Source organism: Anastrepha obliqua, chromosome 5 (genome assembly GCF_027943255.1).
Source record: "Anastrepha obliqua isolate idAnaObli1 chromosome 5, idAnaObli1_1.0, whole genome shotgun sequence".
Classification (NCBI taxonomy): Eukaryota; Metazoa; Arthropoda; class Insecta; order Diptera; family Tephritidae; genus Anastrepha; species Anastrepha obliqua.
The window spans coordinates 106,883,348-107,027,052 of NC_072896.1; the positions used below are offsets into that span (position 1 = coordinate 106,883,348).

Consider the following 143,705-nt stretch of genomic DNA (forward strand, 5'->3'; position numbering starts at 1 on the left):
GTAAATTATGAACACATTTGACATGTCATTTGTGTTACCATTCTCAAAAAAATAGGTGGTTCAAAAAGCAAACGCTATATGGCCTACCCTGTAGAAAGCGAAGTTTGGATACGGAAAAGTTTAAAATAGAGAAACATAACGCAAAAAAACTTCGAAACAAGGGCAAAATTAAAGTCTCACCGCGTACAAAAAGTAATGTATGTAATATTGAGCTCAATTGTATTTGTATTACATTTTTAATTTGCAATTTTTACATGTGTAATTCTATATCCTCATATGTAGAATATGATGACTTCATACTAAATACTGTTGAGATGCGCATACCATATTGCATAAAAATGTTTGCTTCATGCTCTTTGTGAAAAATCGCTATGATTTACATCTAAAAATGTACACTTAAAAATTCTGGATAACAAATTTCTAACATGCTTGTGAATTCATTTTATATAATTCAGCTGGGTCGCTGCCATCACCTGAATAAATCCACCTTGCTTCAATAAAGTTATCGAGCAAATTCGCCGCTAGCGGGTATGGTTATACATATTGACTGACTTCAGGCTCCTTTGCATTACAACAAGCTTATGAGACCGTAGTGCCGTGTGTTAAATTGTGAAAGCTCATACTTTATTTTAATATCAAACTTTGCTTTTCTTGTCTGTTCGTTATTATGGTAGCTTGTACTAACTGTACTCCTAGCCAGAATGATAGAGAAGAAGATTGCGCCTTCCGAATTCGCCGTGTCGTAAGAATGCATCAATAAGCAAATAAAAGGAAGGGGATTACTTGTTTGTGAAGAAGAAGAGTAGGAGAAAGCAAAATGGAAACAACCAAACACAAGAAATTATACGCACACACACAGACTTTCTACCTATGGCGTCTTCCGCATAAAACCCCAAAAAACTCTTCCATACGCAGTTTTTGGCGTTTTTATTCTTTATTTTAATTTGTGCTTAGTTTTAATTAGTTTGTTTAAATCAGGGTTGGGCCTGTAAACTGTTTACATTGTTTACAGCAATTGTTTACATGTAAACAATGTAATTGTAAACAATTCATTTTTTTTTTTGCTTTTTTTTATAAGTCAGAAACAATCTACTACTAATTAAGCATTTTTACTATTTTTCAAACAGTTTTCCAAGCTTGTAATAAAAATAATAAAAAAATACGCTTAATATTTAGTATTTTAATATTTTTATTAATTTTCACTGTCCGATTCTTCATTGATTTGGTCAATTTTCATTTGATAATAAATAAAAAGTAGCTTTTTGGACCTTGCAATACAGACTCTCGATCTCAAATCTGAATGAATAAAATTCCAATTCGAAAATAAGCGTTCAATTTGCGCTGAAGATGTGGGTATATTGATTAATTTCAAAGCTGTTTCTGCCAGATGTGGATATTTTATCGATGCCATTCTCCAATATAAACAGGCATCTTCGCTCAAGTTTTTTGACTGTAATACGCCGAAGTAGGATCTTCTGTTCAGAAATAGGTCAAGCTGCTGCAAAGCTTCTCCACTCATAGTCTTAAAAAGGAAATCCGTTACTTTTGCAGTTTAATCAGGATCTAACTTGTTTCGGTCATGATATGGATACAAATAATAAGCTGCTAGAGAGTAGACATTAAGCGCTTGCTCAATACGTCGTTCGTATATAGTTCTAGACATATGCTGGTAAACGTTTACAATTGTTTACATTATTTACAATTGTTTACAATGTAAGTGTAAACAATCCAAAAAATGTTGTAAACGCCCAACCCTGGTTTAAATCTCAAAAATCCCAATATCTCCCAGCCACTTATTGAATTTTCACAAACATGTAATTTCTCTTGCTTTTATTTATTTTATATTGGTGAGAGAATTGACGTCAGAGCTGTCAAAATCGCGAAAAATAAAGTAACTGTTTTGAGAAGGCGCCCCCTATGGTACTCAATTCCCTTGGATTTAATGCCCTTCAATTTGCCTTTATTACAGTACTGCACTGCGTAATTGATTTGCATATGCATATGTACAACAGTTTGCTCCGTTTTTTACTACCATATCGCACTTGTTACGCTAAAGCGTAACAACTCAAAATCTGAACATTTTCAGTAGAGATGAAAAACTGTTTCCGTAAATATTAATAACACTGTGCGACAGTGATTTTATACTTTTATGGAGACTTAGTGCAACTTGTAGGTATAGGGTATATTCAACAATGCATTATAATGCGCAACATACCATTTCAGAGTGAGCAGTGCGTTCAAAAATTCAAATATGGCAGTACTGCAAGTGCAACGCGTTCTTAAACGTCATTTTTGTATCAAAAGTCGTGCATTATTTGCCGCAAAAATTTTCACAATGCCAATAAATACGCTAGTACAATGTCTGATGAAAAGTGGGTATTTAATTATTTATTTTAGCTTTTAATACAAAAATTGATAAAAAATACGATATTTAAACTTTATTTTATTATACTTTTCTTGGTTTTAGTGATTACTTTAGTACATCGGAGATAAAATTATTGCTCAGAGTCCGACTGAGCATGGAGAACGAGTTCACGTCGGGAAGGAGGAAAAAGAGCGTGTTCTGGGCTAAGGTCGTAGATGAAGTAAAAAAAGTTAATAAAGATTTAAAAATAGATAGAAACATCGCCCAGCGAAAATTTTCTAATTTACTCATCACATATAAGCGAATAAAAAAAAGATATTAAACTTTTGATATTAAACTTTTCACAAGATATGTCCTTCTTTTAAGCTTTACACGGTTTTTTTTTCTTAAATTTAATAAAAGACTATCGGTTTTTTCCTCATATACATCGTCCATGACCAAACTTAGTAACAATTCCATTTTACTGCACAGCGCGTTCATAAATGCAACAAATCTATTTGCAATTTTTCAACAAATTTATCAGTTGCATGAATTGTCACATTGACAGTGCTGCCAGCGCTGCAAGTACTGCGCATTACAGAGAACGTTAAATATATTTAACGTTCTCTGCGCATTATTTGTAAACGCAGTATGACAGTATTGCACTGCATAATTTACTTGCACATATTTGACTCTGCTTCTTCGCAACAGCGAAATATTTACTATATCGAATGCAGAAATCTGCCGCAGTATTGCCACCGCTGCTTTTAAAGTAGCCTCAATTGAAAGAAGTACTTCCACACTACCTTTTTATTATCATCAAACGCACAATCGAGCAATGGGGTTACGCGGCTTTAATAATTCTGCTTTTACAAATAAACCCCATGCCTCCCTTTTCCTATCACACTTAAAAGACATTAAATAAAACAGATATATTTTCAATTATTAATAATTTGTTCCATGTTCTATATTTTCAGTCTTTCTGTTGTACAAACAGTTTTCTCTAGAAACTAAATAACACTCCACTAATTTCTTACAAGCTAGCCACTAAGCTACAGAGATCTATACTTAATTACATCTTAATCTACTTCCTCAACAGTGGGGCCAGTGCGTCCACTATTGAATCCACCTGCTTGTTGGCCACAAGACGCTCCTTGTCCGCCATTGTGCAATTTCGTCATAATTGGTGTGCAAAGCTTGGTCAATGTGTTCATTTTGTCTTCGTACTCTTCCTTGTCGGCCAACGTGTTCGCATCGAGCCACTTGATTGTGTCTTCACAAGCCTTCAGTGCTTCACTCTTCTCCTGGGCGTTGAGTTTATCACCAGCACCGTCTAATGCCTGCTTCACACCAAACACGTAACTCTCCAAGTTGTTTCTTGCCGCGATCTTATTGCGTTGCCGTTCATCTTCTTCGGCATAGCGCTCAGCCTCGTTGACCATACGATCGATTTCGGCTTGTGATAGACGTCCCTTGTCGTTCTTGATGGTGATGTTCTTGGCATTTCCTGAACTCATTTCTTTCGCCGAAACATTTAGAATACCATTAGCGTCCATATCAAATGTTACTTCAATCTGTGGCACTCCGCGTGGTGCTGGTGGTATTCCTGATAGATCGAAAGTGCCCAAACGATTGTTGTCCTTCGTCATGACACGTTCACCTTCATACACCTGGATTGTGACGCCCGTTTGGTTGTCGGAATATGTGGAGAATGTTTGCGTTTGTTTGCATGGAATCCGACAATTGCGTTCAATGATTTTAGCCATAACACCGCCAGCCGTTTCGATACCCAAGGAAAGTGGCGCTACATCGACCAACAGTACATCCTGAATCTCACTGCTCTTGTCTCCACTCAGAATAGCTGCTTGGATGGCTGCACCATATGCCACCGCCTCGTCCGGATTGATTGACAGATTCAGGCTCTTGCCACAGAAGAATGACTGCAATAGACTCTGCACCTTTGGAATACGTGTGGAACCACCAACTAGTACGATATCATGTATCTGGTTCTTGTCCATCTTCGCGTCATTCAACGCCTTCTCCACTGGCTCCAAGGTTTGACGGAACAAATCGGCGCACAACTCCTCGAAGCGGGCTCGCGACACTTTTGTGTAGAAGTCGATTCCTTCGAAGAGTGCATCGATTTCGATGGTGGCCTCTGTACTCGATGACAAGGTACGCTTCGCTCGCTCAGCTGCTGTACGTAGACGACGCAATGCTCTTGGATTCGAACGCAGATCTTTCTTATATTTCCGCTTGAACTCATCCGCCAAGTGGTTCACCAGTCGGTTGTCGAAATCTTCACCGCCAAGGTGAGTGTCACCAGCGGTGGCACGTACTTCAAATAGTGAACCTTCGTCTATTGTCAATATGGACACATCGAAGGTACCACCACCCAAGTCGAAAATCAGCACATTACGTTCCCCTTTGAGATTCTTGTCCAAGCCATAGGCCAAGGCGGCTGCTGTGGGTTCGTTAATGATTCTCAGCACATTCAAACCTGCAATTCGACCGGCATCCTTAGTAGCTTGCCTCTGTGCGTCATTGAAGTATGCAGGTACTGTGATGACTGCGTCCGTCACTGTTGAGCCCAGATATGCCTCAGCGGTCTCCTTCATTTTTGTCAGAACCATTGAACTAATTTCTTCTGGTGCAAATCGTTTGCTCTCTCCTTTGTATTCGACACAGACTTTCGGCTTTCCGGCCACGCTCACCACTTTAAATGGCCAATGTTTGACGTTTTCTCTGATTTTCGGGTCGTCATAATTACGTCCAATCAATCGTTTCGCGTCGAATACTGTGTTCGTTGGATTCATAGCAACCTGGTTCTTTGCTGCGTCACCAATAAGACGTTCCGAGTCTGTGAAGCCCACATAGCTGGGTGTTGTACGGTTGCCCTGGTCATTGGCTATGATCTCCACTTTGCCGTGCTGGAAGACTCCAACACAAGAGTATGTTGTTCCCAAATCAATACCAATTGCTACCATTTTGTCTTGTGTTTTGTGTTTTGCTTATTCTTATTCACTTGAAACTTTTCAATTTTAATTTTAACTCTAATAATACTTTGCAAATAATTGTATCACTGTGTTAAATACACTTTCGCTTTTGTTCGCTACAATCTCGTTATGAGTTGTTTGTAGTTTATAGTTTGCTTGTTTATTCAATAATGAAGCAAAGAGCGTTCACGACCGGTATTTATACCAAACCAGCTCTTCATCGAATATTCCCGATTCTCTTTCTCGAAATTTCTACGCCAATCCACCAGCCAGTCGTCACTTATGTGATGACTGTGTGGTTTAGGTAGGTAAATGTTGACTCTCGTTGGCCTAAATGTTGTATTGCTTATTGTGAGTTTCACCCTCTTATTGCGACTATTTACCAGAATATACATGCAATTTATGTGTTAAGAGAGAACTGTGTTCGTGTTATACAAATGAAGAGAGTATTTGACCAATGGCAGTGGGAGAATCAAAACAAAAATATATGCAATATATACATAAATATATATCTTGATACCTATAAACAGCTGTGAATTGGGATTTTGATATGCACGAAACAAAACACACATATCTACGTAAATATGTGCCGATGTATGTACATATGTATACATGTTTAGGGTGAAGTGGCTTGGCGTTGTGAAGAATCGAAAACATTCGAAGGCTGCCAATATTTACTTACACATGAGGATTACTCCACTGGTCAGAAGTCTAGAATTTTCTAAGGATGTGCAGGTACAAAAGTATAAGTTAGCCAAATACAAACTCACTGAGTTTAGTTTTGCGGCTTCCTTTATTGAGTGCTACTTTAGGACTGACTTACAATTTTCAATCTTTAACAAAAGTAAATTTGTTTACAATTAAATTCATGAATTTGTCACGTGGATGGGTCGCGTGGCTGCAGTGAGGTGTAGTAGAGCGATGTCAGCAATTTCCAGCAGGTATCTTTCTCACGGTTCGATGTCTGTTTGCGCGTGAGCGTTGTTGTTGTTTACGATTCCAGCGGGAGCGGTGTTTGGTTACTTTTATTGCGCGTGTGAACAACAAAGCGGGCACTAAATTTGTGTGATGTTAACTCTTCCACCCTCAATTTCGAGCGTCCACGTTCGATGAAGTTGGTTGAAATTGACTTGGTAAATCTTTTATTCCTATGGTAAGCGATGATGAGTTTTTATCTCTAGATTGTAGGATTGGTGGCTGATCCTGATTTTGTCGTTCACACGTAGCTGTTTTAACATTTCCAATGAAAGCACTTCTTCAATTACTTCCGAGCTGGCCATAGGTTGGAGAATCGCTGGCATTGGATGCTGATTAGCTATTTCATCTGTTGCAATTAGTTTGTTGTTTACTTGGATAGTGACATTGTGATGCCGTATTAGGAGGTCGTCGTTCACACGAATGCTTCCCTCATACTGATTAAGGAACAATATTCCGGGTGATATTTCTTCGACTGTAGGAATGTGTTGATTATTCACTACACCGCAGTTAGCGGCGCGGCTGTTCAACAATTTGAAATTCCAAATTTTTTATTTCGCTACATTTCAAAATGGATTTAAACAATATTTTGTTAATTTTTTCTCTTATTTTTACCGCTCGTATAATTAAATTTCTACAATTATCCTTTTGAGTGGTTGGCAAGAGTTCACAATATGGGCCTTTGCCCAATGAAAGGCATACTCTATATTTACTACTTCTTCCTTTAGAACTTGCATTTTAAATTTTAATTCTAGTATTAATTCAGTGACAGTGTTTGATTCATTTTTAATACTCTTAAGGATCTCATTAGTAACATTGGATAATTCGTTGATTTTTTTAACAGCTAATTTATTTATAATCAATTGATTGTTATTGTTCTCGAGTACATTATTGAGTTTGTTTGTCACTATTTCGAAATCATGTTGGTCTGGATTACCAGCTAACCATTTCCATGCGGTACCAATCGCATCTATTGCAAGTGGAAGCATCAGGAAAGACTTGGAAAGAAATTAAGCTTCTTACAAAAAACTGACCCAAATGGAGCTAGTTTATGTTGCTCTAAATTCATGTGAACTTCCAGACCAATCAAAATGCGAAATTCCGAACAAGAGATTTTGAACATGGACTTAAATAAGAGTGGAAGAATTATCCTTTTACTTTTAATTACAAATACTTATTAAAAACATCACGAACAAATTTTATTTTTCTCAACTTATCGATTTAGCACTGTTAAAACGTGTGAAGTCAGTAAAGAATATAATTTCATATTTCAGATAATTAGAATTTCAATTATTTCTCCACGACCGACAAAATGTAATTATTTATGAGTTAACAGTTAGCGGAACATAAATACATACATACATCAATAAATATGTGCTTATAAGCGTCTATTCCTTCAAAAAGTATTCAAATATTAAAGGGTCCCAAGGCGAATCTATTAAAGTTGATGTTGGTTGTTGTTGTAGCAGCATAAACATTCCCCGTGCATATACGAGGAATACTGCTGAAGTGACAGTCCTTGGCCGGATATAAATCCGGGTCGTTCCGGTTACGTAGAACCGACTGTCGTGGGAACGAAGTTGATGTTGGTAAATCAGCTGAATTGTTTTTTCTTTCACCGTGTCCGTGTGGCTGTCAGCTCAGAATGAAACAAGGCGAATTCATTATTTGTTTTCTAGTTTCCCAATACAAACAAACGTACAGAACATTGCTGTTGGTCTAGTGCCACCACCTTTATTGAATGCGCCTTGACGGGTGCCGTACGGGATGAGGAAAATATGTCTGAAATATGTATGCATGTATGTTGCTTTGTATTTGTATGCATGTATGTTTGTGTTCTGCTTCCATGCTTCTGTGTCCACTTCAATCGTTGACTCGCATTTTGTGTTGACGTCTACCACTAAAGCCAACTTCCCGAAACCTTCTGAGTATCGTTGCGGCGCTTCGTGGCGCTCAAAGTCTCTTCTAAATCTATGAAACTTGTAAACCAATCTTCCCAGAATCTAAAAAATAGTTTTCTTAAGAGTTTTCTTTTTAATAAATTTTCACGTACTTTCTAAATATAAGTAAAAGCATGATTTTAAGCAAATTTTAAATTATTAATATAATCGAGTGGTTTTTTTGGCAAATTTTTTGAGTATCATGTTGAGGAGTAGATCAGAGAGAGGGTAGATCAGAGCGCCCAAAACTGTGAATATTTTCAAACAATTTTCAAACAACATTATATCATTTGTTACATCTGTGTAAACACGTGTTTTCGGCTACTCAGTGTTTTTATTATAAATAATTGATAAATTGTGCAGTATTATCCGCAATTCTGTGCCTATTGTGATTTTGCGTGCTACCTGTCGTAACTAACACCTGTATCTATTTTTCTACACTCTGTTCCTGTTATTATGGGACCAAAAAAGTTAAACGTAGAAGTGGCATACTGTGGCAAGTGCTCTGCAATTGTCCGCGAGGGAACATCTAGTATTCAATGCACAGATTGTCGACTCTGGTTTCATCATAAATGTACCAATCTCTCAACCGCTGATTTTAGGAATCTGGCAAACCGTATTAAGAAAGGTGAAGCAGCCTGGCATTGCCATCCGTGCGAAAGTGAGGTTAGCGTCCGCACGTTCGACGATCTATTAGAGGAGGACGACAAACGGGATCCGATGGGCAATCTCGATAGTCTGCTGGATAAACACTTTGTGCGTTTCACCAAGCAGTATGAGCAAAAATTTGAGGCCTTTCGGTCCGAAATTACAAGCAATCTGGCAGACATCAGAGCAGAGGTTAGTAAGGTGTCCCAACAAAATGTTAACCTCTCCAATAAATGCTCTAAAATTGAAGACAGGTTAACGTTAGTCGAGAATAAGATTAACTCCCATGTAATCTTACCGGTATCCAATGAAGCAGTTTTCGTAGAGCTGAGCGAACGTAAACGGCGCGAGGCTAATGTCATTGCGTTCAACGTCCCTGAATCATTTAAAGCAACTGGAAAAGAGCGGCTGGAGGATGATAGATCAAGTCTTTCATCTATCCTGCCACCAGAGTTATCTTGTGACTCAACTGGCCTAAAACTTCGTAGACTGGGACGTCACACAGCAGGTCGTTCCCACCCACTACTTGTAGTTACCCCAACTGCAACGGATGCAATCACCTTACTCAAAAGTAAGCCGTGGTAACACCACGATATCTTTCAAACCGGATCTCACTCCAACACAGCAGGAATATCTGAAAAGCTTACGCTCTGACCTTGCCTCCCTTGAGAAGAATGGTGATTTGAGCAAGACAATAAAATATGTGAATGGCATACCGAAAATAGTAACAAAGAATTTTCGTTCGATCAGAGAGGAGGAGGAAAGTGACAAATCTCACCGTCTACTACCAGAATGTTCGCGGTTTACGCACAAAACTCTGTGAATTTTTCAAAGCCACGCCAATTAGTCACTACGATATCATCTGCATCACCGATGCACCCCTCTTACAACATCTATCGCAGAGATCGTAACCAGGCAACGAGTGGTTGTCAGCGTGGTGGAGGTGTGCTCATAGCTACAAAGCGGCACATTCAAGTAGAATCGATTCAAATCAAGGAGAACAATATTGAGGAACTCTTTATTAAAATTAAGATTAACAATGACAATCTTATTTTAGGCTGTGTCTATATACCGCCACATACCACGTACGAAGCCTATCACACGCACTTATCTGCTATCTCTTTTCTTTCCGATAGCTTCCAGAATGCCAGTCTATTGGTCCTTGGTGACTTCAACATGGCAAGTAGCTCACCAGAAATGAATGCACGAGATTGTTATACGACAGCTATTCTACATCCGGATGCAAGCAATGCAATCGTGTATTCAATGAGCAGGGAAACTTACTCGACCTTTGCTTCAGCAACACCGACACAATCCCGTATGGAACTGTTGCTCTGGTTCCTGAGGATAAGTATCACCCGGCCCTAGCCTGTCAGCTCAACTTCCAGCCTAGCTTAACACCGGTCGGTATCCCTAACTATGCTTTCAAGAAGGCGGACTATGCCAACTTGAATGCCTTTTTTATGAGAACCAATTGGACAGATTTATACCAGCAAAAATCTGTTGATGATAAACTGCGTTGGCTCTACAACATTATTCAGGAAGGTGTTACCCAATTCGTGCCGGTTTACTTCAGCAAACCCAGTAGATTTCCACCTTGGTTTTCTAGGGAATTAACTGAGAAAATCATCCTGAAAAAAGCAGCGCACACGCAGTATAAAAAACAGAAAACCAGGCGAAACTACACACTCTTTAGTAACCTGAGACAAGAGTGCAAAAATCTCTGCAACAAGTGTTATAATGTGTATGTTGATAGGGTAGAAGGGTCACTGAAAGGTGATACCAAAGCGTTCTAGAATTATATCAAGGATAAGAAGCGAGGAAACAGTGACATTCCAGCATCCATGGTCTGGGATAATCAATCAGCATCAAGTGGCGTAGAGATCAGTAACTTATTTGCACAGTTCTTTAAAAGCAGTTGGGCGCAATTGGCAAAAGATGGGGCCTCTCGCCTCGAGTTGTTTTCTGGCTGTATAATACCATTGTAAAGCCTATCTTGTTATATGGAGTCATAGTCTGGTGGAACTCACTAGAGAAGACGACATTGGTGAAGAAGCTGGAAAGAGTTCAGAGGTCCGCACTCATTGGAATCAGTGGGGCGCTTCGAACGACTCCTACTATGGCGCTCAACGCAATGTTAAATGTGGTACCCGTAGATATCGCAGGCAGAACTGCCGCAACACGTACCGCAATCAGACTGAGGGGCTGGAGCTATAAGCTCAATATCCCCTATGGGCACTCAAGCATCCTCAGAAACTTTGAGTTCATCCCTCTGTCAACAGACCAGTGTATACCCTCATTTAGTCCGACCGGAACATTCACCACTCACATCCCGTCAAGGGAAGAGTGGACGGGGGGCTACACTTGGGGGCAGGGCCTGGTGAACTTGTTCACGGATGGATCGAAGTTGGAAGGAAAGGTTGGCGGAGGAGTCTTTTGCGAAGGGCTCCACATCAGACTTAAATTCAGGCTACCGGACCACTGCAGTGTGTTCCAGGCAGAGGTAGCCGCAATCAAGGAGGCAGCTGATTGGCTGCTCAAATGTGTACTAACAGTCAAGAAGGTAAATATTTACTCCGATAGCCAAGCGGCAATAAGGGCCCTCGGGTCTATGACGGTGCATTCGGAATTGGTCAAGGAATGCTTGACCTCACTTTCGACTGCGTCCGAATTCTTTGACATCAGCCTCATCTGGGTTCCCGGTCACAGCGACATTGCGGGAAACTGTGAGGCGGATGAGCTGGCTAGACAAGGGACATGTGAGGTGATTTCCCCGCGGAGGGAGAAAATTGGAATCCCCCTGACTACCTGCGGTCTGCTCCTGGAAAGATGGGCATCGCGCAAACTCAGCGAGCGCTGGGAAAATGCACAAACGTGCAAAGTTGCGAAATCCTTCTGGCCACGTGTGGACCGAAGGCGCTCGGGTGAGCTTCTGAGGCTGACAAAATATCAGCTCTCCAATCTAGTGGGTTCTCTCACAGGACACAATGCGCGAGGAATGCATGCTGTGAGACTTGGAATCATCTCGAGTCCTTTCTGTGCTGGATGTATGGAGGATGAGGTGGAATCATCTCAGCACCTTCTCCTTAGCTGCCCTGCCCTGGCGGGGCTAAGATTCAGGCATCTTGGGTCTTACTTCTTTGCCACGCCTACTGAGATAGCTGGCGCTGACATTAAAAATCTGATGAGTTTCATCAGCAGCATTAAGCGGTTGACGCAAACATAGTCATCGTTCATAATCCGCACGCTCCTAACCTTCCCATCACCACCTCTCCCCGCCCTCTCCCTGCACCTCATCGGTCCTTCCCCTCTCCTCACTTCCTTGACAATGGTATCACAAAGGACGAATTTCTCTTCGTCCAAGTGTGCCCACTCCCGGGGCAACCATACTAACCTAACCTAACCTAACCTTTAAAAGCATATATGCACCGGTGTCTGACGATAGCGTAACCCTAGCACACTCACACCCTTACACGCAATCGGTGGACTTAAATGACTTCGAGGTTACCTTTGATAATGTCTTCAAGCAACTGAACTCCGTAGATCCTAGTAAAGGTGCGGGACCTGATGGCCTACCGAATGCCTTTCTTAAGAACTGCGCCATTGGTCTCTGTGAACCGCTGACACACATTTTCCAATCGTCTCTGCAGTGTGGTGTTTTTCCTACAGACTGGAAACTCTCGTACATCAGCCCCATTCATAAAGAAGGTCCAAAGAATACAGTCACGAATTATCGGCCAATCTGCATTCAGTCGGCCTTGGCTAAACTTTTTGAAAAGCTGATCCTACCGAAACTCTCTGCTGCTTTTGGTCCAATCATTACCACAAGACAACATGGTTTTATTAGTAGCCGTTCAACGTCAACTAACCTTTTCGCCTACACCAACTATCTACTGAACTCACTGAATAGCAACACCTGTGTTCATAGCATATATACTGACTTCAGAAAAGCGTTCGATCGAGTTGACCATGACATCTTGCTATACAAGCTCAGGAAATATGGCGTCTGCGGCAAAGCGTTAGACTGGCTTAGGTCATATCTAGCTGGCAGGCACTTGCAGGTCAAAGTGGATGGCCACCTATCCAATGAATATGTGGCTAACTCTGGTGTTCCGCATTCTCACCTCGGTCCGATTCTTTTCAGCATATTCGTGAATGATATTGGTAACGACCTCAACTCGGAATACCTACTCTTTGCAGACGATCTTAAAGTTTTTCGATCCATCACTAGTGTGCTGGATAGTCATCTACTACAACAGGACGTCGATAATCTCTCTGGCTGGTGTACAAGGAACAAACTGGATCTCAACTTTAAAAAGTGTGCTGTGATATGCTTCTCGAGATCGCGCACTCCCTTACCTGCAGTGTACACACTCAATGGTGATAACATAAGGGAGGTGGATGACATCAAAGACCTCGGTGTCACGATTGACACAAAACTAACTTTCCACAAGCACATAGACGGAATAACTCAGAGAGCTTTTAAGATACTCGGATTTATAACTAGGAATAGTAAGCACTTCAAGAATCCCTACTCCCTGATTTGTCTTTTCAGAACTCAAGTTCTTCCAATACTGGAGTACGGTTCCATAATCTGGTCTCCATACACTGAAGCAGGCATTACTAGACTTGAAAGAGTGCAGCGTAAGCTCTGCAAGACCTTAGCCTTCCGACATTCATCATCAACCGTTTCAGTTACAGAAGATATCTACATTCGGTACAACATCAACAGTCTACGGGCTCGCCGTCGCATAACTGATCTGGCGTTCTTCTATAAAGTGGTAAACGGTATTATTGATCCCCCGGAAGTACGCAGCTCCTTCGAGCTTGCCCCGGCTGGTCTCACTCTTAGGAATAGTCGTCTACTGAAAACAGTCGCTACTTACAAAAGCTACGTCTATCACGGCCCGTGCAAAAGAAAAGCCATCAGAGTCAACTCACTTCATGGTGTTCTCGATTTCTATGGTGGAACCTACGATACTTTTCTGCGAAATGCCAAAAATATCATCCTATAGATATTTCTCAAGAACCGTCTGTCCCGTATTCTTTATCATTGTATTACTTACCAGCCCTCTATAAATTCTGATTCTGTACCCTCTTTTTATTTGTATGTATATTGCCAATTGGCGTTTGTTAAATAAATAAATAAATAAATAAATGTTGACAAAAGAAATACTACATGTTGAAATTTAAAATCCGTCTCAATTTTACTCTTCTGTGTCCAAATCGTTAATTGGATGGTGGTAGACGAAGAAGAAGTACTGTCACTCCAGCAATATTCCCCGTACATGTATGCGGAATGTTTATGCGGCTGGGACAACAACAACAACAATACCTTTCCTCGACCGGACATTTCTTTACTTGTATTTATAAATATAACTTAATTGTATAGTTTTGCATTGAGAACCCATGAAATGCTACACAGTGCGGTGGATATTACGAATAGGAATCAAAATAAAACAAAAAATATAAATATGTACCTACTTACACAGATGCATGCATATCAATCGCTAAGTCTATGGATTAAACATATGTGTATATATGTCATATATATAAATGCATTCAAATTGCAAACTAAGAGAAGAGAACATTGATGAAAAATCATATGTGAAATAAACGTTCTTTGCTAAGAGCTAGGACCAGTTGCTTGATTTTCTCACATCTACAACGAACTAGTAGCGGCATACACACATACTTATGTACATAAATACATGTATTTGAATATAGTTGGATGAGTAATGAAGAGAGTAGTTGCGCTCTGTTAGTTATTTTTTTACTTAAATGTGAGGCAAAAATTAGGTAGAGTTCAACAGACTTTCGTTTTAATGGCGAATACCAATGTACCAATTATTTCAATTTTTGTTTAATGACCGCGCAAGCAACTTAGAATAGATTACAATTAGTAAAAAAAATTGAGAGACAACGGCAAAATATCCAATTTGTTCTAATTTGGCACCGGTAACAGTTGCTTGAATTAAAACTCCTACTCCCATTACACTATTGCCCGTTAACGTATGAAAGTTAGTTTCTTTTACATATGTATGTACATAAGTTTTATGTGGAAGAATTTTCGAGAATGTAACTTATGCTTTGTGTAATTCGTGCCAATTTCCTTTCATATACAGACATACATACATACTTGTCTAACGAAGGCCTATTGAAGGCCGAGTAAAATTTGTGCATAGAGAGTAAGAACAATTTTAAAGAGTTGTAATCTATTTACTATCGTTGCCTTGTGCAAGCCTGTATATCCGTAGATAGGTTGCGATTCATTGCTTTACACAACTAGTGTGTGTGTGTATATGTATGTGTGTGCATAATATTTAGATAATTTTGCTTTATTTTGGTTCCTATTCATAACATACTTTGCACTATTGAAGTACAAAAATATATGTAATTATGTATATCGTACTATTATTATTTTTGGATATTAAATATCCATATCTTACGAAGACTCATTGCGATTAAAAGGTGTATTTCCGCAGTTACCAAAATATGTATGTAACTACTTTTAATAATCGCACTAGTAACCCTATCAAAAGCGAAAACCCCAACAATTGGTATTTTTTTCTATTCGATGAAAATGTGAACCACCATTTGGATAGAAACCAAGAATGTTGCGACTTCCTTCGACATGAGAAAATGCTATTTCAATATGGTTCTAAGTAAATTAAAAGAGTTGCTGACGTGTCGAAGGTTTTTCATCTTCTCCACCAAGCAATAAACTTGGCTTTATGATAATGCATAAACGCAAAAAATAATTGATTTAAATTTTCTACCGAAATTCGGGTGCACAACTTCCTTTTATTTTCAAAGAAGTAAGTAAACGTCAGCTATTTTCTTACTGCTACCACTTAAAGTATCGGTGACAGAATTAGCTGGCCGCAATGGTGAGCAGAATACAGAAAGCAGTAGAAGTTGCCAGCAAATTTATTTATCGGTAGCAAAATGTTTATTTGTGCAGAATAGACCTCTTCCCAAATCAGCTGTCACCAAATTAACAAATCATTTTTTTATGAAACAAATTTGATTGATTTAAAAAATATACGAAGTTTTTGCATCATATACAATATTTTTATTTTTAAAACCTTGACATATCGAAATTCTCATTCCATAGTTGGCTTTTGGAGCATAAACAATATTTTTATTAGAACTGCCTTTGATGAGCTTAATTACAGCATTTTCGGTATAATAATTCAATAAATTCAATAAAGAATTCATAAATAGCACAAGAAAATTAAAAAAAAAGTCTAATGCAAGAATACATTAAAAACATTGAAGCCGTGCCTGGATAGCAGACTACAACCTATTTTAAGGTGTCGCCAATGATTCGGTGGTGGTCTTCATTTTGCACCCTCTTACTATTAATTTCCAATTTTTTGTAATTCTGGATGTGTTTATTATTGACGCCGTCTTATTTTTATTTATTAAAAAAGTATTCCTTTTCTCAATCAGGCTCTTTTTGGTGTAAATCCATGATTTTTTTTACGATAGAAAACCCACCCCTGCATCGTGTGATAAAAAGCGTCGTTTTAATACTAAAGTGAGAGGACTTTATAATTGCAACATTTCGACTTTTTTTAGTTAGCATTTACCTGAGGGGAAAATTACAGCTACATGTGCAACATCACGCATTTTATCAACAAAATATTGACCATCTATTGCTCATCACTACCAAAGTAAATGTAAAAGAAAAACATTTCACTACGCATTTGAGATGGAGGATGAAAAGTAAATGAATTTTTTTAAATGATATATTAAAGTTTATTTATTATTTTTATCATGTATAGAGCTTTAAAATAAAAATTTTATTTGAAAAAGAAATCGATTCTGTCATGCAAAATTTATTCTCCGAATAAAATTTTATTAAAAAACGTCAACGTACGTACATTTTAATTTCACATTAAATATCAAAATTAAATGGGTCAAAGTTTCCATTCGTCTTTCTACAATATAGCAGCAGGAGCTGTGTTCGTACAGTAAGAATTGTAACAAAAATTTTCGCTGGTGAGATGGAATGGAAGAGTAAGTTGAATATCGTTTTTAGCGCACAAAAAGTTCAAATCGAACGTTATTTGGTCTAAGATTTCATATTATCAATCCAGTTCGGCGCAAAATCAGTCCTCGACAGGCCATCAAAAATGTAACAGGGTCGGATTATTGCTGTAATTATTGGGCGCGGCGAATACACACAGAGTACCAGATTACTAGGTGAGCCTCGACAAAAGAATACCTACCAAGTTGTCACCTACGGGCTTATTTGTAAATGCAGTATGACAGTATTGCACTGCATAATTTACTTGCATAAACAGCGAAATATTTACTGCATCGACTGCAAAAATCTGCCGCAGTATTGCCACCGCTGCTATTCGAATAGTCTCAACTCAAAGAAGTACTTCCACACTACCTTTCTATTATCATCAAACGCACAATCGAACAATGGGGTTACGCGGCTTAATAATTCTTCTTTTACAAATAAACCCCATGCCTCCCTTTTCCTATCACACCCAAGAGACATTAAATAAAACAGATATATTTTCAATTATTAATAATATAATTTGTTCCATGTTCTATATTTTCAGTCTTTCTGTTGTACAAACAGTTTTCTCTAGAAACTAAATAACACTCCACTAATTTCTTACAAGCTAGCCACTAAGCTACAGAGATCTATACTTAATTACATCTTAATCTACTTCCTCAACAGTGGGGCCAGTGCGTCCACTATTGAATCCACCTGCTTGTTGGCCACAAGACGCTCCTTGTCCGCCATTGTGCAATTTCGTCATAATTGGTGTACAAAGCTTGGTCAATGTGTTCATTTTGTCTTCGTACTCTTCCTTGTCGGCCAACGTGTTCGCATCGAGCCACTTGATTGTGTCTTCACAAGCCTTCAGTGCTTCACTCTTCTCCTGGGCGTTGAGTTTATCACCAGCACCGTCTAATGCCTGCTTCACACCAAACACGTAACTCTCCAAGTTGTTTCTTGCCGCGATCTTATTGCGTTGCCGTTCATCTTCTTCGGCATAGCGCTCAGCCTCGTTGACCATACGATCGATTTCGGCTTGTGATAGACGTCCCTTGTCGTTCTTGATGGTGATGTTCTTGGCATTTCCTGAACTCATTTCTTTCGCCGAAACATTTAGAATACCATTAGCGTCCATATCAAATGTTACTTCAATCTGTGGCACTCCGCGTGGTGCTGGTGGTATTCCTGATAGATCGAAAGTGCCCAAACGATTGTTGTCCTTCGTCATGACACGTTCACCTTCATACACCTGGATTGTGACGCCCGTTTGGTTGTCGGAATATGTGGAGAATGTTTGCGTTTGTTTGCATGGAATCCGACAATTGCGTTCAATGATTTTAGCCATAACACCGCCAGCCGTTTCGATACCCAAGGAAAGTGGCGCTACATCGACCAACAGTACATCCTGAATCTCACTGCTCTTGTCTCCACTCAGAATAGCTGCTTGGATGGCTGCACCATATGCCACCGCCTCGTCCGGATTGATTGACAGATTCAGGCTCTTGCCACAGAAGAATGACTGCAATAGACTCTGCACCTTTGGAATACGTGTGGAACCACCAACTAGTACGATATCATGTATCTGGTTCTTGTCCATCTTCGCGTCATTCAACGCCTTCTCCACTGGCTCCAAGGTTTGACGGAACAAATCGGCGCACAACTCCTCGAAGCGGGCTCGCGACACTTTTGTGTAGAAGTCGATTCCTTCGAAGAGTGCATCGATTTCGATGGTGGCCTCTGTACTCGATGACAAGGTACGCTTCGCTCGCTCAGCTGCTGTACGTAGACGACGCAATGCTCTTGGATTCGAACGCAGATCTTTCTTATATTTCCGCTTGAACTCATCCGCCAAGTGGTTCACCAGTCGGTTGTCGAAATCTTCACCGCCAAGGTGAGTGTCACCAGCGGTGGCACGTACTTCAAATAGTGAACCTTCGTCTATTGTCAATATGGACACATCGAAGGTACCACCACCCAAGTCGAAAATCAGCACATTACGTTCCCCTTTGAGATTCTTGTCCAAGCCATAGGCCAAGGCGGCTGCTGTGGGTTCGTTAATGATTCTCAGCACATTCAAACCTGCAATTCGACCGGCATCCTTAGTAGCTTGCCTCTGTGCGTCATTGAAGTATGCAGGTACTGTGATGACTGCGTCCGTCACTGTTGAGCCCAGATATGCCTCAGCGGTCTCCTTCATTTTTGTCAGAACCATTGAACTAATTTCTTCTGGTGCAAATCGTTTGCTCTCTCCTTTGTATTCGACACAGACTTTCGGCTTTCCGGCCACGCTTACCACTTTAAATGGCCAATGTTTAACGTCTTCTCTGATTTTCGGGTCGTCATAATTACGTCCAATCAATCGCTTCGCGTCGAATACTGTGTTCGTTGGATTCATAGCAACCTGGTTCTTTGCTGCGTCACCAATAAGACGTTCGGAGTCTGTGAAGCCCACATAGCTGGGTGTTGTACGGTTGCCCTGGTCATTGGCTATGATCTCCACTTTGCCGTGCTGGAAGACTCCAACACAAGAGTATGTTGTTCCCAAATCAATACCAATTGCTACCATTTTGTCTTGTGTTTTGTGTTTTGCTTATTCTTATTCACTTGAAACTTTTCAATTTTAATTTTAACTCTAATAATACTTTGCAAATAATTGTATCACTGTGTTAAATACACTTTCGCTTTTGTTTGCTACAATCTCGTTATGAGTTGTTTGTAGTTTATAGTTTGCTTGTTTATTCAATAATGAAGCAAAGAGCGTTCACGACCGGTATTTATACCAAACCACCTCTTCATCGAATATTCCCGATTCTCTTTCTCGAAATTTCTACGCCAATCCACCAGCCAGTCGTCACTTTTGTGATGACTGTGTGGCTTGCTCTCGCTGACGTAAATACTCACCATATTGTGTATTGTTTATTGTGAGTTTCACCCTCTTATTGCGAGTATCTACCAGAATATACATACAATTTATGTGTTAAGAGAGAACTGTGTTCGTGTTGTTCAAATGAAGAGAGTATTTGACCAATGGCAGTGGGAGAATCAAAACAAAAATATATGCAATATATAAGTATATATCTTGATACCTATAAACAGCTGTGAATTGGGATTTTGATATGCACGAAACAAAACACACATATTTACGTAAATATGTACCAATGTATGGGCATATGTATATGTAGATGTTTAGGGTGAAGTGGCTTGGCGTTGTGAAGAATCGAAATAATTCGAAGGCTGCCAATATGTACATACAAACAAAGTGGAAGCATCAGGAAAGATCTGGAACGAAATTAACCTTCTTGCAAAAAACAGAACCGGATGGGGGTGTTTTATTGAGGTCCTATGATCCAATGGGAGATACCGGAACCGATGAAGATGGTGATGATGTACATACAGTGGCACAGTAAAGTCTACATACCCCATTGAAAAGCGAGGTTTGGAGATTTCTGTGAACATTGTAGCATTAGTATATATTCCAAACAAATCCAATCTAACAACAAACAATAAATTTTAACCAAAAAATTTTAATCCAAAAATATTTATTAACAAAAACAAACAAAATCCATTTTCCAAACACAGAAAAGTCTGCATACGGCTTTGTAGTGGAGTACACAAAATGCAGTTCTGTACTCAAACAGTGCTACCAATCACTTCAGGCGTCTTTACTAGATACCGTTAGTTAGAAAGAAGTTTAGTTCTTCGATATTAATATTGTAGCTGTGTTAATTTAACCAAAATGGGTAAAGAAATCTGTGTTAAAGTACGTGAGCTAATTGTGAAATATTATAAGGAAAAAAATCTTTAAGAGAGATTGGTGAACTGGTCGGACATCCAAAATCAAGCATTCAAACAATTATTCGGAAATATAATCACACTAATAGTGTAGAAAACAAACCAAGAAGTGGTCGCCCACCTAAACTGACTCCTCGTGCTAAGCGAAAAATATTGTTAGACGTGCAAGAAAATTCAAGAATAACAGCAATAGAAATTGCAAAAACCCTGAAAAATCAGGATATTGCTTCAGTGCATCCAGAAACGGTGAGACATTTATTGAGAAGCAATGGAATCCACAACCGTGTGCCTCGAAAGAAGCCATTCATCAGCAAAATAAATATGGAGAATCGAGTCGAATTTGCTAAGAAATATATTGATGCATACGAAGATTTTTGGGCTAATGTTTTATTTAGTGACGAAAGCAAGTTCAACTTGTGTGGCTATGATGGCAAACAAAAAGTATGGCCTCGAAATAATGAAGCATTAAAAAAACTTGCTTCCTACGGTGAAGCACGGTGGTGGCTCCATAATGGTTTGGGGCTGCATGTCAGCGGCTGGGGTGGGTAATTTAACATTTATTGATATTAATATGGATCGCATGGTATATTTGGACATTCTCAAAGATAATTTGAAGCAATCCGCGAGTAAACTGGGTCTTACGGCGGGTTGGTACTTTCAGCAAGATAACGACCCAAAACATACCGCTGGTGTTGTCAAAGAATGGCTACTATATAATGTGCCCCATCAACTTCATTCCCCACCCCAGTCACCTGATTTGAACCCCATAGAGAATTTATGGGATGAATTGGATCGTCGCATTAGGAAAAGGACAATTAAAAATAAACAGGACCTCGAAAATGATTTACTTGAAGAGTGGAATTTAATTTCGAATAATTACACAAAAGTATTGGTAAATTCCATGCAAAATAGATTAAATGCTGTTCTAGAAAGTCGTGGCGGACCCACGAAGTATTAATTCTGTTGTCTTTTTATTTCCTTTTAAGTGAAACACATTCTTTTTACAAAGTATGCAGACTTTTCTGTGTTTGGAAAATGAATTTTGTTTGTTTTTGTTAATAAATATTTTTGGATTAAAATTTTTTTGTTAAAATTTATTGTTTGTTGTTAGATTGGATTTGTTTGGAATATATACTAATGCTACAATGTTCACAGAAATCTCCAAACCTCGCTTTTCAATGGGGTATGTAGACTTTACTGTGCCACTGTATGTATGTACATATCTACAGAACGTACTACTACAATTTGACATACTTTTTTTAATATTCTTAATTTATACTTTTGTCAGAGAACGTAATTCACGAGAACGTAAATAATAAAAATTTCTTAGCCGCGTTTTGTTAGCATTTGACATTTAACCTGTCCATTCGTTCCTGGGCCCTCCATGGCAAGTAAGGGCTCAGATGCAACATTTCTATCAGCAAAAATTAAAGGAGCCCGAACGTTATATGAAAAAATGCCCAAGACATTTCCAGTGCTAAGAAAAAGTGTAAACTTATCGATTTTTCCAACTTCTAAAGTGTATACCGCTAGTATAGGTTACAGTATACTTTCAGTATATCGCAATATGTATGTATGTTTGGGCTTCTACGGTTAAAGCCCAAAGTAGAGGTGCCATAACCATAACGCCATAAATTTGCTAATCGAACCAACATATGGGCAATGCTGTAATCGATTAGAGGTGACATACATACCTACGACATAAGTTCATACGAAATTTTGTGTAATTTTTGAATCCCACCACAAGCAAAACATTGGCTAAGTTATTTGGAAAAAGTGACCGAAACTATGTATGTATTGACAAATTGGTTACACAGTGAAGTATAGCCTAAATGAGGTTTAATTGCATCAATGATCCGAAAGTTTAGTCCTACCAAGCAATAAAATGATGGTTGGAGAAAAAACGAAAACTAAATGATCGTAAATTTATTAGTTTTTTCTCAAAATTTAGGTCGATGATAATTTACATACATACATACATACATACAAACATACATATGTATGTATACAGGAATATTGAAAACTTTAAAATAAAATAAATAATTGGCGCGTGCACATCTGTTAAGTGTTTGGCCGAACTCCTCCTTCTTGTGGCGTGTGTCTTGATGGTCTTCCACAAATGGAGGGATTTACAGTTTTAAGCCGACTCCGAACAGCAGATGGCTTTTTATGAGGAGCTTTTTCATGGTAGAAATACACTCGGACGTTTGCCATTGTCTGCCGTGGGGCGACCGCTCTTAGAAAATTTTTTCTTCATTTTACTGTTTCACGCACCAACTCATTCGGCTACGGTGGCCATTGAAAACTTTGCTAGAGGGAAATTCGTAGGGAGCGGTTGAAATTCTAATTACTTGATAGAATGGCTTCACAACATTTACATACACATACATAAATCATTCAGAAGAAATACAAATAACCAACTTTCTGCTTAGCAAAGCAAAATATCATTCTCTACTAAGTAATTTTTGATGAAAGTTATGAAGATGTCTTTTTTCATATTTATAAATGAAATAAGCGAAATTTCTAGAATCTGATAGCCAAAGAAACATACGAGCAATTCTCTCTGTATTCCACTAAAAATAAAGTTTGTTGAACTCACTTAATTTTTGCCTTACATGTAAGTCAAAAGAATACTGAAGAGAGGCCAGCATCTCTTTTCTGCACTCATTCATTATATCTGAATATACATATTTACTTAAGCATGTGTGTATGCCGCTACTAATTCGTTGTAGATGTGACAAAATCAAGCAAATGGTCCTAACTTTTAGCAGAGAACATTGGTTGCACATTTGAATTTACATCAATGTTCTCTTCTCTTAGTTTGCAATTTGAATGCACATACATACACATACACATATGGTTAATCCATAGCCTTAGGTACATAGGTATATATTTATATTTTTTTTGTTTTATTTTGATTCCTATTCGTAATATCCAAAACACTGTGCAGCATTTCATGGGTGTTCAATGTATTTACAGCTGTTGTCAGCTAATTAGAAACGCTCCCTTTTGATAAACGCTTGATGAGCATAATATCAAACTGTTTAAATTTACCGCTATTTTTTCTCTTAAAATCATTTGCATTGCTTTTGTTACTCCATTTACTACCCAATGCGCCTAGTTTTGTAGTTGTGAAATTGAAGTACCGTTAATATTATCCAACGCAGTGCATGGGTTACTTAGTTCAAGGTAAATAAACTGAGACAAGTAATTAGAAACAGTTGTTCAATGGAAGCATATTCGGCAAGTTGTGTTATTTTAATAGTATATTAATATAATCGACTTTTTGGTGTGTATATATTTTAAATTGGTTGTTTAAAAGCAACTAAAATATTCGTCTTCAAGATGTGTAATGGGAAAAGGCAGCAGCTGTACACCTGCCCTGCGCAGCTCCTTTTTTGACCTTCGTAAAGCTGGAAAGTCGTACAGTGAAATTTCTAAGCAAGTCAAATGCCCAAAAAAAATGTTTTTTAACGCCTTAAAGCATATCCAACTTTTTAAGACTGTTGACAATGTTCCACGTAAGAAAAGGCCGCGGAAAACTTCAGCAGAAATTGACCGCAAGATAGCAATCATCTCCAAAAGAGATCCAAAAACGACTTCCACTGACATCCAACGGGAAATTCAGGATCAATATAATTTCGAAATATCCAAGAGGACAATTGCTCGGCGTCTGGTCGTATCTGGACTGCATGGCAGAGCAGCACGCAAGAAGCTCCTTGTAACCAAGATACAAAGGAGACGGCGAGTAGTCTTTGCGAGATCCCATTGGTCATGGACTCCGAATCAATGGAAATATATCGTTTGGAGCGATGAAACCAAGATAAATCGCATAGGCCCAGATGGTAGAAGGTATATTCGACGGCCAATCAACCAAGAATTCAATCCTCGCTACGTTTCATGGGTAGTGAAGCATTGTGGAGGATCAATCATGGTATGGGGATGTTTCTGGTGGAATGGTGTTGGCCCAATCCATAGAATTTATCAAATTTTAAATAAGGAGAAATACGTCGATATACTAAAAAATGTAATGTTGCCGTGGGCTGAGAAGAATTTGCCTGTTATATGGAAGTTTCAACAGGATAATGATCCAAAGCATACGTCAAAGTTGACGAAACAGTTTTTCGACGAAAATTCCATCATTGTTTTGGAATGGCCATCATCCAGTCCGGACTTAAACAAAATAGAGCATCTCTGGGGTGACGTTAAAAAAGCCGTGAGTGCCAAAAATATCCCAAATATGGATGTCCTTTTTGCCGAAGTAAAAACGGCTTGGCAAGCAATACCTGTGGCGCGCTGTCAGAATCTCATTACATTAATGCGCAATCGATGTGAGGCAGTGTTGAAGCAAAAGGGTTATGGAACCAAATATAATACTAACATAATCTTTATGTTGATCTGTTAATACATTACTGTTTCTAATTAGTTGCCCTATCCAAATCGTGCATTTCACAGGCTTTAAAAAATATATATATATTTAATAAAGAATTACGATTAAATTGTTTTCCACTAGTTTTTAAGTTTATCATATGTTTAAATAAAATTGGCAAAAAGTTATGAAAAAATAGCTGTCAACAGCTGTATATTTACTTATGTATATAAAGTAAGCAATGACCGGTCGAGGAAAGATCTTGTTGTTTTTGTTGTTGTTGTTGTAGCAGGGTAGACATTCTCCATACATATACGTGGAATGCTGCTGGAGTGACAGTCGTTGGCCGGATATAAAATTGGGTCGTTCCGGCAACGTAGAACCGATTTCGTAGGGACCGAATGTTCTTTCACTGAGCTGTTGATGTAAAACGCAATAAACGCTTTGGACACAGAAGGGTAAAGTTGCATATACCCGTGGACTAGAGACGGATTTCAACCCTCCGTTGGACACCTTTTTTAAAACCTGTTGGACATCCAGATCTGGCCTTTTTTCATCCTGTTCGAGGATCTTTTTTAAAACGTTTTATCCATAAATCGATAGAAAATGAAATTTTAATTTTTGTTGATGGAATAGACGCTTATATATGTATGTATATTTATTAAAAAATTTCGTTTAGTCGGTTGTGGAGAAATAATGGAAAGTAAAATAATAATTCTTTCATCTTTATTTTGGTACATGTTTAAAATCTCTTGTTTGGAATAAATAATGATTTAAGAACAAAAGTACAAATTAAGAATGTTAAAAAAAGTATGTATGTAAAATTGTAGTGGTACGTTCTGTGCATACTTACATATGTACATCATCACCATCATCATCGGTTCCTGTATCTCCCATTGGAGCATAGGACCTCAATACAATACCCCATTCAGTTCTGTTGCAAGAAGGTTAATTTCGTTCCAGATCTTTCCTGATGCTTCCACTTTGTTTGTATGTACATATTGGCAGCCTTCGAATTATTTGGATTCTTCACAACGCCAATCCATTTCACCCTAAATATGTATACATATGCCCATACATTGGTACATATTTACGTAAATATGTGTGTTTTGTTTCGTGCATATCAAAATCCCAATTCACAGCTGTTTATAGGTATCAAGATATATACTTATATATTGCATATATTTTTGTTTTGATTCTCCCACTGCCATTGGTCAAATACTCTCTTCATTTGAACAACACGAACACAGTTCTCTCTTAACACATAAATTGTATGTATATTCTGGTAGATACTCGCAATAAGAGGGTGAAACTCACAATAAACAATACACAATATGGTGAGTATTTACGTCAGCGAGAGCAAGCCACACAGTCATCACAAAAGTGACGACTGGCTGGTGGATTGGCGTAGAAATTTCGAGAAAGAGAATCGGGAATATTCGATGAAGAGGTGGTTTGGTATAAATACCGGTCGTGAACGCTCTTTGCTTCATTATTGAATAAACAAGCAAACTATAAACTACAAACAACTCATAACGAGATTGTAGCAAACAAAAGCGAAAGTGTATTTAACACAGTGATACAATTATTTGCAAAGTATTATTAGAGTTAAAATTAAAATTGAAAAGTTTCAAGTGAATAAGAATAAGCAAAACACAAAACACAAGACAAAATGGTAGCAATTGGTATTGATTTGGGAACAACATACTCTTGTGTTGGAGTCTTCCAGCACGGCAAAGTGGAGATCATAGCCAATGACCAGGGCAACCGTACAACACCCAGCTATGTGGGCTTCACAGACTCGGAACGTCTTATTGGTGACGCAGCAAAGAACCAGGTTGCTATGAATCCAACGAACACAGTATTCGACGCGAAGCGATTGATTGGACGTAATTATGACGACCCGAAAATCAGAGAAGACGTCAAACATTGGCCATTTAAAGTGGTGAGCGTGGCTGGAAAGCCGAAAGTCTGCGTCGAATACAAAGGAGAGAGCAAACGATTTGCACCAGAAGAAATTAGTTCAATGGTTCTGACAAAAATGAAGGAGACCGCTGAGGCATATCTGGGCTCAACAGTGACGGACGCAGTCATCACAGTACCTGCATACTTCAATGACGCACAGAGACAAGCTACTAAGGATGCCGGTCGAATTGCAGGTTTGAATGTGCTGAGAATCGTTAACGAACCCACAGCAGCCGCCTTGGCCTATGGCTTGGACAAGAATCTCAAAGGGGAACGTAATGTGCTGATTTTCGACTTGGGTGGTGGTACCTTCGATGTGTCCATATTGACAATAGACGAAGGTTCACTATTTGAAGTACGTGCCACCGCTGGTGACACTCACCTTGGCGGTGAAGATTTCGACAACCGACTGGTGAACCACTTGGCGGATGAGTTCAAGCGGAAATATAAGAAAGATCTACGTTCGAATCCAAGAGCGTTGCGTCGTCTACGTACAGCAGCTGAGCGAGCGAAGCGTACCTTGTCATCGAGTACAGAGGCCACCATCGAAATCGATGCACTCTTCGAAGGAATCGACTTCTACACAAAAGTGTCGCGAGCCCGCTTCGAGGAGTTGTGCGCCGATTTGTTCCGTCAAACCTTGGAGCCAGTGGAGAAGGCGTTGAATGACGCGAAGATGGACAAGAACCAGATACATGATATCGTACTAGTTGGTGGTTCCACACGTATTCCAAAGGTGCAGAGTCTATTGCAGTCATTCTTCTGTGGCAAGAGCCTGAATCTGTCAATCAATCCGGACGAGGCGGTGGCATATGGTGCAGCCATCCAAGCAGCTATTCTGAGTGGAGACAAGAGCAGTGAGATTCAGGATGTACTGTTGGTCGATGTAGCGCCACTTTCCTTGGGTATCGAAACGGCTGGCGGTGTTATGGCTAAAATCATTGAACGCAATTGTCGGATTCCATGCAAACAAACGCAAACATTCTCCACATATTCCGACAACCAAACGGGCGTCACAATCCAGGTGTATGAAGGTGAACGTGTCATGACGAAGGACAACAATCGTTTGGGCACTTTCGATCTATCAGGAATACCACCAGCACCACGCGGAGGGCCACAGATTGAAGTAACATTTGATATGGACGCTAATGGTATTCTAAATGTTTCGGCGAAAGAAATGAGTTCAGGAAATGCCAAGAACATCACCATCAAGAACGACAAGGGACGTCTATCACAAGCCGAAATCGATCGTATGGTCAACGAGGCTGAGCGCTATGCCGAAGAAGATGAACGGCAACGCAATAAGATCGCGGCAAGAAACAACTTGGAAAGTTACGTGTTTGGTGTGAAGCAGGCATTAGACGGTGCTGGTGATAAACTCAACGCCCAGGAGAAGAGTGAAGCACTGAAGGCTTGTGAAGACACAATCAAGTGGCTCGATGCGAACACGTTGGCCGACAAGGAAGAGTACGAAGACAAAATGAACACATTGACCAAGCTTTGTACACCAATTATGACGAAATTGCACAATGGCGGACAAGGAGCGTCTTGTGGCCAACAAGCAGGTGCATTCAATAGTGGACGCACTGGCCCCACTGTTGAGGAAGTAGATTAAGATGTAATTAAGTATAGATCTCTGTAGCTTAGTGGCTAGCTTGTAAGAAATTAGTGGAGTGTTATTTAGTTTCTAGAGAAAACTGTTTGTAAAACAGAAAGACTGAAAATATAGAACATGGAACAAATTATTAATAATTGAAAATATGTCTTTTAAGTGTGATAGGAAAATGGAGGCATGGGGTTTATTTGTAAAAGCAGAATTATTAAAGCCGCGTAACCCCATTGCTCGATTGTGCGTTTGATGATAATAAAAAGGTAGTGTGGAAGTACTTCTTTGAGTTGAGACTATTTGAATAGCAGCGGTGGCAATACTACGGCAGATTTTTGCAGTCGATGCAGTAAATTTTTCGCTGTTGCGAAGAAGCAGAGTCAAATATATGCAAGTAAATTATGCAGTGCAATGCTGTCATACTGCGTTTACAAATAAGCCCGTAGGTGACAACTTGGTAGGTACTCTTTTGTCAAGGCTCACCTAGTAATCTGGTACTCTGTGTGTATTCGCCGCGCTCAGTAGTTACAGCAATAACACAGGTCGACAATGTTTTGTCCTATAAAAGTGTAGTGTCATTTCCGAAGTAATTTTTTGCGTAGAATCCGAATCCGGGGCTTAAATTGCTCTATCACGTCAGGATTTTGAGATATCCTAACCTAAAAGTGCAAAAAGCGCTGTTTTTGCCCATTTTTGAGGTTATGTAGCTACGCAGATTTTGCTCTTCATAAAAAAGTAAACATAGCATTACGTCATACTTTAACTGAAAAATTCGACTTTTTTAGTTTCAGATGATTCTACGACGAATGCCGATTGGCACCGCAGAGCACCTCTCGAAAAACATATCTCCAAAAAAACTCTGTCATGGGCTTATTTGTCAATATTTTATTATTAATATTTTTTAAAAACTTATTGAAAAGATGTACAATAACATGCAACTGATTTTATTAAAGTATCTTAAGCCATATTTCTGTAAAAAATTCAAAAAAAAGTATTTTTTTTTAGCGCTAAACCCTACCACCCCCTTAATTGATTTTGCGGCGAACTGGATTGATAATATGAAAACTTGGACCCAATAACTTCATTTCATTTGAACTTAACTGTGCGCTAAAAAACAATAAATAAACTATATTCAACTTCAAAGTAGTATTTATTAAATAAACAGCTCTTCCATTTCAATTACGCAGTGAACACTTTTGCGGAAATTATGTGATGTAACGCATACAATCTCATAGGAAGTAACACTGCCGCAATTATTGCAGCACAAACACACAACAACAACAACAAGAAACAATAGAAAGTATTGTACAACAACAAATTGGTTAAATAAATGTTCTGTTTTTACTTAATTTCTGTGCAAGTTTTTGATTGATTTTTGAACTGATTTGCGTGTTAGAGGGTTTTGGGATGGATTCGAGTAATAAAGGAACATTTTTAGGACCGGATATTTAGATTTTTAGATGGGACCGACATCAAGTAAAAAAATTAGATAAAATAATTATTATGTACGGTATACTTTAAATAACTTGTAGTGACGAGCTCAAAGTGAATTTTGTTTTTAAGCGCATGGTTTGGGGCTGATTCAAGCGACAGCTCCCAACCGCTGTGTTGCAAGATTTTTTAAAGTATTAAAAAAGCTTTCATTTTCATCAGTAATGATGGCTGCAGGTGGGCTTGAAACCATAAAACCAAAAACGCCAAAAATATTGTTCAGCACACGCAATACCAAAAGAATCAATAAAAAACAGTTTGGCTATTTCCTGCAACTATTTTTCAATGCATATATTTTTTTGTTTGCTTTTTTTTGCTGTTTAACCTGTTATGTTTCAAATGTTTTGGCTATGAACTTTAAATTTTTTTTAATTTTAAATTCATTTGTTTCATTTCCAATAAAAAACTTAGTTGCAAACATTTTCGACTCAACAAAATTGACTCTTGCGAGCTGTGTTTTTTTAATTTGATATTTTCCAGTTGAATTTGTTTTTAGTTGTTTTCTATATCGAAGGTAATTTTTTTCGGTATTGTCTTAAAGTTTAATATGCTAAAATCTTAACTCAATTGGAAATCATTTGAGAAAATTAAAAATTTGATGTGCCTTATGGCAGCGGTTAGAGACAGCATACAAACAGTTCTTTTAACGTGGACGGCACAACAAAGTTTGTTGATAAAAGCTTGGATAAGGCAACAATTACCATGGGTTCACTTTTTGCACCAGCATTTATTCGATAAGAGTAAGTACCACAACCCTAAGAATAAGGAGTGCATTTATTGGATGAGAGTAGGCCCATTAAGGCATAGGCAACATGCGGGTAGGTAGGCAACATATACCCAAAATGTACAACATTCAGACGTACTTATCATTTTATAATTATAAATGTTTGATCTTTAAATTTTTTCTTAACTGCTTACTTATCACAAACTTCTAATTCTCTTTCAGTAAATGCGGTGCCGCAACGCTTTATTTTGTGCTTTTTCGGCTTCCTCGCCATTGTCAACGCCTACACAATGCGTCACTGTTTGCATATCGCGCTGGCGCACGTCGTTACACCCAAGCATAAGCACAACCGAATGCGCGACTTGAAGTCGATCAAGTTGAGTTCCTTTAATTTATACGAACGCATGCAACAACATCGTAACGGCACTTGGCTAAGTGCCAGGGATAAGCGACGAGCTCACGGTGAAACTTATGATTGGTCCGACCAACTGCAAACCTTTATCTTGGTATCCTTTTATGTCGGCTATGTGTTATCGCATGTGCCGAGTGCGCAACTTGCTATGCGCTATGGTGGCAAGTGGGTGCTCGCCTTCGGCATAGCAATAGCAGCAGTGCTAACTATGCTCACACCAACAGCCGTCAAATGCGGTGGCCCATTGGCGCTCATATTAATACGTCTATTAATTGGGTTAAGTGAAGGTCCTACATATCCGGCATTGAGCGAACTGCTATCGAAGTGGGTGCCAGCCAAGGAGCGTGCTACGCTGGGCTCACTCGTATTGAGTGGAAGTCAAATTGGCATTTCCATGGGTAATTTTATATCCGCCTTGTTGCTGCATCGTTACGATTGGACGTTGATTTTCTATTACTTTGGTATTTGCGCTTTGCTCTGGTTCGTGGGTTTCGTAAGTGCGCTGAATGCTTTGTGCTTGTAAATAATTTAAATTTTTCTTCCGCACAGACTTCGTTTTGTTACAATGCACCAGAGGAAAACCCATTTATTCAACTGACGGAAAAACAATATCTGCAAAAAGAAATTCACACAGTAAAACGGCGCATTCGTGGTGGCATTACGACTCCATGGAAGGACATTTTTCGTAATTTACCTATGTGGGGTCTAATTTTTGCCACCGTACAATACGATTGGTCCCAGACACAGTACGCCGCAGAGGTGCCGCAGTTCATAAGAGATGCCAAGCAGCTGCCACTAGCGGAAAACTTTCTCAATGGCTTGCAGAACCAAATGCCATACATCATGAATTGGCTGCTATCGGTGCTGTCGGGTGCGCTGTCGGATCTGTTGGTGAACTATGAGATATTCTCCGTGACGGTTATGCGCAAAATCATGACATTTGTTGGTAGGTTCATGAAGTTTCCTGAAAAGTTAGTGTAATAAATACACATTTATTTTCGATTTCCCTGTTCCACCCGCTTCCCAGCTGCAATGGCTCCAAATCTGTACAATAGCTTACTACCTTGCTTGAGCTGTAGTGAAAAGGCCGATATATTCGCTTTCTGCCACTGCGCTATAAATGTGCTTGGCAGTTATTATGCCGGCATTAAATTGGCGCCATTAGATATGAGTCCGAATTTCGCTGCTACACTAATGGGTATCGCAAATGGCTTCGGTTCACTAACAGGCATTGTGGGGCCATTGTTCAAGCACAGGCTTGGTCGGTGGGTAAGTTGATGCTTCAAATTTATTCTATTTCATATTCACCTCTCCTTTACCCTATCTTTCAGTCACAATTTAAGGTGTCACGTGCTCTCATTTGGCTTATATCCACTTTGCTAATATCCGGCGAAAAACAACCTTTCGATCAGCTAAAACCTGTGCCATTGGAATCAGATAAAAATGATTAAGTTAACTATTGTTTTTTGTACCAAATATTAAAAAAAAAAATTAATGCATCTTATTTGCACGGTGAATATAAAAAAAAATTAATAAAGTGCAGTTTGAGTATTCTGCCACTAGGCAAAACGACGTGGTAATCATAATGGATATGGGAACACCTCAAAATTTAATTTATCGGCCGAGCTCAAAAAGTTGTAATATTCGAATGAACTCGCGAGTAGTTTAATTTTTACAATTTATTCAACTCTCGTCGTCATTGTGGGTTTCGAGAAGGTTTTCGATAGGCTGCGGCATCAAAGTACAGGGTGGCTGATGAATTTTGCTACATTAAGAAACTCAACTTTTTTTTTAGTGTATGGAGTTCATTTATTTTTTTTTTCAAATTGAAGGTCATTAAATTTTATTAAATGTAGCTTAACTAGTTTTAAAAATAATTGAATTTAAATGCCCCCCCCCATGCTCGTTGACACAAGTGCGGCATCTTAGTAAAAAGTTGTTCATTGCTGCTTTGAGAGTTGCGACAGGAATAGCCGCAATTGTTGCCCGAATGGATTGTTTTAGTTCATCCAAATTTGTTGGCTTTGTTTTATAAACTTCTTGTTTACATAAACCCCACAAGAAAAAGTCAGGTGCAGTAAGGTCAGGCGACCTGGGGGGCCAACGAAATTCGGAGTTTCTTGAAATCAGTTTATTGGGAAATTTTCGTCGCAACTCTGTCATAACAGTCTGGGCTATGTGAGACGTTGCCCCATCTTGTTGAAACCACACAGAGTTGAAAGGAATTCTCTTTCGGCGTAGTTCTGGATAGAAAAATTCTTTCAGCATTTTCAAATAACGGTCTCCAGTAACCGTAACGGTGTGACCATTTTCTTCAAAAAAATAAGGCCCGACAATACAGCGTGAAGAAACCGCACACCACACTGTCACGCGAAGAGGATGCAATTCCGTCTCGTGGAGTATCTGTGGGTTAGAAGTACTCCATATTCGACAATTTTGTTTGTTCACATTGCCGTTTAAATCGAAATGGGCCTCATCAGACATGAAAAGGCAGTTTAACATGTTTTGGTCTTCTTCCACCATTTGCAGGATCTTCTGGCAAAATTCCAAGCGAATCGGCAAGTCTGCTGCATTCAGTTTGTTAACCATTTGAATTTTGTACGGAAATAAGTCTAAATCTTTGTGCATTATTGTTTGCAAAGACTGTCGGCTGACACCAAGTTGAGCAGATAAGCTTCTTGTTGAAACCCTTGGATTGCTTTGTATAGCTGCAGCTACAGCAGCGATCGTTTCCTCCGTCCGAACTGGTGGGTTTCGATGATAAGGCCTTCTTGCGACTGTTCCTTGCTCAGCAAAATTATTCACCAGTCTCATTATGGTCCATCTGCTCGGGGGATCGCCGCCAAACATCCGCCTGTACTCTCTCTGTACCAAAACTACGGACTCCAGTGCGTGATAGCGGCGGACTATCCAAATTCTTGTTTGCGTGTCCCAGTTATCCATTTTAATAAATTTTAAAGATCAATCTGCAAATTAAAACAAAAATGGAACAGATAAGTTAAAAAGAAAAAAAGTTATTAAATTTTTTTTTGGTAGCGGCTTTCATCAGCCACCCTATATCTGGGACGCCCATAAGAGACGAGCAGTCCCAGATAAAATCTCTACTACTAGCCCAATACTTGAAATTCAAATGCCCAATGCTACACGACGGTATTCCCTCTCCGAGCCTATTGAACCTGTGGCTGGTATCGAATAAGGGAGTATACTATCCCCTCTTGGTTCCAATGGCAGTCGGTTCTAGGTTAACGGAACGACCCGCATTTATATCCGGCCAATGACTGCCACTCCAGCAGCATTCCACGTGCATATGGGCAACGTTTATGCTGCTACAACAACAAATATCCCCTCTTCTATAAGAAAGGCTGCGACCTCCTTGTTAATAGAGCCCGAGCCCTTTCTTGCTATGGAATAACATACTGTCAAGGAGAAGCTTAGCAGTGAAGAGCTAAGGCTAAAGGAGGTTAGCTGATACCAAATTATGAGGCTAGGCCAGGCAAAGTCCTTACCAGCGGGGTACAATCAAAAGAGGTTTAGGAGGCTCATAAGCCTTCCTAAAGCTAAACTGAGTATGCTTACTGGCAAAAAATGTGTGTTGATGCTTTCCATTTCAATTCAACCGGGCTATTCGGGTCATGTTCTTCGATTTCGATGTAACTCAAATATGTTGCTCTCTGGTCAAAATAATGAGACACGTATTTTTTTTTTTCGCCCGAAAAACATTTTTTTCAAGAGTTATCGGCAATTTTGTTTTTCGGCTCAAATTCGATTTTTTTTAATTATGTAAGAAAATTTTTTTAAATGCCCATAACTTAGTCAAAAATGAACCGATTTTAATAATTCTGGGTTCAAAATGATCGTAATTACTTACACGAGCGACTTCATGTAGAAACAATTGCAAAAAAGTAGTTGAAAATTTTTTATTTTGCAAAAAACAAAAAGGGCGAAACAGGTTTCTTACTCAAAAATTCATTACTCAAAAACAACGCATTTTAGCTACTAGGCATTCAGCTCAATTAAAGTTTGAGATGTCCTTTTGATTTAAAAAAAGTTATAAAAAAAACAAAAATACACTTTTTGAAATATTGAATTTCGAAAAAATTAAATTTTTTTTTCTTTTTTGCTAAATAAAAAATTTTCAACTACTTTTTTGCAATTGTTTCTACATGAAATCGCTCGTGTAAGTAATTACAATCATTTTGAACCCAGAATTATTAAAATCGGTTCATTTTTGACTAAGTTATGGGCATTTAAAAAAAAAAATTTCTTACATAATTAAAAAACATCGAATTTGAGCCGAAAAACAAAATTGCCGATAACTCTTGAAATGTTTTTCGGGCGAAAAAAAAATACGTGTCTCATTATTTTGACCAGAGAGCAACATATTTGAGTTACATCGAAATCGAAGAACATGACCCGAATAGCCCGGTTGAATTGAAATGGAAAGCATCTGTTGTAAACTTAAACGTAAAATATTGTATGTAGTACATAGAATAACTCTTATTGGGCAATAAAAAAAATATAATAATTTAAATTTTTTTATAATAATTTCAATTTTTTTTCGAATTTCGTTGCAACATTTGAAAAATTTGTCACATATGTTATAAAAAAGTGAAAGGTTATTTCAAAAAGTGAACATAAACGCATAAAATTTGTTTGTGTGCAAAATCAGAGAAAAAAGGCAAATATCAATTAAATATTTAAAACGATTTTTAATTAAATTGAAAAAAAAAACATGGGCGATGCGGCGGATAAACGTCCAGAATGGGGCAAAAAATTGTCAAAATGTGAGCTGGCATTAAAAACAATCTGCCATTGCATTAAAATATTGCACCTCTCATTTTAGATATGCCACTACCACAACGCGTTGTCATGGCCATAATGGGGTTTTTATCCATCATCAACAACTATACGCTGCGTAGTAGCATTTCCGTTACAATCACCCGTTTGGTTTTAGAGCGCTCCTATTCGAATGAAACAACATCCAGTGGAGAGGTGTGTCCAAAACCAGATGTAGCCGAGGAAGAAATGAAGGTGCGTGTATCAAAAACCATAATATTTCAACCGAACCCATTCCCAAGTGCAAATACATTGATTCTGATGCTTACAGACACCAAGTGGTGAATATGACTGGTCACAAGAGTTGCAAGGATATATACTCGGCTCTTTTTATATTGGATACATATTAGGCCATTTACCTGCCGGTATGCTATCCGAAAAGTACGGCGCCAAGTGGGTGCTGGTCGTTGGAATGTCTACAGCTACCATTCTAACATTATGCACACCGCTATGCATTACATTACTCGGCCCGATTGCCTTAATCGTTCTACGTACGGTAATGGGTTTTGGCGCTGGCTTTTCGTATCCCTCGTGCAGCGCTCTTTTGGCCCATTGGGTGCCCAGACATGAACGTAGTTTACTTGGTGCCTTTATTATGGGCGGTGGTCAGATGGGTACTGTTTTGAGTAATAGCCTATCAGGCGCTTTATTGCGCTATTCAACATGGCCTTTGGTGTTTTATACATTTGGCACATTAGCCACTTTGTGGATATTGTTTTTTGTAAGTGATAATCGATGTTTTATTAAAAATTGATTGCGTTTATAGACACTTTACTCTCTAAAAATATGAATGTAGATAATAATGTGCTTCAGTGATCCCGATTCGCATCCGTATATTGGTGACAAGGAAAAAGAATATCTCATGATACACATGGGCCGCCTAGGGCGCGAGCATAATCTGCCAAGATTTCCTTGGGGTGAAGTATTCAAAACTAAAGAAATCTGGGTGCTAATTTTGGCGCAAATTGCACACGATTGGGGATTTTATGTAATGTCTTCATGTTTTCCCAAGTTCCTGAATGATGTGTTACAATTGCAAATTCTCAAAACCGGCATTTATTCATCAATTCCATTTCTATTATTTTGGTTGTTTTCACTTTTATTTGGCTTCATAGCAGATTTTATAATTAAACGTAATGTGAATCGAGCTACGTGTGCACGCAAATGGATGACATTTATTGGTGAGTAAAAGTTTGCTACAATTTTTGCTACATTTTTACATAAATCAGCTTTGATCGAAAAATTATTTAGAATGTGGCTTAAAACACTTGCTGAGCAAATACGTTGCGTTTTTGCTGTTGTTGCAACAACCCTTGTTGATGTTTAGGTAACTAAGACTTCTGAAAACTTTCGCTCAAATGTAGTTGAAGCCAACATTGACAGTAAGGAAGGTTGGTGTTGTTGTAGCAGCATAAACATCCCCCATACTTACATACGAGAAATGCCTGCTATTCTTTAGGCTCTCGAATACCCGATTATTCCTGTTAACCTTTTCAAAAATAAGCGAGGGGTTTTTGCGGATTTTTTACGTGTTTTAAAACAATAAAGCAGCCCTTAAAGCTAGTAATTTTTGCATGAATGAGACAGTAAGAAAATGCAATTTACTTTTTGACGTAATAACGTCTTATAATTCGATTTAACAGGCTGCAGGCACGAAAAAATGTGTCGTTACCTTGCTCATTAGTGTTACCTTGCTCATTGCCGTTACCTTGCTCATATGTCGTTACCTTGCTCATTGCCGTTACCTTGAATGAACTGCAAGCGAAAGCGCGGAACGAACGACAAAGCAAACAAAGCAAACGAACGGCAACGTTCGACATCTTGCTCTCTCCTACTTAAGTGAGCGTATATGTGTATGTATATGCGCATATGTACGTATATAAATTCACGTATTTGTATTTGCATATGCCTTCTTATTGATTATTATTAATTTGATTTACTTGAAGAATTTAAAATAAAACCAAGTTTGTTAATAATACCTGTTGTTTTAATGTTATTATTATTTTTTGACGTGATAACGTCTTATAATTCTATGTAGCCAGCTGCACGCACCAAAAAATGCGTCGTTATCTTGCTCATGCGTCGTTACCTTGCTTGAACAGCATGTTATGTTATGTTATGTTATGTTGTGTTATGTTATGTTATGTTATGTTATGTTATGTTATGTTATGTTATGTTATGTTATGTTATGTTATGTTATGTTATGTTATGTTATGTTATGTTATGTTATGTTATGTTATGTTATGTTATGTTATGTTATGTTATGTTATGTTATGTTGTGTTATGTTATGTTATGTTATGTTACATTATGTTATGTTATGTTATGTTATGTTATGTTATGTTATGTTATGTTATGTTATGTTAAAGTATATTATGTTATGTTAATGTTAACTCATTCTCTATATCCATACAAAATATCTATCAAACAAATAAAATTAAAATTTTCTTTTGAAAAATGCAACCATTCAATTAGTATTTTCTTATGACGTTATCACGTTAAACTATCTTCAGTAAACCGACTTTACAGACAACCTCTTTTTTTTAAGCTCCTACAGTGTTTTTGTAATGTGTAAATGTATGCTTCTAATATTTACATACCTATACTAAATATATATGATAAATTAACTAATACACTTACACTAATTTTTTACAGCTGCTACACCTTCTGGTCTCTTCATGGTTTTAGCTGTGTATGTCGGCTGCAATACGACATTGATAATCGGGTGTTTCACCATCTCCATGGCCCTGATGGGCGGCTTCTATGCTGGTATAAAATTGACTCCGAACGATATGTCACCAAATTATGCCGCTACTGTGATGGCCATTGTAAACGGATTGGGTGGCATTGCTGGTGTACTCGCTCCATATTCCGTAGGATGGTTAACAAAACATGTAAGCTAAGTGGTGTACTCACTACATACTTACATACTCGTCTATTTGTGTGCAGTGTAATCGAATGTTTTTAATTACCCTATAGACCCTCTTACCTGAATGGCAGAAAGTATTTTGGCTAGCGCTTGCTATTCTCACTATACCAACAATCCCATTTTGTATTTGGGGCACAGCTGAGGTACAGCCATGGAATGAGCCCGCCAAGAATGAATGACTTCGGCTGACCTTACATATTTGCGTTAAATTTACTCATTTTTATCAGATATGATAATGGTTATTAAATAGTGTAGAAGTATAGCCCTGTAGCCGACATATATTGGAAAAAGTAACGTTTAGAACAGTTTTTTATTTATCATCAACAGTTTTTTATTTACATTTTTGCAAATTTCGGTGACACCATCTTTAAATTTTAGAAACTACTGATGTGGTATTTTCACCAACCGGAACTTCCACTTTACTTTTTAGAAAAAATCTTTCCTTTTACTTTTACAAAAATCTGTTTTGATATATGAAAAACGCGCACACTTTATTTAAGCAGTAATAATATTTATGAATTACATCCTAGCACAATTATTATTGAAAAGTCTAAAACGGCGCACCTTTGTACCAATTTCTTTTGTATAGTAATTAGGTCTGTTCATGGTTTTGAGGGGAAGCTGCAAGTTTTTACTGGATAAATTTTAACTTGTTAGAATTTGCAAGTGAGAAAAACAGCTGAACGCACAGTAAACATAAACACACATTAAAATTTGCGAATTAAGTCAAAGTTCTAATAATAATGCTGATTAAAATCGGAGAAAAAAAATCCAAAATTGAGAGTCTGAATATTGGAGAGAGAAAGGCATTAGATCCTAAAAATGTCATCTGTGCTTAAAATACTCGCAATTTCCGACCGAACTAAAAAACTCAGTTTGAGTTTACAGTTACTTAAATACAGTGCTGTCAATAATTAAGCAAATAGTGAAGTAAGAAAACTGTACAAACATTGCCCAGAGAACGTAAATTCATTGCCGTATACAGCATGATTCAATTATACAAGGTTAAGTAAAGTTTGACAACTGATTTCGGATGCTACTTAATCCATTGATGCAATTTGGAAGCAAGGGAAAAAGGGCATAAGTTTATCCCCTTTCTGAAAATGTAGTAAAAAATTGAAAAAGGTCGTTGTAAGCCATAGAATAATTGTATGTTATTTTATAAGTGGTACTTAATTATTTATATTTTTAACTTAACTATTCCCATGGATTTGAGTTATATATGTATGTATTTTGACCATGCATCGGATTGAATTCTATATGTGCCATTTGTAAACCTACACTGAAGTAATAAATAAAATAACTTGAGAATAGTGGAAACTCTTAACGAGGAAAACCCACTTTTATTTCGTCACGTCCGCTAATCATACATTTGATTTTTTAACGAGATTTGCAAAGTTAGAAGTATAAAATCTGTGTTAAAAAAAGATAAATTTATATACAGTCACTCCCATTCAAAGTCAGGCAGATGCATACGAAAACTTCTAGACATAATATCTATGTTTTGATGAAAGAAAACACATTCTACCTTTTTCTGTTTTTTCACAAAAATTGTTTTATTTAAAAACAACAAAAAAAATTATATTCCAAGTTGCTTTATAAAATGTTAATGTATAAAAAACTGAAAAAGGCCACTTCTCTGTCTCACATTTAAAGTCGGGCAAACCTTTTTTTGCAAATATGCATACCGTTATTTCTAAATTTTCTATACTTGTATTAAAAGTTATTGTTCATTGTTGCCTTGTCAATCATTGGGTGAGTTTATAAAAGTATTTTGCAAAATGCCGCGTAATGGTAAACAGTCTACATTGGAGGAACGCAAAATAGTAATTCAACTGCACTTAGACGGAAAATCTGAGCGAGCAATATCGAAATTGATAAAAAAAAAGCAAGTCAACAGTGCACGATATTATTGCTAGATACAATGAAAATGGTTTCATTGCAAATAAGCATCGTGGAACCCGTCCAAAGAAGCTTTCCTCCAAAGATGAGAGCATGGTGCTAAGGGAAGTGAAGAAAAATCCATTCATTTCTGCTCCAAAATTAACTGCGATGGTTAAAGAAGCTTCTGGGGTGGAGGTAAATCCCGAAACAATAAGAAGACTTCTTCGAAAAAATGATTTTCACGGCCGAGTTGCGCGGAAGAAGCCCCTAATAAGCAAGAAAAACCAAAATGGCCGGCTTGTTTTTGCTGGCCAATATATGGCTAAGGATTTCGATTTTTGGAGCACTGTAAGTGGGGGAAAAAATAACAATTTCATGATTTTAATATTCATTCTTTAGGTATTATTTACTGACGAAAGTAAATTTAATTTATTTGGATGTGATGGAAGGGGTAAAGTGTGGCGCAAACCGAACAAGGAGCTGGAAGGCAAGAATTTAAGAAAAACGGTTAAACACGGTGGTGGATCTGTAATGGTTTGGGGATGCATGGCGGCGTCAGGAGTTGGAAAATTGCATTTCATTGATGGAATAATGAATAAACACGTTTATTTAACAATTTTGAAACAAAATTTGAAAGAAAGCGTGAGAAAACTAGGCATCGAAAGTAGTTTTCAATTCTACCAGGACAACGATCCCAAACATTCCGCATATGATGTCAAGAGCTTGTTGTTATATAACTGTCCAAAGGTAATAAAAACCCCTGCACAAAGTCCCGACCTCAATGCCATTGAGCATTTGTGGGATGAATTAGGTCGCCGGATGCAGGAAAGGCAGTGTACATCAATTCAACTCTTGAAAATTGCTCTGCAGGAAGAATGGAATAAAATAAGCCTTGATGTTTGCAAAAAGTTAGTGGAATCGATGCCAAGCCGGCTACAAGCTGTTGAAAAGCAAAAAAGGTGGAGCAACGAAGTATTAATTTTGCGTTGTGTACAAATTTTTTCACACCTGCGAATATAAATTTTAAGCAGTTATTAACAAAAAATCAGATTGATAATCTGCAACAAAAGACTTACCTAAATGTGGCTATGTAGCAGCTATTAATCAATGTAATTTTCACAGAACTTTCAATAGAATTGAAAGATGCGAAAGTCTAAGCAAAATGGAATAGGCAAAACAATATTGCCTGCTAACTTTTTCAGCAAAAATTTTAATTTCTACGCTTTTGAGTACTTTTTCTTTAGAATTCGCTCTGAAATAAAAAGTAGCTTTTCCAAGAGGACAACACGGATTTATTAAGTAGCTTCAAGATGGCTAACACAGGGTGAAAATTAGGCTACTTACATCACCTTTAATTATTGCTTCATGCGTATACAGGAAAATAAAATTTAATAAATTAAATGAAATTTAACAAAATAAAAGGAACAGGTTAAAAACGAAAACAAGTTAAATTGAAATGAAATCTATATATATAAAAATGAAATGATGTTCGTTTGTACGCATTTTTTTGGGCCGATACGAGGCCAATTTTATTCGTTCTTTTTTCATATTATAGGGATCCACTAGGGGAAGGTTTTTAGCAAACAAAATTTCTTTTAAATATTTTCTTCATATAAAAAAAAGAAAAAATCAAAATATTGTACAAAACAAAACTTGCTCGATTCTTAAATTAAAGTAAGTTTCGAATCGACATTCATTTTATGTGTACAACTTTTTTTGAGTTTTTCGTTATTGTATACAGAAATTTCAAATGATTCGAATGAAAATTTTTTTTTTTATTTCTTCCATAAAATATTACACCTGTCGTTAGACAATAAGTAATTTGATTTACAAAAAGATGGAATGCGAGTGATATTGAAGGGCCAATGCCCCCAAGCTGATTTAGAAGAAATATATACATATTATTTAAAAACAAGTGGTTAACAAACAATGACATATACGATTAGTTGACAATTGATTACAAGGATTTTGCAAGATCTGCTGGTGTTTGACGGTTAAGCCGACTTTGGGTAGATTTTTCTTTATTTGGTAGTCTTCTCATCATAGGATTTGTATGCGTTAATAGTCTATTTATGTGTCTTCTGCTAGCGCTTTGTATTGTTTCATCAATAGTATCGATGTCAAGGTCGCGATGAATATCTGCGTTAGGTATGTACCAAGGTGCATTAGTTAAGGTCCTAAGTATTTATGAAAATAATGTTTCAATTCAATTGAGCAATGCTTTCTTTGACCAATTCTATTATATATGGAAATGAATGCGTTTGCAAACGATGTTTTCGGCTATGAACAAATGTTGGAATCGAATGAAAAAGGAAAGAAACGCGAAATGATAAAAAAAATTCTTGGAAAATTTAAAATGAATGGTGCTTCATTGGAAAAATTCAAAGGTAATAAGAACATACACAAGATAAAGTTAGAATTCGAATTTTTAGATTTATTTTGTTTATTTCTCATTTTTTCAGAAGTACACCACACAACAACTCATTCCAACTCTGATTTTGAAATCCTGTTGGAATTGGTGATCGATAATTTTGTCACTATAATGGTCAATGGAAATTTGCATGTATCAGACCCTGCATATTATTTACCATATCAACTTTTTATGGAACATAAAAAGTAATTTAGTTTTGTTTTGATTTTTTGCAACATTTTGGTTTTCAGTTAATACAATAAAAACAATACTGTTTTTTCGTGAACACAAAATTCTAAATTTATTACGTTGTTTGTTTAGAATTTTTTTAGAAAAAAAGTAAATTTTTTGGTTTTGAGGAAATTTGTTTATTGTTGCTATTTGTGAAAGCGTAGATATTTGTAAGTATTTGACTATAATCCTAAAATTTAATGGAATACCACTATGACACATAGAAAACATTTTTTCAAAGGGGTGTTTTTCGAAAATTATAAAAAAAATTGTTTTCAAAAATTTTGAAGAAATATTGTAAAGTAAAATAAAAAAATTTCGAAAGCATGAAATTTTTTCAAAACCAAATTTTCCTCAAAAAGATAAAAGAAATTTCTTCGAAGAGGTGTTTTTCTAAAATTACAAAAAAAAAATTTCAAAAATTTTAAACAAATAAAATAAAATAAAACTTTTTCAAGGGTATGAAATTTTTTCAAAACAAAATTTTCTGAAAACCAAACAAAATTTAAAAAAAAAATGGTGTTTTCAAAGCATTTCATATTCCACTATTAATAGAGAATACATTTTTTCGAGGGGGTGTTTTTCAAAGCGGAAAAAAATCTTTTTTAACAAATCAATTTAAACTTTTACAAAAGTATGAAATTTTTTCAAGAACAAAATTTTCTCAAAAACGTTATATTAAAAAAAAAATAGTTTTTTCAAAATATTTAATTTTCAGCAATTAACTGAGAAGAAATTTGTTAGAGCGAAGTGTTTTTCAGAACTTCAAAAAACACTTTAAAACCAAAAAAAATAAACCTTTTTTCAAAAACAACAGGAATGATAACATTGCCTAACAATTTCTGCACTTTTGCACAGTCTAAAGAGGCATTGATACAGAGTGTATTTCCAAACATAGTTCAACATTACAAAAACCATGATTGACTCAGGGAAAGAGCAATTTTAGCTGGGAAAAATAAGGACGTCAATGATATAAATTCAGCTATTTTAGATCAAATACCTGGTGACATAGTTGCGTATAAGTCAATGGACACTATTACTGATCAAGATGAGGTCGTAAATTATCCAACTGAATTCTTAAACTCACTCGATTTGCCAGGCTTACCACCTCATAATTTACGATTAAAAATTGGAGTACCGATTATTATGCTGCGCAACATTAATGTGCCCCGACTTTGCAACGGTACCAGACTCGCTGTGAAGAAGCTAATGGGTAACGTTATCGAAGCAACAATTTTGAAAGGGAAGTACAAAGGAGAAGACATTTTGATACCCTGAATTCCACTGATTCCGGCGGATTTACCATTCGATTTCAAACGTTTGCAGTTCCCTATTCGCCTTGCCTTCGCTATGACAATTAATAAGGCGCAAGGACAGTCTCTACAAATGTGCGGTATTAATTTAGAATACCCAATTTTTTCTCATGGACAATTGTACGTAGCTTGCTCACGAGTTGGCAAACCATCGTCATTATTCACGCAAAAGATGAAAAAACCAAAAACGTTGTCTACCAAAAAGTGTTACAATAAAGTTCGAATGAAATTGTATCAAAGAATTTGCTTTGTTTCGTCTTAATTTTATTCTCTTTCAGCAAATCATTGAATTTATCGTCTAGCGAAGCGGGCGAGGGTACGCTAGTTAAGAAATAAAAATTATAGTTAATTCTGTAATAAAATAACGTCTTTTTAAATGCACTAACTAAAGAAGGCGGCCGCTGTAGCCGAATGGGTTGGTGCGTGATTACCATTCGGAATTCACAGAGAGAACGTTGGTTCGAATCTCGGTGAAACCAAAATTAATAAAAACATTTTTCTAATAGCGGTCGCCCTCGGCAGACAATGGCAAACCTCCGAGTGTATTTCTGCCATGAAAAAGCTCCTCATAAAAATATCTGCCATTCGGAGTCGGCTTGAAACACTAGGTCCCTCCATTTGTGGAACAACATCAAGACGCACACCATAAATAGGAGGAGGAGCTCGGCCACACACCCAATTATATATATATTTATAACTAAAGAAGTTGTGTCAAATCTGATGGGACTCAATTAAGGTAGTCGGTTTTCTATACACCAATGAACCGGATGCTATACCTTACAGTATATAAATCCGGTCAACACCGGAAAAGGAAGCAGAATGTGATGACAGGTGTAAGAACAATGGCTGTCAGATTTACTGATTTGACTTTTATCTTTTTTCGTTTCTAATTAATTTTTATCTGTGCCACCTACTTGCCTTTTCGTGATATGACATACATACCTACATTCGTATATATATTATATAATTAACTAATAACATGTGAATGTCTGTATATAGTAAATTCAACCCAATTTCAACCCAAAATTTTTTAATAAGAAAACGGTAAAATCACATGTCTGGCAAGTGTTTCAATAGAAATTGAGGCTCAATTTCGATAAACTTCTTTTCTTCTCGACACACACTATGCCGTTGGGGAACGCTATGAGGGGACGTTTCCGCGACAGTCAAACACAACAACAACAACATGACACATAAAGTTATGAAAAACGCAGTCTGAGAGCAAGACTTTTACGATGAGGTGGACATTTCTCCTTGTTTGTTTGTTTGTTAACAGTTCACAGTTAACAGTTAACAGACATTTCTCCTAAATCAGCTTGCTTCTGTACAGATAGTCGCTGTTGGGATGCCATAAAATATGCTTCTCTAACTTCAATCTGGCAGACTGAAAGAAGCCAATACGCAATGTTTGATCGCACCTTATCCAACTGCAGAGTTCGAGCAGCGCGTCAGAATTCCTCATATCGAGGAATGGTACAATGCACATCACAGAGCGGCTATATTCGCCATTATAGGTTAGGTAGGTTTGGCAACCGCATCGCACATAGAACAACGATGACATTTAGACCACAAAATGGATCCGTTGTGAGAAGGTCAGGTAACTCGGCCAATTGCAGTCAGAAGAAAGGCATATAAGCTCAGCCCAACCCCGCTCTAACTTAAGTTTAATAAGGGAACTGAATTTGGATACGGTACTGTGATGATAGGAGGGCCAAAAGACCATGAGCTCGAAATGCAAACCTCAAATCAAATCTATCTATCTACTCGCCATCGACACCTGTCACTTTGATGTCGTCGACCACACATGGCTACTCGTACTGAGGAAATTGAACTAACACGAAACACGAGCTCTAGTCTGGACCAACTCCGATCCAGATGATTCAGTAGACTCATGTCCTATGGAGCTAAGTTACTCCCTGACATCTTAAGCATCTATTTGCTCACAAAACACTTACATACGTATGATCTACCTTTGCCAACCAATCCTTTGATAAAACCACTGAGTATATAAAAACTCCATCTGTTTAGGTACGGGGATTGTTTATGCTGCTACAACAAAATCAACTATCTGTTTAAAGCATAAAGAAATTCAAAAAATAAGTTTCGAGCTCCTCCTCCTATTTGTGGTATGCGTCTTGATGTTGTTCCACAAATGGTGGGAGCTACAGTTTTAAGCCAACTCCGAACGGCAAATAGCTTTTTATGAGGAGCTTTTTCATGGCAGAAATACACTTGGAGTTTACCATTGCCTGCCGACGGGAAACGGCTATTAGAAAAATCTTTTTCTATAATTTTGCTATTTCATGCACGGAGATTTGAACTTGCGCTCTCCCGAGTAGTAGCCACACAAAAACTCATCCGACCGCCTGTTTATAACAAAGTCCCTCTTATCAGCAAAAAACCTTCCCAATACATTTCTGGCGGTATACGAGTATAAATCGTTCCAGCAAACTGAAACCGACAGTCGTGCACACGGATGGATATGGGAACCACGAACCAAGAGCAGAATACCACAATATTCACACACAAAAACATACGAGCTCATAAATCTGTTTCAATAAAGTGCTAATATATTAGCTCTAAATGTATTTATTTTTATCAATAACAACGATATAAGCGTAAATAAATTATGGTCTAATTTAGTGTTTAGTGTATACAATGTGACCTATCATGCCGCCTACAAATACATTAAATGTCATATCAACAAAAATTAAAAAAATCATAACTTTTTATTAATAACAAGGATAACTACATAACTTAAACATTATCTTTGTAAAACCTGTTTCTATTTTTCAATACTATTTTCTTTTAAAACAAGACATATGTAGGTGGCGTTTTGGAACTTTTGAACTCCATCAATCGAGCTCAGAATTCAAAATGAAAATATGTATACAGGTATATGAAACAATGTGGTGAGCAAATGTATTGTTGTAGATCGTTATTAGATAACTTTTTATGTATTTGAATTACCAAAAACAAAATCTAATTAAACGGTAAGCGTTACAGTCTAACAAAGATTCAATACCTTTCAAATAATTTATATGATGCCCAATTGGGCGCATGCGTTGGAACGCTTTGACGCACCAGCAACCTTAGCACTTCATATTTCATATACATACATATAAATATTTCTACTTCTCCTACTACACCCATTAGACTTTGCTCATTAAGGTTGGGTTAAATGGCGAGAAATGCAAGTATGCTTATTAGAGCACACTTTTTGCGGTTGTTCCGGTTTTATCCTTTAGTTCGTTAAAATTTCTTACACTTTTAGTTATATTGCAGGCGAAATTACTTAAACACGATTCTACTATGTAGCATTTCGTAGTGTTTCTTCTCATCGCTCACTTTTTACAGAGCCGTTGGCATTGCTCCCGATTGCGCCAATGCCGATATTGTCGACATATCAATACCTAATTTGCGTGTAACATTTACTTGAGCCACTGCGGCATTCCGCAATGCATACAGATGCGACATTTCGGATCGACTCTTTGAAAATTTAATTGCCTTCTCAAATAGTTCAACTGCACGATTTAAGTTTGCACGTTGCACTTCAATAGTGCCGAGTGTTTCGTAGGCCAGTAAACACTTATTGTCTACCTCCATAGCTTGAAGCATAAGTTCGACTGCTTTGTCAACATCACCCTTCCATTGCAGCAGCAGTATGCCACGATGAACGTACAATGATGCATTTTCGGGCGCCAATTTTAGAGCTTTCTCATAGAATTGATCCGCTTGCTGGAATTGTTGTTGGTCGCACAAAACTTGCGCCATCAGGCTATAGCACTCGACACAGTCCGGGAATTTTTCAATGGCATTCTTGAATTCGTTCATCACTATCATCAGTCGAATTTGATCTTGTGCCATTAAAGCCATACGATATTCGGCATAACACTTCTGTATATAGGCCATTGCATGACTTGGCGCCATCTTAACGACTTTTTCGAATTCGCTCAAGGCTTCAGGTAGCTGGTCAATCAATATATAAAATTGTGCACGTTGGTGATAAACATCGGGATTTTCTGGTTGCAATTTGGATGCGGCCTCGAAATCAGCTAGGCCCAAGTCCTTCTCTTCTTGCTGTATGTGCAAGGAGGCACGTTTAATGAGGGCAGCAACATGCAGCGACACATCAGCATCAGCTAAGAATGAAATGGAAAATTAGTAAATCTGTTTGGAAAACAACATAAAATTGCATTGTAGGCCAGCTGACTCAATAATAATTATTTAATTAATTTTTTTACTTTCTTCACTCTCCGTTGAACACGCGGGTATGGCCTTTTTTTTTTGGGAAGCTACGTGGAAGCTCAAGTCGTTAGCTATAATAGAAATATGTTCCATTCACGTCCAAAATCGAAAAAGTCTGGACAGACCCGGGTGCCCAACGGAGGGTTAAATGCAATATTTTGTAAGAGAGTGTCAAAACTCCCAAGCCTTTAACAGTAAGTATAAATTTAAAATTTCTAACTTACGCTAATACATTTATAATTATAAATTTGAATTCCAAAAGCTCACAAATTTTAAAATTATTTTTCTCACCATTATTGATCACAGCATCCAAATCTTGCTGCGCCGCACTGAAGTTGCCCGAGAGTAGATGAAATGTACCGCGCAACAACAAGGCTTCCGTTTTATACTGCGACTCTGATTCGGAAGTTTCGATTTCTTCTGTACACGCTGACATCACATCGCCATACTGCGCTTCCTCTAATGCTTTTTTTGCGCGTGCAAATCCTTTCAAACCTCCTTCTTCCTTTGCAGCAGGCACAGTTACTGCATCTATTGGATCAGCAATAAATGAACGTAGAAAAGTATGAATGAAGTTCTTAGATGGCAGCACTGGCTCATGCTCCTTAATACCACGCGCTGTGTCATCACGGCCCGTCTGCTTTAGAATGCGATCAGCATACATTATTGTACTGTTATTTTGGAACATTTCTAAAATACAAGTAGCTGTGACATCATCTAAGCATTCCATTAAATCATTAGTGGCCTCGTGCGCTTTAGCGCGTCTATAATATGCTTTCGCGTAACGTGGATTGTATTCAAGCGAATGCGAACAATCCTCTTTTACTCTGTTCCACTTTTTCAACATTTCGTAAGAGGCCGCACGATTTTGGTAGAAAATTGCGAGGTCTGTGCGATTTTCTGGCGGACATTTGTCAATGGCTTTATCATAAAATGAAATCGCTTCGTCATATTTGCCATTGCGGTAGCAAACATTACCCTCATTCTTGTACATAGTGGCCTCCTTTAGGGGGGACAACTTCTCGCTTCCCAGTTCGGCACTCTTTTTCTTACGCTCTAGCTCCTTATCTTCGCCGGTGCCATCAATTGATATAGTTTGGTTTTTATTCTTGGTCGGAAGACCCTTCTTACGCTCAGCGGCGCTCTTCGACGCATCATTGTCGCTAATGGATTTTTTGTCCTTAATCGAGTTCCTGTAAATGTAAACACCCAAACCAATTGCGACGGGTGTACCAATCAGCAGCGCCAATTGCCATCGCGTTATGTTAACGGAGCCGTATCGATATGCCATAACTGTGAGATGATTTATGCGATGAAAAGCAAATGAGCAGTATTCTGTAAAACAGAAAAAAATAACTAGTCTCTATTATCGTAGTGAAGTCATTGGTAAGATAATCCGGAACACATTTAGCGCTTTCGCACCCTAGTGTTACATCAGCAAGGCGTGTAGATAAGAAACTAGTAATAATGCGAATGCTAATTTTTTCTTTCAACATTGCGCCCAAGTCATAAAACAAAAGATGGTAATCGATTTTTTTCTTGTGGGCAGTAGTACGAAGAAGCAGCCGGTGCAATGAGCGGAAAAATGAACACTTGCACAAATATGTATTTACCTTCGGTTTGTTGCTCAATAATATCGACACCGATTGCTTGAAATTCACCTAATTTCGCTCTGGTTGCAATACAAATGTTAAATATTCTTTAACATGTGTCTGATCCAATTTTCTAATGTGAATTTTATAGAGGAATTAATTTGTTTCCCGAAAAAGCAAATATTCTGATTATTGTCTCTAAGAAGAATACTTGACATGTGGGTGCAGAGTTGCACAACGACCTAAAGTTAATAAAATCTATTACAAAGTAAATGGACTAAAGTAGTCGGTTATCAAGTAAAAAAAGTGGTTGCGAATGAAGATAAGAAATTTTTAATAAGTTATCTCAATGAAACCAATGCTCTGCTGTAGCCATTACAAATAGATTAGATTCTTTATGAGATTTGCATTAGATCGCATGGTCTTTTCTTTTCTCCACTCATCACAGTACCTCACCCAGACCCAGTTCCCTTATTAAGCTCGAGATGGAACTGGGTTGAGCGTATGTGCTTTTCTTCTGGCTGCTGTTGGCCAAGATGTCTCAATCCTCCCTGCGCCATAGCGCTGCATTCCAGAAGAAAGTGCATACTTCGTTAATATAGGGGCATTTTTGTTGCTTGCACGTTGCGACTTACGTTTTGGTATTGCTGTCATGTTGATAACGCCAACTTTGCAGCAATTGTTTTAGTTTTTAGTCTACATCAAACACCAACTTAGAGAAGAACGAGAACACAAGGCACTTTAACCGAATACGAGGAACTCGGTGCCCCCCTGCCCCCCTGCCCCCCTGCCTTCCTCATTTCGTCTTCTAACACACGTTACGAATTGAAGCAACTAAGGTTGCACTGTATGGACTGGGTCTTATAGGACCTCGTTATCGTTATTTTTGTCGATTACTTGAAAAATTCGAATTTTTTGCGCTGGCAGTACTATTTTTCCCTCCCGTCCTATTGACAATTCCGCTGTCAAAAACAAGAATCAGCAGCGAAGAAAAGTGAAAAACTCGAGTCAGCCCTCTTGTGCGTCAAAATTTTGTTCGGTGTGCAATTGTGATTTTAATCCGTAAAAATCATAAATATAAATTGTTTAATCAATTAAAAGGTGACTAAAATCATTTTGCCAAAAGAACAATGGCTCCGAAAGCAAGCTTCGTTCCTGTTAAACCAAAAGGGCAAGCCTTCAAAGATAAATCGAAGCCGGCTGATGTGCGTCTATCAAACATTCAGGCAGCAAAAGGTTAGAAATAATTAAGAATGTTTATAAATAAACTAAAATAATGTATATTTCATAAATTTTAAGTGCAATCATATGCCCTTTGTTTCGAAAATGAAGATGAAAGTAGTGAAATTGGTAAAAATTAGTGGCAGTTGTTCAGATGTAGTACAAATATAAATATCAATGGCGACGGCTGTGCTGCATACAGCTGCATAGCTGTCTAGAATATTCGTGTTTCTTTTTTTTTTGTTGGGATATGGGGTGTGTTAGTGATTCATACATTTCATGTAGTAACCAAAATTAAAAATTTAACAAATATTTTTCATAACAGATGGAAATTATTAAAAAATAGGTTTTGATGTTTAATGTCATGATATGAAGTGATGACTCATAGTCAAATGTTTGCTTGATACTAACAAATACTTGTTTTTACTCCGTTTTTAGCTGTCTCCGATGCCATTCGCACCAGCTTAGGCCCACGCGGAATGGACAAAATGATTCAAGCCGGCAATGGTGAAGTTTCGATCACAAATGATGGCGCAACTATTCTAAAACAGATGAACGTACTGCACCCTGCTGCGAAAATGCTTGTTGAATTATCACGTGCTCAAGATGTTGAAGCCGGTGATGGCACAACATCGGTGGTAGTTATTGCCGGCGCTTTATTGGAAGCTTGTGAAAAGTTGTTACACAAGGGTATTCATCCCACAGCTATTTCGGATTCTTTCCAACGTTGCGCGGACAAAGCTATTGCAATCCTTACAGATATGTCAACTCCCATTGAGTTGACTGATCGTGATACACTTATCAAGAGTGCTTCAACTTCTTTGAATTCGAAAGTGGTTTCTCAGCAAAGCAGCCTTTTGGCTCCTATTGCCGTTGATGCTGTTTTAAATGTGACAGAGCCAGGCAAGGAGGGCGCCGTTGACTTGAAAAATATTAAGGTTATTCGTAGCCTTGGTGGTACTGTTGAGGACACTGAGCTGATTGAAGGTTTGGTGTTTACTTCGCGTTCGGCCGGCACAAATGCGCCCAAACGCATCGAAAAGGCAAAAATTGGCTTGATACAGTTCTGCATTTCGGCACCAAAGACCGATGTAAGTGTACTTATACTATGAAGTTTCGAATAAATTTAAAATTAGTTTTTCAACTTGTAGATGGATCACAACGTCATTGTGTCGGATTATGCCGCTATGGATCGTGTGTTGAAAGAAGAACGCGCGTATATTTTGAATATTGTAAAACAGATTAAAAAGGCTGGCTGCAATGTACTTTTGGTGCAGAAATCAATCTTAAGGCATGTTGTCCAACAATTGCATTATTTCTTATATTAATTTGTGTCTTCTTTTACAGAGATGCTGTTTCTGATTTGGCCCAACATTTCCTTGACAAGATTAAGTGCCTTGTTGTTAAGGATGTTGAGCGTGAAGACATCGAGTTTGTTTGCAAAACCTTGAACTGTCGTCCCATTGCTTCATTGGATCACTTTGTTTCCGAAAATCTAGTGAGTGCTGATTTAGTCGAAGAGGTGCCAAGTGGCACTACTAAGTTCGTCAAGATTACCGGCATTCAGAACCCTGGACGCACCGTATCCATCGTTTGCCGTGGTTCAAACAAATTGGTGCTCGAAGAAGCGGCACGTTCGTTGCACGATGCTCTCTGTGTAGTGCGTTGTTTAGTGAAGAAGCAGGCTCAAATCGTTGGTGGTGGTGCGCCTGAAATAGAAATGGCTTTGCAACTAGCAGCCTATGCACAGACAGTAGAAGGTGTTGACGCTTACTGTTTCCGTGCATTCGCTGATGCCTTGGAGGTTATACCATCTACATTAGCTGAAAACGCTGGTCTCAATCCGATTGCTACTGTAACAGAGTTGAGAAATCGTCATGCGCAAGGCGAGAAAACGGCTGGTATTAATGTGCGCAAGGGTGCTATCACCGACATACTGGCTGAAAATGTATTACAACCGCTATTGGTCAGTATTTCGGCAATTTCGCTGTCCACCGAAACAGTGCGTTCCATTCTAAAGATTGATGATATCGTAAGTGAAAACTTTGCATGTCGTATTTTTCTTAAAAACATGTACTCATTGATTATTTTTATTTTAGGTAAACACCTTGAGTTAAATTAATCTCCCATACACTGGAACACAATTAAGGAATCTTACGACGCTATATTGTGAAGTCTATTTCTAAACATTTTTTGTTCGCATTAATCATTAACTTAAATTGAACTAAATATGAACGTAAGCCGGTTCAAGGGCCGCCAACTCTTCACCCAATTTCACTACTACACAAAGAAAATATACTAAATGCTTGATTAAACTCCATGCTAAAAATTACGCGTTTACTTTCCGCTGCCCAATAGTTGATATATAGGTATACTCCTCGGTATTTGATTGTTTCTCATAGGGTTATTGAAAATAATTCAAAATATCGCTAAATAGTGCAATATTGCCATTTCTGTTAATTTACTTTGAGAGTTGAAATTAAATTAAATTTTAGATGACAAGACCTAAGCCAAGACAAATAGAAAAATCAGATCAGCTTTTTTACTTATATCACCTTGGTTGGAACGCTATACTTTTGTCAAATTACTAGAATTTTGCATTGAATGCGAATAAGCTCTTAATCAAATTTTAAATTAGCGAAAAAATCATTTCAGAAACAAAAGTTAACACAAATGTCAAATCATGAATACATGCCTCCTAAATGTATGCAGTAATGTTGATACCAAATTGATACGGAATTAAGGAAACTTGTTAGTATACCTTAATATTCTCTGTAGTAGGCAAAGATAAAGATAAAGAGAGGAATAGAGATAGCATTAAAGATAAAAATAAGGTAGCAAGGATAAATATAAAACTGATTGAATTTCAATTACTACTTCATTTAAAACTTCCACTTGCATAATGTTTACATTTATTGACAACGGTTATCGCTTTGGTATAGTTGCACCGAAACGAATGTTTAATTTTTTGTTTTATATGTTAACACTGAGTAAAAGCTAAATACTGAAATAAGCTAGAATTCAATACATTAAATTCCATTATGTTATCTAAAGGTTTCACTATGTTTTGAAGAGTTTGCTACGTAGTGAAATAATGTTTAAAATGTATATTTTTTAATTTTTCTACTAGTTAGTTGTTGTTGCTCTAGCAGCATAAACATTCATATACGGAAAATGCTGCTCGAGTGACAGTCCTTGGCCGGATATAAATCCGGGTCGTTCCGGTAACGTAGAACCGACTGTCGTGGAAACGTCTACTAGTTTGTTCCAAGCCTTGCTTATGATTAAATCTAAATATAATTAGGCGGTTAGTTTCTCACGTTGAAGTGTCGTGGGGCGCATTAATGTATACACACTGCATCAGTTGAAGCACAAAAGTCTTTTCTAAATTACAACTCATCCCTTTCTTATTAAGGCTATTGATTGCGTACAGGTATCAATTTACCACCAGATTCGTGCTTACACTACAACATATCCCGAAAAAAAAGAACATCAAGTATCTAAAAAATATTGTACTACCAACTGATTGATCGCCAGTATCGAATTAGACTAGTGATTTTTCTCTCATATTTAGATTTTAAAATTATGCGACCTTAGGCAGGCTAGAGTCTAACACTTGTACAAATTAAAAACTTTTGAAAGTCATTTGTCGTGTGCCTTCTGATATGAGATTCGAGTTTTTCTGTTTTTTCTTTTCTTTTTTTATAATTTGTGTGTGGGAAACATTGATAACGGCTGCCTTAAGAGCTTATCACTTTTAAAATTATTTAACTACAGAATATTCACGCTTATCAGTTTGGCAAGCAACACGTGATTCAAGGCGCGCTTAATAAATTTAGGAAACGTTATTAAATAGTGTCTGGGCTATTATCATGTTTGCCGGTAGCAACACGTTTTGATTATTATCATAGGGTTCTTCAGACCGAGGACGGTTAAGTTACATTTCGGTATTCTTTTTTTTAATGTTTAATGAAAATAGCGGGATGGAAATCTGCAAAACGCTAAGGTATTCACTGTTTGTGAGATCAAATTGTATTTAGACGTAAAACTGTACTGTACAAACTACTGTTATTACGACAGAATTAAGATTTATTTTTTTCTTGTTTTTAAATTTGTTGTAGTTTTTTAGATAAATTGTATGTATACGTAGTTCAAGCGGGGAGCCATTTTATGACTGCATCCGGTATTTAGAAATATAATACTTTCCAAGTTAAGTTTCTGACCCTTTCCGCTAACAAATTTTAGATCCTTATTATTTCCAATTGGTTTTTGATTGGTGAATTTTTTAGCCAAATTTTATTAACGGAACGGGTCGGGAAGCTTCTTGACTTTATTTGTTATTCAGTTAAACTCGATAGGAGCATGACGAATTTCGCACCTTACAAATTAGACTATTAGACATTTATTATAGCTTATATTTTGTTTAGCTAAAATAATTAATAATAGATAAAAAAAAACTCCAAAAAACAAATCAACTTTAAAGAACAAATTAAACAAATAAACCCTTCATGTATTAAAAAGCTTAAAAGAGTACATACTCTGTTACTTCCATCATACCAGTATGATTTATTAATTTGTGTTTGATGTCAAAGTATTGGCAACCCTCCTCCATTCGTGGACGAATTTACTTGTTTGACGTTTTTCTTTTCATTCTTCTAGTTGAGTTCGATACGATTTGCGGTGTGTATGTAACCTCCTTTGAAAGGTCGGTGTGTGAAGTGCGATTACTATTAAATTAATTTCGTTCGAAAAACTGTCTTAAGAAATAAATTGACAGTAATTTCTTAACGACGCGAAACAGCTAAGAAAAGTATAAAACTATATTAGCTGTACTGCATTCGAGTTGGTTTAAATCGGTGGTGATCCAACAATTTGTGTGTGTTTTAGTAAGCCGAGATGTTGAGGACCATTGCAGCACGCAATGAGCTCGTGCTCCTGCGTGGAACAGCGCTAGCCCGAGCCAAACCTGCACGTGAAGCCGTACGCGTTATGGGTGCACAAACGGCTAGGAAGTTGCAGACTCTCAGGTGAGTCTCTTCAGTGTTTTTTGTAGTTAATTTTTCTTTATAATGCAAGCAGTTTGGGGTGATACAATGACGTTTTAAGGTTAGAAATCTGATTGTGTAACGTCGGCTGATTTGAGGTGGTTGCGAAATGCAAAAAAATTGAAGAAAATGTCAAATGTTATATGACGCGCGGAAAATGAAAACAAATAATTTTTCTTTCTTTAGTTGCCGAAGCAAATAACACTAAATTAGGGGTTTATAATTGAGATGCAAAGAACTGCGTTGCGGTTTATCGAAACTAATTGATCGCACAAGCGATAACACTTGATAAATGGGGTTCTTTGCCCATAAGCTACAAGGGGTTTGTTTATCTAATGGGCTTGTTGTAAAATCGTCATTCATGATTAATCTGCTTGGCTTTGAGAATGTGGAAACAAACATGACACTTGCCTCGCACTTAAACCGCTTACTATAAAGGCCCGCTTTGCGATAGGTTCGAGAATCTCTAATCTGTCTAACAAGAGTGAAAGTATTAGTTTGGGGGAAAAAGAAATCCATTATTTAGCCCATTATTTTCTCGGTGGATGGCTGTAGTGATCGATATATCGTAAATTATCGATCCCACAATTTGAAGTTTATGTTCATTGTCAAGGTGACATTTCACACTAAACAAATTATTTCGCTGTTTTGTTTTTGTTCAATTCAGTTGTGAGCTAGAGGGTGTTAACAATGAAGTCAACAAAAAGCAAATTCAGCACATTTTACAGTTTTTGTTTGATAAAGGCGAAAATGCAAGCCAGGCTGCTGAAATTGTGAATGCTGTTTATGATACTGTAATGTTAATTAAGTGCACTTTTGGTTTCGTCGATTCCCTTCAGACATTTTTGATGTTAAAGCAAATGTAGAAAATGTCGATAAAATCACAGAAATAATCGAAGTGCCGGTCATGTTAGTGGTTTTAGCATCGTCTAGGAGCTAAAGATTGATTATAAAACAGTTGCGCAAAAATTTCACGCAAAAAAAATTGATTTCTTTTTCCCCAAAGTAATATAACAAGCGAAATCTTTACTTACTTTACTTTCAATTGTCCAGCTGTCGCTTGCCCTAGCTTAATCGGTCTTAAATATGTTAATAGTCGTTATAAAAACATTTCTTTTTTACAGGCTTGCATCCAAGAGCCATGTAGTGACCGTTCCAAAGCCATTCGGCATGTGGAGCACGAATTTCGCACGTAACTACGCCGACTTACCATCGCACATTAAAGTGCCGTTGCCAGCACTATCGCCCACCATGGAACAGGGTACCATCATTAGCTGGGAAAAAAAGGAGGGTGACAAACTGAACGAAGGTAAGAAGCACTACTGGTAGCTATTGAGTTAAAACTAAAGCAATTTTGTATTCACATAGGTGACTTGTTGGCCGAAATCGAAACTGATAAGGCAACGATGGGTTTCGAAACGCCGGAGGAGGGTTATTTGGCAAAAATTGTGGTGGCTGCCGGTACTAAGGATGTGGCTATTGGTAAATTAGTTTGCATTATTGTATCGAATCAGGAAGATGTGGCTGCATTTAAGGACTTCGTTGACGATGCTCCTGCAGCAGCCAAACCAGCCGCAGCAGCACCACCTGCACCAGCAGCAGCAGCACCTGCTCCACCACCGCCACCACCACCGGCTGCTATCCCAGCACCCGTCGCCGCCGCACCTGTCGGTGGTAAGCCCATGACTGCCGTTGAGCAACGCGGTGAACGTGTTTATGCCAGCCCCATGGCCAAAAAGTTGGCCGAAGCACAAAGTCTCCGATTGCAAGGTTTCGTTCAATCCATCCCATTGTTAAAATCTAACCCACTAATTGTTACCTTACTAATTGGCTTTTTTTTTGTATATCCCGCATGCAGGTAAAGGCAGTGGCATCTATGGCTCAATAAAATCTACTGATCTTGCAGGCATGGCAGCAGCCGGACCCGCGGCACCGAGTGCTGTAGCTGCACCACAAGGTGGCTACATCGATATACCCGTCTCGAACGTACGCGGTGTGATTGCGAAACGACTAAAGGAGTCTAAGCAGCAAATACCACATTATTATGTTACCATGGAATGTAATATGGACAAGGTAAATGCTCGGAATCTATTTTCGAAATAGGGATTGGAATTGATCGAAAGTATCGAAACTTGTTTGACACAAATTTTAGTTGCTGAAACTCCGTGAAAAGGTGAATAAGAAATATGAGAAGCAAGGCGTTCGTGTTTCGGTGAACGATTTCATTATTAAAGCTACTGCCACGGCGTGCCGCAAGGTGCCCGAATCCAATTCTTACTGGATGGAAAGCGTGATAAGACAGTGAGTGGCAAATGGGTTTTCGAAAGATTAGCACCTGAATGAACTATAATTATTTCTTAAAGCTTATATAATTATTAATTAATTTTAATTAACAATTTTTCATATTCGCAGATTCGACAACGTCGATGTATCGATGGCCGTTTCAACTAGCACTGGTCTAATTACGCCAATTGTGTTTAGCGCCGATCGTAAAGGCGTAATCGACATTTCAAATGAGACGAAATCGTTAGCTGCCAAGGCAAGAGAAAATAAGTTGAAGCCTCAGGAATTCCAAGGTGGTACTGTCTGTGTATCCAACCTCGGCATGATGGGTATGTACACACTTTTTAGTTAATAGATGAGAAAAAAGTTGCATACGAGTATGCAATAAGTTTTTTAAAATTACACCATATTTTGTATTATTATAACGAATCTAAGAAGTTGTATAAATATCTCACATTTTCAGGTGTTTCTCAATTCTGTGCCGTCATAAATCCGCCACAATCATGCATTTTGGCAATTGGCGCCACTACAAAGAAGCTAGTCCTCGATCCCGATAGTCTTAAAGGGTAACAATAAGAAGAACTCATATGAAAAAGTTAAATTTCTTACAAAAATAAATACCATTTCATTTTAGTTTCCGCGAAGTCAGCGTTATGAACGTCACTCTGAGTGCGGATCATAGAACTGTAGATGGCGCTGTTGCCGCCAAATGGCTGCAATACTTCCGTGACTTCATTGAGGATCCACAAACAATGATTCTTTAAGCTTAGCACCATGAAACACCTTCATATACACTCACATTCAGTTAAGCGTAATTCATAGCTATGATGAACGAACCAGACAAAAGTAAGCGCAGGCGCCAACACCATCACAACTCGAACTGCATTGTGCCTGCACTGTATGTCGTCTTAGACAACTTAACACCACAAACCCTGGGTGTGCATAAAACGTTATGTGGAGTTCTTTTTGTTTAATTTTAAAATTATTACTTAATTGGTTTTGAATCAGCTGATATGTGATTGATTGATTAAATCTAGTTTTTTTTTCGTTTTGCTAATTAAATTAGAAAGACAAAAATGTAAAAAATAGTCAAAAATATTCAATAATTAGTTTATGAGACAAAGTAACCCACACATAAATGAATGATATTCGAACTAGAGCAACTGCCGATAAAAAGAAGTACCACAAAAAATATTGAATGATTGCCGCTGTGCCATTTTCATACTACCATTTATAGAAAAAGTCTGTTGAATATCAAAATGCCATGATAAATCATTTGCACTGATAACACGGCAGTAATGTACAAATATGTGCATACAAATGTATATACAAATACCCAAGTATGTACATACGCAAAAAACAATCTCCACGTTCGCAAAAAACCTCCCAATGAATTAGAAAGGTGAATTATTATTTCGACTCATTTTATAATATATGAAATATTATTATAGTTTGACTCACTTCGAATCATTTATTGTATGTATAGCGTAAAAATAATAGCTTCACATTTTCGTGGTTCTATGCGTATGTGGAAAACTAGCATTGTTGTAATTTAAACTAATCCATACAAATGTAGAGGAATGAATAAAAGTGAGGGGAATTAGACAAATGGAATACGATTGTTTTCCCTTTTTTATTAGCACTAAATTGTATTTTAATAAAAAATCGAATAATGCTTACAAACTAAGTGAAAGACGTGACAGTGTATGAAAAAGAGTGTCTTATATAACTTGTGTCTTCTTGTAAATATGCATTTACATATTGTATGTTGTTTTTGTTCTTCAAGTGCTAATTGAATTTCAGCTAGAGAGAAGGAATGTACAGCCTTTGGTTGCAGCAATTGGTGCGATTGGTATTCGATTACCACTTCGCTGGACCCAGCTCGGACCATTCTTTGACAAAATCGGCATGCTTCTCGACCGCTCTGAACCATTCGGCGCCGCCGTAGTCGATTTTCGGCTGCGTGCCTTTGTAGTTTTCGGGCAGGATTTCGGGTGAGAGGAATTTCTGCAGAGACTTCATATCGCCGCCGTGGAAGTGCAACTATAAGAAAAGTGAATTAAAAAAAAATTAAATGTTATTAAATAAAATTAGAATAAAAAATAAATAAAAAAAAAAATGTAAAAAATAAACATACAAAATATAATAAATATAAAAAAAAAAACAACAACGCAAAGCAACAGTTGAGTAGTCGGGTATAAGAAGAAGATACCGTAATAACGCAAGACGAGTGCAGTTTGATCAAGAATGGTAGAGTTAGAGATTGCGCCTTCCGAATTCGCTGTGTCGTCAGAGTACATGAGTTTGCATCGGTTGCTTTCGGAAATATATAGAAGGCGCCTTCGACAACATAAATGCAAACGCTATAGTAGATTCATTAGAAGATTTTGGAGTTGAGCCACACGTTGTTGCCCTGGTAGAAGCTATTCTCGTCAAAAGAAAGGTAACGGCTAAATTAGGCAGCACTATTCTAAGCAGACAGGTCTGCAGAGGCACACCGCAAGGCGGAGTCCTCCCCTTCTTTTTTGGATTTTGGCAGTAAACTCACTATTGCTGACCCTAGAAAGAGGGGGTTGCCACGTCACTGCTTACGCAGATGACTTAGCAGTTGCCGTTAAAGGCAAATATCCTAACACCCTTATGGATATTCTGCGCTCTAATATGGCCACACTTAGAAGCTGGACTGAGAGCAGGGGACTCGCTATAAGCCCCGCAAAAACTGAAATAATCCTCTTTACAAAAAAAAAACATAGGCTCCCTATAATCTCCCCGCTAATTTTTAAGGGTGTGGAGATTCCTTTCAAAGAGAATGTCGAGTACCTAGGACTTATATTCGACAGGAAACTCACGTGGAAACCTAATATTGTGGAAAGAGTAAAGAAGGTCAACGTTGCATTATATATGTACTTGCAAAAAAGTGGTCGGTATTAAATGGGGACTAACACCTCGTGTTACACATTGGTTCTATACTTCTTTAGTTAGGCCAATTTTAATATATGGAATACTTGTATGGTAGCCATTTGCTCAAAAGGCGAGTTAGGATAAGTAAGGTCCAAAGAACAGCTTTTTTATGCATCTCTGGCGCTTTAAGGACTACCCCAAACAAAGTGCTGGAAGTGCTAATCAATTTACCTGCCCTAAATCTGGTAGGGGAACACGTGGTTGCCGCTTCGGCGCTCAGACTCAAAAGTATGGCGCTATGGAAAGACCGGTGGTTTGGCCACGCTTCTATTTTGCACTCTCTGAATAGTCACAAACAAGAAATATTCTACTCTTAGACTCACCTTCGAAAGGCTCTTCAAGACGAGCATACCGTCAAGAAAGGAGTGGCAGACACCAAGACCATGGAGAAAGGGGGAATTAAATTTTTATACAGATGGTTCCAAGCTAGACGATAAGGTTGGTTATGGAGTTTTCTCGAAGGAATTAGGACTGGAACTATCTGTTCGACTACCAGCAGCGTTTATCAGGCAGAGGTTCTAGCTATAAAATACGCATGCCATAACTAAAACGTCTATATATATAATCTCGGATAGCCAAGCGGCCATCAAATCAATGAATGCGGTTATACTCAGATCGAAGGTTGCACAGGAATGCCGGGCAGCCCTAAATGATACTAGTGTTGTACTCAAGGTCAACCTCATTTGGGTTCTGGGCCACAGAGATATTGGGGGGAAACTGTAAAGCTGATGACCTAGCCAGAAAAGGTACTGCTATTCAACTGCTCAGCGATAAAAATACCATTGGAATACCCATGGCCACAAGTAAACTTATAATAAAAAAAATATTATCCAAGAGCCCAATTGGTCATGGAGAGATGAAGATACATGGGTAACAGCTAGGCTACTATGGCCGCAAATAAACAAGAAACGAACAAAGGAATTGCTTAGTCTCTCAAGAGATAATATCTCGAAGGTCGTGGCTTGTTTAACTGGTCACTGGGTATTTGGCAGGCATTCCTCGAGACTAGGAGTTTTCTCCCATGAATATTGCAGAAGTTGCAGAGATGAGGAAGAGGAAGAAACAGTTGAGCACTTCCTTTGCAATTGTCCAGCCCTAGCTAAAATCAGAGCAGGTTGTCTAGGTAAGTACTTTTTTAATTCTCTTACCGAGCTGTCTGGCGTGGGGTTGGGATCAATTCTACGTTTCATAAGAGCCACAAAATGGTTCCACGAAGGGAGGTAAATGGGGTTCCCGTGCAGCACAGTGGTATCACAACGGACCTGTTGTTTTAACAGCATAGGTAGCCCTGTCAGTGTAGGCACATCATCGTTCGTCTTCGTCTAGTTCATCTAGGGATAGGCCCAGGAAACATGCTGTTTCGACAGGTTGGGTCCAGAGGGAGAGGGGGGTTAAATGAGTCGGTTTGAGGGGCATGTGAAGAGATGGTTAGTGTCGTGCGGGGTACCTTCACATGCTGGACATGTGTTTGGTATGTCGGGGTCGATTCTGGATATGTAGGAGTTTAACCTGCTACAGTATCCAGAACGTAGTTGTGCCAGTGTTACATGAGTCTCACGGGGAAGCTGGAGCTCTTCATCTGCAATAGGTGGTGGTTGGACTTCGATTACGGCATTCACGGGACGGGAGTTCATGAAGGTGGTAACGGTCTCCCGGTGAATGTCGTTTATTGACTGTCTAAATACTGTCCGGTCCAGTAGGTTGCGGTCAGTTTTGTCCTGGATTTCGTCAGCGTAGTCTAGGAGATGTCTCCTGACGTGCCTGGGAGGCGGCTCAGGCTCGAGCAAGTGTCTGCAGGGGTGAAACCTACGGTAGCATCCAAGCAGAAACTGCTTGCTGAGCAGTTTGTTATGCTCCACTACTGGGAGCATTTGTGCCTTGTCATGTAGGTGTTGGATGGGTGACATCAGGAGGCACCCGGTCGCTGTCCGAATGGCGGTATTTTGACAAGTCTGTAGCTTTGTCCACTGCGAATCACTAGTTCCAGGCGACCAGACAGGCGCAGCATAGTTTAAAACCGGCCGGCCAATTGCCTTAAATGTCGAAAGCAACAGTTCTTTGTCTTTGCCCCAAGTGCTGCCGGCAAGCGATTTGAGGACCTTGTTGCGATTTTGGACTTTAGTGGCAATTGCGGTTGTGTGCGCAGAGAAGGAGAGCAAGCTGTCGAAGGTTACACCCAAAATTTTGGGGTGGTTTACCGTCGGAATTGGTGTATTATCGACTTTAACCTTAAGGGACAGTTTGACCTCCTTTGTCCAGGTGGTAAAGAGGGTCGCCGTGGACTTGGTGGGGGAGAGTTGGAGATTCCTCTAAGTGAGTTGGTCGTGCAGACCGACTACCACCATAACCTAACCCTAAGCAGAGTACATGAATAAACAAACAAAATAAAATAGTGAGAATTTTCAAAAAATTGGATTTTTTTTTTGCATTTTCTTAAAGTATATATATAATATATTAAAAATATTGTGTGCAAATTTGAAGTGAATCCGACAAATACTTTTCGAGTTATTCAACAATTAACAAAAGGCGCTCGGGCGCTCCGGAGCGTTCGCAAAACGTTAAATGCGTTTATCTCAAAACTATGTTTTTTGAACTGGTGATCACTTAAAAATCGCTCAGTAGATTTCAATAATATTTATACTGCTTTTGAAAAATATAAAAACTCGTGTCAGATCGAAGGATTTTTTTTTTAATTTCGATTTTTTTTTTAAATTAATTGTGGGTTTTTTTCTCGAAAATCTGAAAAATATTTCCTGAGGCCGCCATTTTGTTAATTTTGAAAAAAAGCTTCGACCAGGCACACGATTTTCTATTAATAAAACTAATTTTTCTTGTCCGATTGATATTAGATGACTTCCAAGGACTTGTGATGATCACCGCAAGGGGCTTCTGGAAAAGCGGGCTCCTCACAAACAGCGATAACTTTTACAATTATTAATTTTTTTTTTAATTTTGCTAAAGTCAAGACGAAACATGATATATTAAGGCTATGCTTTTATTTTTGTAAAATAAAGCAATTGACTAGCAAAAAAACAAAAATTATTCAAAATCATAATTTTTTCGGGCCTCTGACTACCCCTAACCCCTTATCTCACAAATCCCAATATTACCAAGCCATTCACTGAATTTTCACAAATATGAATATTTTCTACTTCTTTTGTTTGGTTTGTTCATTTGTTTTGTATTGTTAAGGGCCCTGACGTTAGACTTGTCAAATCTATAAAAATAAAGATACTATTTTGCCAAGGCGCCGCACACTGGGGATTTTTGTACAGAGATGCGGAAAAAAGTATACATCCCAAAAAATATTTACATTTTTACTACTAACGAAGTTGTATATATTTGTGTATGAAAAGAACATGTCTAAAAACTATTTTTATTTTAAATTTAAAAAAAATTTTTTTTTTTTAATTCATAAATTTTTTTTTTTTTTTTTTATTAATATAAGCCAGCAAATATTTACGCACAGGATACATGTAAGTTCATAATTCTGAATTACCCTCAAAATGTCAAAACAAAATTAAAAGTGTTTCGTTATCATTATGCACACACTAGAAAGCGTTTAGTTATTATCATTGCCAAAAAATAATCAATGGCGCCTGGTGGCACCTGCAATTGATTAAAACTGAAAGAGACGTTATTAAGCAACACGTTGATACTAGTTTCTGACCGTAGGTAAATGTAGCTCAACTTGCAGATCCAAGAATATGAAGGAATATGATTCTTTTTTTTTTTCGTAAAATTAATTATAAATAGATAATCAAATGCTTTACAGCCTTTGTTCTTCCGGCTAAAATATATAAAAATATCGTGCCCTAAATGAAAAATAAAAAATTGGAAGTCGGCTCAAGCAAAAAAAAAAAAAGCCACCTTGGGCTTTGAAGTTTTTTCTTAGTCAGTTCAATACTATACAAAAATTATACTTTTGACATATCTATAAAAAAAAACTGTAAGTCGGAGTTTAGTAATTCTTTTTGATTTTATTGTTGGTTCTATTCTGGAATTTAGAAATACCATTAAACATTGCGTAGGTGGTATGTTGCAAATTTGACTTTTTTCCGCAAAATCCCCAGTGTGCGCCGCCTAAGGTACTTAATTCGTGTTGCAGTTTGATGTTAAAAATAAAATAAAAATAAAGTGGAATGCTCTGGCGATTTGTGGATTTTTATTTAAATTTTTAAATTTTAATAATACTAAAAAAAAATAATTTTCTGCTAAAATCTTTACCCTTTCTGCATAATTTAAACCCTACAATATTGCATTGCGCACGATCGCATATTTTGCCACCAAAAATACTGGAATTGATGAAAGCTTTGTTGTTTCAATTTTACTACATGAATCAAAAAAATCTATTTATCAAAGAAAAACTGCAAAATGTACCGAATTTTCTCTTTGTTGACTTCCTTTTTAAACACCCTGTAACTCAGAATTGAATGGAACAAACAGAAAACAGCAAACGAATTGTTTTAGTGTAAAATGTTACCTTGAGCAAAAACTTGAAATTGTTTGAGCGATACTTTACGAGATATCGATCGCTACAGCCAATAAAAAGCATTAATGAGCTATTGAAGCTATTGAAAGAATAATAATAATTTTAATGCCAATTGAAACGGAAGAGTGTTTTAACTCTTAAAGGCCATATGATGGCGGAAATTTTAAATTCTAAGGATGAAAACTTAAACTAAACATTTAAACTGATTTATTTATGTAGATATGAATTCAATAAATTTAGTTGATTTATAGTTTTATATGATCAACAAACCAGGGATGTACAAAGTTGCAATATTTGTTAAAGAAAATTACAGCGATGATAAGTAAATGAAATGAAAACTGAATTCTTGTCATGTCTCCGCATTTATAGATACCCTGTATGAATTAATGCAGGGATATCTGAACGTAGTTGTTCGATGGGCAGCAGATTGCGGCTTATCAGTGAATCCTCTTAAGACGGAGCTCGTCCTTTTCACGAGGAAATACAAAATACCCAGAGCTCAGCTCCCCTCGATGGGGGGCGCTCCGCTGGTGCTTTCTGACAAGGTGAAGTACCTAGGTCTAATCCTTGACAGTAAGCTGACGTGGAAGCCCAACATTGAGGAGAGAGTAAGGAAGGCAACAATCGCCTTGTATGGGTGCAAAGGCGCAATTGGCAAAAGGTGGGGCCTCTCGCCCAGAGTCGTATTCTGGCTCTATAATACCATAATAAAGCCAATTCTGTTATATGGAGTCACTGTCTGGTGGAACTCACTAGAGAGAACGACATCAGTCAAAAAGCTAGAGAGAGTCCAGAGGTCTGCACTCATTGGAATCAGTGGGGCGCTTCGAACTACTCCTACTCTGGCGCTTAACGTAATGTTAAACGTGGTACCTATAGACATCGCAGGCAGAACTGCCGCTGCTCGTACCGCAATCAGACTGAGGGGCTTGGGCTATAAGCTCAACCTCACATATGGGCACTCAAGCATCCTCAGAAACTTTGAGTTCATCCCCTCGTCGACGGACCAGTGTGTGCCTTCGCTAAGTCCAAGTGGAAGTTTCTCCACCCATATTCCACCAAGGGAGGAGTGGACCGGGGGCAACACCTGGGGACAGGGCCTCGTTAACCTGTTCACGGATGGCTCGAAGTTGGACGGTAGGGTTGGAGGAGGAGTATTCTGCAAAGAGCTCCCCATCAAACTCAAATTCAGGCTACCGGATCACTGCAGTGTGTTCCAAGCAGAGGTGGCCGCAATTAAAGAAGCAGCTGACTGGCTACTTACTTGCGTAACAACAGTTAAGAGGGTAAATATTTACTCCGATAGCCAAGCGGCCATCAGGGCCCTAGGCTCTATTATGGTGCATTCGAAGCTGGTCAGGGAATGCCTGGTCTCACTCTCGATTGCATCAGAAGTCTTCGACATAAAGATAATTTGGGTACCTGGTCACAGTGACATTGCAGGAAACTGCGAAACCGACGAGCTGGCCAGACAGGGGACCTGTGAGGCAATGTGCCCGCGAAAGGAGAGGATTGGGATCCCCTTGACAACCTGCGCTCTACTCCTGGAAGGCTGGGCTATGCACCAACTCAGCGAACGCTGGGCAAGTACACGAACGTGTAGGGTCGCGAAGTCCTTCTGGCCACGTTTGGATAGGAGGCGTTCGAGGGATATCCTGGGAATGACAAAATGTCATCTCTCAAATTTCGTGGGCATCATCACGGGGCACTGTCGGCGAGGTACACATGCCGTGAGACTCGGAATCACTTCGAGTCCTTTTTGCGACAGCTGCATGGAGGATGAGGTGGAATCATCTCAGCATATGCTCCTTAGCTGCCCTGCCTTCGCGGGACTAAGATTCAAGTATCTTGGTTCTCATTTCTTTTCTGCGCCTGCTGATATAGCAGGTGTTGATAACAAAAATCTGATGAACTACATCAGCAGCATAATGAGGTTAACACAACCGCGGACTAGTCACCGTTCGTAGTCCACAATCACTCACCACTCCCCCATCCCTTCCCTTCCTCCCCCTTCTCTGTCCTTAAATGGTATCACAAAGGACGAACCAAACTATTTCGTCCAAGTGGGCCCTACTCTCTGGGCAACCATTATAACCTAACCTAAACTCCGCATTGGGGCCTTTCGTTTTTTATTTCATAAGTACTATGTATGTCCCCGTGAAAAGAGCCTTTCGGTCGTTAAGGGTTAATAGAATTAATGGTATCCGTAGATGGTGGCTGCGATCAGGAGACGCATGGATTTTTCAGGACAAATTTCAGATTCACTGAAGAATTGAAACAAACTATCAGAATGGAAAATAATGGAATGGAAATGATTTACGCGAGTGTCACGCAATTGAGCTACCAGACGTTCAGTACTTAGTATAGCAGAGAACGTAAATATTCACATATGAAATATGAATTCATATGAATTTACGTTCTCTGAGTACAGGCGCACAGGAGGTCGTTGGTGACTCTCTAAAGTATGCAAAAGTATTTGCGTTTCCGGTTGCCTCGTTTCCTTTTTAGCAGAGCGCTTTCCTGCTGAACCTCTTTGAATGTTCGCTGGCGCAACTGGTAGCTGACACTTGATTACATTTTTTAACCAACTGATTGTTTTAAGAAATTAAAATAATTTTTATAATTTTACCAGTGAAATAAAAAGGAAAAGGTTATCGCTTCAATAAATTTTTTAACCTACTAATATTTGTTTTCTTGAGGTAAATATGAGCTAAAATATGATTTTCGTTTACAAAAAAAAGGAGATTATTAATTCATCGAATTGTTTAAAGTTAAAAACGAATTTATTAAATAACTTACTTTTATATAATAAAAAAAGTTTTTCGTTAAAAGGGGCGGTTATGAATCGTCAAAATATTATATTTTCTAACCGACAATTTTTTTCTTGAACTGAAAAAATACACTAAAAGTGCAGATTATAAATTAAACTCATTTGTTTTAAAGAAATGAAAAAAATGTGCCAGTGAAATGTAAAAGTTTTTCACTAATAAGGAGCGGGTACCAATTCATAATTTTTTTTTAAAGAATTGAAACAATTTTTTGCTTACGAGAGGGAAAATAACCAAATCATATAGATTTTATTTTAACAAAATAAGTTTTGAGCAAATTAAGTTTATGTTTTTAATGAGTTGAAAATGGGTATTTAGCAAGAGAAGTGATTATCAATTGAATGAAGTTTTTTAAGACAACTAATTTTTTAACTACGAAAATCTGACAATGAGGGAATTCAGCAACTAATATTTTTGAAGTGAAAACTTCTTTAGAATCGTTGGGAGTGATTTGAGAAAAAGTGAAACGAAAAAGCGACACCAAAAAGAAGAAGAAAAAAGATATACGTATATATATGTATGTATAGAAAATGCTTCATTACCAGGCACACAGAAGGATGGCATAAGCAAATTTAAATTTGTGAATTTATATATGTATGTATATATGCGGATATACATATGTATATATGTTGTGTGTATGTACATATGTGCCTCGCCACAGCAAAACATACGGTAAAATTTCTCAAGAAATCCAGCGCGCATTCATAGGCACAGCATTGCATGTACAGTAGGGCGGGTCGATTTAAAAATCGCTCATTGCTCTATGAAAATCGTATTCTAGGGATCAAAATAAGAAACTTTGCCGAAGGAACCATACCTCTAAAACGAATTCTGATGTCCCCCAATTTCAAAATATCACCATTTTTGGCCTTTACATGAAAAAATCAGCTAAATGGCTATGTTTTTTCTTTATTTTTATTTATTTATAATATTATCTATTTTTTCTCTTAAGAAATTTATTTAGTCAGAACATTTGTAAATGAATGAATGTGAGTTATAGAAAAGAAACTAAAAAGTTCGACCCATATTGGGGGGCATCAGAAATCGTTTTAGAGGTATGGTTCCTTCGGCAAAATTTCTTATTCTGATCCCTAGAATATGATTTTCACAGAGCAATGGGCGATTTTTTTACCTTCCCACAAATCGACCCGGCCTAATGTACAGTAACCTTGAACAGGCAGGTGCGGTTGTCGAGCATTTAGAAACATATATTTACATACATATATGGGTGCAAACATATTTACGGAGCCGCGGGTACTCGACTTGACAAAAATTGAATATTGGCAAATAATTCTACGCGAAATATTCCAATATTGACTATTTTCGAATTGTCGAGAAAATTAGCATATGGGCGGCTCGTTTTATAAATGAAAGTACTTGCTCTTAGAACTATGAGCTCGAATTTATAAATCAATTTTTTGATGATGAGTTTTTGTTGCACAGTACAATAGTTGAAACTGTTCGGCGCCGCCGCGACTGTTCAGCGCTATGTCAACTAGGATGATGGCCGCTACGCCTGCGCCTATTAATGCATTTTGTTCTTGTAGTCGCTAGGCATAGAATTTTAGCTTTGGACGACATACGCATTTACAGGAATAAAGTGAGTGGCCTGTGTGTGCGGTTGTATGTAGATGCATATGTGTATATTAATAAGCATTGTTTTGCTGGAAGTTCAGAACACAAATATGTATGTACGTACATAGGCTAGGCCATAGTATAGCATACATACATTTGTATAAAAAAAAAATTCAAACCAAGCGTCCTACGAATGTTTGTGTGTATGTTAGTATGTCTGTGTAATATACGCGCTACGACGCTCATAATAGCAACCGCGTGTGCTGTATTGCGTCCGTATTTTTATATTCGTAAATATTTTCATTTTTAAATATTTACCGCAATTATGCCGAAAAATAATGCAGAAAAGTGTCGTGAATATCGACAGAAAAAAACAACAATTGACACGGTATTTCAAAGATATGTTAACAACATCGAAACCAAAGCATTTGTATCATATTTTAGCTATCATAAGCCACTCGTATCATTTGTTGAAATTGAAAACATTGAGGATGAATAACAATAAAATGAAGAAAATAAAATATGAACTTTATAGCAATATTATAATGAACCTATAATTATCCCGCTCCTAATGCTGCCTTCGTCTCATTCTCTCTCAGTTTGTTTTACGGAAGGTTTCACTTCTATCGCGTCTAACCGTTAGACTGGTATTTTTTTTTGCTTATCTATACCTTTTTTTCTACTGATTTCCAAACGACTGTTTGCTTATAATAGTGAAGATTCTTCATTCAACAGTTTCTGATTAAAAAGGGTTGTTTGACAATGAATTGGAAAGGAATTGTTTTATATTAATAGAAGCCAAGTCACCAGCTAAAATATTAAAAGAAATATTTTTTTACCCGTAAACTGAAAAGTTTAAAAAAAGTGAAATGTCTACGTTTAAAAGCGTTACTTTTATATAGGGAGGGCCATGTAAAATTTGCTTTTTGAATCGGCTATAAAAAAAAACTAATCAATATTTTTTCAAACTTTTTTTTTATTTTGAAGATAGAACATTGTCATTTATGAATGAAAAATAATATCGTTCAAATGACTGCCACGACTGGCTTTACAGTAGGCCATTCGATCAACCCAATTTTTAAGCACATTTTCGATTGTGTGGGCTCCAATTTCATGAATGGCAACTTCGATTTCGTGTTTTAAAGCATCAATTGTCTCTGGATGGTTCGCATAGCATTTGTCCTTAACGACTCCCCACAAAAAATAGTCCAACGGGCTTAAATCACAGCTCCGAGGCGGCCAATTGATATCGGAATTTCGGCTGATTATTCGGTTTTCAAAAACGGTAGCCAAAAGTTCGAGTGTAAGTTTGGCAGTGTGACAAGTTACACCGACCTGTTGAAACCAAATGTCATCCATGTCATCCTCTTCAATTTTTGGAAACAACTCGTTGAGCATGTCACGGCAACGCTTGCCATTTACTGTAACCGCGGCTCCTCGCTCATTTTCGAAAAAAATGGCCCGATGATGCCGCCAGACCAAAAACCGCACCAAACAGTAACTCGTTGTGGATGCATTTGCTTCTCTACAATAACGTGTGGATTTTCTGAGTCCCAAATCCGACAATTTTGCTTTTTGACGTAGCCACCGATGTGAAAATCAGAAAAGAAGAAGAAGACTCACCACTTTGGAAATAGGTTTTCAATATTTCCCAATTTTGTTCAGTCTTTAAGTAAATTATGAACACATTTGAAATGTTATTTGTGTTACCATTCTTAAAAAAATAGGTGGTTCAAAAAGCAAACGCTATATGGCCCACCCTTTAGTTCGAAAATTCGATAATTAAAAAAAATTTCCCAGTTCACAAGTAAAATTAAATCCAAATTTACCTTTAAAGAAGAATTAACCCATTAAATCAAAATATTCTTGTAAGTGTCTAAGGTGGCGCAAAATTAATCACCTTGTCGGAAGATTTTCATTTTCGCAAATGATGTCGCACACCAATCATATTTGACATTTGTGAACCAGCTGCTGTGAACGCCTGCAGTATACAAACAGACAATCAGTGGAGCGGTCAAGGCCAAAATAAATACTTCCATCACTCAAAATAATTTTGTTTTTATTAAAAAAAAATTTAGCAAACAACAAAATGGGATGATTCATTTTGTGCCACCTTGTATTACACATTTGTTACAGATAACCCGTTGCAAAATTAGCGACAAATGTTGACTATTTATTTTTTAATTTCAATTAAGTTATTTTTTTATAAAAATATAGTTCATTTCTTGACAAAGACCATATTAATCCATTTCGAGCCATTTCATACTTGCACTTTATTATACTAGAATTAAATAGACTATTAAACTGTGTACCCAAAAGTTTTCTAAAAATACTGAATAAAAATATAAAACTTTGATAAAAATTTAATGAATTTTTAAAAATTTTGAACAAAGTTTGAAACATGGGCTTACATGGTTTTTAGTTATGGAAGGAAAAATATTTTTATAAAAAAAAAAATTAAAACTAATTTTAAAAAATATATGTACAGTCTACTCTCTCCTAGCTTTCTTAAGCGGATAATTTTTTCAGTACATACCGCAAATCCCTAAGATTTAAAAAAAAACTTTTCTCCTGAATGGATAACCCACCCATAACTATTAACTTTTTATACTTTTCTCATAAGCGGTCACCTCCCTTATTTTTCAGTCTCTTAGCTGCCCGCTTAAGAGAGAGTTCACTGTATATAGACAAAACTTATCAACTTATTATTATGGCACTTATTAAGTGTAGTTGTCTTTAGTAAAATATTGTGTAGTTGTAAATTATTATCTCCCACTTACCCTCTTATTGAGCTTCTCGCGTACGAAAGGCTTGAAGAGCGCCCACACCATTTTAAAGATGAATGGTTGCTTGACAAAATGCACTTCCTTCATGCGTAAAGGCATCGCATCCTGGATGAAGGTGAGCAGACGTTTCGAGAAACTTGGCGACAACGCTTTCACCTGCTTCATTGACAGACCATCAAAGTCCATTATGCAAACAACACCGCGCACTTGTGTTTCAGGTTCCAGTTGTGCGGCAATGTGAACCATATACAACATGCGGAAGACGTCATCGGATGGTACCTTACTGGTATCCCACATTTCGCCACAATTCACGATCAATACACGGCGGCCTAGCTGATCGCAATTCTTTAAGACATTCACAAGACCGAACTCAATGAATTTATCCTTTAGCTGGTCGATAAGCAGACCATGGACGAGAGCGGCGTTATCTTTGCGAAATGCGGCTGTGGTGCGCATCTGGAAAGGGAATATGAATTACTTATATATTTGGTTAAGAGTTTATAAATGAGAGTAAATAGGCGGTCTGGCATAATACACACGTCTGTCTGCCTATGTGATTTATAAGCAACGTTTCATATTTTGTTCTAAGCTTCTTTGATGGAGATAGAAAAATTGGGCACAGAAAACGAAATTAATAAAAATAAATATATCGGGCATTTGAAGGTATGTCGTATGACACTGACCACCTCTTTGCATGCTCACTCTCACCCCACTCCTCTAACACTCGTCACTCCCTCATCCCCAGAGTGGAAGAATGGCTTGAAAGAAAGCACGGGCAAGCTGATTACTACCTTACCCAAATCCTTAATGGTCATGAATGTTTTAAAGCATAACTTCATTGCTTTGGGCATGAAAAGGCTCCATACTGTGAGCAGTGCGAGCCAGGTATCGACGAAGAAGCGGAACACGTGCTTTTCGTCTGTCCCCGTTTCAGAAGACTTAGAAAAACACGCAGTAGCGTCACGCTCGAGAATTTAGTGCCACTGATGCTGAAGAGCAACGACACATGGAGTGACGTACCGCATGGGGCTGCCGAAATAATGCAACAACACCGGTACAGGGAGAAGGCAAGGCGAAGGCGTGGCCACCAAGAAAGCGTGTAAGCCAACAAACACGAAAATGCGAAAATGCAGGCATACCTACGACACAGAAACTTACTTTTCTGTGGTATGAACAGATATATGGCGGTTGGGGGAGTACTGAGACGACAGGGGCGGTTCTCTCATCAAATGATTTAAACAGTGGATGATAACTAGTTGGGTGGCTGATACTACTTGCGACGTATTGCATCAGGTCAGAAACAGACCTTTGAGTCTAGTGCTCAAACCATCTCCCGACGAAATACTAAACGGTAGTACCAAGTTGAGCTGCAGTACTTTGACGGTGGCAGATTCAGTTCGGCTTAAACTCTCACACTGACGGGGTGAGGTTGACGGTGCTTCCTCCTCGTAAAAAAAAGAAACGCTTTTGCTTTTAATTATTGCCGGGCAGAGGAAGTTTCGAAACTCGAGCTGCTAATGTTTAAAAATTGCAAGTTAATGAATCTCCAGCCGAAGCTCGGACTTGTGCAGTAGCTACAGCCTTGTATGAGTACGAAAGAGCCCAGTAGGAGTTAAATAAAGCGTTGTCTCACTTGCACGTCACCAATAATTTTAACATATGGGCATCACTGAAAACGATTATAGGTGCCGCACCATAATGCCGTAACCATACCATAACCATAATCGGAGCTGTACCAGGTGTATAAGCTTAAATCCGCTGATTGCTCGTAGATGGCGTTAGTGAGCATATCAAGTTACCATAGAAATGCCATATTTTTTTTTGCATGGGTTCGACACCTGTTTACATCAATCACTGCACATCATCAGTGATTTCATACAGCAACACACTTTTTTCCTTGCGTAATCGTGTCTAATTTTGTGCCAAAAAAAGAGCATATGCGGGAAGCTCTACTTTTTTGCTTTAATTTGAAGAAATCGGCTGCCGAATCGCATCGAATGCTTGTGGAGGCCTATGGTGACAGTGCATTATCGGAAACAACTTGCAGAGACTGGTTTCGTCGGTTCAAAGACGGCCATTTTGACTTGAGTGACAAGAAGCGTGAAAATCGGCCCAGAAAAGTTGAGGACCATGAATTGCAGGCTCTTTTGGATGAGGACGATACCCAATCGCAAAAAATGCTTGCCGAGCAGTTAGGTGTCACTCAATCAGCCATTTCCATGCGTTTACGTGCCATGGGAAAGGTCCAAAAAGTCGGAAAATGGGTACCCCATGAATTGAACGATAGACAGATGGAGCGACGCCAAAACACATGCGAAATCTTGCTGGCTAGGCATAAAAGAAAGTCGTTCCTGCATCTTGTGGTGACTAGCTATGGAAAGTGGATATACTTTGAGAATCCTAAACGAAAAAAATCATGGGTCGATCCCGGCCAACCATCAACTTCTTCATCAAGACCTAATCGCTTTGGACGCAAGACGATGCTGTGCGTTTGGTGGGATCAGCAGGGTGTCGTTTACTATGAGCTGTTGAAACCTGGTGAAACTGTTAATTCTTATCGCTACCACCAACAACTCATCAAATTGCGCCGTGCTTTGCGTGAAAAAAGGCCTCGTTATGAACAAAGACATGAGAAGCTGATTTTCCTCCACGACAACGCCCCATCGCACACGTCAAGAATGGTCCAAAACTACTTGGAGACAATCAATTGGGAGGTGCTACCTCATTCCGCTTATTCACCAGACCTGGCCCCTTCGGACTATCATCTGTTTTCATCGATGGGTCACGCGCTCGCCGAACAGCACTTCGATTCGTACGAAGACGTCCGGAAATGGCTTGACGAGTGGTTCGCCTCGAAAGATGAAGAATTCTTTTGGCGTGGTATACACAAATTGCCCGAGAGATGGGAAAAATGTATAGCTAGCGAGGGCAAATACTTTGAATAAATTATTTTTTTGCTTTCTATAAAAAAAAGGGTTTTTTTTTACTAAAAAACAGCGGATTTAAGCTTATACACCTGGAATATATATTGAATTTTGGTTTTTCCCCATAACCGTAAGCAACTGTGAAATTCTTTACATTTGGTTTGACATTTGCGATAAAAATTTGATTTTGACAAATAAACGAAGAAAAATTAATTGACTTAGTGGCAAATTGCTCGTGTTTTTATGACAAAATGGAAATGTTGTCATTCATTCTACTTCAATCAGCTGTTTATGGTTACGGCATGACCATAAATGCTGCAATGTTGCAGCTATGGTTATGGTTACGGATATGGCGTTATGGCTACGGCACCACTAGTAAGTTGTTTAGAGTCTTCAAAAGAAAAAGTGCGAATAATTCCAAGTCAAAATGATCGAGTTTAAATTTTTAGAAAAATTAATTGACTTAGTGGCAAATTGCTCGTGTTTTTATGACAAAATGGAAATGTTGTCATTCATTCTACTTCAATCAGCTGTTTATGGTTACGGCATGACCATAAATGCTGCAATGTTGCAGCTATGGTTATGGTTACGGATATGGCGTTATGGCTACGGCACCACTAGTAAGTTGTTTAGAGTCTTCAAAAGAAAAAGTGCGAATAATTCCAAGTCAAAATGATCGAGTTTAAATTTTTAGCCATTACCTTCGGTCATTTCCACAGTTCTGTGTCTGTATGTACTAGTAATTACTCGTACGCTTCTTTGACTACACCAGCCACTGCGTTGCCAATATGAGTATTTACCTTGTTTACCTGGTGGATTGCCTTGTCAAAGGCAAGGCAACTGGCCAACTTTAGTGACAGCACTGCTGATATGCGCTGCATACATACAGATTAGGCAGTGATCAGCGGTGGAACGTAGAATATTATAACCACGCACATACATACATATGTATGTCACGTTTCACCTAAACGCGTACGAGCGGCAGTATTCGAGCAAGTAAGCGAGCAACAAAGCGCACGAATCGAGACCTTGCTCAAGAATGACACAAAAATGACGTATACAAGCTGACTTCCGCGCAGACGTGAAGTTAACTCTAATGACTAAGTAGTGTGTGGAAACATACGCACACTCACTCATGCAAATTTAACTAACTATGCACGCTGGTATTGAAATAATAAAGTTTTTAAAACTCATTGGGACAGCAATAAATGCTTAACGTTTCTAAAAACTACCGTCAATTAAGCGTCGGCAAAGAAGTTGGCAATTAATGGCCCAAAAATAATTTCCCAAAAACAAAAAAATAAAAATGTTATCAAAACATTTATGGTACGCGCGCACTGACCAGATGTGAGGTGTGTGGTCAATGGTCAATGGTCAATGTTAATTGCTTTGCTTGAGTACACTTCAGCCAACTCTGAGGTACTACCCGCACATCGTAAACTAATAATTCTTCATAATGTGTCATAAACTCTATCTGAACCATACAAACCGTTATTGCTACAATTTTCAATATCGCAGGTTGCATAAGTAGACATATGCACATAACTTCAGCTGATGTAATACGAGGGTGTATCAACAAATCTCTCACAATTTTCAGTACCATGGTGCCACCTCAAATCACAAATTAGAGATCCGAAAGTGGAAATTGGGCTGGATTGGCCAAGTTCTTCGCAGACGAAATTGTGACTTAACAAGAGCCGCCATTGACTGGAACCTTGGAACCCCCAAGGAAGCCGCAGGCGTGGAAGCCCTGCAAGCACCTGGAGGCGACTACTGGAGTCAGAAACCCGCGCCACGCAGCTTAGCTGGAATGAGGTTAAGAGATGGGCGCAAAACAGACCCGAATGGCAGAAATTCGTTGTGGCCCTAAGTTCCACACTGGCAGAGTTCCAGTTTAAATTTAAGATAATGATCTCAAATCATACATTTTGGTTGGCAAATAGCATTTTTTTTTATTTATTGTGACTTCTATTTAAAGCATTTCGCAAAAATGCAAACAATTTAATTTCCTTTGCTCATCAAAAATCATTTTTTGTGCGAAAAACTTCCATTACAAAAAAAAGAAAATTTGAAAAATATTGTGATTGCTGTTGTTGTTGTTATTGTAAAATTTTAAAAATATTGTGATTACTGTTGTTGTTGTTATTTTTGTTGTTGTAACAGCATAGACATTCCCCATACATATTTGCAGAATGCTGCTAGAGTGATAGCCCTTGGCCGGATGCAAATCCGGGCCGTGCCGGTAACGTAGAACCGACTGTCGTGGGATTCACACAGCGTGGGACTTGCGGAGACCTTTCACCAGCGACTCTTATCATCATCACCAGCGATTCTAATCACATCCGTGAACGTGACACATAAAAAACAAAATGTTTGTGTTTATTGTAATCTTAATCTAATCTGAACTTTTATTAGTATCAATTAAATTTGTAAACTTTTGCACGCGTTTAAAATCAATTATATGAACGAATTTAAGTAAGAAAATAAATGGCTTCTATTAGGTGTTTGGCCAAGCTTCTCCTCTTATTGCATGTTTTGATGTTGCTCCACGAATGGAGTGACCTACAGTTTTCTTGCCGCCTTTGAACGGCAGTTGATTTTTTATGAGGAGCTTTTCATGACAGAAATACTCTTGGAATCAGTGAATTCTGTTGTGCATATGAAAAAGTTATTCGCAAAATGGGCGCCGAAAATAATGTTCTTTTGCCGATTGGAGCATTTCTTATTTCGCTTGACTTTTTTAGCCACCCTTGTATATTGTATATGATCGCTATTTCCACTTGATGGTTGTGACTCTTGAAGAGTGCTTTGACTCAACTTCATTGACAGCCTTGCTTTCCTTGCGAAGCAGATAAAGGGACAAAGTGGGGTCAGTTAGCTGGCTAGTTAGTGGGTCAGCGGCAGTTTAGTACACTAATAGGTGTTTCACTAAGGTCGCCTATTTGTATGCGCTGAATTTTATTTTTATCGTTCACAGATCATCGTTTTTTGATAGCTTTTATGCGGTAAAGTCGAGGTCTTAGTCCCAAGTTGAGCTTAGCAGAAACAAACATTTTCGGTGCTAATTAATATAAAAAAAATCTCGGGTCAAATAGGCAGGAGTGCATTTACATTGCCTCTGTTGATATTTTAATTTACATGCGTGCGTTGCGGTGACTTCTGCGTTGCCAAGGTGACGCTCTTCATACAAATACATACATACATACATATAATCCACTCGGTTCTACGTTACCGGAATGAGCCGGATTTATATTCGGTCAAGGATTGTCACTCCAGCAGCATGCACCGAATATGTATGGGGAATATCTATGCTGTTTCAACAACAACAACAATAAAAAATGGAAAATGTTTCTAATTAAAAATCATCTGCGTGTCCGGACGCGTCATAAAACAGTAAATTCATCCATTTGTGGAACAATTAAAAGATGCATAACAAAAAGTGAAGGAGCTCAGATGTTCAAAACTTAAACGACCGTTTTTGGATCAATGTACATTCTCGCTTGGTCCGAGTGGAACATTCGGCATTCATATTCCTCAAGGGAAGAGTGGGTGAAGTGCAGCATTAGGTATCTTGATTCTTACTTCTTTGCGGTGCCTAGATATTAACCACTTGATGAATATTATCAGTACCATGAAGCGGTTAACACAACCCTGATTAGTCACTGCTCAATTTTCCTTGTTTTTTTTAATAACTGTAAATCTCTATCCCTCCTTTCCTCTCCTACCTCATCTTCCTTCACTTTTTCCGATACGCGTTTGATATCTCGTCCAACTGGGCCCTCTTACGGCCAACCATTTAACTTAACTTAACCTAGGCAAACTTTATTTGAAAAGCTTCGAAAATAAGTGGATATACTGAACTATGAACTATTTGCACAACTTCTATGAATATCTCGACGCTAAAACCGGGCTCGAATCGTCATATCCGTGAACGTATCGCAAATCGTTGAAAGAAAATTACGTGATACTTCAATCGTACCACCTGTATTGTTTTTGTTGTGCCATAAAACGTGGGCAAAAGGGGGCACTAAGTTTATTCATGTTTTAAAAAACAAAATGCGAAGAAAAGATTGGATAAAATCGTTCGGCACTTCATTGAAACCGGCGAAGAAGTTTGCGTGTATCACTTTTCGGCAAAGCATTTCGAGATCGGGCCAAATCGGAAGAGGGTGAAGTTGTTTACTGATGTTCTTTCGATACCTATCAAAATTTTGCATTGCTGGTATGAGCCCGAGAAGGTTCATCCTTTGGTTGAAGTTTGCAAATAAACGGAGTAAATCCTTTGTTGTATGTTTCACAAGGCAAAAGATTTGGCCCATCTTAAGCAACGACTTGTGAAAGTGGATAAATTCAAATTCAACGTCAGTCGAATATACTTTCTGAGGGGCCGATTAAAAAGACCCAACTGAAAAAAACATATTTCATGAGATTGGAGATTTTTTCTGGGAAACTTATAGTTTTTAAGGTGTAGGTTGTCAAAGCTTTTGTGAAATGTACCGAAAGTTGAAAAACTGTGTATGGCATGAATGCTCATTTTGGAGGACGCTAGCTAAATTCAATGCTTATTCTTCTTCCTTAGACTTTGAGTTTTCTTACTCTAAGTCAACTTTTAAGAAGTTACTCATACGATTCTGGTCATAAGAATTTTGCTTGTAAATATCATGTACTCTAAAATAAAAAATAAATAATCAGTTTTACTCTATCAAAAATGAACACCCGCTAAGTACTCTGAACAACTTACACTTAAAACGATCTCATTAAATATAGATTGTAGAGTCTATAAACTGGGAGCATTGCTTAACAACAAGATGTGTTCGAAGATTAAAAAGTTTTGCTAACCCACCACATTATTTATATTAAAAAACTGCAATGAATAATAAGAAAGAAATATTCAATTTGAGACAATTTCAAACTACTTTGAATGAAATGCTCTAATGAAAGTATATTTATATAAGATTGTAGTTATATATAATACTTTAATAGTATATTGAAAACGTAGGTGTTTATTATAAAGGGTCTTTCATCTTTCACATTTGCCAAGTAGAGGGATGTCTATTTTTACACGATAGAACAGCGAATTAAATTTATTGAAACTTATTAAGACAATGACCGATCTTTAAGAACAGCATTTCGCGAAATTCGTGATTTTTTTGGTATTGGAATGAGTCGACAATTCAAAGGGAGGTGACAAATTTTCAAGAAACCGGTGCTGTCGAGGCTAGAAAAAGGATTGACCAGACTGAAGTTTTTTTGAAAAGTAAAGTCTATGAAATTTAAGGTCTACGGCGGCCGCCGTAACTGAATGGGTTGGTGCGTGACTACCATTCGGTAGAGCGCAGTGCCAATTATATATACTACTATGGGCAAAAAGTAAGGTGAATTTATTTGTCAAACTTCGCGGGATTAAAATTTCGCTCTAGTTATTTTTTTCATGAGTTGGCAGCACTGTTAATAACATCTGGACCAACTTTCATGTGAATGTCATTATGAGTAATATATTTACGCTTGTGTTTACCAAACGACCAAGAGTGAATTTTTCGATTTTTACAATGTCTGATTTGATTGAGCAGAGAAGTGCCATCAAATTTTGTTTGCGGAATGAAATTTCGACTGCGGAAACGTTTAGCATGTTGCAGAAGGCATTTGGTGATTCGACCATGTCGCAGAAAAATGTTTATAAGTGGTACAAAGACTTCAAAGAGGGTCGAGAACGTGTTGATGACTTGGAGCGCTCCGGACGACCATCGACGTCAACAGATGACCAACACGTCAATAAAGTGAAGGAGTTAGTGCTCAAAAATCGTCGGATTACTGATATGATCGGAATATCAGAAGGATCTGTGAAAACCATTTGAAAAGACCATTTGTACCTACGAAAAGTCAAATCTCGTTTGGTACCGAAAAATCTCAATTTCTTGGAAAAAAGTCGTCGCGTTGATGTGTGTGAAACAATACTTTCAGACTATCAGGACAAGTCCAAATGCATCATTACGGGAGATGAGACTTGGATTTATGCTTACGACCCTGAAACAACCGACCAATCAAGCGAATATCGTGCTAAAGGCGAGGCCAGACCGAAAAGAGCACGTCAAAGTCGTTCAAAAATAAAGGTCATGATGACAGTTTTTTTCGATTTTCGTGGTGTGGTGCACTATGAATTCCTTCCACCTGGCCAAACTGTTAATAAGGAATATTATTTGAGCGTTATGCGTCGTTTACGTGAAGCAATTCGTCTAAAAAGACCAGAATTATGGGCCAACAACTCTTGGTTTTTGCATCACGATAATGCACCGTCTCACACTGCACTGGTTCTTCGTGACCATTTCGCCAAAAATTCCACGCATATCGTCTCGCAACCACCGTATTCGCCTGATTTGGCTCCGTGTGACTTCTGGCTATTCCCAAAACTCAAGAGACCACTCCGGGGAACGCATTTCGAGTCGATTGAGGAGATAAAAGCAGAATCGAAGAAGGTGCTGATGGCTATACCGGAAATGGACTATTTGGCATGTTTCGGGGATTAGAAAAATCGTGTATTTCATCAAGAGGGGATTATTTTAAATGGGATGAAATTGATTTACAAGAATAAATAAAGATTTTTCATTTTACAACCAAATTCACCTTACTTTTTGCCCACAGAGTACAATATAAAGTCTATGTATTTAAGAAAACAACACTTCCAGAGCTGAAATGCAACATTCTGATCGAGATTGCTGAATTTAAAAACCTCTTCGAAAATTTGAATTCTCGTATGACAGCGTTTAGACATACTCATGACATTTAAAGGATGCAATTTTTCACATATAATTTTTAAGTGCCGTATTTTGAATAAAAATAATGAAACCTGATTAATTCATGTTTTATTTTGAAACAACATCTATGCGCGTCTTTTGAAAGACCCTTTGCAAGTATGTACTTATGTACGTACTATGTTTGAAATTATCACTAAATATATTCGCATATTAATAAATCAATTGTTTTTTTGTTTAAAATTGAGGTCAAAAGCTGCTCTCTGATCTATCTGTTGTTAGCAATAAATATGTAGTGTGTCCGCATGGAAATATGTATGGATGTATGTATTTTTGCATGCAGACACTTACGTAAGTAGGACACTTAATCAGGAAGGTTTTTTTTATTATTTTAGTTTTTTTTAAACGCTCCAGCTTATCGCGCAATAGTTCGGCAAGGCAATGAATGGGGGAAAAATAGAATAAAATCGTCTATAGGCAGAAATATAATTTTAATTTTATGAAATCAATAATAAAGCAAAAATCGGAACAATAAATATCGCAGTTCTGTTCAGTGATTCCCGCTCCAGTTGGGTACAGGAAAACGGCTTGAGAATACAAGCGATTCTATTTAAGTTTTGGGATAGGAATAGAAGTAAAAATAAAACTTTATAATGAAATCTTTACAAGCAAATTTTCTTAGTATTTTCCATGAAAATCGATACATTTGCATTGGCTGCGCTTAACTTTTTTGCACCAATCGCCTGGAGCCTTTTTTGCGCGACTATCAAATTATGGTATCCAATGCGAACAAAACTTTTCGATGGCCAAAATCTCAGGCAACATTGGGCTTCATAATTTCAACTTCACTTTCTGCCAGAGAAATTTCTTGCTCAGTACCAGTAGGAAATTCTATAGTGAATGGAACTACTTGGCATTGATACTTTAAAATAGTTGAAGTATTTAGTTACTTTTAAATACTCGCTTTTGAATGGCGACAGCGCTGGAAAAGTCACCTTTTTTTATCTAACTATCGGGTGCTTTTTAACCGCATGAGAACTATGGATATCGGTGACTATGGCTTGACAGCTGAGAACGACAAACTGTGTTGACATTTCTGTCGAGTATGGTTTGGCATTTGGAAAAAGTATCAATACTAAATGCTGCGTTTCTGCAGCTGTCAAAGTTACCAATGACATTCAGCAGTCAAAATATTTGAGAGGGTTTGTCATTTCATCATCATCAAACGTTTTAGATGCGATTTCGATGTAACTCAAATATGTTGCTCTCTGGTCAAAATAATGAGACACGTATTTTTTTGTTCGCCCGAAAAAAATTTTTTTCAAGAGTTATCGGCAATTTTGTTTTTCAGCTCAAAATCGATGTTTTTTAATTATATTATATAAGAAAAATTTTTTTTTAAATGCCCATAACTTAGTCAAAAATGAACCGATTTTAATAATTCTGGGTTCAAAATGATCGTCATTACTTACACGAGCGACTTCGTGTAGAAACAGTTGCAAAAAAGTAGTTGAAAATTTTTTATTTAGCAAAAAACAAAAAGTGCGAAACAGGTTTTTTACTCAAAAATTCATTACTCAAAAATAACTCATTTTAGCTACTGGGCATTCAGCTCAATTGAAGTTTGAGGTGTCCTCTTGATTTGGAAAAAGTTATAAAAAAAAAATACACTTTTTGAAATATTGAATTTCGAAAAAATCTCTTTTTTTTTCTTTTTTGCTAAATAAAAAAATTTCAACTACTTTTTTGCAATTGTTTCTACATTAAGTCGCTCCTGTAAGTAATGACGATCATTTTGAACCCACAATTATTAAAATCGGTTCATTTTTGACTAAGTTATGGGCATTAAAAAAAAAATTCTTATGTAATTAAAAAAAATCGATTTTGAGCCGAAAAACAAAATTGCCAATAACTCTTGAAAAAATTTTTTTTCGGGCGAACAAAAAAATACGTGTCTCATTATTTTGACCAGAAAGCAACATATTTGAGTTACAACGAAATCGAAGAACATGACCCGAATAGCCCGGTTGAATTGAAATGGAAAGCATCTTTACGCTTGTCAAACGTGTGGTTATTATTGAATATTTATATTAATGAAACCTCGGCTAAGTTGCAAATACACAAATCGGAATTATGGCCAAGAAATCATCTTCTCCAATGGGAACCATTTCTGGCTTAACAAGCAAATTTTACGTTCACAAAGATTGTCTGTATAGTGCGGTTTATGGTGTGGCAAAATGAGTAAGGAGACACCCTTATCGTCAATGATCTTCGATATGCCACGATGTTACTCGATTTTCTGCAGCCAGAGCTCATAATGATGCATCCGAGCTGTGGTTCCAATAAGACGATGCTTTTGAATGAGACATTTTACGACTGGATCATCTCATGACGAGCATTCATCAACTGGGCAAGGCGATGATACGACTTGACAAGATTCGATTACTTTTTTTGGGACTACCTCAAGCCTTTGACTCCATCTCTCCGTATGCTATATTCATTGCAAAGCTGCGGGATTGCTGACAAAATCATCGACATTATCAAAGCCTTGTCTAGTATTGCAAAGCTAAGTGGACGCTTCAAAGGAAAACTCAGCAGCAAATTTACCATAAACAAAGCCGTTCGATAGAGCTGCCTATTTTCGCCGCTTTTGTTTATAATAGTCCTTGATGGCATCATAAAACTCACAAATGCTCCAGCCGTTCCAGAAGGACTCCAATGGAGGTAACTTAGTCACGTAGATTACGTTGACGACATCTGCGTTGTGACTCACACATTAGCAGACGCCACTGGATAACTTCGCCAACTGTATATAGAAAAGAATGCACGCGCAGTTGGTCTTAAAATAAAACTTCACAAAAACTAAACCCATGAGAATACACACAACAAACAAATCTCCTCTTGAACTTACTACCAACGAAAACGCCATCATTCTCGAAAATGTGGATGAGTTTTGTTACCTCGGTAGCCAAATCACAAAAGATGGTGGCGCAGCTTCAGATGTGGCTGCTCTTATTTGTAAAGCACGAACAGCGTTTCATAAGTTTAGTGGCGATCTCCCACCCTGTCACTACAAATAAAACTTAAAATCTTCAATACCAGTGTAAAATCGGTTGTTGCTGTTGTTCTAGCAGTAATTTTGCCCTGTCAGTGTAGTGTAATCACCCGTCGTCTAGCTCATCTAACGGTAGGCCCAGGAAACTTGCTGTTTCGACAGGTTGAGTCCAGAGGGAGAGGGGTGTTAGATGAGTGGGTTTGATGGGGCATGCGAAAAAATGGTAAGTGTCGTGCGGAATGCCTTCACATGCCGGACATATGTTTAGTATGTCGGGGTCGATTCTGGATAAGTAGGCGTTTAACCTGCCACAATATCCAGAACGCAGTTGTGCCAATATTACGCGGGACTCTCGGGGAAGTTGGAGCCCCAGTAAACTAGCCCTGTCTAGTGTATCGTGTAAAATCGGTCTTCCTATATGGTTCTGAGACCTTGCTTGTGTCTGACCACATAAGTCGACGTCTTCAAAAGTTTGCCAACAAATGCCTCATAATTATATGCCGCCTCTTTAGGCCGAGAACAATCTCCAGTATGGGCCTTCTTCTGCTTATTAAAAGCTGCCCAATTAATTCTGAAAGAAAAAGACGAAAATGGAATTGGATTGGACAATGGAATCTGCAAGGGAGTCGACGTAGAGGTTGCCCATGTCAAAATTTGATGTGCACATTCTTCCACGAGATTCCTTCCACTACCACCTGAAACCAAATCAGACACATAGCGGCTGACAGAAATCGGGAGAACATTTGTTTCCGCACCCTACGTATCGACTAGGAGCGATGTAATATGCATTATGATTTTTTTCTTAAATAGAAAAAAAGTCAAATCTTTAGTCTTTAGTCTACGCTAACAAGCCAATCACTTCCGGTGAGCTGGGGGCTAACATTCGTGACCCTCATCAGCAAAATTTGACCGACTGTTTGAACCACGTCCAGCGAAGACGAGGTGACTATTCCATACTTGCACATGGTTGGTAGGTTGAAGTGGTGATTCCTCCAGAATCCAACTAGCACTTTCGCACCATTTTGTTGCCACATTATTGTTACCAAGTTGTTTAATGTTATTTACATCATGTCTATATCAGGTCTGTGCGGCTTAAGAACCTTATTAGGTTGTTGAAGTCTAAGCCAGACAGTTGTTCGAGACTCTCGAACAGCGGTTGGCCCAGGGTTAACATTCTGTTCTTCCATAGGGCAGGGCATTCGCAGAGGAAATGGGAGATTGTTTCCTTTTTCTCCGGTTGTTTGCAACTGTGACAGTAAGTGTTGTGAGGGATGCCCATTTAGCCTGCTTGTTCTCCCACAGAGCAAAAGACAGTTATGACTGCCGTTAGTCTCCAGGCGTCCCGTCGCTTCATGCTTATTAATGTCGACGATTGTTTCAGGCTGTAGGTAGGCCATGACGTTATGCTAATTTTGCATGTCGTCTGGTCTCTCCATCTACCATCCGCGATTCGGAGGTATTTTGAGCAGCCAGCGAAGACGAGGTGCCCATTCGATACTTCCATATACTTAATGGGATTAATGTGTAGTAGTTGACTGCAAAATTTTCAACTGGGATATTTCAAAATTCTTGTGATTATTTTTAAGCGCAATTTTTGAGAATCACCTACTATTGCATGTAAATATATGTTTTTATGGATTTTTCCCAATTATGAACCAAAATAATTCCACTAACGACAAAAGCGAAGAAAAAATTTACCCTACTTGAAAGATAAGTCAATAAGTATTTATGGTAACCAATGAAATTATGGGCAATTCTCAAACCAATATTTAGTCTTTGATGCACGCTTCTTTAGGCCACTGTATTTACGTGCCTATACACTACACTTGTAGTGTATATATGTATATATGTATGTATGGTGTAGTAAAAATATTCAGTTGCCTTGCAAAGAAAAAACAAAGAATATCAGCAAGAAACTTGAAGTTTTGCATTATTTTGTTTGCTTCTGTCTTACATTTTTCAAGTTATCGGCACCTTAGTGTGCGAGAACTATTTAGTATGTATGCACATGAGCCATGTTTAGTATTTATTTACTATTATATATTTATATATCGGGCACTACAATTTGCATATTTTAAGTTTGGGCTTTTTTATACTTTGCCTCTGCTTCTGCTTTTTTTTTCTTTCTTTTTTATAAAACCTTTATAATATTAGGTGAAGTAAAAAGTTAGCTAAATTTCGTCTCTTTATTTCGCTGATTATACTATTCTCTCTGCATAAATGATTTATCTTTAGTTTTTAATTCAGTTGTTGCATTTTTCTGTAGCTTAACAGTTTAGAATCTCGACGTCTAAACTCCCGCTGTTTTTGGCCTAGTGGCATGTGGACTGCGCCACTAGTGTTGGTTTGGGTTGATGAGGTGGGCCATTGCAAGGTTTATTATGATTGTTATTAAAGGTTAATATAATTATAATTATTCTTATGCAAATGCTTCAAAATAGTTTTCCGCCTAATTTACAATACAATTTCTGGGATGTTTTCACATGCCATCCCGACTCGTCGAACTCTATGCTTTTATCAAAATTCACGACCATTGGAACACTAGAATGGAATCATTGATATTTGCATTGATTTGCTTTGATTTTGCATTCAGCAATCAGAACAATTTCTTTGGCCGTCTGCTTCGGCCTTTCATCGTAGTTGTAGCGGTACGACTCGACTACTGAAGAGTACATCGAATATTCGCTTTTTTCATCTTTATTTTGGAAAGCTGGAACACACAACTGGTTATACAAAACAGAGTTGAATAATAACAGCCTTACAAAAAAACACTTTGCTTCATTATTGTTGTTGTAGCAGCATAAACATTCCCCATGTAAGTGGGTATGAGAAATGCTGCTGGAGTTAAAGTCCTTGGCCGGATATAAATTTGGGTCGTTCCGGTAACATAGAACTGATTGTCGTGGGAACTTTGCTTCCTTCTTCAGAAGCACTTTCTCATGCAATTTTCTTGATCCCGTTACATTGCCTACTTCTTGCTAAGTACTAACATTTAATTTGGTGTTTGAAAGTCAGCTTCTTTTGGAACTGAATTTGCAAAGCAAGACAACTTTTGAAATTGTGAAGAAGAATGAAGAATTGTGAGACACGAGAAATTCTCTTTTAATGTTTTATTAGTGGTCACACGGGCAAATTTGTTTTCGGCAACATTCCTTGGTTTTGACGTTTACTTCTTTAGGTTTCATAATACGAATAAGAAGCCAAAGCGTGCCCACAGTACGGGAAATAAAAACCTCTCTCTCTTCCCCGTACGTCCTTCTTCCACGAGCAAAATGTTTATCTCTTCCAAAAAAAGGAAAATATGCAAAATGCTACTAAGGAGGCACGCAGAACCGGAAATAACATTTTCTCACGCAAAGATACTTTTATTACAGCAACGTCATAACCCTCAAAATATTGATCGGGTGTATGCAGCTACAATGTCCGTCAACCGTAGAATTGAAAAAAGTGTAGAACAATTCCAAAATGTTTCTTCAGTGATGGCATAGGCCGAAATTTGCTAAACTGGTACACTTCCACTTCTTTTTATTAAAGGTAAAGATGTCAAACTGCCGCCGTAGCCGAATGGGTTGGTGCGTGATTACCATTCGGAATTCACAGAGAGGTCGTTGGTTCGAATCTCGGTGAAAGTAAACTTAATAAAAACATTTTTCTAATAGCGGTCGCCCCTCGGCAGGCAATGGCAAACCTCCGAGTGTATTTCTGCAATGAAAAAGCTCCTCATAAAAATATCTGCCGTTCGGAGTCGGCTTGAAACTGTAGGTCCCTCCATTTGTGGAACAACATCAAGACGCACACCACAAATAGGCGAAGGAGCCCGGCCAAACACCTAACAGAAGTGTGCGCGCCAATTATTTTTTTTTTTTTTTTTAAAGATGTCAAACTGAATGCAGAATATCATCTAAAAAACATATAATAGATCATTTGAAACCTCACGCAATGGATGTGTTTTGAAATAGGCTATTAGGTTTCCAACGAGATTCTACTCCTGCACACAAAACTTGAATTGTGCAAAATTAGTGTCGCCAACATTTTCCAATTTGCAGTCAGCGGAAGAATTACCTCTGCCTTCTTCAGATTTAAATCCATTCCAATGTAGCAACTGGTGCTTAAACCCTTTATTTGGAGTGTCTTATTGTTTTTTCACAAATGGAGGGACCTCAAACAGTTTTAAGTAGACTCCGAAAGGCAGATGGCTTTTTATGAAGAACTTTTTCATGGCAGACTGCTATAGGAAAAAACTTTTCTTATCTTTCGTTGTTTCCATGTTCGAATCGCTGGGCATGAATGGTAGTCACGCAACAACCCATTCGACTACGGCGGTCGATATGGGACTATGCTAACGAGATGCTGCTAACTTGCGACCTTAATCAACATAACTCTTGATAGCTTCAAAAAAAGTTGTTGAAAATTTGGAATATGTAAAATACCAAATGAAGCCATCCGTGGCTTCTGCGAGAGTTCTTTTAAATGTTTGATTCAAATACAAAAAATCTAAGGTGAGAGAAGTGAATTAAATATTCTATGCATTGATAAATGAATATGAATATATGAATATTTATAACAGTAAAATTCTAATACCGTTATTATATACAAAAGTCCAATAATTGTAATTGTTATTTTATACGCTGTTGTATATGTACGAGGATCGTTTGAAAAGTCCGGGCAAAAATAAAAACCACTTAAGTGTTTAGCGTAAACCCTTCTTTATTTTGCGACATAGTCTCCCCCTTTTAGGCTTATACTTGTACACTTCGACCAACGCTGTGCTAAGTTGTTGATCCCTTCCGAATAATAGGATTTGTCGAAGTCTGAAAAATAGCCAGTAATTTCTGCAATCACCTACTCGTTTGAATAAAATCTTTCTCCCGCCAGTCATTTTGAGGAGCAAATATGTAGTAGTCTGAGGAATTCGAGTGAGCCAAGTCGGGGAATAGGAGGGATAACGAATTGGAATCTTATTTCCATTAATTTTACGACCGAAACTGCTGGGGCGTGAGTTGGTGCGTTGTCGTATGGAAAAGGATTTTTTGAAAATTACCCGCCATCCTCGATTCAAACAAATGCCAAATACATACAAGAATAGACCGATCTGGCAGAAACTTGCTGTGTGTTCTTGCAAGAGATGCTATTTACTAAACCTAACCTCCATATGCGCAAGTCTCGCCATCTCTCCCACTTTGCACGGACTTTTCAATGTGCGTCGTGAGATTTAGCAGAAAACATTCAGCATATTTCACTGCACCTAATATTACGTATTTATTTTGTGATTCGTTTTTACTTTTGTTATTTCTCTCTTCACATAAACTATTGTCGTCAACCTTTTTCGGCCTGACCTACCTTTTCGAGCGCACTTTGTGGATAGAAGTGGCAAGCGCGCAAAAATATCACCAGGAATTCATCATCGTCCTTGTAGTTAATATCTTCGGCAGCATGTAAAAGTTCGCGCAATTCCTTAATTGCAGCCTCCTTAACCTCGGGCGTTTCGCGCAGCTCGTTTTTCGCGATCTCCACTGTTTCGGGACTCAAGTAATCCACGCGTATATTGAACGCTTCTTCGCTGTTAACGTTGGACATGTTGTACTTTTGGTGGATAGTTGATTACTGCGAAATTAGAAATTTTAAAATTTGCACAATCTGCCAACGATGCTGCGGTGTTTGTTTTTTTATTTTTTTTTTTTATAAGAATTTAATAGTACACGCACAGTAGAGTAAACTTCAATCTTCGTAAACCTGTCTAGAATTAACTAAAAAAATTATTAACAAAATTGCAGCACAGTTAAAGTGGTGGAGCCGCGTGCATTTAAAGGTAAATAATTTGTTTACGACGATCACTTGAGGATCACTTTGCCGTGCATGCGTGTCGTTGTGAATTTCAAGCGTGCAAGATAATCACCTGTTATTGTAAATATGATACTTGTTTTGTCTCAGAATTTCTTATGCGCTCTATTTCTAACTTTTCTTTTTCACTACGCTTGTATATATGTATGTATGCAGTTCAAATTCGATTTTGAATTTTAACGTTTAATTTTGTAGAAGTATGAAAATTTACTTCCATATCCGACAAAACATTTAGTTCAACTGAATTTGGCGTTGCTGTTTTGGAGCCTTGCAAGTTCGGCTCGCTTTGATTAATGTTGAAAGACGATCAACGATCGACGTTCGACGTTCGACGTCGACGCATCGCAGGCCGCCGTCGCCAAAGCCAAACGTCAAGCGCGCTTAGCATTCATAGTGATCGCCGCTGCTGTTGATTGTCGCCGGTACCAGAAGCGTTGAACGCCTAAATTACGAGTATTGCTGATAGAATAGTGATAGAGCAGCCAGCAGCAAGCCTGACGTTAAGGTATAGACGTTTGTGTCGATCACTATGCAAGCAAGTGCTTATCTGCATTTAACAAATGAAATATTTTCGTCATGTATTTATTTACGCTTAATATGTATTTATTTTCCATTTCATATTTCACTCGACTTTCTTAGTCGTCGTCGAAAAAATCTTTATTAATAATGAGCAACATTATCGTCGAATATTTACCAAGTGGCTGTTATCAGTGCACTCACACAGATGCAATTAAAATATGTGATTGCATGCATGCATGTATATGCCCACAATCGAAGTACCAAAAGCGACGGAAATACTCGTAGCAACAGCAACAGCTAGAGCGATGCTGTCGATCGTGATGTATTTATCAACAAAATATTGCGTTCGTTTTGTAGTTCACCACGATTGTTGTTTTTGCTATCGTTTATTGATTCTAGCTTCATCGCAAGCTTTCTTCTCCAGCCAATTAGCCCACCTTCGCATCTATTTGCTCACCTCAATCAATTTTGCAGTTATCGGCGTCGTTGATGACTCAAGGGTTAGTTGAGCTTAGCTGTGGAATAATTGCAAACAATAAACAAGAACTTTGCGCCTTGAAATCACCATCGTTTTGCTGTCGATTGCGCCACTGCCATAACAAACGATTTAGCTCACGAAATTTCTGCTCGTTTGCCAAAGTTCGCTCCAATTTGATTCTGGCTTCGGCAAACAGCGGCTCTTTAATCAACTCTGCGTACTTTTCTTCCCCTACGCTACGCATACTCACACTTGTCTACAAGTACCGTATGAAGAGTATGCGTCATTTGCAATGTGGTAAGTAATGTCCAGAGTCCAAATGCATGTTTCGTAGCTCCATTGCAATTGTTTGTATGCTTGTATGAACGTATGTATGTATGTATGCACATATGGATACGTGTATGTTCGATTTCATATTTATTAATGCGTCGATTTGACTTGTCATTGTTGTTGTTCGTTCATACATATTTATAAATATATTCTTATGTGTGTATATGTATGTATGCGCTTATATGTACTTTTGATACTAAAATGTTTGGCGATAAGAAGAGTATAAAGTGCATTTCACTTGAAAAGTAAATGTGGTAAGAGGTTTTTAAAAATAACGGTTAATATTTTGACTTGGATTTTTCTTTAATACGTATCTGAATATGGTATTATAAAGGGTTTTCCAATAAGAGGTGTTATTGGAGGTCTTTTCCCGTAAAATATCAATGGTTTTGTTGTCCAGATCAATACCATCCAATTCCGGCCATAAAAAATCGTTAATCATCTCTCCATAACGCATTCATTCACCGTAACTGTCGCTCCAGCTTCATTTTCGAAAAAGCAAGGTCCAATGACTCCGCCGGCCATAAACCGCACCAAACAGTCACACGTTGAGGATAGAAAGGCTTTTCAACAATAACTCTTGGATTTTCTGAGACCCAGATCCGACAATTTTGTTTGTTGACGAAGTCACCGAGGTGGAAATGGGCCTCATCACTCAAGATGATTTTTCGATGGAATTCCGGATCATTTTCATGCATTTCAACGACCCAATCAGCAAAGACACGACATTGGTGATGATCGGCCGGCTTGAGTTCTTGTGTTAACTGGACTTTATAAGCCTTAAGACCCAAATCTTTACGCAAAATACGGTGTAATGACGTTTGTGGAATGCCTAATTCCAAAGAACGTCGAGGAATGGACAAACCAGGGTTTTCTTCAGCACTTTCGGCTACAACGGCAATATTTTCGGCTGTTCTTGAGGGACGTGCACGGGTTTTATTCTTCAAATTAAATTTTTCAAGGTGGTTGCCTAATCGGCTGTCATCTTCTTTCAGAAGGACAGGGATGATGCGGGAGGCCTTTAATAACTGTGAGGAAGAAGGATTATTCCTTCAAACTCAAAGCTGACTTGGTTATCGTTCACGCTCGATTTCTTTCGATGAGGAATTCAAACTTCCAATTGAGATAGGAATCAAAACAACTTGCAATAGTGATGTATAACTCAAAAAAGCTGGCCAAAATATAAATCAAAAAATCAATAATTTTTAGTTTAGATTTTTATTTGTTGCACTATGTCTATGTCGTCGTAAAGCTCAAACAGCTCATTGTTCCATCGCCTACGATATTCGCCATTGCCAACGTGCAAAGGTCCAACAATTTTCCGTAGAATTTCTCTCTCAACATCGTCTAAGCTTCTGCGCTATACGTTACCTTTGTTCGTGGAGAGAGGACATTACTACTCAATTGCCTACTTAGTCCCAAGTAGCACTTGTTGGCAAGAGAGATTCTCCGTTGGATTTCAAGACTGACATTGACAAGACTGGAATCTCTTCTGTTTAGCCATTACCTGTGTGCAGAGCTTTAATTACAGCTTGAAAACTTTTATGCTGAAAGCATCAGTGTGTATTGCTGTATCATCCATAATCGCTAAACCCCAGCCTGGAAGACACTGCAGTAATCTGACAATCATTAAACCATCTTAGCGGTGGGCTTTGCGCAAAAACTCTCGTTTTACTCTGCCATCAAGCTTTATACCATCTACTATATAAACGGGCTTCATTATAAGGAGGAGTGTGATAATTTTTCCATCTCTTGTTTCTGCTTGAAGCTTTTGTATTCAAGTTACTTTCGGGAACCGTGAGCGAATCCCAAGTATCGGTGCTGTCCGAGGACAGCAAAATATGCCGCCACTTGATTTAAGGCTCCCACTGAGAATAAGTATTTCGAAACTAAGTTGAGAATTAAATTCAACCTTTCTAGTTTGGTGAACTGACTGAGGACTACCGCAGCCACACTCAAGATTACACTCAAGCCGTTATAGAATAATAGGTCCTAAGGCAGCTGTATAGATCCAGGGATAGATCTTGGGATTTATTATTAGTTTTTTTATCTATGGCTCTTTTACAATTGCAAGTAATAAATTTAGCTTTGTTTACGAAGCTTAAGCGTTTGCCCTTTAGTTCACATACGGTTACCGGCATTTTATAAATTCTCGTCAAAAGGACAGTTCAACTCTACCTGAATTGAAGTTCTAGCTCCGAAGAGTTGGTCATATATACACATAAATAATATCTTAAGTACATATCTTGAAGGGTGTTCTGCATCATTTAAAAGAACAATAACCTCTACATAATATCGGCAGAGCCAACAAACTTATCATCGTCTATTCCTTGCATAAGTCACTTAATGCTTTGATTCCACTGGCGGGCATAACGAAGGATAGATAAAAAAATGCGAATCGGAATAATTATGTCAAGTTGGTGAAAAGGATGTAGAAAATGTAAAGGTGGCGGCATCCGCCACTTTGTTCTTGGCAAATTCGACAATTGGGTGAATAGGGAAAAATAATACTTGTGTACTAGAATACCAACAAGTTGTAAGCCAGTTAAAATATAAGAAGCAAACATCCATTTCACCGCATTCTATTGTTTTCATTCTTGGATTTCCACTTACTTTCACTCGCTCTCACTCACTCCTCTTTTCGTTTGCTTATTTTCTTTACTGACGTCATGGTTTTGGGCTGGCGCAATCTTCTATTCTATCATTCTTGGTATGTAAAGGGTCTTTGATAAGAGACGCCTTGATGTCAGTAGTGAATGATTCCTAGACTATAGCTTTTTTTATGTAATTTTTGATATGTGCCAAGTAGATAGACGTACAATTTTACACGATAGAACAACGCGTTAAAATTATTGAAACTTATAATGGAAATGGTCGATCTTTAAGAACAACACATTGCAAAATTTGTGATTTTTTTTTGGTGAAATAATCGTCCGAATGAGTCGACAATTCAAGCGTTGGTGAAAAAATTTCAAAAAACTGGTTCTGTCGCGGATAGAGAAAGAACTGTCAGACCAAAAACGGGAGAATATTGCTACTGTAGCGCAAAGTGTTGCTCAACAATACTCAACATCGACATCTCGACGTTCTCAATAATTAGGCATTCATGAATCAACTGTTTGATGGATTTTACCCGTAGACGTGCTCATGGTGGGCATTTAATGTAATGGTGGACAATGATGAAATTTTTCATATAAAGGGTGGTTAAATTTTAAGGGCCGATGTTGAATGTGAACCACACCTAAACGTCAAGTTTTTTCTGCATTTAATTTGACATTTTTCAATTTCAGACTAACTAAATTTGAACCATGGAAAGATAAACAATCAAGCAATGCGTTAAATTTATTCAGGCTTATTATGAAAATGGGCGTTCAAATCAAAATGCATATCGCTCACTTCATCTTTAGTGATGAGGCACTTTTTCACCTCAGTGGATTCGTCAACAAGTAGAACTGCAGCATTTGGGTGAATGATAATCCAAGAGTAATTGCCGAAAAACCCATGCACCCACAAAGAGAGACTGTTTGGTGCGGTTTATGGGCCGGCGGCATCATTGGCTCGTATTTTTTCCAAAATGAGGCCGGTCAGGCAGTTACTGTGAATAGTGTTCGCTATCGTGAGATGATAATGAACTTTTTATGGTCCGAATTGGAAGATATGAATGTGGACGATATGTGGTTTCAACAGGACGGTGCCACTTGTCACACAGCTAACGAAACAGTGGCTCTTTTGCGCGAAAAATTTGATGACCGAATAATCTCACGTCGCAGCGATGTCAATCGGCTGCCAAGATCATGTGATTTGACACCGTTGAACTTCTTTCTTTGGGGTTATTTGAAAGAAAAGGTGTACGTCGATAATCCAGCAACAATTCAAGAGCTAAGAGATGAGATAATTTGGCACATTAATGGCATAGAACCTTAATTATGCCTCAGCGTTATCGAAAATTTGGACCACCGGATGGAAGTGTGCTGCCGCGGCGGCCATTGGACCAATACATAATTGAGCCATACGACAATAAATTCCTTAAATAACTGTATTTTATTCAAAATCAACACCGGCCCTTGAAACTTAACCATCCTTTATAATTGATATGAGCCGTATTTTTGAATAAAAGAAAGAATTGAAAGAATTTAAATTTTTACCTGTTTCATTCTAAAACAACATCTAAACGCGTCTATTGGAAAACCCTTTATTAGTAATTCCAAAATAAAATACCACTTGTTGCTATCTCGACATTCGTTTTACTTTTTTTTATCGAATCTTATCGACAACTGTCCCGATGCCCATTAAAAATAAATATTTAAAGCTGATAATAAAAAAAGTACGCCTAGAAATGGAAATACGAAATAAAAAAATAAAACAATGCACATTAACAAGGTACTAAAATGTCGAAAAAGAAAAAAATATGTTGATAAACGAAATTAAATATGAAGATTCTTAAGTATGTACGAGTATTTGGACGATAGTTCTTATAAATATACGTATGTACATACGTATATTAGGGTGCAACGCACTCTATACAAAAACAAAACAAAAAAGTGTTCCTCCATAGGAATTATGAATTTTTTATATTAAAATTAAAATTAAAAATTAATGTGAGCAATTTGAAAGTGCCTACAAAAATCGAGTTATTTTATAAATAAAATTAGTTTTTAAAAATATTTTTCCCAAAAAGGATTTCAGATGATTGAAAAGTTTAAGGGGGTATTCTGGTCTACACACCTTAATTTTAGGTATTTTTAAAACTAAGATGAAAAAATGAAAAACATTTTTACTATCCATTTTTTATGGTTCTTATTAATATTGGAAATGTATAAAAAAAAGATCGTGGAATTACAGGTCGGCGGAGTGGGGGCTACATAAAAAACGGTGCTCCATGGTTGACATGATTCCAACCCTTGTAGTGATCTAAAACAAACAAATTAAAAAAAAAATCTTCATTAGTTAGGATGTCGCTATCGGATTACGCCTAATCAAAGAAAAAAAATTCACAAAATGGCGTCAACTTGAAAAACAATTTTTTTGTACCCTCTTGTTTTTACCTTTTCAAATTTTTTAAAAATACTTCAAACTTAAATTTTTCAAAAATCTAAGGCAGGCGCGATAGACAGATGTATAATAAAAAATTCTTATCAAACTTCAAAGCGATCGGTCAAGTAGTACTTGAGATATCATGACGACCATCTCAAAAAAAGTAGTTTTGAAAAATTCGCGTTCGAAGTTTGAGCAACAATTCCAATAGAATAACTTAGATCATAATATTTATTACTCACTCTGGATTAATCGGCGATATATTTCCAGGTATACATTATAGAAGTATGAAGTATATATATACACATATGTATAGAATAAATAAAGGTTGTGTGGGATACAAAAGATTTTCTGAAAAGAACGAGTCCTCAAGTTGTCCGGTAACACCTGCCGTTCATTGTGCGATTGGCTCCAATCGGCCGGCTTAGACGCCACGACACAAAATCCGCTGTACCTCCGAAAATAATTCGAAATGAAAAAAAATGAAAAATCCGTTGAAAGGCATATTTTTGAAGGTCTAAACTTTGAAAATATGCAAAAACAAAAAATCGATTTCTTTCAAATTTCTAGACCAGAATACCCTATAAGCTTAAAGTTTTGCATGAAAATGTATACAAATTTTATCGACAGAATCAAAATAAAGATATTTGTGAAAAAAGCTCGGATGTGAGTGGGATAATCTTCTGGAAAGGGTGAGAAAATACCTCTACAATGATACCTTTGGCTATGGTTATGCTGACGGTCATTTGTTCGGCAAATAAGAAATGTTTTTGCTCCATTTGGTGTGCGCTGACTACTGTTGAGTTTGGCTCAGGTTTGGTTAGGCTTTCACTATCTGCGTGAGTGCCCAAGTGTGGGTGCTCTATGACATAGAATGCTGGGGGAATTCTCTATGGCCAATTTGAAAGAAATTGTAGAAAAGAAAATAGAGGACACAGGCAAATTCATAGCCAAATCAAGAGGGTTCGACTAATAAAAAGTAGTGGTTCTCCAAGCGGTGTATCAAAATGGCAACTTTTGTAGTAATAGTAATATAATAACTTATTTAAGTTCATCACTGGTGCTATAGAATATAGAAAATTAATATTAAGCGAATTCAATACATAGTACCATAGTAACATATGTAAAATGTAAGATTTTGTTTTTTTTTTCTTTTTTCTTCCGACAAACGACCTAGTGTCACTGTCGTACGTTCTAATGTTAATGATTAAAAATGAAATGTAATGTTTATTTTAAAAAAGTCGAACAATAAATAATAATAATAAAAAAAATAATAATAGTAATAGGGTCTGGGCAGTGTCACTCAGACAACACCTCCATCACCATCACCATATACATATGTATAATCTCGGATTTCAGGAGCGAAATTTTGTATGTGTAATCTCGCTTTTTTTTTTTTTTTTTTTATTTCCATTATAAATTACGATCTGTTAATATTAACAATAAGTAATTGGTGTTAGGGTTTGGAATTAAAATGTCCCTTCCCTTTGAAAGAGAATATTATTGTCTTTGGTGGTATTTAGTTACAATTTTACTAGTACATAGTTTTCTATAATTTTGTATTTTTAATTACGGATTGCTCGGGGAGTTAAGCTCGACAAAGTAGGTCATTTATTTATATGTGCACCTATTGTTAAACTCTTCTATTATCTAAGATTACTTAAAAAACACTAATATTTTTAAAACCTATTTTTTTTAAGTAAAATTCCGTTTTTGGATGTTAAATCAAAATATTTTCGCGCAACATTTTGACGAAAGTCTCAAAATACAACACACTTTATGATTCCCGTGCCAAAAGCTCAACTTTTTGTGGTGAGCCATCCTAATGCACATACACACCTACATACATAGGTGCGTGTTTCTGTATTGATTAGCTTCTGTCCGTACGTCGCAGTAAATGTAAGAATGGACTTTGTGCCATGAGTATTAGAATTACAACTCATCCAAACTCAAGAATCGCACACATACACACACCTGCGAAAAATGAACTCATAGCAACAATTACATGCAATACAAAGCACTGAACATAAGGATGTGCAGCGGAAGGGGAGGGGAGGGGAGGAAATTCAAAACAAAAGCCACATTCGTCTACACTGGTTTAATATAAATGTTAATAAAAATAAATACGTGCATGAGCCAAAGCAATGCAACAACAATAAATACAAATAATAAAATACGTAATAATAATAACACAACAGAACAACAAAGGCAAAGCTGGCGAAATTGATATCAACATCGACAGAGTTCGTATAATAAATAAATTTACTTATTCATTTGAAACAATGACAAAAACAATGGCGCTAAATATACAAAAAATACCAATAACATTTATAGTAAGTAAACACGTTCGTGAAATGCAGAATAACAATTCGGAATCAACAAAGAAAGAAATACGTTCGATAAACGGCGGTCACAGGAGTCTTAACGGCCGACTTAATAGTTCTGGCAAAGGGGTGCGGTGAAGTATCGCAAATTTCTTTATTGATTTATGTTTTATAAGTTGTTTTAAAAGTTGTTTAGTAATAATAACAATAAAAAAATGTACGTATGTATGTATGTATATAAACAGATAAATACATTTTTAAATTAAATTTGTTTTATTAGAAATAATTAACCTATCGATTAATTTTCGAATATAACTTTTTTCAAATGGCTGCCCCGCTGGCCCGTCTTTATCCCATCGGATCAACCAACTTTTGCAGCACATTTCCGATTCCCTCGGTCCCAACACAATTTCAACAATAGTGAGTGAATCATTTCAGGATTGCCTGCATAACATTAACAGCAATCCACAAAAAAAAAAATTACGGCGTCAACTGGTTTTTCATTGGGGCTATCTGATATTACCTAAAGCATACTACTAAGTTCACCTTTCACGTGAAATGGCTATCAAAATGCATACAAATTGAATGGCCGTGAAATATGCGTGAAATTTCGTATGTATCTCACGGCAAAGTAGTACTCAGTTCACGCTGTGAAAACACCGCGCAACATAGTGCCAGCAACATTTTTTCACACCTACTAGGTTATTCAATAAGTTTTGCGGTTCGATAAGAATAAGACAACTTTATAGTTTGAAAAACACTTTATTTTTCAGTAAAGTCTCCCTGACCATCAATACACTTGTCGTAACAAGATTGCAATTTATGAATTGCATCCGTGATGAGAGAATCTGGAAGGGCTGCAAAATACGATTGATGAAAAAGCCTTCCACGCATGCATTTTGTGATCGGTGCATTGTCCTGTTGGAAATTTTTTTTTCCTTTGCAAACTGAGCCTTTTTTACGAAATTTTCTTAAGATTATTGTGTGAAAGTTTGAAGTGCATTAGAGTAAAATTGACAAAGACACAAAGGATTAAGTATGTACCTCTCCAACCGGATTTCACGCTTCACAAATCTTTAAACGCGTTTTTCTCACACTTGCCTTTTTTACGGTCGGTGTCCACTGTAGATTCATATCTACTGCACCGATTCTTTTCAAATTTGGTTTTTTTGTTTCTTTACTTTATTCACGAGGTAATGACGTCGAGTTTTTTTTTTTTAAATTTTGTCATATTTTAAAACAACAAAGTTTTCAAGTTTTTTTTATGAAAAATCGGTGTTTTGACTTCAAAGCGCTTTAAAAAATTAAAAAAAAAAAAAAAAAAATCGACGTTGTTACCTGCGAAACTTTATTAGCTGATGAAATCAATTTGGTTTTTTGATTTTAGTTGATCCAGTAATGAGTTCTGAGGGACACCGCAATAAAACTTTTTTATGAGACGTCCGCGAAGATTCGCTGCCATCAACTCATTTCTTCATAAAAATCAATGAAAATTTCACACAATATTCTTTAAATATGACTTTATAATGAAGTAATTTTAAAAATTTGAATAAATCAACTGTGTCGACAAAAAAAATTTCGAAAAATATGCTTGCTTTACACCGAATTAACCATACTACCCCCGTAACTGGTCTGCAAGGTTACAATAATATTCAGAATTTATTTTAATACCAGTTTGCAAGTAATCCACAAACAAAATTCCTTTCGCATCCAAAAAAACTGAAAAACATCTGAGAAATTTCTTGGCCGATTTTTGAACACAAATTCATCATGGAGCCAAAGAACCAGGTCCACACCACTTTTTAGCCTCTTGTGTTGATTCAGAATCATGGTGATAGACCCAAGCCTCATCCATAGGGATGAATCGGTGCACAAAATCCACGTTATCATATCGAAAACGCTCTAAATGTTGCTGATAAAGTCGCATTCGAATGTGTTTCTGTTCTATTGTTAGCGAATGCGGCACCAATTGTGCACTCAGCTTTCTGAAACCCAATACTTCAGTCGAAACTTTGCTTACACTGCCCAATGAAATGCCTGGATCGTCTTCAAGGCTTGTACGATCGCGTTTAAATTTAGCAACCCATCTTTCTAAAGTACTAATTGATGGCGACAAGTCCTTATATACTTTCAATATTCGTTCATAAATTTACTTTGCTTTTAAACCTTCCAAAAAAAAAAAATTCAATCAGTGCACGATACTTGATTTTTTCCTTCTCTTATCGAAGCGCAAAACTTATTGAACAACCTAGTTTTTTAAATGCCCATGGTATTGGGAAAAACGACAGTTTGTTTGCGAGTGAAGTGCCTGATTTGGAATACTTCAAAGATAGTGAAAAGGGTGATTTTTTAAGAGCCATAGGAAAGTTTTTCAAAAAAAACACACGTAAAATTCAGAAAAATTCATGAAATTTTTATTTAAATCGATAGTACAGTCCATATAATTTAATTTTTGAAGATTAGGTATTTCATGCAAATATTGACTGCGTCTGCGCTTCAAATGGTCTATCCGCTTAGTCCAATTTTGGCATACTCTTTCCAATGTTTCGGCCGGTATCTCACATATAAATGCTTTAATGTTGTCTTCCAATGCGTTAATTGAAGCAGGCTTGTCTGAATAGACATGAGCTTTAACATAGCCCCACAAAAAACAATCTAAACGGTCCCGAACGTGAAATAAAATGTTCACCGAACTCGTCTCTCAACAAGTCCATTGTTACGCGTGCTGTGTGGCATGTGGCACCGACTTGCTGAAACCACATGTCATGCAAGTCAAGCTCTTGCATTTTGGGCAAAAAAAAGTTGGATATCATTTCACGGTAGCGCTCACCATTTACAGTTACGTTAAGATTCGCAGCATCTTTGAAGAAGTACGGTGCAATGATACCTCCAGCCCAAAAACCGCACCAAACTGCGTCCTTTTCTGGATACATTGGTAGCTCTTGCAATTCTTCTGCCTGATCTTCACTCCAAAATCGACAATTCTGCTTATTTACGTACCCATTGATCCAAAAATTAGCTTTGTCGCTGAACACAATTTTTCGACTTTAAACTTTCTTAACAGAATACGCATTTTTATAATAAAATTCAATGGTTTGCAAGCGTTGTTCGTTTGTAAGACGATTCATGGTTAAATTAAAGACCAAACTGAAGATGTTTGACAGTAAAACAAAACACGAAACGTGCATCACCTGTTTAAACCAACTGTTTAAAAAGATAATAGCTAAAAAATCACCCGTTATTTGTTTGTGTCAATATACATATATACATACATATCGGGGTATTAATTTGTTTAAAACCATGTTTCGTACCAAAATTTGTCAATTGCTTTTGGGGTAATCCTCATAAATTTGATGTTTCTACTCATTTGAAAATCAATGTTGCTAGCAACATTTCACCGCAAGCCAAATGCATGTTGCTGGCAACATTTTGCGGCTGTGAAGTTAGTGCAAGCCTAAAATGGTTGATTATACGATTATCGAACACGATTTCATACATGTGGGTGCCGCGGCTGGCTTTCAATTTATTTATGTTTTTTGCTTTTATATTGCCGAAGATCGTAAAGGCTTGAACAATTCTGAAATACATTGGCGGATTATCAGAATAGTGAAAATATTTGTTTGCTAAATTAACCAATTACTTGTACATATGTATATGGTCATTGAGTATGTGTGTTAAATTGGAAAAATGCCATGCAGTTCTAGAATTTCTTCTATTATGATACCGTTATGAACAATTGCTAGTTCTTCTTGATAGGCGCGATAACCACCTAAGCGTTGTTTCTTGCTAATACTTTCAGCAATAACGCGAATACCTTCTACTTGTTATACTTACATAGATGCAAAAGTCTAACTATCAGTCCCGTGATATCGGGATAAACCTTCGTGCATCTGCTGTGTTTGTCATATTGATGTCTTCTGGTCTGGCTTGACCATGTCTCACAGTGCGGCCGATTCCCGAAAAGCTGGCCAAAACTCAAAAAATTAAGTAATTGATTCAAAATTTCTTACTCGGGGGTTGTCGGGGTCGCTGATTACGAATTTGATCTTAAAATTTTGAAAATCCACCCCTTTCCACCCCTATTGGCCACCCCCTCACGTGAAATAGCGTATATTCTAGAACATAATCAAGATGCATGTTAACTTATATGTTTTCAGGGTCGCTGATTACGAATTTGATCTTAAAATTTTGAAAAGCCACCCCCTTCCACCCCTATTGGCCACCCCCTCACGTGAAATACCGTATATTCTAGAACATAATCAAGATGCATGTTAATTTATGTTTTCAGGGTCGCTGATTACGAATTTGATCTTAAAATTTTGAAAATCCACCCCTTTCCACCCCTATTGGCCACCCCCTCACGTGAAATAGCGTATATTCAAGAACATAATCAAGATGCATGTAAATTTATATGTTTTCGGGGTCGCAAGGTAGCAAGTGGTAGCTGCTGAATCTTGTTTTATTCAGTAACCATTACTTTTTTGACTAACCTTTAATAGGTTTCAAAGCAGCATATGACGGCGTTGTATTACTATACAGTTTGAAAACTCAAATTTTGTAAAAAAATTGCAAAAAATGTATCTACGTATTGCTGCAGCTAAAAATTTTGTGTCGAGGTATTGATATGTACTAAAGATTTCTCGTATTTTACTAACCTTCCGAAGATGATTCCATTTGGTTTTGTTCAATTTACTCCATTACAAAATCTTTCAAATGTGTACAACTTTCACTATTCATCGACAGTAATACGATGCTCAAACGAAGGCCACGTTGCGACTGAAAATACAGAGGATACTTAGGGTACAGGACGTTGCTAAGAACGGTTTTCACTACTCAAGGCATTACTGTAGCCAACCCAAAGACAAAAAAACTCTATCTAGAAACTTTTTTTTTCGACTTTTGGCCAGCTTTTTGGGAATCGGCCGCACTGTGTGTCTGTATGTACTTACATAGGTAGGCAGTCGGTCTTTAAGACAACTCACTTAGACTGTTGCCGATCCATTGTGATACCACAGCAGAAATTTACCTGCTACTCCTCGTTAAACCATTTTGTTTTAAGTGCAAACCCATTGATCTGCGTGACACTTATATCCTCCTAAGGCCATTCAAGAACGATGAACCAAAGTATCTAAACCTAGTGGCATGCCACGCAGGACAGTGGCAAAGAAGATGACTGAGAGCCTCTTCTTCCTTCTCATTTCTGCAGTTCAATAGTTCAAATAAGGTGCATTAAATCTTTGAGAATGTCGACCTAGGAGACAGTGGCCTGAGATCAAAGCAACTAACATAGAGCCGTTTTTCCTCGACCGATTAAGTAGCGCCTTTGAGTGCTTGACGTTCCATTTTGACCACATTCTTCTTGTAGCGTTACATGTCGAACTATCAATCCATCTTGTGTTGGCTGAAGTGAAAATGCTACTTGCACCACGCAGTTTGTAGGTTGAGAGGGGTATACCTACAATCTCCATACTAAGAGGGAGGCGAGTGGTAGTTTCCTCTCTTGCTAATTTGTCTGGCTTACAATTACAACATATGTACATATAACAAGTACTATGCCCTATTACCCATACCAAATGGTCGCAGAAATATTCCGCTATTTCCTTAAGAAATACGCGGCATTTGCGAGCAATAATGGAATCAGTGAGAACCCCGGCAAGAGATTTTATCGCCGCTTGGCTATCAGAATAAATATAGATTTCTCTAAAGTTAGTCACACTATGTCATTAATGTCATTAATGGCTAGAACTTCAGCTCGAAATACGCTAAAGTGATCAGACTTAAAACTGAGTTAGTTTAGATTTATTGGGACATCGTGGTCCGACCTCTGATGTGGTCCATTCGCTTAAACGCGAGCCTTCGAAGACTTCTTCTGGGATATATGAATTACTGAGAGATAAGAGGAACAAATTATCGCCAATACAAGAAGAAATATGGACATTTTTTCTACTTTGCTTTGTTTTTGTATATTTTAATTAATGGCTTTGTTCACACGGCTTTTGATTGCTCCAGTAGCAATTTCGCAATGCGGAAAATACTTGACTATACATATGTATCTTTAGGGAACGTTTTAGAGATAACATACTTATGCATGTATATGGCATACCCAGCTGGTTTTTGGCCAAAAAGTTTTATTGATCACACGCGTACATACGTAAGTATGCATTGAAAGTGATATCGTAAAATTTTTTTTTATCGGTGTCGTAAGAATTTCATAACCGCTACTGATCAAAGTCCAACGATAAGTTTAGTATCCGAATATCCAAGGGCAAGTAAACTAATACACACATATACATACATGCATACATAAAAGTATAATACTAATACAGTTTATGGTGTCATCAGGCATCAGACGAAAAAGGCTTTCGGCAAGCCGGTTGTACTAATATTTAAGTATATACATATAGTATATACGAATATACGCGTATACTTATATATAAGCTAACTCCTAGTTGGAGCAGAGGGCGTCAACAACTCCTCTTCGCCATCGAACACGGTTTTGTGCAAGGGCGTATAGCCATCATAATTATTCAAAGATCTCATTTCCGCCTCCGTTGAACGGCGCCAGGTGGTTCGTGGTTTGCCTCCATTTCGGGTTCCATTGCAGCGTCTGTTCGCGTTGTTGTCGTCACTCTTCCTTAGGGTGTGGTTGATCTATTGCCATTTGCTTCTGCGGATTTCAGTTGCCACATTGGATTGATTAGGCTTCCTAAGTAATTCGGTGTTAGATATAGTCTGAAGCCAGAAAATTTGCATTACCGCAAGAGGGTCGAACCGCGCCTTGCCATTGGTAATTCTGCTTTCAACGTCAGTCTCACTTCCTCTGTCTGCGGCGTGCATACTTCCCAAACCGCAAAAATTATTCACATTTTTAAAAGCCTGCGCACTCGTTTTTTTTTAATTTGATTAGAGGCAGAAGTTTCAGAATTAATTGCAGTCCCTAAAGATAATTAATGTTAATCACGCTAACGTGGATATTAAAAGCATAATCCCACCGAGCAGAGCGCGACCTTTACGTAATATTTGCATAAATCATTCTAGTAAGGTAGAGATTTTTGAAGCTGTAGGAGTGCTATAAAATGGATATTCGACTCTGAAAATCGCTGAATTACCAGGACAGTGAACACTAGTCTCAAAGATCTCGAGTATACAGATAACCGTGTTTTGTTCTCAAATACATATAAACATATGCAGTTTAAATTAAGCTTGCTGGAGCAAGAGTCCGCAAAAATAAGTCTTAAAATAAATATTAAAAGGACGAAATCCTTGCTCATCAAAACGAACAACGCCGAACAACGCCAACAACAATTGGAGAAGAAAGCATTGCCGTCGTTGCGAGTTTTTGCTCTTTATGAAATTTCATCTCCAAAGACGGGGGGTATAAGAAAAAACATACATATACAAACAGTTCGTTTGCGAGTGAAGTTCCTGAGTTCGAATACTCCGAAGATATGACATTTTTAAGCGAAATGTCTACGCAAAGAGTGTAAGCAAATCTTTTTTGTGTCAATATGTATGTGTATGTATATTAATTGGTTTAAAAACACTTTACTTACCAAAATTTGCAAATTGCTTCTGACGTTTCGTCTCATTTGATAATCAATGTTGCTAGCTACATTTCACTGTAAATAAAACGTATGTTGCTAGCAACATTTCATGGTAAGGAATGTTTGCTGGCGAAATTTCCCGACGGTGAAATTAGTACTAGCCTTTACAATGAAATACCGCATAATGCTAGAGGAGGTCGGCCACCGATGACTTGGTTATAAAACTGGAGAATCGTTAAAGGATCTAAGATCACTGGCAACAGATGAGTTGTACGGAAAACTAATGTTGAATCCTTAAGCTACTGAAGGAGTATGGGATAATAAAAAAGCAAGGATAAAAACTATGAATTACTCTGGTCACGACAACTGAGTTTTCAATATATAATATGATAAAATACTTGCATATTGATGACATACAATATTATTAATCTCCATATATGAAACAATTTATCTGTGTCTCAGGTCCCGAGTATGTCGAGGTATAACATGTTTATCGAAGCAAAAATTGCTTAATAATAATGCTAATAACAAAGGGCGTAAAATCGGTTGGTTTCTTTAAAAAAAGGTGTAAAAATAGCCCTCTATATTTTTTAAAGGGAATTTATTTTATTAGAAATGATAAACCTATCAGTTAGATGTGGAGTGCAACTTTATTCAAATGGATGTTTCCGCTGGCCCGGCCGAAGCTCATGTAGTCAACTAACCTTATTATATTATGATAACTACAAGGTGGCGCAAAATTAATCACCCTATCGGAAGATTTATAATTTATGCAAATGGCGTCGTAAGTCAACCACATTTGACATTTGTGAACTGGACACTGGCAGTACACAAACAGACACACAATGGAGCGCGCAAAGGTCAAAATAAATATTTCCATCTTTCAAAATAATTTTTTGAATTAGTAAAAAAAATTGAATGATTAAGTTTGCGCCACCTATGTAAAAAATTTATAAATTTTATATCTTTTCTAATTTACTTAATACAATTTTTTTTTTATTTGCATTGTTTTGCAATACAATTACAATTTGATTTTTGGCGGATATTTTGGCTTGCCCTAATGATAAAGTTATTGGCAATTTCTAATACCTGCGCCAGTGCGGTAATAGCAGGAATACCTTCTACTTGCTTTTTTTCATTTATTAGGTGGGTGAGGTAGGATTCAAAATGACTTTGCATTTACAATCCCTCCTCTTCTTCTGGGGAGACACCACAGAATACCTTCTACAAGGTATATTTGCTATAGATGCAAATATCTAACAAAACTATCTTTTTTTTGTCGGGACAGATTAGCAATTGCAGCACAAAGGCACAATTAAATCCATTGTACTGCACTGGGATTCCCTTTTTAATTTTCTTTAAATCTACTCGTCCTCAGAAAAAATCTGAGTAGATCTTGTGGACCAAGGAGCCAAGGTGGTCGCTTCTTAACACATCAGTGCTAAAGACCTCAAGCTTGATTCGAGCGAAGGCGGGGCAGACGCACAGAAAGTGGTTCGCCGTCTCATCCTCCTCTCCATATGCTGGGCAGTGTGCACTGTCTGAGTTGCCCACCTTTTCCATGTGCCTTGCCCATAGAAAGTGGCCCGTCATCAGTCCAATCAGCCTCCTACAGTCCCCTCTGCTTAGTGACAGTACGAACTACGACAGTCGGTCGGACATGGCAGGTAACATCAGTTTTGTCCATCTCCAGCCTCTCTCAGCCTGCCAAGCTCGCTTGTGGGTTAGAGTAACCCGTTTCCTAACCGTCGCTTTGACAGCTGCAGAAGGGAGTGACAGAACGGGCTTTGAGGCCAACTTTTTTGGCCCGATTCTGGCTAACGAGCCAGAGATGGTAACGCGATACCCACGTGTCCCGGTACGCAACTAACCCGGGAACATAACTATCAATCTTGTGGTTTCAGTATAACACTGACCTTCGTGCACTTGTTATTGGCACCCCTAAACAAGCGAGACTAATCTCTGTTATGTATTTATATTTAATTTATAAAAAATTATCGCCTGACCTTTGCCTACTCCATTAGTAATAAATATTCTAGTATTTACAATCAAGCTTCACTATTACTTTCACTTTAGGAAACAACTTATAGTACATACAGCGCTTACTCATCGAGTTATGACTACTTTGAATTTACAAGTATTGGCATAACCCGGCAGTTCTCCGGACTTTAATCACTCAGAGAACTGCTGGGCATACCTAAAATCTAAAGTATGTACAAACTTATAATTATAAACGAAGAAACCCCACGGTAGTTGTTTTGAAGGAAAATATAACGGATATTTCGAGCATTGACCTCTCATTGAGAACAACAATTACCAAGTGCGTTGCCAATATGCGTCAACGAATATATTAGATGCAGCTCTGATATCTAAGGGCGAATAGACAAAATACCAAATATACTAGACATTTTTTTTTAGAAAATTTTCTCGATTCATAAATTTATAGCTTGCTTATTATTTTCCCTTTATTTGTATTTGCTTACATTTGCTATATCGATGATAGAAGTTGTAATTTTTAAATTTACTCCAAAGTGTAATGAGTAAGCAGCTGTTGTACAAAAAGTTTTCATTGACTACATATGTATGTATGTGTGTGTATGTGCATATTTGTATATTGAAAGCGATATCGCAGATTTTGTTTGTGGATATCGTAAGAATTCCATAACCGTTACCGATCAAAGTCCATCAAAAAGTAAACTACTATAGAACTACGATAAGTACGGAAAAGCTAATATAAGTTCCGCCCGCACCGCACTTTTTATACATTTTAGTAAAATGTTCACAAGTGCGCGCGAGTATGAAAAATATATTTATGTACGTAGATAACAGCAATAAAGCAGTTTTAAGGTGTCGTTAGACGTGAAAAGAAAACACTTTCAGTTAGCCGGTCAAATTGAAGAAGTTTTAAAATTAAGCGCAGCCACACTTTTCATCAAACACTTGAAACTTGAAAGTAAATTTCAAAATTAATTTCGTTTCTGTTTCCTCGAGTGGATAAAAAACTTTCGGACTGGGTGCAATTGCTAGTGTTTTCGTTACTCACACGGCATGAAGCTTGCATCCATAGAGATTTATTTATTTATTAAGCCAATAAATATAAATGATTCTTATGGGCTAAATAAATCTACTTTAAGGCTAATGGGCATTAAAAAGAAAAAAAAGAGGTTGTCTGTAAAGTCGGTTTACTGACGATAGTTTAACGTGACAACGTCATAAGAAAATATTGATGGAATGGTTGCAATTTTCAAAACAAAATTTTAATTTTATTTGTTTGATAGATATTTTGTATGGAAATAGAGGAGGAGGTGAATGGAATTGCAATGGAATAGGTCAAGTTACATTTACACAAACGTGAAAAATGACGAAACATTTATCAAATTCATGAAAGATATCTTCAATTTCGATTGTGCATCAGACGTTAATAAGTCAACAACACTAAGAGGCACCATCATCGATTTGCCTTTTTCAAGACACTTTACACTCGAAACACTCCCTTTCATTTCCTACTTTTTCTATCATCGTCCTATTCTCAACAAGGAAATGGTTCATTACCATGCACACAGGAAGAAGGCATATGCAAATACAAGTATGTGAATTTATATACCTACATATGCGCATATACATACATATACATACATATATATGCTCACTCAAGTAGGAGAGAGCCAGATGTCGAACGTTGCCGAACGCGGGGGCCGATTGCGCTCTTTGTCGTTCGTTCCGCGCTCTCGCTTGCAGTTCAAGCACATTAGCTTACATTTGCTTGCGCACGGAATAGATTCGTATATTTGATATGTCCATATGATTTGTATGCATCTTTACATATAGATTTGTTCTTTTTGAAAATTGCGCGAAATTTTATATGTACAGGGTTGGCCATATTAAACTGACCCATGTGATTATTAAAAAAATATGGAAAAAGAAACATTTTTTTGTGTTTCATTGTGAAAAACATTTAATTTAGTTCAAGGAGATTCGTTTACATCACTTTTTGAATATGATATCGCGCAAGTGGTCGCCCTTAGCTCGTATAGCGTAATGTGCCCGTTTTTCGGCGTTTTCCATAGTTTTGGCCAGCGTCTCGGCCGATATGGCAGCTATTTCCCGTCGGATATTGGCCTTAAGTGCGCCTAGTGTCTTTGGCTTGTTGACGTAAACCTTAGATTTCAAATAGCCCCAAAGAAAAAAGTCCGGTGGCGTCAAATCCGGTGATCGTGGCGGCCAGGGAACAAAGTCTTCAATAAGTTGACGGTGGCTCGTGCTGTGTGTGGTGGTGCGCCATCTTGCTGAAACCAGAAGTGCTCCATACCATTTTCACGAACAATCGGCATCACAAAATCGGTTATCATGGCCCGATAACGCTCTTGATTGACGGTCAATGGTTGGTATTGACCATTTTCAAAGAAGAACGGCCCAATGACCATATCAGCGCAAATGCCACACCAGACTGTAACTTTTTGGTCGTGGAGAGGTACCTCTTCAATAATTTGAGGGTTTTAAGTGGCGTAGAAACGGCAATTTTGCTTATTTACGGTTCCGTTCAAGGAGAAATGGGCCTCATCACTCATAATGATTTGATGCCAAAAATCCTCATCAGTTTGGGCCATTCGGACGACAAAATTGGCATATTCCAAGCGACGAGGCTTATCGGCTGGCAACAGTTGTTGATTTAGTTGTATTTTGTACGGGAATATCCCCAAATCCAAACGAATGATACGTCGTAGAGTGGTCCGAGGGATGTCCAACTGAGCAGAACGACGATTACCTGACGTTCGCGGCGATGACTCGATACTGGCTCGTACGGCCGCGATATTTTCGTTAGATCGTCTTGGCCGCTTTTTATTTGGACGTCGGGTATTAGCCACAGTGCCGGAAGACAAAAATCTTTTGTGCATTTGCTTGATTGCGTTCTTTGACGGCGCACTTTTTACTTTATTTTTTTTTCTCCACGCACGTTGCGTTTTTACAATCGAGAAGGAATTTTGAATGTACAGCTGAACAATTTCAGCGCGTTCTATTGGCATGTACTGTTTCATGGTATAAATCTCCTTCGACTGACGCTTCCAACGCGGTATGTAATTAGCTGATCTGAAATTACAGTAAACAGTTATAGGGTTACTCAATGGGTCAGTTTAATATGGCCAACCCTGTATATGCATGTTAACATATGTACATATATTAGTATACAACATATCTTATAAGGTATATGGTAAATATTACCATACAGTTTTTCGTTAATATATAATAAATTATTAATAATAACATTAAAACAACAGGTATTATTAACAAACTTGGTTTTATTTTAAATTCTTCAAGTGAATCAAATTAATAATAATCAATAAGAAGGCATAGGCAAATACAAATACGTGAATTTATATATGTACATATGCGCATATACATATACATATACGCTCACTTAAGTAGGAGAGAGCAAGATGTCGAACGTTGCCGTTCATTTACTTTGTTCATTCCGCGCTTTCGCTTGCAGTTCATTCAATGTAACGGCAATGAGCAAGGTAACGACAAATAAGCAAGGTAACGACACATTTTTTCGTGCGTGCAGCCGGCTAAATCGAATTATAAGCCGTTATCACGTCAAAAGAAAGTACAATCAAACTATTTATAGTATTTGATATGGGAGTAAGTTTCCACCCCCATAAAAGAGGTGTCGCTGCTGATACTATTTTTGTGTTCGTTCTAGTAATATGCTGGTGATTTGAAGCTGTGCATGTGAGTTCTCGATTGCAGTAGATGATATTCGTTTAAGGGGTTAGGGGTAGTCAGAATTTTCAAAAAATCGATTTATTTTTTTTTGCATTTTCTTAAAGCATAATGTTTTAAAAATATTGTGTAAAAATTTGAAGTGAATCCGACAAATACTTTTCAAGTTATTCAACAATTAACAAAGGGCGCTCGGCCGCTCCGGAGCCGATAGCAAAACTTTAAATGCGTTTTTCTCAAAACTATGTTTTTCAAACTGGTGAACACTGTAACTTAAAAACCGCTACGTAGATTTCAATAAAATTTATACAGCTTTTGAAAAACATAAAAAACTTGTGCCTGATCGAAGGATTTTTTTTTTTCAAAAATTTCGATTTTTTTTAACAATTAACTGTTGGTTTTTTCCCGAAAATCTGGAAAAAAATTTTCTGATAAAACTAATTTTTCTTGTCCGATTGGTTTTAGATGAATCTGCAAGGACTTGTGATGTTCACCGCAAGGGACTTCTGGAGAAACGGGCTTCACACAAACAGCGATAACTTTTGCAATTATTAATTTTTTTTTTTGAAATTTTGGTGAAGTCAAGTTAAAACATGATGTTTTTATGCTATGTTTTTATTTTTGTTAAATAAATTAATTAAGTAGCAAAAAAAAATTCGTGAAAATCATCATTTTTTCGGGCCTCTGACTACCCCTAACCCCTTAAATACACATACGCACTAGTGAACGAGTTTCTTCCCAACAAGTGCAAAAACAATTCTGCTCTATGTATGTATATATAGCCACTTTATGTCCTAGCATATATACATACATATACGAGTATACCTACTTGCCTTCTAAACTTCCTACAAAATAATTGTATTCATATGTTACTACATCCATGCACGTTCATACATTCATGCATATATGCGCGAGCACAGCGCTCCCTTCACACATTCTAAAATGTTCTAGAACACAACAAAAACACATACCTCACATGCGCATGTCACCCGAAGCTAAAATCTAAGCCTAGCGACTACAAAAACAAAATACATTCGTAGACGCAGTCGCAGCGGCCATGATTCTATCAGCGACGGCGCTGAACAAAACAAAAAGTTCATTCATAAGTTAGAGCCATATTTCAATTTCATTCATAAAACGAGCCGCTCATATGGCAATTTTCGCGACCATTCGAAAATAGTCAATATTGGAATATTTCGCGTGGAATTATTTGCCAATATTTGATAAATCTTGAATTTTTGTCATGTCGAGTGGCCGCGGCTCCGTATGTATGTATGCACCCTTATATGTATGTAAATATGTCTTCTAACTGTTCGACAGTCGCGAGTTAATGCGACTTCCAGCGAATCACACATTGCTGTCCGCAAAGCCGCATATATGTACCTTATGATCAGAAAGTACCGGGAATGTTTAAATTAAACAAAACAGAGTTAAATTTAAGGCAAATTTATATTATCTCCTTCAAAAAATGACCCGTCTATAGTAACACACATGTGCCAACGTTTAACCCAGTCCTCCAAACACCCCCGGCAGGCCGATTTGTATTCTCTTTGATCAGTGCGATGGCGCGTTATCATCATGCAAAATCTGAGAATTGTTTGCTCACATTTTCGGCGGTTTGCAACACACAGCATCTCTCTAAGGTTTCAAAACGGATAAATAATATTCTCTATTGACTGTCTGGCCCGATGGAAGGTACTCATGGTGGACTATGCCTTGGCAATCGAAGGAAACAGTCAACATCACCTTCCCGGTTCTTTTTGCTCATAGGGTATACATATCCCATCTTTTCACTGCCGGACAAGAAGATGGTCGCAGTTGTTGTTTTTTATATGCATACATTTTGCGTTCGTTGAAGGTTTGTATATATTTGTATACATATGCGTGTATGCGCGTTTGGCTTTCTGGATGCATCCATGGATATTAGAATATTTTCTCATCAATATGTGTATTTTATGTAAGTAATAATAGGAATGCATATTCATATGATTGCGTTTATGGCTGTTTTACATATAAATTAATTCAAAAGAAGTATGAATAATTATTATTAATGTTATGTATTAGAAAAATCTGAATACACTATTTTAAATCAATTCTAATTAAATCAAATATAAAAAATGAAATAAAAATATCGAACAAACAAAAGTGGGTACAGGATTTGAACCTGAGTCAAACATGAGACTATGTAACGCATACACAACACGTGTTTCACGATTACGCTAATCTACAATTAACAATAAACTTTTCTAAATCACTCATCTATTCGATTCGCAGTTTTATATGCACATATTCTGCGTTAGTTGAAAGTTTGTATGCGTAATTATATGCATGTGTATGTGTGTTTGCGCGTTTGGCTTTCTGGACAGATATTAGAGTGATATTTTCTCATCAATATAATTTGGATTTGATGGAATAGATTATAGACATATGTACATATTTTCTGTTTTGATTGATTTATATAAAAATCAGGTCATATCCATTATGAACTATTTTATACCGAAAAGAAATTTCCATTTATAAAATACAAAAAAAACAGTATTTTAAGGAAATTTTAATTAAAATAAACTCAAAAATTTTACCAAACTTTCCTGGTTTGAATTGTAAAAAAAAATGTGCAAAAAAAAAAATATGACTTCAGGACTTGAACCTGAATTATATACGTGCCAAAAAAAGTTTGGTAAACGCAGAAAAAATCTGAATTGCTGTCCTAGCGTGATAAGTAAATATAGAAACCTTCCACTCGCGTCACTCGCGTGGTAAATATCTGCAATTCGCCACTCGTGAGGAAAGTTGAATTTCAAATGACCTTATTATGAATCTACAAATTAGAACTCGAAAAAAGCTCTTTTAACATTTGCTCCTTCTCATTGCATTAACATTCTCTGGTGTAACTGTGTGCTTTCCTTGTTTTTTTTTGCTTGGTTTAGCAGCCACAATGCAAATAATGCGTAGGCTATTGTGCGGGAGAAAGGATGGAAAGGATAAGTTTTGGGGAGAATGGAATTGGAGGATTTTTTTTGCTTAGAAACAGAAAGAGTAGGTATATTTGGAAAAGTGCGAGGTCCGTGCTTTATGTGGGATTCGCACCCACAACCTCTGGGATGGCAGGCTAGTGCACTTACGCTAGACTACCGAGGCCGCTTGTCTATTTGTTAATTTGAGGGAAAATTAATTTCTTAAAATTTGGCTACCTTTTGCTTAATATTGCAAGTGAAGATGATCTAAAATTTATTTCCGAGGTAGCTCCAAACATAGTTGAAGAAGGTACATATGGTATGTATTACAAGTTTCTGAGGGATACTTTCTGTGAGACGCCATACACTACCGACAAAAAATTCGTTGACAAAGTACATTCAAATTTAAACTTCACTTTTTTAACTTTTTCTATATAATTTGTATTCAATTAATTTTTGAATATTTTGTGAAATATGCTCATATGTGCACATATGCAGATTTCATAAAAAAAGAAAATTGGATTACTAAAAGGGAAATGTTAAATGAAAAAGTAATAAAAAAAGGTAAATTTATCTTACATGAGTAGAGACTTTACTTTAGCAGAATTGAATTTCAATGCGTATTTTACTAGGCATCTCGACACTAAATTTGTGATTCCTTTCAATGGTACATTGGTCAATGAAATTGGCAATCGAGATAGCAAAAGGCCTCTTCTATTCGCCATTTCCCCGCTCGCTATCTTTATGCTGGATTAACTTAACGAAAAATTTGCATGTGAATGCAACAACAAAGTTATCGAGCAAGACTCACCGCTAGCGAGTGGACTGAGTTATACCTGTCATGCAAACACATGTAGTTTAAGGCGTTGCCAATATGTGTTCATTTATACCAGTTGCTTCATCTATTCGCCACTTGCTTACGCTTGGCGAAAAGAAGAGACCTAAATTTATGAAAGTTTTGAAGTCATATATTGGCAACATCTGTGAAGCAATGAGCTATCATTTTGCTGTTTTACATCCAATTGGTACTTTTTTGTGACATTCACATTGACAGTACCTTTGATAATTTTAGGTTTCTAGACAGCGAATTTTTCTTGTTTGCAAAAAGGGTTCACCCACTTAAAATATTACTATCGCATTCAATCATATCGGGCAGTTGTTATTAAGGCGAATCTGTTAAAGGTGGTATCGGTAAATCAGCTGATTTTTTTGTTTTTTTTTCTTTCGCTGTGTCCATGAGGCTGTTAGGATAGAATAAAATAAGGCGAATTCATTCTTTGTTTTTTAATTTCCCAATACTTTGCTTTGATATCTAATCAAACGTACAAAAACATTGTTGTTGGTCTAGTGCCACCACCTTTAATGAATGTGCCTTGGGTGATATAAAATGAAGAATATTGTTTATTTTTTTTTATACAATGGGGATAAATAATAGAAATATTTTTACACTAGCATTACAAGTAACGAGTTGAAGCAACAAATGCTTCCCTGTGTGAACGCGGTCTTACTATGATAATACTCATTAAGGCCTTCCAAACAAATGTGTATTTTGGAAGCTTTTTTCCAGTGATACCAACACATGTTTAGTTATACAGGGTGGGCCATATAGCGTTTGCTTTTTAAACCACCTATTTTTTTGAGAATGGTAACACAAATGACATGTCAAATGTGTTCGCACTTCTTTGAGGAGAATTTTGCATAAAGACCTCGGTATGAAGGCTTACAAAGTTCAATTGGTGCAAGAACTGAAGCCTTATGACCATCCAATGCGTTTTCGACTCGCTCAATGGGCAGAAAATCGTTTGACCGAAGATGAGCCGAAAAATCATCTTTTCTGATAAAGCTCATTGTCACATCGGTGGCTACGTCAATAAGCAAAATTGTCGAATTTGGGGCTCAGAAAATCCACACGTTACTGTAGAGAAGCAAATGCATCCACAACGAGTCACTGTTTGGTGCAGTTTTTGGTCTGGCGGCATCATCGGGCCATTTTTTTTCGAAAATGAGCGAGGAGCCGCGGTTACAGTAAATGGCGAGCGTTACCGTGACATACTCAACGAGTTTTTGTTTCCAAAAATTGAAGAGGATGACATGGACGACATTTGGTTTTAACAGGACGGTGCAACTTGTCACACTCGAACTTTTGTCTACCGTTTTTGAATTGCGATATCAATTGGCCGCCTCGGAGCTGTGATTTAAGCCCGTTGGACTATTTTTTGTGGGGAGCCGATAAGGACAAATGCTATGCGAACTATCCAGAGACGATTGATGCTTTAAAACACGAAATCGAAGTTGCCATTGATGAAATTGGAACCCAAACAATCGAAAATGTGCTTAAAAATTGGGTTGATCGAATGGCCTACTGTAAAGCCAGTCGTGGCAGTCATTTGAACGATATTATTTTTCATTCATAAATGACAATGTTCAATCTTCAAAATAAAAAAAAGTTTGAAAAAATATTAATCAGTTTTTATTTTTATAGCCGATTCAAAAAGCAAATTTTACTTGGCTCACCCTATACCAGCTGCTTCATCTTGCTAAAGCTTTAATTCGAAACAGGAGAGCTGTTGTTATCTGGCAGCAATGAAAATAAGTACACCAAAACGAACAACTGTTCGTTGTATTAAAAATTTATTTATCTCGCTTATTGCATTTGATAAGTTTTGCCTACAAACTAATTTATTTCTGTGTTCTATGAATAGATTACTAACAATTTTAATATACCGTATATTTCAGACTTAAAAATGTACTTTATATAGATGAAGTTTTCTTGGAGAAAGTGCGCAGTCGCCCACTGAAAAATCCTTTTCCCTCTCGAGTCATATTAACTGGTCGAACCATCCATCTAAGCTTGTTTCCATTGGGCACTTGAGCTTGCGAGCGCATTTAGTTACGCGTTTCATAAGCTGTGTTTGTTATCTGTGTAATTTTCGCAATCGTTGCTGTAAATTGAAAAAAAGGATAGTCTTCATATTTCATTTCTTCTTATTCAACCACAACTGCTAGCCGCACAAAGTTTAAATGATTAAAAATGCAAAACTTCTAAATCAGCTGCCGCTGTTGCTTTCCCAATATTTTTATGACTCTGGCTTTATGAAGACAGTTACAGGCAAGAAAAATTTAACACTCGCTATGTCGTGAAGTGCCGTTTTCAGTGTGTTTGTACTATAATGCTGGTATGGTAGGTTGGTCCAAGTTATGGAAAATTAACATTGTGCAACTAATAGGGCTCGTCGCATTCGTTTTTATAGGGCTGTCACAATGGGTACGTTCCATCCGTCGCGGTAACGCATTTGATTGGCGTCACGTGTAAAACGTACCATGGCGCTACAATGAAAGTATTGCCGCATATAAACAAAACAACAAATATTAATTTATTATTCATTGTGCACAAACAGGTTTTGTTGTTTTTGTCAAATATATTATAAAACTAATGCTTATTGAAGCGAGAGAGGGTTTTAATAAAATTTATTGTAGTCGTAGACGGTGGATGCGACCGTAGCTTTGAGATGGGACGCGCATTTATTTTCAGGATAACTTAGTTAAGCCTTGCCTTTTCTCTTTACTCATTCCTGCATTTACAATAATTTGATATATAATAATAAAAAATATCATCGATAAAAGTTTGTGCGTTACAAAATTGCTCTTCTTTAAACAGTTGTCATTGTCGCCGCACTTGCCGTAAGGCAAAAGTTGATAGTTTTTGTGCATTCCGGCATGGCGTACGACATGTATGTTGTGCCTTCCACTCAAATAAAGGGTTTTCCAATAAGAGGTTTATTTTGATATAAAAAAATGGTATTTTTTAAGGGGGTAGTATGGTTAATTCGGTGTAAAACAAGCATATTTTTCGAATTTTTTTTTGTCGACACAGTTGATTTATTCAAAACTTTAAAATTACTTCATTATAAAGTCATATTTAAAGAATATTGTGTGAAATTTTCATTGATTTTTATGAAGCAATGAGTTGGTGGCAGCGAATCTTCGCGGACGTCTCATAAAAAAGTTTTATTGCGGTGTCCCTCAGAACTCATTACTGGATCAACTAAAATCAAAAAACCAAATTGATTTCATCAGCTAATAAAGTTTCGCAGGTAACAACGTCGAATTTTTTTTTTTTTTTTTTTTAAATTTTTTAAAGCGCTTTGAAGTCAAAACACCGATTTTTCATAAAAAAAACTTGAAAACTTTGTTGTTTTAAAATATGACAAAACTTAAAAAAAAAAAACTCGACGTCATTACCTCGTGAATAAAGTAAAGAAACAAAAAAACCAAATTTGAAAAGAATCGGTGCAGTAGATATGAATCTACAGTGGACACCGACCGTAAAAAAGGCAAGTGTGAGAAAAACGCGTTTAAAGATTTTCGGCAGCGTGAAATCCGGTTGGAGAGGTAGATACTTAATCCTTTGTGTCTTTACTCAATTTTCTCAATTTTACTCTAATGCACTTCAAACTTTCACACAATAATCTTAAGATGTTATAGAATAATTTAAAAAAAAAAAAAAAAAATGAAAAAAAAAATACCATACTACCCCCTTAATATAAATAATCGGATGTTTATTTCATTATAAAGAGGAAGGTGTGACGTTAATAGTGGAAAATAACATTAGACAAATGACCACCACAACCACGCTTACAGGACAATATCCTTTTCATGAAATTTTCCATAACCAAATTGCCCTATGTCCTCGATAGCCTCACGAATTCCATCTTTGAGGTCTTGAATTGACCCTGGACAGTTGGCGTAGACCTTCTCTTTCACGTGACCCCAAAGAAAAAAGTCACAAGGTGTTAGATCACAAGATCATGTGATCACCTCTTCGAAAGATAACACGGTCTGGAAACGTTTCCCGCAAAATATCAATGGTTTCGTTGCTTGTTTGGCACGATACCTTCGTCTTGTTGAAAATAAACGTTGTACAGATCAAAACCATCCAATTCCGGCCATAAAAAATCGTGAATCATCTCTTGATAGCGATAGATAAGATCTGTTATTGGAAAACCCTTTACGAATAATTTATTTTACTATCAGTCAAATTTGTTGACGCAACGGACGGATGTGTCGAAGTTTTTTCTAAGGTTAAAAGTTTTACTGCCTCTCCAAATTCTAGAAAATCACCTCCATTTTAGGCCACGGAAACAAATGTCCTATTCACGAAAGTTTTTTGTTTTTTGGGAGCCACATTTGAAACTGTCGCTTTTTCACAACTCTGGTCATACGCCCCTCACTATGTAGTGATATTTCAGATTTCGGTGGCGCATCCGATTATAGAAACTGTTCACTGCCGGTAGGAATGAAATTTTCCTGTTGGTCACTTTTGTCATTGGGGCGCTCGTCAGGCAACAATTCAGCAACATCGCTTCAGCAACAAATTTTTGCTCGATCATTTTTTTGCCGGCCTCTTTCTGGATGACACGTTTGTGCTAATTTGTGTCTGCAAGTTTAAACAAATACACTGCACAAAATTTAATAATCGCAACTTACCTGCCGCTTAGGTAGGTAGGTACGTGAAATGTTTGACGTACCACTCTGGCACTTTCCAAGCGCCTTTTGACACCATTATGAGTCCTCCACCAGGCGGATATATACAGCCAGACAGAGCTGTTGGAGAAGATTGCTGGGATTTAGGTTAAATAATTAGAGAATTATTTAGTATTATTTTTATTACAATATTTGCCATTGTTTTTTTTACATATTTAGTTTGCGAGTTTGTGTGTCAGAGCATTTGCAAATTTTGCGTTCTTGTACTTTTTATTCACACAGGCGCATTTGAAAATTGCGCTGCTATCGAATATGCAGAAAGAAAATGAATAAAAAGCTCCTAATCGCGTTACTCGTTCCCGATTGCTTATCAGGGAATGAATACATGCATACATACATATGTCTGTGCCCACTAGGCGCGTCAATGTTAGGGGTAATTGTTAATTTCGGGATTTCGTGATATTTTTAATATTATTCAGGGATTTCGGGACTCGTCACGGAACAGAACATACACACAGTTTTTATAAACAAATTCAGTTTTGTTCATAATCATTTTTCATTTGTATTTGTTTTTCGATCCATTTATTTATTGCAATCTGCTTTTGAACATTCAATGGCCCAATAACAAATGGGCTGAAAACTCCCGGGTGGCATAGTTTTATTGCATTCACCTCTTTTTCAGTTGAGACTAACCTTAGAAAAACAGCTGTTAAGATTTCATGACATTCTTTTCATTAGTTCGTGAGTTGTTGGGCTAAGAGTGACGCTACCTTTATTATTTTCAAATCAATGGACCAAACAAATTTCGTGTTTTAATATTACACTGCTTCTTGATGGAGGAAAAACCGTTCAAGTGAAGTAATGACTAGAAAAGTGTTATGGGGACTCCGCTCCATCAGAATGGTTTGCTGACCTCAAATGTGGTCGTAAAGACACCGATTATGCACAACGCAGTGGACGTCCAAATGAGGCGGTAACAACCGAAACCATAACAAAATTCACAAAATCGTTTTGAATGATTGAAAAGTGAAGTTGCGTGAGTTACCTGACATCGTAAATATATCGAAATAATGGGTCCGGCACTCGAAGTGTAACCAACTTCAGACCGCTCGCGCAGCTGATGCACGTACGTCTGTTAGTTGGCTAAATGACAGTCGAGAGCATTGTTTATAAGCGCGCGGAATCATTTTGTCGAGAGTAAACGGCCATGAAAATTCGGTCCACTAGTAGCCGCCCATTCCTCTTCCATTCGTTGACACCTTTACCTACTTTGGTAGTATCATTGCCGCTGAAGACAGTACGAAACTAGACGTTATCGCCAGAATAAATAAAGCGTAGGCACAGCTCCGAGTTATTTGGCCTTCGAGCATCCTCAGCGTACATACAAAATTTCGGATCTTTAAGACAAATGTACTATCTGTACTCTTGTAGTGATCGGAAACCGGGCTCACAAATCATTGAATCGAAAACAAAATTTAAAGCTGTGTGAACAGATGCATAAGTAACGATGATCTATATGAGAGGTGCAAAATCCAGCCGGTAGCTAACATGATAAGGCTGCGAAAGTGGAGATGGATTGGGCATACGCTTCGGATGGACGCAAATGAAATTTGTCGTCAAGCACTGGATTGGAATCCACAAGGTGCTCGCAAGGTTGGCCGTCCAAAAATATCTTTGAGGAAGTTGAAAAGTCAGGAAATCTTGGAACGAAATTAAGCTCCTTGCAAAAGATAGAATCAGATGAAGGTATTTTAATGAGGCCCTATGCTCCAGTGGGAGAAACAGAAACCGATGATTATGATGAAATGCGACAAAAGAAAATCAATAAAGGATTTCAAACGTAATAGTGTGATTGCATTATATTTGGTTGGAAAATCACAAACATCGATTGTTCGTGAGCTCGAGCACCTTAAAGTAAATAAAGTTTTTGTTTATCGCACCTTTGCTTGTTACAAAGGTGCTCATAGCATCGCGAAACGTCATGGAGGTGGTCATTAAAAGACTGCAACGTCACGTAAAATGGCGCAAAAAGTGAGAAAGCGACTTGAGCGAAATCCCCGATGAAGTGTCAATCAAATGGCGAAAGAACTGAAAATATCTGACCAAGGCGAATTTATTACAGGTGACAGCAAACACATATAAGTAAAACCCTACATGTATTTGTTGTTGCGTTTGGTCCAACCATCACGTCAAAATCAGCAAGCAAATGTAAACATACCAATACATGCAAACAAAGCATATCATTTTGACGTAAGCCATACCTACGGTGAAAAATTCAGCTGGGTGAATGCTGTCACCTTAATAAATCCACCTTGTATCTGACCGTAGCATCCGCCGCATAGTGCAAAATGATCTCAAATTCTCGAACAGCTTAAATACCGAGAGCTTGGGAACCTAAGTGGCTCACGAGCCACCAGGCATACCAAATCATCGCGCGGGCTGAGAAATGGTGCCTATACATCAATATGAAGCAAAGAAAGGAGTGGATGGCGTGTTTGATGGGACTGGGAGGGCATGGTGCACAGGGAAATGCTCGAAAAGAATGCTACGGTCAATAACACGAGTTCTACATTGCCCAGCTATACCACGTGAATGAGGCTATTCGTCTGATAAATTCTGATCGACATGGCCAAATCATACTTCTTTCCGACAACGTCAGGCTTCATGTTGCACAAGTCGTCAAAGCCCAACTCCAAGAGCTGGAGCTGGACGTCCTTCAGTATCGGCCGTATTCTCCGGACCTTGCACCGACCGATTACCATGTTTTGCACTCCCTGTCAAACCATATCAAAGACGTTACTTTCGAAAACAAAGAGGTCCTTAATAACTGGCTCAATAACTTCTTTGACAATTTCTTTTTGGCTGAACGGCATCAACTAATTGGTCGAGAGGTGGGAAGAGATTGTAAACAGCCGGAATGTATAATTGATTAACTTATTGATATAATTATTGTCGTTTTTTTTGAAAGTTATTGAAAATTATTTCCCAACCTAATATTTTAATCATCTAATTTTTAGCGGTAAATTATTCCAAAGACAAATAGAGAGAACACAAAGTATTGACGTTTAGTTACCAAAAAACTGTATTTCATCGGAACTAAGTCTAGCGAACGGCAAGATTTTGAAAACATAAGTGGTTCTGTAAGATATATGGGTTCCTGAGTAGAAATGATCTTCTGAAGAATTTGGATATGGTCTTACCGGCACACACTGCTTGTAATCGGTCACTAAGATATGTTTCTACAAAAGTTAAAGCCGAAGTAGAAAAATTCAACACGTCTTTAAGCTTCAAGGTTAAAAGTTCGTGGCCTAGAGAATGTGCTTTGGAATGGTCGAGTAAAGTAAGAAAATTCATACGCTTTTTGCCAAAGGTCATAATATGTTGGCCGCACATGCTCACGAACGAATGCAAGAAATGCAGAGAGGATGTGGAGAAAATTTTAGAACTTGCGGCATTATTAAAAACGCGTTTAAAATGCCTGGGAGCCCCACTGTTTGAGGGTCTGGAGGATGTCTCATAAACGGATCTCTCAGCTCTGCTTAGATTCGCCAAAAGCGTTGACATCCTACATATGACATATGATGTCTACTTTCAGTATTCATACCTAACCTAACCTAATTTTTGTCAATGTTTAGTCTTATATCATTCGATACTTTTAAAAGTGCTGGATCTAAACCTCGATTGCAATGAGTTCACCAAAGCGTTGTTGTTCAGAAACCTGTTTATATGGCGATACGATCTGGTACGCTCAAGGACTTAAGATAGAAACGGCAATATTGCAATCGGGCGATAGGCGCCATTTGGTTTTTCTCAGTGAAGATGACACCAAAAAAAAAAAAATTAATATGAATTCAAAAAAAAAGAAAAAGAAACCAGAAAACGCGTTCTCATTTAATTAATTTAAAACTTCTCGGATTTCCCATAGTCGAGGTCATATGCGGTTAGATCAACAAAGTGCTTTGTAGGGTCAGCGGTATTGGTTCCTAATGATTTATTGATTTTTATGTACCTAAGGCTAGAACTCACACATGTTGTACTCATTAACTGCACTAATATACAGGGTTTGATTGAAAAGTAATGAGCCTTCCCGCGCGGAGCGTCTGCCAAGCGATCAACCGAATCGGCTGGTGGGGGAAAATGATCGTTGGACCTTCGCCTTCCACTAGAAACCGGTCCCAGTTCGCTGGCAACAGCGGTGCAGTCAACATCGCTCCGCGCGTGAAAGCTGTTTTAAAACTGTGTTAGGATTTTGCAGTGGCGAAAATGCAGCGATCGTTGGAGCAACGTTACTCGATCAAACTTTGCGTAAAGCTAAACAGTTTGTACCTCCGGGAAGCACTGTAAACGCGGCATTTTACAAAGAAGTGTTCCTTCGGCTGGAAAACCGCGTCGCCCGGGTTCGGCCCGATCTCGTCAACAATTGGACCCTTCATCTCGACAATGCGCCGGCCCACACCGCCTTCCTCTGCACCTCTGCATTGGCCAAGATGGGGGTTCCGGTGCTTCCCCACCCTCCTTACAGACCAGACTTGTCCCCTCCGGACTTCTTCTTGTTCCCGCGCACTAAAAAAAAGGCTGAAGGGGAGACGTTTCGCCTCCATCGAGGCGATCCAAAAAACTGTGAAAGCCGAATTGAACGCGATTCCGGCGGATGAGTTTAAAAAATGTTTCCTGCAGTGGTAGGACCGCTACCAGCGGTGTATTGACGCTCAAGGGTCCTATTTTGAAGAATATTAGTTGTATAAGCCAGAAGGTTTAATAAAACTGCTTAAAAAAAATAAGGCTCATTACTTTTCAATCAAACCCTGTGAAGTACTGAATTCATTTTGAGAATTGAGAAATTAATATTTTAACTACAAAAATATTAGAAAAAACGATGAAATTCCGGCAATATGAATGTGCCTTTTGGGTCGGTTTTATATGGAAAAAGCGCAATTTTTGGTTAAAGGTGAACTATTCAATAAGAAATTATTATAAATTTTTTCTACACTAACTTGAAAAGGAAATTAAAAAATTATTCCGTGATTCATATCAACTACATTGGAGATTGAATTTTGGCACTTAGGAAACACCGAAATTTCGGTATCTCGGTATTGACATCCCAAGCAGGCGAGTACATTTTTATATGCCAATAGTGCCGTTAATGTATTGGATGCATGTGAATGTCACAGAATTGGAGCAACGATCATTGCAATGGCGAGACGATAAAAAGTAAATAAAAATCCTTAGTTTAAAGGCGGTTGTGGGCAGCAAAGGAATATTGAGTGTTCTGCGATAAGAAAGTTATGAATGTGAATTACATAATTGAAACGTCTTTGTGTGGAATCGCAAACTGTAAAATGAGTCCAATGCTGTCCGTTCTGCGTAAACGTGAAATGAAAAGTTTTTTCCCGTTTTCATTACACTTTCGACTCGAATGCCGTGAAACAATTAAAAGAAACGTTGAGATGTTTTCACATGAAAATAACAAAGGGGAATGAAACGAAATCTTTTCACTTTCTCATTTCGCACTCGATTCTGGTTGCGTGCGAAAGTGAAAACAGCTGCCAAAATATTTTCACATGAAAATTTTCCTTTCACAGACATTTCGTATGAGAAAAAATGGAGAAGTAGGTAGTAGTGCTAGGAAGACATCGGAGCACTATCGACACTATCGATGTTAAAAATTTTTTTTAAACCATCGATTGTTTTTTTTCCACTATCGATGTTTTGAGAAAATTTTTCATCTCTATACATTTTGTGCGTGGCTGATTTGGAGTAAGCAAAATAAGAAACAATTAAATAATTTGACTAATATTCTTTAATTCATTAGTTGAATTTTAATTGGTGTTGGTGTTCGGATGGTCGCAAGGATGGATAAGTTCGTTGGGAACAAAACAAAGGGTGATTATAACTTACAATTTTTACCATTTGAAATTGCAAATTTATTTTTATGTACATATGTATGTGTATTTATGTGCATACAGAATCCAACAATGCGTGCGCTGCATGTGCAAAAACGGCTCTAACAAGGAGAGGAACAAAACAAATAAGTTTGGAAAATCGGAAGTGTGGAAATGATGATATCAAAATGAATGGTTCAAATGCTAAGTGCAAAGCCTGTGGCAGAGTTAATAAAACTTGCGGTAATACATCAAACCTCAGAGATCATCTTCGGCGATTGCATCCGGATATAAAATTATCAGACCATAAGTCTTCTGGCAATATTTTGTCTTTTATGGAAAGAAAATACGATAAGAGTTCTGATCGTAAAATAGTAATTGACAATGCGATTTCTGAGTTCGTTGCCTGTAGCATTCAACCGTTCACCCTTGTTGAAGAGACCATTTTCCGTAAATTAATGAAAGTGCTGGATCCCCGCTATGAATTACCATCTAGAAAGACATTGAATCATGTGCAGTTGGGAAATTTGTTTATTAAAATGAAAGCTAAGTTGTCTACCACTTTGGATAAAGTTGACCATATTGCTATTACGAAGGATTTGTGGACTTCACGAGCAAGTAAATCATTTATCACCGTCACATGTCGTTTTATCGAAGAGGACTATATTTTGCGTTCAGCTGTGCTTTCTACAAACCTTTTGCTAAACGAAACAAATCATTCAGCACAACATACGAGGTGTGTTCAAAAAGTATCGCGAATTTTGAATTTTCGCAACTTACGTATATTCGAATTTCGATTTTTTGTGGCGATATGTTGGTACTCATGTCTCTCACTCATGCCGACGAGTTCGGCCATTTTGAATGCTTAGTTAATTGTTGGCAGCTGCTTTGCTTGCACGTGTTTCGGCTTGTCTTCGATTTTTACCTATTCAAAAAGATGGATCAAAGAACCTGTATAAAATTTTGTGTGAAAAACGAAATTAAGTGCGCGGATGCATTTCGAATGTTGACTGTGTCATACGGAGAAGCTACTTTGGACCAAAGCAACGTTTATCGGTGGTACAAAATGTTCTCAGAAGGCCGAGAAGATGTGAACGACGAAAAGCGTGCCGGACGTCCGAGCACTTCAACAACAGACGAAAAAATTGATGAAGTGAAGAAAATGGTATTGGCCAATCATCGAATCACTGTTAGAGGAGTTACTGAGGACCTAGACATATCGATTGGCACGTGCCATTCGATTTTTTTTAAGATTTGGGCATAAGACGGGTCGCTGCAAAATTCGTACCAAAAATGCTCAATTTCGACCAAAAGCAGCATCGCATGAACATTGCCAATGAAATGTTGGACTCTGTCCGCGACGACCCAAATTTGTTCCAGAGGGTCATAACTGGTGACGAATCGTGGGTTTATGGTTTCGACGTGGAAACCAAAACTCAATCATCTCGATGGAAGCTGCCGCACGAACTAAGACCAAAAAAGCGCGCCAAGTTCGGTCTAATGTAAAAGTTTTGCTTGCCGATTTCTTCAATTGCAGGGGCGTTGTGCATCATGAGTTCTTACCACAGAGTAAAACGGTCAATAAGGAATATTACCTGCAAGTTATGCGCAATTTGCGGGAAGCAATCAGCCAGAAACGCCCGGATTTGTGGAAGAAGAAAAATTGGCTCTTGCATCACGATAACGCCCCTGCTCACACATCGTTGCTTGTGCGCGACTTTCTCTATTATTTTTCTTGTTCCCGAAACTGAAGAGGCCTATGAAAGGACGACGCTACGATACGATTGACGAGATAAAGACGGCATCGAAGTAGGAGCTGAACAAGATAAAAAAAAAGATTTTTTGAAGTGCTTCGAAGATTGGAAAAAACGTTGGCATAAAATAGATATTAATGAATAAATAAATAATTTAAAAAAAAACCCTAAACTCGCGATACTCTTTGAACACACCTCGTATTGGCGGAACAGTGCGCTTGGTTTTAGATGAGTTGGCAAATTTCCCACAAGGTCAACGCAACTGTAACCGACAACGATAAAACACTGAGTAAAATGTGCGAGAATATTCAGAAAAGAAATCTGCCTTGCTTCGCACATACACTAAACACTTATGACTTTCAAAAAAATCGATTTTTTTTTTGCATTTTTGTAATGTACATATATTCAAAAGTATACGCACGAAATTTGAAGTAGATCTAAGCAGTACTTTCGGAGTTATACCTAACCAGCGTTGCCAACCCGTAGCGCTCGGATCATGGTATGGAGAGGGAGAAATGATGGTATTTCAGGGAAAATAATGGTATCCACCGATAAAACAGGGTGCCTCAGGGAAATTCAAATTTTTTATATGATAAACTTCTCAACAACATAAATTTTTCTCAATGACATTAATAGTTATTCAATAGCTATAGAATCCGATTCAGACATCTTCGAAAATAGAATTATCTCCGCCATCCTCTTCCCCGCTGTCAACCGCTGTACTTCTAGTTTCCTTCGGCTTATCATAAAGAGAGTCTTTGGTCATTCTTGATATCATCTCTTTGGAAGGTTTGAATACAGCACAGCCTCCGTTAGCTTGAACGTGTTGGCTGCCTAATAAAGTGCCTCGAACGGTGGGTACGATAAGTCGATTCCTCAATTTAGTCTTGATGAGGTTGACCTTGGAGAAAACTCTTTCACTGTCGGCGTTGGAATGAGGAAGCGATAGGATACTCAAGACGCATCGACTCAAATTCTGGAACAAGTACACACCTCCCTCGTTCTGTATAGATAATAATGTTGCCCAAAATACATCTGTGTCCAGTGTTTTGATCTCTTGGCCAAGGGGGTAAGAGCACAACCGACGCCACTGGTCATCCACGTCTTGATAATTCTCTTGTTCACAAACTCTGGGGAGCGTGACTAGGAGTGGAATGAGCGAAGGCGTTTTCTCTCGTTCAATGCTGGATAAGGCGTTTTTAGGCTTGAAAATTCTCAGATTTTCCAAAAAACTATTTGTAAAATCATACCTCTTCTTGAAAGTGAACACAGGCACAAATCAAAAAGGCTTGACATTTCTCACGAAAATGTGTCAGTAAATCCAATCGCTCCTGGACTTGTCTGCTCTGCTGTCCTAGCAACACCTGTACCCCCAAGTACATTTCTGCCATTGGCAGATAGTGAACTTTATCTTCTGGGTCTACTTCTGACAATGGACGTAAATTGACATAGTTTCTCTTCATGAAGCTATACAGGAGAGTTTTGTATAAGTCAATCATTACTTCATGCAGATCGGTGATCACAACTTTAGCAGATTGGAAATACTTGTTGACTCCAGTAAATTTAGGAAGGACCCACTGAAGGAAGAAGAAGAACAGTTTGTTGAAGGGATTATTCAAACACTCATAAATGGACTGTGCCATTTTCAGCTTGATTGTCAGTCATTGGTCAGTGAAATACAGCAACAGAGCAGGCCACTGTTCGAGAATTCTGTCAACCACCGTTGCCAATGATAACCACCGTGTCTGGGAAGGATGCAAAAGCTTGTGAACCTCAACATTCGAAAACATCTGGAACTCAACATATTCACTTTGACGTTTATAACTGCTGTTAAAAAATTGTGAATATTGCGAGCAAAGTCCTCACACGTACGTGGTAATTGTTCACATGCTTCGCTTGCACAAAGATGCAATGAGTGGCAGATGCATTTCATGATGGTGATATGTGGTAAATCTCGCTTCAAACGACTAGCGACAGAGTTATGCACACCCATCATAACACTGCAACCATCAGACCCAAAACCAACGATATTCGACATTGGGATCCCCCTCTCTTTGAAACTTGCAATGATATTATTGAATAAGTGTTCAGCTGTTGCACTCGTCACTTTTCCAGGCTGCAATACTTGTACTAAGTCCCAAAATTTCGACACAATTTTACCTTCTTCTTCATCGAAATATCTCGCCAGCAAACAACTTGTCTTAGTTGCTGAAATGTCCGTTGATTCGTCCGTTAACACACTAAATTTAGTTATTTTCAACTTCTCCGCTAGCCTGCATTTCTCAGTCTCACCAATAACATTTTTGACAATGGCAGTTCCTTTAGTGCGTTTGAGAACAATTTTGTGGGCAATTTTGGAGTCAGAGAAAGATGATTTCAGCAAGTCTGATAAGTGGTCTAATGCTGCGTAGGGAATATGGTGCTCGGCACAAAATGCAGCTATCCTAATTTCTGCGCTTTTTGCTGCAATGCTCTTCATGCTCTTGTCTTTCAGCGGTTTTTCTTTTTCTCTGTGTTTCTCTGTTTGTCCATGTGCCCTTAATACTGATATGTCAGCTGTATACTCATGACAACAGAGTTTACACCTGGCTTTACGCAGATTACCAGGTACACGTTGTAACCAAAACTTAAATTCCTCTTTCTCCAGCCAATCATCCCGGAACCTTTGCACGATTTTAGTCTTATTTTTCTCGACTCTCGATTTTTTTTTGGGAGGAGTATCCTCTTCGTCTTCCATGGCACCTACAGTGATTTTTTCAGTGAGTCTAGAAAGGTTATTGTCATTCATCGATATTTACCTGAGTTATGACCTGCAAAATACTCTACTCGTACTCTGAATCCTTCAATTTATATGCATAAAATTCCTGTGAGATTGTGTAGAAACTTCAAACGGAGCGCCGGCGTGTATCAGAAAAATGTTACAACGAGTAATTGAAGTTACACCATGAGTGGATATGAGTTTTGTGGTAGACGAACAAAGTAGAATCATCTCTATCGGAAGGAATTCTGTGATTGGTAGAATTCTCGTCGCGTTGCCCGTGATTCGTTGAAATTTTCAATTGGACGGATGTGATTTTATCGACCGGAGGTTCTAGAGAATTTTTGTGGCGCTCTCGGAATGTGATTAGTATCTAGCTTTCCATTCTTACACCTCTACTTTCATGGACAGAATATAGCTAACAACAATTCAAAATAGAATAGAATAAACCGATTGATCACTTCAATTGTAGCTGCGAACGAACGGTATACAAATGATTCAGTCACGGACTGAAGCCGTGTCATCGATAAAATTGTCCAAAAACTAAGATAAAAATTTTAAATAAACGCATCGAAAAAAAAATGTTTCCCAAATCATTCATTCCGTTTCTCCTGAGGAAGAAATGTTATACCATGATACCATGATAGACATCATGGTATATGGTATGGGACTCAGTTTCATGGTATAGATACCATTAAAATGGTATGGTTGGCAACGCTGTACCTAACTATGTAGAGATGCCTCGGCACGTTTTAGGGTAGGTATTGAAACTTTAAACGTGTTTTTTTCAAAACGGCATTTTTCAAGACGGTGTACACGATATCTCGAAAACAGCTTGTTTGATCGGTCAACCGTTTTAACTCAATCTTTAAAGATACATTTTCTAGTAATTAATCGTTCCTTTTGTAAATCTGATACTTATTTTCCATTTTATAATCAATTTACGGCCAAATTTCAACGTAAAAATCGAAATAAATTCCTTTAAAAGCTGCCATGTTGTGAAAATTCACTATTTTGATTAGCCGAACGATTAATTACTAGATAATCTAATATATTAACAAAATTTGTTTGGTTTTTTGATTTCAGATAATCCAATCCTGAGTTACGATGTACACCGTAAATCTTCTTTTTTTAAAGGAGGTTCCAGAAATCGCCTGCAGCGCGCTCTATAATCAACATTTTCATAAATAAAAAATTTTGTTACGTTCTTGAAGGATGCTTTTATAACCGCCAAAAATTTTCAAATTAAAATATTCTGAAGTTTCTTCAGGATAAATCCTTGACAACCCGTCTTTTATTTGCTTCATAACTGCGTATAACCCCTTAATAGTACAAGAAGCTCTTAAGATGGAAGAAGAAAAATTCGCTGGTTTTGAAGTGCAAACTCATTGTAACATTTTTTAAACAAAGGAACAGAGTATATGCAAAGCTTGGAAATGCACAGCAGCCTGGAAAAGTTAATAGCTTAAAGCAGGAGGTACCCACTAGATGGAACAGCGCCCTTGCTATGATTAAACGAATAATCCTCACCAAAGACGCAATTGACAAAGTTCTACTACAAAGTTCTAACATACCAAAAGCATTTGCCCTCTGACTGCGGAAGAAGTTGCTATTTTAGTGGACATCGTAGAATTGCTTGAACTTTTCGACATCGCTACTGAAAAAATTTCGTCATCAAAAAATATAACAGTTTCGTTTATAATTCCGGTGGTGTGTGGTTTACCTGACACTGTAGAAAGCTTAAAACCCAAAGTCCAATCGGAAGAAGGTTCCGAAATGCTATTCAAGTTAATTGATAGCAGTTAACATAGACTGTTGGGATATGGAAAACACACTGTAACCAGATTATCCACGCTGCTGGATCTTTGATTCAAAAAGGAGGGCTTTCTTTTTTCTCACAACGTTTCAAAGTCCGTAAAAGCGCCAAATCAGCAATTGCTTGCATTTTTGAAAAGGAACCTTGCCAAAAACCTGATGACTGAACGAGTTGATGCCATTTGACGCCTTCGGAACTTTTATGAAAGTCCAAATTTGGATAAAGATTCTAACCCTCTTGATTATTGGAAGGTAAGTTTTTTTTATAATACAATTTTAGATAAATAATATCACTATGTTTTTTTTTAGAATATGAATGGAAATGACGCTCTGAAGGCTTGCTGCAAAAAGTTTGTATGCATTCCGGCAACCTCAGTGGAAAGCGAACGCATTTTCAGCAAACCTGGAATTGTTATAAGTGACAAGAGGGCTTGACTAAAAAGCTTCCACAGCGGATAAAATTATTTTTATGAGTCGCAATAATTGGCTACTAGAAGATAGAGAATCTGATCTTTGAACAGTTATAAACACAATTGAATTGTGATATTGTATTTTAAATATTAGGTGCGTAACTAAGTTCCCGCTGTTTATCAATAGATACTGCCAGCAGTGTGTGCTAGTCTATTCTAAGATAACCTATACGTCATAAACCAAGCTTAGACATATGGTAAACAAACTGCTTCGACACATTAGTGATTTTGGTTTGGTATCATATACTTTTGGTTTTGAGAAAATGTCTGATTTTGTGCCGAATAATCGTCATTTGCGGGAAGTGTTGATTTTCCTCTTTCATTCGAAAAAAACTGCGGCTGAAGCGCATGGAGAGCTACAAAAAGTTTATGGAGATGCTGCTTTAAGTGAAACAATGTGCCGATATTGGTTCCGTCACTTCAAAGACGCTGATTTTAATGTTGACGACCGTCCGCGCGAAGTAAGGCCAAAAGTCTTCGAAGACGCTGAATTGGAGGCATTGCTCAATGAAGAATCGTGTCAAACGCAAGAAGAGCTTGCTTCAGTATTAGGAGTTACCCGCCAATCCATTTCCAAGCGATTGCATGCTTTGGGAATGATTTAGAAACAGGTTACTTGGATTCCTTATGAGTCAAAACCAAGGGATGTTGAACGTCGTTTTTTCGCCTGTGAGCAACTGCTCCGTCGCATTGTGACGGATGATGAAAAATGGATTCATTACAGCAATCCAAAGAAAAGAAAGTCATGGGAACTGCTCGGTCACGCTTCTACGTTGTCGCCTTGGTCGAATATTCACCCTGCGAAGGTTATGCTATGTATTTGGTGAGACCAAGTTAGTGTTATTTATTATTAACTGTTAAAAACAAGCGAAACCATCACTGGGGATTGGTATCGCCTTCAATTGATGCGATTGAGCCGAGCACTGCGCGAGAAGCGGCCACAATACGCTGAGAAGCATGAAAAAGTGATTCTACAGCATGACAACGCTCGGCCTCACGTTGGCAAACCCGTTAAAACCTACCTGGAAACATTGAAATGGGAAATCCTACCCCGCCATATTCTCCAGATATTGCGCTGTCGGATTATCACATGTTCCGATCGACAGCACATGGTTCCAGCAGTTCCATTCATATGAAGACATCAAAAAATGGCTTGATCTGTGGATTGCCTCAAAAGATGAACAGTTTTACCGCGACGGTATACGAGATCTACCAGAAAGATGGGAAAAAGTAGTAGCCAGCGATGGGCAATACATTCAATGATTCACTTGTAACCATTTTTTCAGAATAAAGTAGATTTTCATCAAAAAATCAGCGAGAATAATAATTATTGCCCACCTAATCATTTTTGTATAACTTTTGAATTCTAAGATTTAATATCTAATGATAAATGTATATTCTATCGTATATATTTTTATACAAATGAATTGGAAAAGTGGCTTTAAGTTTATTTATTTTTGTTATTTTTTATTTCATAAAATGATTCTCGGTATAATTTTGTATAGTTTGGTTTTCTTCATAATAAGAAGTATAAAATATATCAATCGCTCAAATGAATTGAGCTTTGTTGTAAATAAACTTAGCCTTAAATAAATGCAAGTTTATTTTTAATTTACCAAGATTGCAAAATATAATTAGTTTCAAGGCGATAGTATCGATGTTTATTAGTACAAAATATCGAAACATCGATTGTGAAAAATATAAATATATAAGGTTGTCAAAAAAGTCTTGCGGTATTTTTATTGAATTTTCAATTGTTCATAAAATTGGTTATAATAATGCGATTTAAGTCAAATATGCGCCGTTTTGTTGGATGACGAGTTCCCAACGAGATGCCAACTTCATAATGCCCCTCTTATAGAAGCTCGTTTCCCTATTGTCAAAAAACTCGGAGAGCCAATTTTCACAGGACTCTCTTGTGGACAACTTCCGACTACCAAGCTCGTTCGCCATGGACTATACGGTGGATGCAAAAGAACCTCCCATCCGAGCTCCCGGAGCTTCTGGCGTGTCACCAAAGATGTGTGTGGCCTGGCGTTGTCCTGATGGAAGACAATTCGGCCTCTGTTGATCAAAGATGGCCTCTTCTGCATGAGTGCTGCATTCAAGCGGTCCAGTTGTTGACAGTATAGGTCCGAATTGAGCGTTTGGCAATAGGGGAGCAGCTCGTAGTGGATGATTCCCTGCCAATCCCACCAAACACACAGAAGAACCTTGCTGGCCGTCAATCCAGGCTTGGCCACCGTCTGGGCAGCTTCACCGCTTTTCGACCACGACCGTTTGCGCTTCACGTTGTCGTAAGTGACCCACTTCTCATCGCCAGTCACCATCCGCTTCAAAAACGGGTCGATTTTGTTGCGATTCAGAAGCGATTTGCATGCATCCTTATGGGCAAAAATGTTTTTTTGCGTCAAGTCGTGTGGCACCCATACATCGAGCTTCTTTTTGAATCCAAGCTTCTTCAAATGGTTTATAACGGTTTGATGACTCATGCCCAGCTCTTGGCCGGTGCTACGGCTACTACTATGCCGGTCTCTTTCGATCAATTCAGCGATTTTATCGCAATTTTCGACGACAGGTCTTCCGGACCGTGGCGCATCTTCGATCACCTCTGCACCAGAACGAAAACGTTGAAACCATCGTTGTGCGGTGGAAATGGAAACTGTATCGGGTCCATAAACTGCACAAATTTTATTGGCAGCATGAGATGCATTTTTGCCTTTATTGTAGTAGTACTGTAAAATATGCCGTATTTTCTCTTTATTTTGACTAAAAGCAAACAACAATTAATCAAACACGTGTTAGGACGTGAAAAGAGCTTTCCAAAAAGCTCTAGCGTGAACCGATGCGACGAATACAACTACAACTACGCGCTTGCAAAGACAAGCTTGCGGAAATACCGCAACACTTTTTTGACAACCTTATATGTTTTCCCAGCTCTAGCCGTCTTGTTGAAACCAAATGTTGTGGAGATCACGGGCTTCAATATCCGGCATGAAAAAGTCGTTTGTCATGGCGTGATAGTGTTCGCCATTCACTGTTACATTGACGCCAGACTCGCTTCGAAGAAATATGAACCGAGGATTCCTCCAGCCCATAGGCCGAAGCAAACGATTGTTTTTAATGAATGTAATGGCCCTAGACGCTCAATTTTACATTATTGGATGAGTCTCGGCCGATTAGAAAGTGAAGAGAATATTAGGGCTGTTAATGAGACCTGGAAGAATCGATTGGGCGCAGATCTCAACAACTTGACATTACTTGGTCGATTTTACGCAAAGATCTTGATTTGGAAGCGTACAAAATAGAGCTAGTCCACGATTTAAAGCTGGCCGATCTTCAAAAGTGTCATAATTTCAGTAGTTGGACTCTTGTAAAACTCGCCGAAGATCCGCATTTTGGGACCCTAATTTCGTTCAGGGATGAGACCCACTTTTGGTTTAATGGTTGCGTCAATAAGCAAAATTGCCATATTTGGGCTTAAAAGCAACCCTAAACGATTCGGGAACAGCCATTACAACCTTTGAAAACAACCGTTTTGTGCGACATATGGGCCGGAGAAATTCTCGGCTCATATTTCTTGCAAGACGAGGTTGGCGTCAATGTAACAGTGAATAGCGAACACTATCGCGCCATGATAGACGACTTTTTGATGTCGGAATTTGAAGCCCGTGATCTCTACAACATTCGGTTCCAACAAAGCGGCGCTATTTGTCATACAATGGATTTACTGCCACGTCGTTTCGGTGAGCAATTTATCTCTCATCTCGGGCCAGTGGATTCGCTATCAAGATCGTGTAATATCACACCATTGGAACTTTATTTGTGGGGGTATGTAAAGTCTAAATGCTTTGTGGATAAACCAGTTTCGATTGAATCAATGGAAGCCAACATTATTAAAGTTATTCAGGAGACACTGACCGAAGTCCTCCAGCGAGTCATTCAAAATTGGTGTTTACGGATGGCTCTTACGGGCAGTTGCCGCCAACATTTGAAGGGTTTGTTTTTTTAAATAAATGTCATGAATGGTTGTACACAAAAATAATAAAGATTGCCGATGCCTCTAAATTGGTCAGCCTCTGCGTATAATTAATATTTAAAATTAATATTTGATACCAAACAAAAAGAACTTATTTGAAGTATTTTTATTCTAAGTTTAATTATTTTAGTACAATTAAATTGCTTTTAAAAACTAGTTTTAAGCAAATGTAGCATATGAAGAAACGTCTTTATTAATCTTAAATATAAAAAATAAAGAAATGAAGATAAATAAGTTTTATAGTTGAGTGCTATTGGTAAAAGCATCTTCCACTATTTTGTCTAGCTGTCTTCTGCAATGTGCAAAATAGCACGACTTGAAATATTAGTAAGGGAACCTGAAGTGCATAGGCTCCTCAAAGTCCTCTAAATAAACCTCATCGAACCGCACTCTTGCCCGAAGTAAGAAATTGTGTAGCACCAAACAGGCGCTGATTATAAGTCCTGCCTTTTGCGGAGTGTAAAAAATAGTTATTTCCTTTGACAAACACCGAAAACTGGATTTTAGTATACCGATACATCATTGTTAGCTTTCAGAGCTACGAGGGGTGCCTTTTATATGTCGGGATTAGAGAACAAAAACAAATGTTAATCATCGAAACCACTTTATTGTTTTTCAAAATATTCTCCATAAAGATTTATACACTTTTGCATGCGTTTGAACCAATTGTCGAAGCACTTTTGCCACTCTGAATGAGGTACCTCCAAAACATGCATTCTGAATGCCGCAACCGCTTCTTCAGGTGTCGAAAAACGTTGACCTCTCAGTTTGTTTTTTACGTACGGGAATAAAAAGAAGTCATTCGGTGCCAAGTCAGGACTATACTCGTATGGCGGATGACCCATTAATTCGATGTTTTGGGTGCTCAAAAATGCAGTTGTTTGAGCCGATCTGTGAGAGCTCGCATTGTCCTGGTGAAGAGTGATTCGTCTTTGGCGATTGGTTTTCCTAATTTCTTGGAAGACAACTGGCAAACAAATAGTTGTGTTTGGTTGCGACATGTCCAGTTTTTCCGAAAAAATAGGCAACCATTTGCTTGGAAGTGCTTCGTGCGCGAACAACTTTTGTTGGATTTGGCTCATCTTGAAACACCCATACAGTCGACTGCTGTTTACTTTCGGGCTCATACGCGTAAATCCATGATTCATCACCTGACACGATGTCATAGACGTGTTTTGAAGCCCCGCGATCGTATTTTTTGAGCATTTCCTTCGACCAATCGACACGAGCCTTTTTTTGAGCGATTGACAAATTGTGTGGGATCCAACGCGAACAAATTTTTTTGACAGTCAAATGTTTATGCAATATTGAATGTATGCTGGTCCCACTAATGCCTAAGATTGTCTCAATCTCCCGATAGGTCACATGACGATCTTGCAATATCAGTTCGCGCACAGCATCAATGGTTTTCGGAGCAACAACTGATTTTGGACGACCTTCACGAAATTCGTCTTGGATTGAACTACGACCACGATTAAATTCACCATACCATCGATAAATACTGGTCCTTGATGGAGCTTCATCGCCAAAAAATGAATTAAGTTCATCCATGCAATGTTGCTGAGTTAATCCACGTCGAAAGTTGTAAAAAATAATCGCACGAAAATGTTCACGATTTAATTCCAATTTTGGACCGAGATGAATCTTTTAAGTTACTGTAAACAACACAAATAGCGCTGGTATTTTAAAACGTTCTGAGTACGTAAAAGCCAAAAAATGTCAAACTTTGCGATACAGCTGTCAGTTGCCAGATTGCAACACCAGGGTTGCCAAATCCCGACATATAAAAGGCACCCCTCGTATAGTTGACTTGTGCGCCACCTTCCAACGTTCTTCAGGAGTTGCAGATGTTAGACCCATTCATAACAGCTAGACCATTAAGAAACAGCCTTCGCAAAAAGTGCAAATCCTTCAAAGATTCTACGGAACCTTTCAGCGTTTCGGAAGTGGGGTTTATGCAGCGATGACGAAAGAAGTTTGTACTAATGCCTTTGACGAGATCCGTTCTTATATGCGGCGGCGAATGGGGTTCCCAAAATTTTGATATTTTGCACTTCATTGAGTTTATGGATATTTGAAATAAATTATCTCAACATTCTGACAGCAATTTCGGAACGGTTATTACTAATTCTTATATATTTTCTTCCGAAATATATATATATATATATATATTTATAATATATATTAGGCCGGGTCGATTTTTGGGGAGGCAAAAAAATCGCCCATTGCTCTGTGAAAATCATATTCTAGGGATCAAAATAAGAAACTTTGCCGAAGGAACCATACCTCTAAAACGAATTCTGATGTCCCCAATTTGGGTCGAACTTTTAGTGTCTTTTGTGGGGAGGCAGAAAAATCGCCGAAGGAACCATACCTCTAAAACGAATTCTGATGTCCCCCAATTTGGGTCGAACTTTTTAGTTTCTTTTCTATAACTCACTTAAATTAATTTTTTCATTTACATATTCAGTAGAGACGAAAAACTGTTTCCGTAAATATTAATAATATAGGTATTACAAGGGAAAAAATATGTAATTGCACGAAAATATCATTAAAAACAATATAACGGTTGTTTCATCCTTATTTGTTTAGTAGTTGCGCTAAAATAACAAATTTTTGAGTGGTTACTCTTTTCCTTTTCTTTTTGAGTTGTTACGCTTTAACGTAACAAGTGCGATATGTTCTGACTAAATAAATTTCTTAAGAAAAAAATAGATATTATTATAAATAAATAAAAATAAAGAAAAAACATAGCCATTTAGTTGATTTTTTCATGTAAAGGCCAAAAATGGTGATATTTTGAAATTGGGGGACATCAGAATTCGTTTTAGAGGTTTGGTTCCTTCGGCAAAGTTTCTTATTTTGATCCCACTCACCGTATTCAGCTGATATGGCTGACTGTGACTTCTATCTATTTGGAAAATTGCATTTGGCCAAGAAAGGAAAACGTTATGCGTCAGTAGAGGCTATCCAAAAGACATTTGTACCGACATTCTGAAGGTCATTCCGGTCAATGACCTGAAACACTCTTTCGAAAAGCTTTTAGATCACGCAAAACAGTGTTTCGAGGCCAGAGGGGACTATTTTGAATAAATAAACTCAATGTTATCAGAGCAAAGCTCCTGTCGTTTCTATTTCAGCTAGGTCTTGTTTATTTTGGACTTCACCTTTTATAATTAGTTTGAAAAGTGATGACTTTCATGACTATACTTGTCTGTTTTTAAAGACAACCTTACATGATGTCCTCGTCAAATTCTCAGGTATCAATTCAGTAATTAATATAGCATAATTACACCATTGTTCAATGGATCTTATGCCTAGTATACTAATAGGTCGAGGCTGTCTAATGGCTGTACCAGGTCATCAGGATCTCTACTTAGAGACCACCTAAATATATACTAAATAAATGATTTCGCATTTAAATTTTCTTCTCTTGAACCCAGGCAAAGGCGCAGATAGCAGTTACGTCATAGTTATAGTGATCGGTATTATAACAGGACGCGCTTTAATAAGTTCACAAGGAAAGTGGCTGTATTTACCGAACCCGCAAGGGAGCAGAGGTCGCGGTCGACCAAAAAACACTTGGAGAAGGTCGATGTCGCGCGAACTAGCAGATGCCGACACCTCATGGGACGGTGCAAAAACAGCAGCTCTGAACCGTGTACGATGAAAGTGTCCTGTCGAGCAAGAAAAAAAAAAACAGATGGCACCACTGTGGCAGTAATCTGAGTAAACGATAGTGATATCAATAATTTCTATTTACGGAAATTTTAAGAACAATGCAATAAACTTAATAACCCAATATATTTCGTGGTGTCAAATACTTAGTGAGTAATCGGATACTTTTTAACCAACTTGTTTATATTCAAAAATGTAGTTCAATTTGATGTTGGCTTTAGATGAAAATGTGTATTTACTTTTACTTAATAATTTTGTATCTGTAGTGTGCCCAATGGTCGACACTTTGACCTAAATGATCTTTTGTGCCCTTTTACTTTTACTTAGGGAGACATAGAAAATAGAAAACTTTAGGGCATTTTTTTAGATTTTTTTATTTTTTCATGCAGCAAATAGCGTTATGTGGGTGGACAAGTGTGTAGTAAAGGCTAT

At 37.7% G+C, this 143,705-nt stretch overlaps 9 protein-coding genes across 11 annotated transcripts; 5 read left to right on the forward strand and 4 right to left on the reverse strand.

The window, feature by feature from the left end:
- Positions 1-3,286: 3,286 nt before the first annotated feature.
- Positions 3,287-5,448, reverse strand: LOC129246923 (heat shock protein 70-like). Its single transcript, XM_054885668.1, has one exon. It carries the CDS (start codon positions 5,329-5,331, stop codon positions 3,424-3,426), a length of 1,908 nt encoding a protein of 635 aa, XP_054741643.1. The 5' UTR covers positions 5,332-5,448; the 3' UTR covers positions 3,287-3,423.
- A 12,021-nt stretch (positions 5,449-17,469) lies between these two features.
- On the reverse strand, positions 17,470-19,657 carry LOC129247850 (heat shock protein 70). Its single transcript, XM_054887203.1, has one exon. It carries the CDS (start codon positions 19,493-19,495, stop codon positions 17,588-17,590), a length of 1,908 nt encoding a protein of 635 aa, XP_054743178.1. The 5' UTR covers positions 19,496-19,657; the 3' UTR covers positions 17,470-17,587.
- A 6,943-nt stretch (positions 19,658-26,600) lies between these two features.
- LOC129247851 (heat shock protein 70-like) lies at positions 26,601-28,814 on the forward strand. The gene has a single exon (XM_054887204.1). It carries the CDS (start codon positions 26,763-26,765, stop codon positions 28,668-28,670), a length of 1,908 nt encoding a protein of 635 aa, XP_054743179.1. The 5' UTR covers positions 26,601-26,762; the 3' UTR covers positions 28,671-28,814.
- Positions 28,815-30,558: 1,744 nt separating this feature from the next.
- Positions 30,559-32,848, forward strand: LOC129249268 (sialin-like). Its single transcript, XM_054888977.1, has 5 exons — positions 30,559-30,892; positions 31,099-31,781; positions 31,838-32,234; positions 32,316-32,557; positions 32,620-32,848. The coding sequence occupies exons 1-5, from the start codon at positions 30,751-30,753 to the stop codon at positions 32,737-32,739; spliced, it is 1,584 nt and encodes a 527-aa protein (XP_054744952.1). The 5' UTR covers positions 30,559-30,750; the 3' UTR covers positions 32,740-32,848.
- Positions 32,849-35,911: 3,063 nt separating this feature from the next.
- LOC129247933 (putative inorganic phosphate cotransporter) lies at positions 35,912-39,341 on the forward strand. The gene is made up of 6 exons (XM_054887311.1): positions 35,912-36,072; positions 36,132-36,319; positions 36,396-36,845; positions 36,921-37,305; positions 38,778-39,016; positions 39,102-39,341. The coding sequence occupies exons 1-6, from the start codon at positions 36,021-36,023 to the stop codon at positions 39,228-39,230; spliced, it is 1,443 nt and encodes a 480-aa protein (XP_054743286.1). The 5' UTR covers positions 35,912-36,020; the 3' UTR covers positions 39,231-39,341.
- Positions 39,342-47,437: 8,096 nt separating this feature from the next.
- Positions 47,438-50,930, reverse strand: LOC129248038 (mitochondrial import receptor subunit TOM70). 2 transcript variants are annotated; one of them, XM_054887446.1, is made up of 3 exons: positions 50,751-50,930; positions 49,429-50,472; positions 47,438-49,031 (listed from the first exon to the last, which is right to left on the reverse strand). In XM_054887446.1, exons 2-3 carry the CDS (start codon positions 50,426-50,428, stop codon positions 48,241-48,243), a joined length of 1,791 nt encoding a protein of 596 aa, XP_054743421.1. In that variant the 5' UTR covers positions 50,429-50,472; positions 50,751-50,930; the 3' UTR covers positions 47,438-48,240. The 2 variants fall into 2 exon arrangements, with proteins under 2 accessions (XP_054743421.1, XP_054743422.1); XM_054887447.1 differs by having other exon boundaries at positions 49,429-50,493.
- A 772-nt stretch (positions 50,931-51,702) lies between these two features.
- LOC129249326 (T-complex protein 1 subunit delta) lies at positions 51,703-54,279 on the forward strand. The gene is made up of 5 exons (XM_054889081.1): positions 51,703-51,965; positions 52,389-53,041; positions 53,102-53,241; positions 53,298-53,982; positions 54,050-54,279. Exons 1-5 carry the CDS (start codon positions 51,860-51,862, stop codon positions 54,065-54,067), a joined length of 1,602 nt encoding a protein of 533 aa, XP_054745056.1. The 5' UTR covers positions 51,703-51,859; the 3' UTR covers positions 54,068-54,279.
- Positions 54,280-56,597: 2,318 nt separating this feature from the next.
- Positions 56,598-60,892, forward strand: LOC129249324 (dihydrolipoyllysine-residue acetyltransferase component of pyruvate dehydrogenase complex, mitochondrial). 2 transcript variants are annotated; one of them, XM_054889077.1, is made up of 8 exons: positions 56,598-56,977; positions 58,120-58,304; positions 58,364-58,765; positions 58,854-59,068; positions 59,148-59,296; positions 59,408-59,607; positions 59,742-59,844; positions 59,913-60,892. In XM_054889077.1, the coding sequence occupies exons 1-8, from the start codon at positions 56,847-56,849 to the stop codon at positions 60,040-60,042; spliced, it is 1,515 nt and encodes a 504-aa protein (XP_054745052.1). In that variant the 5' UTR covers positions 56,598-56,846; the 3' UTR covers positions 60,043-60,892. The 2 variants fall into 2 exon arrangements, with proteins under 2 accessions (XP_054745052.1, XP_054745053.1); XM_054889078.1 differs by having other exon boundaries at positions 58,902-59,068.
- Positions 60,879-92,746, reverse strand: LOC129249325 (clavesin-1). The gene is made up of 4 exons (XM_054889080.1): positions 92,545-92,746; positions 91,989-92,252; positions 73,915-74,376; positions 60,879-61,321 (listed from the first exon to the last, which is right to left on the reverse strand). The coding sequence occupies exons 2-4, from the start codon at positions 92,223-92,225 to the stop codon at positions 61,139-61,141; spliced, it is 882 nt and encodes a 293-aa protein (XP_054745055.1). The 5' UTR covers positions 92,226-92,252; positions 92,545-92,746; the 3' UTR covers positions 60,879-61,138.
- Between the last annotated feature and the right edge of the window lie 50,959 nt (positions 92,747-143,705).

Excerpts from the sequence above, each read along its gene's own strand:
- LOC129246923 (XM_054885668.1), bottom strand. The coding sequence starts at position 5,331 with ATGGTAGCAATTGGTATTGATTTGGGAACAACATACTCTTGTGTTGGA.
- LOC129247850 (XM_054887203.1), bottom strand. The coding sequence starts at position 19,495 with ATGGTAGCAATTGGTATTGATTTGGGAACAACATACTCTTGTGTTGGA.
- LOC129247851 (XM_054887204.1), top strand. The coding sequence starts at position 26,763 with ATGGTAGCAATTGGTATTGATTTGGGAACAACATACTCTTGTGTTGGA.
- LOC129249268 (XM_054888977.1), top strand. The coding sequence starts at position 30,751 with ATGTGCCTTATGGCAGCGGTTAGAGACAGCATACAAACAGTTCTTTTA. Across the intron at positions 32,235-32,315 it reads CAAAATCATGACATTTGTTG|CTGCAATGGCTCCAAATCTG; the intron begins GTAGGTTCATGA and ends CCCGCTTCCCAG. Across the intron at positions 32,558-32,619 it reads AGCACAGGCTTGGTCGGTGG|TCACAATTTAAGGTGTCACG; the intron begins GTAAGTTGATGC and ends CCTATCTTTCAG.
- LOC129247933 (XM_054887311.1), top strand. The coding sequence starts at position 36,021 with ATGGGCGATGCGGCGGATAAACGTCCAGAATGGGGCAAAAAATTGTCA. Across the intron at positions 36,073-36,131 it reads GGGCAAAAAATTGTCAAAAT|ATATGCCACTACCACAACGC; the intron begins GTGAGCTGGCAT and ends CTCTCATTTTAG. Across the intron at positions 36,846-36,920 it reads CTTTGTGGATATTGTTTTTT|ATAATAATGTGCTTCAGTGA; the intron begins GTAAGTGATAAT and ends ATATGAATGTAG.
- LOC129248038 (XM_054887446.1), bottom strand. The coding sequence starts at position 50,428 with ATGGCATATCGATACGGCTCCGTTAACATAACGCGATGGCAATTGGCG. Across the intron at positions 49,032-49,428 it reads GGATGCTGTGATCAATAATG|CTGATGCTGATGTGTCGCTG; the intron begins GTGAGAAAAATA and ends TTTCATTCTTAG.
- LOC129249326 (XM_054889081.1), top strand. The coding sequence starts at position 51,860 with ATGGCTCCGAAAGCAAGCTTCGTTCCTGTTAAACCAAAAGGGCAAGCC. Across the intron at positions 51,966-52,388 it reads AAACATTCAGGCAGCAAAAG|CTGTCTCCGATGCCATTCGC; the intron begins GTTAGAAATAAT and ends CTCCGTTTTTAG. Across the intron at positions 53,042-53,101 it reads TTTCGGCACCAAAGACCGAT|ATGGATCACAACGTCATTGT; the intron begins GTAAGTGTACTT and ends TTCAACTTGTAG.
- LOC129249324 (XM_054889077.1), top strand. The coding sequence starts at position 56,847 with ATGTTGAGGACCATTGCAGCACGCAATGAGCTCGTGCTCCTGCGTGGA. Across the intron at positions 58,305-58,363 it reads GGGTGACAAACTGAACGAAG|GTGACTTGTTGGCCGAAATC; the intron begins GTAAGAAGCACT and ends GTATTCACATAG. Across the intron at positions 59,069-59,147 it reads TGGAATGTAATATGGACAAG|TTGCTGAAACTCCGTGAAAA; the intron begins GTAAATGCTCGG and ends CACAAATTTTAG.
- LOC129249325 (XM_054889080.1), bottom strand. The coding sequence starts at position 92,225 with ATGTCCAACGTTAACAGCGAAGAAGCGTTCAATATACGCGTGGATTAC. Across the intron at positions 74,377-91,988 it reads CACAAAGTGCGCTCGAAAAG|ATGCGCACCACAGCCGCATT; the intron begins GTAGGTCAGGCC and ends TTCCCTTTCCAG. Across the intron at positions 61,322-73,914 it reads GCGAGAAGCTCAATAAGAGG|TTGCACTTCCACGGCGGCGA; the intron begins GTAAGTGGGAGA and ends CTTTTCTTATAG.